The 144,179-nt window shown below is 43.7% G+C and overlaps 1 protein-coding gene and 1 long non-coding RNA gene across 2 annotated transcripts; both read left to right on the plus strand.

The window, feature by feature from the left end:
* Nucleotides 1-18,883: 18,883 nt before the first annotated feature.
* On the plus strand, nucleotides 18,884-92,257 carry LOC135556184 (leptin receptor-like). The gene is made up of 21 exons (XM_064989174.1): nucleotides 18,884-19,154; nucleotides 36,279-36,338; nucleotides 37,620-37,672; nucleotides 40,930-41,175; nucleotides 43,864-43,993; nucleotides 49,264-49,445; nucleotides 62,983-63,140; nucleotides 63,378-63,522; nucleotides 70,356-70,631; nucleotides 71,350-71,446; nucleotides 73,351-73,580; nucleotides 77,608-77,759; nucleotides 79,434-79,587; nucleotides 80,110-80,192; nucleotides 80,466-80,679; nucleotides 83,054-83,260; nucleotides 86,451-86,534; nucleotides 87,080-87,182; nucleotides 87,684-87,759; nucleotides 88,438-89,043; nucleotides 89,227-92,257. Exons 2-21 carry the CDS (start codon nucleotides 36,328-36,330, stop codon nucleotides 89,458-89,460), a joined length of 3,441 nt encoding a protein of 1,146 aa, XP_064845246.1. The 5' UTR covers nucleotides 18,884-19,154; nucleotides 36,279-36,327; the 3' UTR covers nucleotides 89,461-92,257.
* A 31,855-nt stretch (nucleotides 92,258-124,112) lies between these two features.
* On the plus strand, nucleotides 124,113-129,080 carry LOC135555085 (uncharacterized). The gene is made up of 3 exons (XR_010457817.1): nucleotides 124,113-124,984; nucleotides 126,853-127,159; nucleotides 127,566-129,080. It is a non-coding gene; the product is annotated as an uncharacterized LOC135555085 (long non-coding RNA).
* Nucleotides 129,081-144,179: the final 15,099 nt, after the last annotated feature.

Genomic DNA, 144,179 nt, shown 5'->3' on the forward strand with positions numbered 1-144,179 from the left:
TAAGGGGAACCTGTGGATATAAATAGTGCAAATCAATGCAACTGTCATTATCTGGCATTCCTGCTTTCGTGAACAGCTTTACCATACTGGCCTAACCTCCTCTACCCGGAACCATACTAGGGTGTCGACCAAAAACTGGTCATATCCAACATACCATAACCCTAGATCCTCTTTCATTATTTTTTAAAGGGTAAGGCGTATCTCTCTCCGGATTACAGTCAAAAACTCTCACCTTCACTATACTCCACCTCCTTCCATACTGGGTGAGTGTATTCATATAGCCCTCTCTCTCCGTATGAGCTATGACCTGTGTCCACGACCAACATGGGGACTTGCACCGATATATGCCATAATGGCTCAGAGTCCTAGACTGCCATGTAGTTAGAGACCCCATTGGTCTACATAAAACTACATTGGGACATCCTTCCCAACCTCTACTCTAACTTCCTGTCTACCCAGATCTAGGGATCTCTTATGCTTGTTTGGAATAAAATCCTCATTGTCTAAACCATGGGTCAATTACCACTCTCCGCATACTCAGGTGGGACGTGCTGTATCAGGAATATGGCACCCACGATAAGACAGCTCAGACGAACAGCCCTCCGAAGAAGCCCCACCCTTTTCCCAGAAAACACATCACCAGCAAGAGGCCAAGACACACCTTCACTTCTATGAACGCTCACAGCTGGGAGTCGGGTATAAGGGAATCTTCAGTAGGAGTTGACCCCCGCACCCTAAAAGGTTTGCGGTTCCGCTCCTACCTCTGTGATTGTTCGACAGTGTCAGTGTGTCCTACCCTCCTACAATATGTGATACGCACCCCGGGAGCTCCTTCTGCTATCTTCACCGCGAAGGCAGTCACCAGGAGTGCTTGGTATGGCCCCGCCCACCGTGCTGCTTCCCGTCTATTCTCCTCGGGGACTGGGTTGAGTGAATCACCTTATCCTGTAGTTCACCTGTAGTGCATAATTCCTGGACATACAGGCTTGGTTAACAAACAGTTTCTCATATGTTCTATCTGATTATATCTTTAACTTCTATGCCTACTTGTTAGCTAAAAAAATGTATATTATTAGTTTATTATCCAATAGGCCACTAAGTGTCCTATCCTAGACCACAAACGTACCCATCCCCCTTTTGATACCTGGCTCTTTAAAAACCAGTATGTCCCATGACCACAAATTCATTATCATCATTATCATCATTACTGTGGGATATGTGTCCTTACGAAATTCCTGATTTGGAGGTATCTGAAAAAATATGTTGTTGGCATGTTGAACTTTCCCTGTAATTGTTGAAATGAAGCTAACTGACCATCTATGTATAGATTACCAATTGTTGTGAGCCCTTTCTCCCTCCACTGTGAAAACACCACATCATCCAATGTGGGGTGGAAAGCATGATTCAGGCAAATCGGGCTGTCAATGTATACAGTGGGTATGTTAAGAAAATACCTCATCTGTTTCCAGATCCTAAGCGTATGACAAATGACTGGGTTAGAGTCATACGTGGATTTTTTTCACATATGATGGGCTATTAACAAGTGCAGGGAGTAAGGAACGTTGACAGGAGGCCTGCTCAATCAAAAGCCATGAAGGCATAACCTTCTGTCTCATCGCAGGTAAACTTTCCCTCCAGAAAGACACAATGTTCAGATTAGCAGCCCAATAATACAGTTTAAAGTGAGGAAGGCTAAAGCCCCCCTCTATCTTGTACTTGCATAAATGCTTCTTTGAAATTCTGGCTGCCTTGTTATCCCATAAAAATGGAGTTACTATTGAATCCAGTTTCTTAAAATAGCTTTGTGGTATGAAATTGGGTTGACATTGGAAGAGGTAAAGAAACCTGGGTAGGACAACCATTTTAATAGCGTTTATACGACCAACCAAGGCAGTTTTCCAAAAATCTATATTTTGTTTAAGCTGATATATTTTCATGTCCCAATTCGCTTTCAATAGCTGATCAAGGTCTCTTGTCACTACAATAACAAGGCTTGTGAACTTGTCCATCACTGTTCTAAACGGGGTAGATTGCAGAAATTGCATATCCACAGGCCGTGATATTGGCATCAACTCACTTTTTTGCCAGTTTATCTTGTAGCCAGAGAAGGAGCCAAATGTGTTTATCAAGTTAAGTAAGGGTGGAATAGAAGTTTTAGGCTTGGACAAAAACAAAAGAACATTGTCTGCATGTAGGGAAATTTTGTGCTGTGTGTCCTTTATTTTAACCGAAGCTATATCGGCACATGCCCAAATGAGAGTGGCAAAGGGGTTCCATGGCTATAGCGAAGAGAGCAGGCGAAATAGGGCACCCCTTGAACAAGCGGAATGACTGCAGCATTTCTTGATTGGTTACCACGGAGCCATTGGGTGTGCATAAATAATTCTAATCCAATTAATAAATTCCTTTCCAATCCCGAAGTGCTCCAGAACCGACATCATATACTTCCACTCAATCCGATCAAACGCCTTCTCTGCATCAAGAGCTATTACCACTGCCTCAACCTTATGATCGTGATACATTACGTTGAAAAGGCGTCTCAAATTGTAGTATATGCAGTATGTCGGCCCGGGATAAAACCTGTCTGGTCAGGGTGTATGATGTCGGATATATAAGTTTTCAATCGGTTTGCCAATATCTTTGTCAACACCTTGTTTTCTATAGGGAGTAACGACACGGTGCGATAAAACGACATCTCCATGGAATCTCTATCTTTTTCCAAGATCAGTGCTATTGTAGCCTCATACAGTGTTAGCGGGAGTTTGGCATTTTCTTTGGATTGTTTAAACATTCGCAACATAAGTGGAGATAGACTGGCACAGTACTTCTTATAGAATTCTATTACATATCCATCGGGCCCAGGGGCCTTGCCGTTTGGAAATTGTGCTATCGCTGTGTTAATTTCCTCTAAAGTTATCCCTGCATCGAGTGCAGAAGCTGCCCCCCTGTCTAGTTTAGGCAGTTCACATTCAGCGAGAAAGCGTTCCATAGTTTGTGGATCAGTAGCATCACATTTTGATTGATATAGCTCTGAGTAAAACTGCGCAAAGCATTTATTAATATCCTGCAGATCTGTTACTATTTTACCCTTCTTGTCTTTTATTTTGTGAATAGCTCTAGATGCCTGTACATGCCTTAGCTGTCTTGCTAATAATTTATGTGGTTTGTCACCCAGTTCAAAATAACTTTGTTGCGTTCTAGCAAGTAAAGAGCCCGCACGTTTCGAAAGGATGGTATTATATTCATATTTTAACTTTGTGATCTTCTCAAGGACTGTATACGAGGAATTCATCCTAAAAACGTTCTCCTGTTCCCCTAACTCTCTTTCAATTTCTCTCAGCCTGGTATTGGCGCGTTTCTTCCTCTCTGATGTATAAGAAATAATGTAACCTTTAATCACAGCCTTTAGAGATTCCCAAAGGGTGGAGTCGTCAACATCCGCCGTGTCGTTAGTTGAGAGGAAAAAGGCAATCTGCTCCTTCAAATACTGACAAAAGCCTCATCTTTCAACAGGTATGCGTCTAAGTGCCACGGTCGTCGACCTGTTGACATATTGTCGAGTTTCAGCACCATGGACACAGGAGAGTGGTCCGTAATTAGAATAGGGTGATAGGTAACCGACTCAGCTGCTGAAATTAGTTTGGAGTCCAACAAAAAATAGTCAATTCTGGAATATGATTTATGAACTGATGAAAAGAAAGAGTAATCCCTGTCTGTTGGGTGCGTCAGTCTCCAAATATCGACAATGTTAAGGTTTGTCATCAATGTATTTAGACAGACACTGGCATTTGATTGTTGAAGTGACCCTGATAGCTGTTTATCGAAATCAAATCAAAAATCAAATCAAATTTTATTTGTCACATACACATGGTTAGCAGATGTTAATGCGAGTGTGGCGAAATGCTTGTGCTTCTAGTTCCGACAATGCAGTAATAACCAACAAGTAATCTAACTAACAATTCCAAAACTACTGTCTTATACACAAGTGTAAGGGGGTAAAGAATATGTACATAAAGATATATGAATGAGTGATGGTACAGAGCAGCATAGGCAAGATACAGTAGATGGTATCGAGTACAGTATATACATATGTGATGAGTATGTAAACAAAGTGGCATAGTTAAAGTGGCTAGTGATACATGTATTACATAAAGATGCAGTGGATGATATAGAGTACAGTATATACGTATGCATATGAGATGAATAATGTAGGGTATGTAAAAGAGGATCTAACGTACAGTTTTTTTATTTTATTAGGCAAGTCAGTTAGGAACAAATTCTTATTTTCAATGACAGCCTAGGAACAGTGGGTTAACTGCCTGTTCAGGGGCAGAATGACAGATTTGTACCTTGTCAGCTCGGGGATTTGAACTTGCAACCTTCCGGTTACTAGTCCAACACTCTAACCACTAGGCTACCCTGCCGTACAGAGGAATTATTTTATAGAATAGCATGTCATATCACTTAATCCGGCATAGCCAAAGACACGACACTGGTTATAGGCAGAATATCCCATTTGACCTGTATCGTAGCCCATATATGCTATTTATAAAGGACTACAGACAGATACTATCACAATCTGATCTGTTTCACCTGTCTTTGTGCCTGTCTCCACTCCACTCTGATCTGTTTCACCTGTATTTGTGCTTGTCTCCACCCCCCTCCAGGTGTCCATCATCATCCCCAGTGTATTTATACCTGTATTTGTTTGTCGGTTGCCAGTTTGCCTTGTCAAGCCTACCAGCATGTTTTTCTGTGCTCCTGGTTTTCCTGGTCTCTGTTTTCCAGCCCTCCCGGTTCTGACCATTCAGACTTTTACCTTTCAGACTGACTTGGTTAATGAACTTCTTCCTGTCCTCGACCTGCCTATTGCCTACACCTTGTATTTTAATAAATATCAGAGCCTCAAACCATCTGCCTCCTGTGTCTGCATCTGGGTCTTGCCCTGTGTCGTTATAGAAACAGGATAATTAGGTTCCATTTCAACATACTGTATTTATTAGTGAAACCAAAGTGCTGTAGTTTTGTTGTTAGGTTCCTTGAAGAGAACTAGGCCCCACATCTTCCAACGTATTGTGGGAAGTGTGCATTGAATTCTACTAGATGAAGAGACCGAAATGAGTAACATCCTGGCATTTAAACCATACTCAATTTTCGAACATTCACGTACTATAAAATATATTTTCGCATACTGAGAATGCGTCATGCATGAGTGCGTTTTTTAGCGTTATCGGTTAATTTTGGTAGCACATCCCCATACCTGATTATCAGCTGTCGTCAAAGCCGAAATGAGTATGACATCCGGGCAAAGTATACTCCATTTTTGAAATGTCACATACTATAAAACAAAACAAAAAATCTGAAATTACCACTGTCTACCGGTGTCCTAGCTAGCTAGCTACTGGTGTCACCCCACCTCCTGCCTGCTGTTTACCAGAGTCATACCTAGCTAGCTAGTACACAGAGTCCACCGCTCCCACCTGCCCTCGCCATCGTTAACAGAACTGCGGGAAAGCAGTGCCCGACAGGCAGGGGTGAAGGACGCTGTCTACCAGTGTCCTAGCTAGCTAGCCATCGGTGTCACTCCTGCCTGCTGTGTACTGGAGTTGTAGCTAGCTAGTCAACAGTGTCCTTTTTCTGTTGGGTTTATCAGTGGTTGGCATCCAACGTTATGGTGCATCGCCGCCACATACTGTCCATGAGTGCTCCCGCCTGTGCACCGGAGTACTACATTAAAAATTGACCAATAGAAGTATAAAGAGGGGTTCCAGCAGATGCAGGAATGCCCACATGCAGGAACGCCCCAAATTCTCAGTAATGTAGCCTAGTATTTTAGGACATACTGTATGTATAGGCTTACATGTATTGCATTGTGCTCGAATGCATTATGTATTCATACTTTAGAGGAAAGTTTAGCCTAAACAACGTGTTCTTTTGAAATGTAAATTTAAACCAATATCCAACAAGTCTTATGGGATTGTAATTGGGAACAAATGCATTGCAATTAAATACAGGTATTTTAAGCCTCCATTCTTTAAGTTGTTTAGGTCCGGGAGATGTTTTGGTTAAATTGCTTTCGTATGAGAGCTATTTTTCTTGTCTGCTAATTCCTCTGAGTCAGACAGCCATGCCATAATTAAAGTTCCTTCCCTGAACCCTCCAATGTAATAAACAACTGTTACTGTTATGTGTTTCAAACTCTTATTCATTCATTCAGGTTAGAGCACGAGTTGGAATATTGGAAAGTTGTAAAGCCCTTGCTAGAGTAGTCTTGCGCACCAGACACTTCATCTCCAAGCTATGCACAGGAAGTAGACTTTTAGCAGGACAACTACTATTTTTTCTTCTATTTACTTTTTTCTCTCTCTGAATTGTTGAGAAGGGCCAGTAAGGAAACATTTCACTGTCAGTCTACACCTGTTGTTTACGAAGCATGAGACAAATAAAATGCGATTTTGACTACTACTACTATTCCTACTACTATTAACTGAGCAAGAGGACAAGTACATTAGAGTGTCTAGTTTGAGAAAAAGACACCTCAGAAGTCCCCAACTGGCAGCTTCATTAAATAGTGCCCGCAAAACACCTGTCTCAACGTCAACAGTGAAGAGGCGACTCCGGGATGCTGGCCTTCTAGGCAGAGTTGCAAAGAAAAAGCCATTTCTCAGACTGGCCAATAAAAACAAAAGATTAAGATGGGCAAAAGAATACAGACACTGGACAGAGGAACTCTGCCTCGAAGGCCAGCATCCCGGAGTCGGGATATCCACATAATTTTTCTTCCTTATGATGCCATCTATTTTGTGAAGTGCACCAGGCCCTCCTGCAGCAAAGCACCCCCACAACATGATGCTGCCACCCCAGTGCTTCACGGTTGGGATGGTCTTCTTCAGCTTGCAAGACTCCCCCTTCATCCTCCAAACATAACGATGGTCATTATGACCAAACAGTTCGAATTTTGTTTCATACCAGAGGACATTTCTCCAAAAAGTATGATCTTTGTCCCCATCTGCAGCTGCAAACTGTGGTCTAGCTTTTTTATGCGGTTTTGGAGCAGTGGCTTCTTCCTTGCTGAGCGGCCTTTCAGGTTATGTCGATATAGGACTCGATTTACTGTGGATATAGATACTTTTGTACTTGTTTCCTCCAGCATCTTCACAAGGTCCTTTGCTGTTGTTCTGGGATTGATTTGCACTTTTCGCACCAAAGTACATTCATATCTAGGAGACAGGACGCGTCTCCTTCCTGAGTGGTATGACAGCTGCGTGGTCCCATGATGTTTGTACATGCGTAATATTGTTTGTACAGATGAACGTGGTACCTTCAGGCATTTGGAAATTGCTCCTAAGGATGAACCAGACTTGTGGAAGTCTACCATTTTAGGTAGGCCTTGAAATACATCGACAGGTACACCTCCAATTGACTCAAATTATGTCAATTGGCCTATCAGAAGCTTCTAAAGCCATGACATCCTTTTTCTGGAATTTTCTAAGCTGCTGAATTCACAGTCAACTTACTATATGTAAAACGTCTGACCCACTGGAATTGTGATACAGTGAATTATAAGTGAAATTATCAGTCTGTAAACAATCGTTGGAAAAATTGCTTGTGTCATGCATTAAGTAGATGTCCTAACCGACTTGCCAAAAATATAGTTTGTTAACAAGAAATTTGTGGGGTGGTTGAAAAAACGAGTTTTAAGGACTCCAACCTAAGTGTACGTAAACGTCCGACTTCAACTGTCTTTTTTTTATTCATACAGGGGTCCTAAAAATTTAAATCAAATAGCTTAATGATCCATGGTATGAGCATTTTAAAACAATTCCATACGTTTGCTTAGTAGACACCCCCATGCTTAGACTTGTATCGGTTACTAATCAATAGTGTGGCAAAGAATTGATGTGTCTACCCATGCTTGCTGTCATGACCCTGCTAAACTGAGTTTACCTTTCCAACACCAGTCTGGGCCTAATCTCTCCTTCCACCCTTCAGGAGAAAGGATACATTATTGGGACGCACATACACTTACCGGACAGTTTATTAGGTACATCTCCCCGTTCACAAAAACGGATAGCCCCAAAGACACATGAGTCACATGGCTTTGGCTTGCTATATAAAGCAGACAGGCAAGTGTCGAGGCATTCATTTTTAATTTACTGTTCGGCAGAACGTTAGAATCTTCAAAAAACTAGTGACTTAAGCGACTTTGAGCGTGCTATGATCGTCGGTGCCAGGCACGCCCGGGTCCAGGCCCTCAGGAAACGACCGCACTCCTGGGCTTTTCACACATGACAGTGTCTAGGGTTTACCGAGAACGGTGTGACAAACAAGAAACATTCAGTCAGCTGCAGTCCTGTGGGAAGAAAACAGCTTGTTGATGAGGGGTCGAATGAGAATGGCAAGAATTGTGCAAGCTTAGAGGCGGGCCACCAACAGATAAATAACAGAGCAGTACAACAGCAGGTTGTCCCTTGTGTCCTGTGTAGCTCAGTTGGTAGAGCAAGGTGCTTGTATATGCCAGGACTGTGGGTTCAATTCCCATGGGGAACCATTATGAAAGAAGAATGAACATGTTTGCACTCACTACTGTATGTCAGTCTGGATAAGAGTGTCTGCTAAATTACTCAAATGTAAAGTGCGTGAGAATGACATCTCGCAATGCACTTGTCGATCCTTGTCATGGATGGGCTATTGCAGTAGACGACCACACTGGCTTCTGCTCAAAACAAGAAGTGGCTCCAGTGGACATGTGATCACCAACACTGGACAATTGAGGAGTGGAAAAACATCACCTGGTCAGGTGAATCCTGGTTACTGTTGAGTGTCAGGATTTGGTGTAAAGGCAGCAGAATGTACTTCATCTAACTGCTGGAAGGGATGAAGCAACAATAGAGAGATGAGGCTAAAATGCACATCGCACAACACTAGGGGAAATATTATGACAGTATATGCGTCAGACTACTAAGTGTAAAATAGGCACTGTTATATTTTAAAATGTTTATAAAATTCGCTAGCATATGAACTTTGTAGGCCGCATGTCCTGCACCAGAAACGCATGTTCTCTGCCAGCTTCATGGTTTGAACAAGGTGAGTAATTCCAGTCCAAATAATTCAGTCCACAAAAATGTGCCTACTGGAGCTTGTTTCATTTATTTAAGAAGAGAGCATAGTGTGGGATTTTATGTTTTCCTGTTGCGAGGAATGTGCAGTAGCATATAGCCTACTGTTTATCATTGGCTATTTATTGGATAACGGCACAATCATTTGGGCTTTTTTGGCCTTGGGCTCTCAAAATGTCTATAACTTAGGGCTCATAAAATGTCTTTAACTTATGGCTCATCATGCTCAGGTAGCATCAGGCTTGAATTTTCATGCCCATCAAAGCTCTAATCAAATCCTGACATATTTATATGCTTTATATGCTTTAGAATGATACTTCTGGTTTTGGTGGGAAATACCGAGTTTCCCAGGAGAAAAGTGATTTATTTTCAGGATGAAACATTTGTAAAATACCAGGACAATATTCGACCCTAATATAGGCTACGGCTGTCTACTCAGCACTTCAAATGGAAGAATCTGTTCATTTATTATTAATCCGCATGCAGTGCACCATGTGACCACTCTCCCGGGAGGATGATATCATTCTTACATGCAGTGGGATGATACCTGGTGAGAGGAGAATGATGTCACCCCCTTATTGTGGATATAAGGGTAATTCTGACACCCATTCTAACACACTGTAATGTCAACAAGCTCTGACATTCTCACATCAGAATTAGATGTTCATCCATGTTTCTCAACACTCACTGATGCCCCTAGTGGGCGGTTAGTGGGTGGTTTCCACGTCATCTCAGGACATACTCAGACATGGATGGACGTCCAATAATCTAAGCTTGTAATCACGGGGGGACCTGGCTGGTAATGTAGCCTACAGTACTGTCTCACACATGCTCTTTGACAGCTGTCTCCCTCCTAGGTCAAATCAAATCCAAACCATGATCTTATCCACTGTGATTGTGTGTAGCCTATTGAGAGTGAACTATACACTGCCGGCTACACAAGCCAACCACGTTGAATTGTCTTCTAGTGTTTCTTTGTTTCGACTGTTTATTTATTTGACTATGCACGTGGGACCTAATTCAGACAAAACGTACAACTTCCCTACGCAATTCTCAGTAGTTAGTATTCAGACTTACCTGATCGAGGTGCGTAACAGGCTTCACAGGCCGTGTAATTCAACTGCTGAAAACCCTCTCACTTGCTGGCCAACAGATTTTCTTGTGGAGTTTTTGTTCAATAGGGTTTCCAGTACATTTACTGTATCTATTTTTAAAATATTTAACCTTTATTTAACTAGGCAAGGCAGTAAAGAACAAATTCTTATTTACAATGATGACCTACCCCGGCCAAACCCTAACGACGCTGGGCCAATTGTGCGCCGCCCTATGGCACTTCCAATCACAGCCAGTTGTTATACAGCCTGGAATTGAACCAGGGACCGCAGGGACGCCTCTTGCACTGAGATGCAGTGACTAAGACCGCTGCGGCACTCGGGAGCCCTAAAGCCATACCTTTAAAGTTGGTGTTTCATTAATTCAAATTTTCTCGACAGACTTCCTAGAATGTATGGAGAAAACGGTTCAGAATATTAGGGATCAATGCATTTGCTTTTATTTTGGATCCCCATTAGCTGCTGCCAAGGCAAAAGGAAGGCAGTTTATACAATTTTAAAAACATTACAATACATTAACAGATTTCACAACACACTGTGTGCCCTCAGGCCCCTACTCCACCACTACTATGTGTGTGTGTGTGTAGTGTGTAGGTTATCGTGTGAGTGTGTGTATGCATGTGTCTGTGCCCATGTTTGTGTTGCATCACAGTCCCCGCTGTTCCATAAGGTGTATTTTTATCTGTTTTTTTAAATCTAATTTTACTGCTTGCATTAGTTACTTGATGTGGAATAGAGTTCCATGTAGTCATGGCTCTATGTACTATCATCCAGCGCACTGACGTTCATGGGAATGAGAGATTTGGCCTGGCGTTCATGGGAATGAGAGATTTGGCCTGGCGTACTAGTACCTACTGATGAGCCTGGTCTTTTAACGGACATGTAGAAATGTAATGTCCTGTCGTTCCACAATACAGACAGCTCTTGGTTCTCAGTCTGCGTAAGTGTTCAGCAGGAGACAATCTAGCCCTGCCCAGTTGCATGGGCTCTGGAGGAGGCGAGTAGACAGCCCTCTGTGATTCCCGAGGGAACTCGGGTGACTTCTGGGATTCCTTTGAGGTGAGGTGGGAGCCGTTGATGAGGGAGTATGACCGGCAACAGACCTCCTCTCCCTCTTACCGCCCATCGAGCATGGTCAAGGCTATGAGAGAGTTGAGGTCCATGGGAAGCTCCCTGGCTGCGAGCTCATCTTTAAACAACTCCGATAATCCACGAAGGAATGTGTCGAACTGAGATTCCAGGTTCCAAGCACTCTCTGCGGCCAAAGTGCGAAAATCTAACACGTAGTCTGCCACACTACGGAAGTCTTTTTAAAATGTGTACCAAATTCATGGTATCCAATTGTTAGTAATTACTATCTTGTCTCATCGCTACAACTCCCGTACAGGATCAGGAGAGACAAAGGTCGAAAGCCATGCGTCCTCCGAAACACAACCCAACCAAGCTGCACTGCTTCTTAACACAGCGCGCCTCCAACTCGGAAGCCATACGCACCAATGTGTCGGAGGAAACGTGCACCTGGTAACTTTGGTTAGCGTGCACTGCGCCTGGCCCACCACAGGAGTTGCAGGTGCGCGATGAGACAAGGATATCCCTACGACACTAGGCCAATTGTGCGTCGCCCCACGGACCTCCCGGTCGCGGCTGGCTGCGACAGAGCTAGCGCTGCGATGCAGTGCCCTAGACCACTGCGCCACCCGGGAGGCCACACTATGGAAGTCTTGGCGCAGTTGAAGTAGCTTCCGAGCAGCCTCTCTCCCGGACAACGGTGAATCGAACACTTTTCTAACCACTGCCACAAACTTGCTGCTCCCACTCCGTAGACCAGGCGAATGCCCTCCCGGATATCAGCGTTATCAGGTAAGCTATCTTCTAGCGATCTGAGTGAAACAAAGAGGGCTGCAGCTTGAAGATGAGGGAGCACTGGAAGAGAAAGGCCTGGCAGGTTCGGGGATCTTCAGCGTCGCGCTCCGAATGAGGTAAGCGGGGTTCCCGGGAAGCCAGAGTAGGCTGTGTAGAAGCACCACTGGTAACGGGATTACTGAGAGTCTGGGGGGTTTGCAAAGTGGTTTGCTGCCTCGTAGATAATCGGCGTAATTGCTCCAGCAATGCATTGAAAGCATGGTATTGGCTTTTCCGCTAAGATCTGGAGTGCTATCATTAGGTTTTTAAGTAGCTCCTTGTCTTCCAATGGTGGCTCCTTGGGAGGAGCTGGTCCCAGTCTGCCGGGTCAGTCATAGTCAGTTCGTACTATCACAACTCAGGATAAGACCCAGACACAGGAAGCAGACAGTTATAATCTCAGAAAAGTATTTTAAAACAGGGGGCAGGCAATTGGCAGGTAAAGGGCAGGCAGAGGTCAGTAATCCAAGTCAGAGTCAATCAGGGACAGAACAGCAGGCAGGCTCAGGGTCAGGGCAGGCATAATGGTCAGAACCAGGAACACTAGAAAACAAAACTTGAGAAACAGAAAAAATGGGAAACATGCTGGAATGACCTGACAAGGCAAGATGAACTAGCAACAGACAAATAAAAAATGCAGGAATAAATACAGAGGGGATAATGGGAAAAAATGGGAGACACCTGGTGGGGGGTGAAGACAAGAACAAGACAGGTGAAGCACGTTTTTGTGTTATCCAGCGAGTTGGTGACTGCAACCATGCTGCTGGCAAAAATGTAAGCTTTTTTTGCCAACGTTTACGGACACTGGCCATATTCAACCTGTGTTGAGCGATCGTAAATTCCTCAGCTATGTCTATCAGTTGTTGCAGTGACATTCTATTTTTTATTTTTTACCTTTTTTTTACTTGGCAAGTCAGTTAAGAACAAATTCTTATTTTCAATGACGGCCTAGGAACAGTGGGTTAACTGCCTGATCAGGGGCAGAACGACAGACTTGTACCTTGTCAGCTCGGGGATTTGAACTTGCAACCTTTCGGTTACTAGTCCAACGCTCTAACCACTAGGCTACCCTGCCACCCCTATTGAAATGGTTACTTGCATAGTGGAGTCTTTTGTTAAGCCATGTAGCTAGCTAGGTAAACAATGAACCATTATCCCAGCTCATGATGTTAGTACCCTGCATGAATCTACAGGTAGCTAACCAACCAGGTTCAATGTTAGCTAGCTAACATTAGGCTATAACTAGAAAAGCAAAAGGTATGCATAATAAGATCATGCATGTAACGTTAGCTAGTAAGCCAGCCAGCTAACGCTAGCTAGCTAACAGCACACTTTAACTTGAAATTTCTGAAAACAGTTGAAACGTGTCATATCTGAAAATGTAGCTAGTTAGACTATCTTACCTGTATACATCATGGATGGAAGCTTCTCCTTGTCACAGATGCAATGGTTGCCCTTAGTTTGAAGATGTAATCCGGAGACAGGTGTTTTCTCCATCTCCTTAGCAATCATACTCTATTTCCACTGATTTCAAAAATCGGCCCTTCAGAAAGTGGAAATCAACACTTATGCATTAAGAACACCTGCTCTTTCCATGCCATAGACTGACCAGGTGAATCCAGGTAAAAGCTGTGATCCATTATTGATGTCAGTTGTTAAATCCACTTCAATCAGTGTAGATGAAGGTGGGGTGAACAGGGTAAAGAAGGATTTTAAGCCTTGAGACAATTGAGACATGGATTCTGAACATCAAATCGGATTGTATTTTTCATATGCGCCGAATACAACAGGTGTAGAACTTAACGTGAAATGCTTACTTACAAGCCCTTAACCAACTAAGCAGTTTTAAGAAAAATAAGACTAAGAAACATATTTACTAAATAAACAAAAAAAAAAAAAAAAAAGAGAAACAATAAAATAACAATTAGGGGGCTATATACAGGGGGTACAGGTTAGCCGAGTCAATGTGCGGGGGTACAGGTTAGTCCAGATAATTGAGGTAGGGGTAAAGTGACTATGCATAGATAATAAAAAGTGAGTAGCAGCAGCGTAAAAAAGGCTGCGCGGGGGGGGGTCAATCAATGCAAATAGTCCGGGTAGCCAATTGATTAGCTGTTCAGCAGTCTTATGGCTTGGTGGTAGAAGCTGTTATGAAGCCTTTTGGACCTAGACTTGGCACTCTGGTTCCGCTTGCTGTGCGGAAGCAGAGAGAACATGACTAGAGTGGCTGGAGTCTTTACGGCCTTGTAAAGAGGTCCTGGATGGCAGGAAGCTTGGCCCTAGTTATGTACTGGGTCATATGCACTACTCTCTGTAGTGCCTTGCAGTCGGAGGCCGAGCAGTTGCCATACCAGGCAGTGATGGAACCAGTCAGGATGCTCTCGATGGGGAGCTGTCGAACTTTTGAGGATCTGAGGACCCATGCAAAATCTTCTCAGTCTCCTGAAGAGAATAGGTGTTGTCGGGCCGTCTTCACGACTGTCTTCATGTGTTTGGACCATGATAGTTTGTTGGTGATGTGGTCACCTAGGAACTTGAAGCTCTCAACCTGCTCTACTACAGCCCCGTCAGTGAGAATCGGGGAGTGCTCTGCTCTCCTTTTTCTGTAGTCCACGATCATCTCCTTTGTCTTGATCACGTTGAGGGAGAGGATGTTGTCCTTGCACCACACTGCCAGGTATCTGACCTCCGCTCTATAGGCTGTCTCATTGTTGTCGGTGAACAGGCCTACCCCCGTTATGTCCTCGGCAAACTTAATGATGGTGTTGGAGTCGTCTTGGCCACGCAGTCATGGGTAAACAGGGAGTACAGGAGGGGACTAAGATCGCACTCTGAGATGCCCCCGTGTTGAGGATCAGCGTGGCAGATGTGTTGTTGCCTACCCTTACCACCTGGGGGGTGGCCCGTTTTTGCAGAGGGAGGTGTTTAGTCCAAGTGTCCTTAGCTTAGTGATGAGCTTTGAGGGCACTATGGTGTGAACGCTGAGCTGAAGTCAATGAACAGCATTCTCAGGTAGGTGTTCCATTTGTCCAGGTTGGAAAGGACAGTGTTGAGTGCAATGGTGATTGCGTCATCCGTGGATCTGTTGGGGCGGTATGCAAGTTGGAGTGGGTCTAGGGTTTCTGGGATGATGGTGTTGCTATGAGTTTGTGTACCGTTCAGAGGGTAAATGGGCAAGACAAAAGATTTATGTGCCTTTGAACGGGGTATGGTAGAAAGTACAGGCGCACCGGTTTGTGTGAAGAAATGCAATGCTGCTGGGTATTTCATGTTCAATAGTTTCCTGTGTGTATCAAGAATGGTCCACCACCCAAAGGACATCCAGCCAAATCAAATCAAACGTTATCACATACACAGAGTTAGCAGATGTTTAATGCGAGTGTAGCGAAATGCTGGTACTTCTAGTTCCAGCTGTGCAGTAATATCTAACAAGTAATCTAACAATTTCTCAACTACCTTATACACACTAGTGTAAAGGAATGATTAAGAATATGTACATGTAAATATATGGATGAGCGATGGCCGAACGGCATAGGCAAGATGCAGTAGATGGTATAGAGTACAGTATATACATATGAGATGAGTAATGTAGGGTATGTAAACATTATATAAAGTGGCATTGTTTAAGTGACTCGTGATACATTTATTACATCAATTATTCATTATTAAAGTGGCTAGAGATTGAGTCTGTATGTTGGCAGCAGCCACTCAATGTTAGTGATGGCTGTTTAACAGTCTCATGGCCTTGAGATAGAAGCTGATTTTCAGTCTCTCGGTCCCAGCTTTGATGCAGCTTGATTATCTTTTTGGCCTTCCTGTGACATTGTGTGCTATAGCTGTCCTTGAGGGCAGGTAGTTTGCCCCCGGTGATGTGTTGGGCAGACCGCATCACCTTCTGCAGAGCCCTGCGGTTGCATGCAGTGCAGTTGCCGTACCAGGCGGTGATACAGCCCGACAGGATACATGTTTGAATCACCTTTGGCAGAAATTACAGCGATTTGCATACCTGGATTGTACTATATTTGTACGTTATTCTTTTAAAAATTCTTTAAGCTCTGTCAAGTTGGTTGTTGATCTTTGCTAGACAGCCATTTGCCAGTTTTGCCATAGATATTTAAGCCCATTTAAGTCAAAACTATGACTAGGACACTCAGGAACATTCAATATCGTCTTGGTAATCATGAATAATTAATGAATTAGAAAAAAATGTATAAAAACTTCATTCTACTTGGACATCATGGGGTATTGTGTGTAGGCCAGTGACACAACATCTCCATTTAATAAATGTTAACTTCAGGCTGTAACACAACAAAATGTGGGAAAAATCAAGGGGTGTGAATACTTTCTGAAGGCAATGTATATCCTACTACCTGTCACTTTGTATGTATACACCTCAACCACTCCAGTACCCCTGCACATTGAATAAGGTACTGCCATTGACCTGTATATATTTGCATTCTCATGTTTCTTCAACTTATATTGTGCTTCCTCTGTGTTTTTTTAAATTTGATGTTTTATTATTATCTATGTTATTATTATTATCATCACTGCAAGAGCTCTCAAGTAAGAATTTCACTGTACGGTTTTACACCTGTTGTATCCTGTGCATGTCGCGAATAAACATAGAATTTTGAAACACACACAGACACACAGACACAGACACAGACACACACACACACACACAGACACAGACACACACACACACACACATTACCTGATAACAAAGATCTGTCAAAGTCAAACTTTACAATGCAACCACATCTGCTGACTGTTAGACAAGGAAAACATTTAGAAGATTTTGTGAAAAGGTGGAAAAATTGTTTTGTGTCCTTACAACAGTCTTGCAAAACAGTCTTTTGTTACACAAGGACGAGGCTCCAGGCGTCACACTGTGTTTCACTGATAAAGCAGACTGTCATCTCTGTCAGGGAACAAACACCTACCTCTGCTTTGGCTGTGTGCCTCTCATACTGAATTACCCAGGGAATTAGAGATGAATTATCCTAGACCAATTATTATTATCCACATGTAGTATCTAATGCCTTTAATGCCTCACAGAGGACCAGGTAGAGGTAGGATACCTATTTACTCTGATATGCATATTACCTATTATGTACATTTGTCATGTGATCTGATATTAATCATGTTTATGTAACAGTATAACTTTAGTCCGTCCCCTCGCCCCTACCCCTACTCTCTGCACACAGACAACAGTCACCCACGAAGCATCGTTACCCATCGCTCCACAAAAGCCGCGGCCCTTGCAGAGGGGAACCACTACTTCAAGGGGGCGGGGTGTTTGTGGGGTGTTTGTGTGTGCGTACACTGTGAGAAGATGCACTGTTCAGAATCATTTCTGTCTAATAAAAAGTATAATAAAACACCTGTTTGATCAAATAAATATGTTTCTAATCTGAAGAATTAGTCTACGGAGATCATATGAGATTGAAGAGATAAGCTTCATGCTTTAGGCTGTGGGAACTTCTTCCCTCTTCTTTGATCTGTAGTCTACACTGTGCTTTTGGCCAGTTACTATGGTGAGAGAAACTAGTTTCAAGACTTCAACACTGATGAGAAATCTATCTGACCAACTGCAGTGGCGCTTTGAGAGAGGAGTTGGGACAGAACCCTCTGTCCTCACTTTAAATCAGAACGGCTGGGACTGTCCATTCATGCCAGGCATTGAGACCCTGATATACACCCTGTCTGTCTATTTACTTTCGGATCCAGTGACTCTACTGGGTCTGGGATGGACAGATTTTAAATGGGTTGTTCAGGTTGCTCAGAACTGAAATTCTACTTTGGTGAAAGCAAGGAATGCGTACTCAAATATAATCAATCAGCTATCCACCTCCATAGTGCGAGGTTCATTTTTCAATTCCAGGCAGGGTTGTCTCTTGTTATTTTGCAGAGAACAGTACAACAGAGCCTGGAGACTGGTGTCCTTGCTTCTTCTTCCCTGATCTTTGTTTTGGGTGACGCAAACATCAAAGTAATCCTTCGGTTTATGCTTCATCCGACAATAATAGCTACAATAGCTATCCCCCAGGTTGTTTTTGGAAGAAGATTTGAAGGGAATTTCAAGGGAATATGATTGATATTATAGAATGTGATAAATAACTATCACCTCTGGGTGGTAAACATTAGTCCATAAGCATGCATCCATTTAGAAAAATATGGTCAAATATGAATTATTACTCCTGTCTACTATATGCCAGTTAGACTAACACAACTACCATGAATTACACGTGTAGACTATACCTTTCAGCTACCATTAACTACACAAAATACGAAATGTTTACTGAGGCTACAAACTTTCCACGAATCAGCTATGAAATTGTCCTATGACATCACCTTGAGGATGAGATCACTCCACTGATGTAAGGTAAATATAGGCCTAAACATAATGAACCTTTTTTCATTTTAATAATGTGACATCGTACTCATAAGCAATTTCATGATAATTGTTCCCGTTTTTAATGATTATGTTATTGTAAATGCCTATGGGGCAAAATTATATTAATACGTTGTATTTTTATTAGACACATTTCTACTTAATTGTGATTTGTTAATAATGTTATGTTGTATTGAACATGTTTTTTTTTTAGTATAATAGTGCTTTTAATGCGTATTGCAAGTGTTAATATTTGGTGCGGGATAGTTCCGGTGACGGTATTGTCTCACGCCACTCCCTTCTCCAAATAGAGTATAGCGTTCGTTGTGGCGCCTTTCAGTAACCTTCATATCGGGTATAGGGCACAGCTCTGGTGAGACACACCGAACTTGAATGATAAGGAACTGTGTAGCTGTCTTCCAACAATGTTATAACCGTTCTTTTTTATACAGTCTATAACAAAGTAACGTATTATCTCTCATTTTGTATTTGTGATAGATCGAGGCAAACTATTGGCTACTTATAAACACTCAAACTTCGGTATTTGTACCCTAGTGATTCGCGGACCGGATAACTATCGGTTACTGTGCGGGACAGTGGCGATTCAGAGAGGAACCAAGATATCAAGTAAGGAAAAGTATTAATTATTTTCCACTTTGACATTTTTTTTGTGAGATATAGCCTAGACTACTATCCGCTACTCTCGAGATCACCACAACATTCCATGAATATGTGTGGTCCAGGTGTGAGAACGCACGCGGATCCTCATCTTGATCTCTCTTGAAGTCTCTCAACTGGGAAGAAAGGCTACTGCAGATTTGTTTCCGCTTATCTATAAAGTGTTTAAACAAATGCCTTTGTTTGAGTCTTCTCATTTATCCAGGCTGTTTGCCTCTAGCCTATATAATGCATAGGCCTACATGTATTTCTGGTTAAAGATTGCAAGTTAAACAAACTCTTATAGCTATTTGCAATTTCAAGTTTGACGTTTTATAAGTCGTATGTACGGGATACACATGGTATACACGTCCACGAATTGTTTACTTGCAGGTTCATTCTCGACAATGCAACAATAATAATAAGTAATAAAATATAAACAAAGTAAATATCTCAGTAGAATTAACATTTTCAGCATAAGTATAATACAGGAATGCACAATTTTTAGTCTTATCTTCAAATCAAATGTATTGGTCATATGAGATGGGTGATGCAATATGTAAACACAATTTAAAAGTGACTAAGATAACAAAGAATATTGTGGAGTTCAGTTTATGCGTATGAGATGAGTAATGCTAGATACGGAAACATGATTAAAGTGGCAAGTGATCCATTTCTGAAAGTGGCCAGTGATTCCTAATCTATGTCTACAGGCATCTCCTATAGCCTCTGATGTGCTAGTGATGGCTGTTTAGCAGTCTGATGACCTTGAGATAGAAGCTGTTTTTCAGTCTCTCGGTCCCAGCTTTGATGCACCTGTACTGACCTCACCTTCTGGATGATAGCGGGGTGAACAGGCCGTGGCTCTGGTGGTTGGTGTCCTTGATGATCTTTTTGGCTTTCCTATGACATTGGGTGCTATAGGTGTCCAGGAGGGCAGGAATTTTGTCCCCGGTAATGCGTTGGGCAGACCGCACCACCCACTGGAGAGCTTTGCGGTTGTGGGTGGTGCAGTTTGCCGTAGCAGGCTGTGATACAGCCCGACATGATGCTCTCAATTGTGCATCTGTAAACGTTTGTGATGGTTTTAGGTGTCAAGCCAAATTTCTTTAGCCTCCTTCACCACACTGTCTATGTGGGTGGACCATTTCAGTTTGGAAGTGATATGTACGCCGAGGAACTTGAATCTTTCCACCTTCTCCACTGTGGTCTCGCTGATGTGGATGGGGGGGGGGTGGGTGCTCCCTCTGCTGTTTTCTGTAGTCCACTATCATCTCCTTAGTTTTGTTGACGTTGAGTGAGAGGTTGTTTTCCTGGCACCACACTCCTAGAGCCCCCACCTCCTCCCTGTAGGCTATCTCATCGTTGTTGGTATTCAAGCCTACTACTGTTGTGTCACCCTCTCATATTTAGAGGAAGGGGGATTGGGGAGCACGTGTTTAAATTGTGCAGTATTTATCGATCATAACAAGAGACTTGTAGCAGCAGTTGTGGTGTGTGCGTGTGTGTGTGTGTGAGTGTCAGTGGCAGTCGTTGCCGATGACTCTCATTTATATTCCATTCACCCAGCTCAATATAACATCGATAGGTTTAGGCTACTACATGATACTCATCATGAGGTTGCTACAACCTAGCCAATGAATGAAAGTTTACAACGTAGGTGCACATCTAATTGATTTAGGGTGTAATCGCTAGTCCAAAAGTTGAAAAGGAGACTTTCCATTGGACAAAGTCATAGCAGCCACATAAAAGAACAGCATGAATACGCCCTCTCCTCTCACTTTTTCTCTTCGCTTGTGAACTTCAGTGCACGATACATCAGCTGTCTGTGACCAGACTGTAAAACCTTTGTAAGCCATATCATGACCGCTAACTGCTACACATAGCCTACATCGTTGTCACCATATTAACGTCATAGTCAACATAGCTACTTGAACTAATGTGTTAGTTAACACTCTACAATCATGCATTACAGTGTACGGTCAGAAATCAGTTTAGCAGTTGCACTGGTGGGCCCCGGTGGCAATAAATTAATAAAACCAAAAGCTTACCTTGACTTGGAAGTGTTCCAGTGTTGGATAGCCATAGCCATAGCCAGCTAGCTAATATATATCTCTGTTTTAGCCAGGTGTTTGAGTAGGCTAAACTAGATAGCTGCATCTGCTAGCTAAGTGAAAGTGAAAGTAAAAACAAATACAACCAAATATATCTCTCTCTCTCTTGCTTTTCCTTAATTTTGGAAGAAAGTTAGTTTTTACAAAAAATTGTGTAATAGTGAAACGTTAAAAAAGTTAACCTTTTTAGATAAAACTATTCTAAATATATTCACGGCACCAAATAATTGATTAAAACACACTGTTTTGCAATGAAGGTCTACAGTAGCCTCAACAGCACTCTGTAGGGTGGCACCCGGAGGACAGCTAGTTTCCGACCTCCTTTGGATACATTGACTTCAATACAAAACCTAGGAGGCTTGTGGTTCTCACCCTCTTCCATAGACATATACAGTAATTATGACAACTTCCGGGGGACATTCTCCAATCTATCAGAGCTCTTGCAGCATGAACTGACATGCTTATTGCCATCGGGGCCTGTGGTGTAACTGCTAAACTGCTTGCTAACTGTACACTGTACTGCATGATGATTGGTTTACTAACGCATTAGTTCTAGTAGGTATGTTGACTTGACGTTAGCTAATATGGTGACAAAGATGTAGGCTTGTGTAATGGTTATGATATGAAGGTTTGGCTTGTACAGGAGGAGGAGAGAGCATAGATGTGAGAAGGCAATAATGCGAGAATGCATTATCCAAGCTTACAGGGATCATGCTGTTTGTATGTGGCTGCTATGAAAGTAAGGTTGTGCAGACATGGCGATACTCGTATTCATAATCGTATCCGTAAATTGACAGTTGATAGGCGGATCGGAAAAAATAGAAGCGCTTTAATGTGCTCCTAATGTGCATTTCATTTTGCAGATTTGGAGCACATTAAAGCACATCTGTTTTTTCCTCACACACATAGCAGTGTGCAGAAGGGTGGGTGTGTTTGTGTGTGTCTATGTCCCAATCTTGCAGCGGACTAACAAGTTTGCTGTCACTTAGTTAGAATGCGCATTAGTACCCTTGGTACCCTTGCACCACTTGTTAGATATTATGCACGATGATAGCTTGACAGCAACATCCTTGCCATGTGATTTATCATAGTAACAGGAAGCAGCATTGTAGATGATAAGACTGAAAACATGCGAGGAAAAGCGATCGGTGAATTTATGATGCTAGTGGACAGAGAAATACAACTTCCACTCTGTCCAATCAGAGCAGCAGGATCAACGTACACCCCGCCCTTCTCTTTACAGGCAGGCAAACTAGCCAGTTTAGTTATTTAGACTGTGCATGAATGACTCAAAGACAGTACGGTGTGGTTTAGAAACTCTGACTGACTGACTGACATGAGAAAGATGCTTGCTGGCACCCGAACATAACTTTTCTTCCCCAGATCACGGATAATTACAAAAAATACACGGATCTTAATCGTATCTGTGACGATACTCGTTTTGTCCGACTTTTCCGGCACATCCTGATATGAAAGTGAACTGTTCTTGCGTGTGATCAGGGGTGTATTCATTCTGTCGATTCGGTTGAAATACCTTCCTTAAACGGAAGCAAACAGAACAAAACGGGGATAAACATAACTGAATTGGTCCAACAGAAAGTCTGGTTTGCAACTGTTGAACTAATGATTACAACCTAGATCAGCCATAGTAGATGCAGGCAAGATTGTGCGAGGCGGTATTGAATATGTCACTGTCTGTCACCTTGATTACTCAAATTTCTCTCCACGCACCTACGTTGTCAAATGTTATTCATAGTTTAGGTTGTAGCAACCTCATGATGGATGTAGAGAAAATTTGAGTATCATGTAGTAGCCTAAACCTATTGATAATACATTGAACTGTCTGAATAACCATAACATTTTTTTTTGCCTTATTACAACCCATGTTGTGATAGTTGCGTTGTTTGCTCTACAACCTGCTAGTTCATATACCTTGCCACTGTGATATATAGGCTTTAGGCAAGCAAGACACGTTGGCAGAATAAATTCAACCACACCTGTGTTTCATCACAAAACTGGAGAGCAACATCTGTCCGGTGGAGTCCACAAAGCATATTGCATGTAACAAACAGTTACATGACCTACAGCATGGTCAAGCAAGTTCATCTTTCCTGCATTTTCAGACTACTAATTAACTATTGATTTAGAACCATGGAGAGTTAGGCTGCCGCAAGTCGCAAAGAAAACGGGAGCTGCCTCCAATATTCCAGCACCATTTCAATTTTAACATTTCAACATCAACTCACCTCTGCTTAGTCTAATACAGTGACAACTAGAAGATACCAAACAGAATTGAGTCCAATCAACATAAGCCAAATATGATGAATATGTCCATGGTACTGATGTGTGTGTGTGTGTGTGTGTGTGCTTGCAAGTAGAAAACAACATGTTGACTCAACCTACTCGTAGAGAAGCCAATGCCGTCCTCCTCTCTCTCATGTTGCCAAAACGGTCTATAACTCTGTCATACAGTACACGCTTTTATTTTTTGTTGTCCTAGGCTACCTGGCTAAAATGCTTGCTCGCTAACCTAACTTCCTTTCATGGCCAACGGCGAGCCAGGTAGTTAACATTCATCTACTACATCTGGCCACATATTGAACTTCCATCCTCTCAGGCAAGAATCGGCGTCAAAACCGTCAGTATAATCATTGGCCAGCACAGAGAATTAAGTAAAGCCAAGTAAAGTTCAAATCCCTATCTCCATCCATTGTTCATTTAGGAAAGGGGCCATTGTAGCTAGGCACTGCATCTCAGTGCTAGAGGTGTCACTACAGACCCTGGTTCGAAAATTATGAGACACAGAGAGACGAAAGATACATTATTTAATGTTTTGGCATCCATGAATACATGCCACTGAGGTACAGGGAATCAGTGGTCAGTTCCTCCATGCGTAAAGAATGTATTGGAAGTCCCTTGAGAGGAGGGAACTGCTTTAGTTGAGAAATCAACCAGGATTTCCTCCCGGTGATGCAAAGCCCCAGAACACAGAGTTTGGAACTGGTTCAACCCCTTGACTAATTGGGAAGAGGCAAAATTCCAGAGAGTTTTACTTGTGAGAAACCAAGATTACACTGTGACTCACTGGCTTGGTGGAGTAGGTTATTAAGCTCTACTCCCAGGGGCATGCAATCGAGAGGCTGAGATTTGTGTGACAAAAAAACGGCTTCACACCTTTATAGGTTAATCTACACTGACATTCTGGCTCTGGATGAAATTCAATCAGCAACCAAAATTAGATTTGAGAGATTTGATTTGGCCAGTGGTCTATGCGTAAATATGCATAAGGTGCCTATTCCAATGTGGCCCACAAATCTAGATTAACATTCATTACTTTTCTGGTAATTTGATTATTTGTGATAGGCCTACTGTCATATCTTGTTATTGTCACTTGCAGAGTACAACTTGTTTTGATATGTGATCTAATGAAAATGAGGCATGAGGCCTGTGTGTACCAGCACGGGTTGTCATTGAAAGGATTCACTTTTGTTTTTAATGTAGAGCCTGATCGTGCCCAGTGCTTCCTTCTCATCATTATGCTGATAGTCGTTTGATATAACACACACACACGCACGCACGCACACACACACACACACGCACGCACGCACGCACGCACGCACGCACGCACGCACGCACGCACACACACACACACACACACACACACACACACACACACACACACACACACACACACGTTGTTATAGCTCACTGAATAACACCTAGGTCTGATTGTTATCGTTCAGTAACACAAGTCATTCCTATGGATGGTTTAGGATTAGGCCACTCAGCTCTCATCTGCAGGTGGTCACTTGGTAGAGCTGGGCAGCTGTCCATCGTACTGTATTGTAACCTGGGATGTTATTGTTTTGATCCAGAGAACCAATGAATGAATGGATGCAGTCATTAATCTGTGTTCATGTTTGGAGTCATTTTCATGAATTAATTTTCATGAACTTGCATGCTAAGGGTAGGAGGTGTTGATGTTTGGTATGGGAATCAGGTTCCTAGACCAAGTGAAAATACCTTCTCAATTACTAAGTGGGTAGAATAGGCCGAGCTCTGTGATCACCTTAGCTTCAGAAATGACAAAGTAAACCACACACAACAATCCATTTACATTTACCATTTGGATGTGCTTGTTGAGGTAGTTTGATGACGGGCTCATCATATGCTGCGCATGAGCACTGTGACTGTAAAAAGCGTGCCATTTCCCCTGCATACAAATTCACACAGATAAAGGTCGGACAAAATGTGTAGCCTATCTCACGCTACATACTGAAAACATGCTGCTGAATGTTTTACAGCATTTGTTGCCACTAACATCTAATTGATTAGGCTATATGTCGCATTGTTCCCGAAAATACTGCAAACAGTTTGCGAATGCTATGACAGAGATTCATGTCCATTTTCAAAGCAGACCACGATTTGGCTACATGTTCTTGTCTCAGCCATATCCCCTGTAGCTCAGCTCATTACAGTAATGTCTTTGTTTATATTTTCCCTGGCTCTTCCCAGTTTTATTAATCTTGAGTTATCATTCCAGAATGATTTGAGTCATCCATGGGCAGTCGAATTAACTAAACTGGCTAGTTTGCCTGTCTGTAAAGAGAAGGGATCCTGCTGCTCTGATTGGATAGAGTGAAGTTGCATTTCTCTGTCCACTCCGGAGGGTTGTAAAAGGTGTTTTGGCAAGTCGGTTAGGACATCTACTTTGTGCATAACACAAGTAATTTTTCCAAAAACTGTTGACAGACAGATTATTTCACTTATAATTCACTGTATCACAATTCCAGTGGGTCAGAAGTTTACATAAAGTAAGTTGACTGTGCTTTTAAACAGCTTGGAAAATTCCAGAAAATTATGTCATGGCTTTAGAAGCTTCTGATAGGCTAATTGACATCATTTGAGTCATTTGGAGGTGTACCTGTGGATGTATTTCAAGGCCTACCTTCAAACTCAGTGCCTCTTTGCTTCACATCATGGGAAAATCAAAATACATCAGCCAATACATCAGAAAAATAATTGTAGACCTCCACAAGTCTGGTTCATATTTGGGAGCAATTTCCAAACACCTGAAGTTACCACAAACATCTGTACAAACAATAGTACGCAGTATAAACACCATGGGACCATGCAGCCGTCATACCGCTCAGGAAGGAGACGCGTTCTGTCTCCTAGAGTTGAACGTACATTAGTGTGAAAAGTGCAAATCAATCCCAGAACAACAGCAAAGGACATTGTGAAGATGCTAAAGAAACAGGTACAAGAGTATCTATATCCACAGTAAAATGAGTCCTATATCGACATAACCTGAAAGGCTGCTCAGTAAGGAAGAAGCCTCTGCTCCAAAACTGCCATAAAAAAGCCAGACTATGATTTGCAACTGCAGATGGGGACAAAGATTGTACTTTTTGGAGAAATGTCCTCTGGTCTGATGAAACAAAAATAGAACTGTTTGGCCATAACGACCATCGTTATGTTTGGAGGATAAAGGGGGAGGCTTGCAAGCTGAAGAACACCATCGCAGCCGTGAAGCACTGGGGTGGCAGCATCATGTTGTGGGGGTGCTTTGCTGCAGGAGGAACTGGTGCACTTTACAAAATAGAATGCATCATGAGGAAAGAAAATTATGCGGATATATTGAAGCAACATCTCAAGACATCAGTCAAGAAGTTAAAGCTTGGTTGCAAATGGGTCTTCCAAATGGACAATGACCCCAAGCATACTTCCAAAGTTGTGTGAAATGGCTTAAGGACAACAAAGTCAAGGTATTGGAATGGTCATCACAAAGCCCTGACCTCAATCCTACAGACAATTTGAGGCCTACAAACCTGACTCAGTTACACCAGCTCTGTTAGGAGAAATGGGCCAAAATTCACCCAACGTATTGTGGGAAGCTTGTGGAAGGCTACCCGAAAAGTTTGACCCAAGTTAAACAATTTAAAGGCAGTGCTACCAAATACTAATTGAGTGTATGTACACTTCTGACCCACTGGGAATGTGATGAAAGAAATAAAAGCTGAAATAAATCATTCTCTCTCCTATTATTCAGACATTTCACATTCTTAAAATAAAGTGGTGATCCTAACTGAGCTAAAACAGGGAATTTTTACAAGGATTAAATGTCAGGGATTGTTAAAAACTGAGTTTAAATGCATTTGGCTAAGGTGTATATAAACTTCCGACTTCAACTGCATGTTGACTTGACGTTAGCTAATATGGTGACATTGATGTAGGCTGTATGTAGCGGTTAGCGTTTAAGATATGACGTTTTGACTTGGAAAGTTATTTTTACCGGGCACAGACAGCTGATGTGTTGTGCACACTTAAGTCCACAAGCAAAGGGAAATGGTGAGAGGAGGAGAGTGCATAGATGCGAGAAGGTATTGTCGAACAATCAAAGGGATCATGCTGTTTGAATGTGGCTGCTACGAAAGTGAACTGTGTAAGCGTGTGATCCAGGGTGTATTCATTCCACTGATTCTGTTGAAAAGCATTTCTTAAATGGAAGCAAACAGAACAAATCGGCGATAAACATACCTGAATTTGTCCAATAGAAACTCTTGTTTGCAACTGTTGGACTAATGATTACACCCTAGATCAGCTAGATGCAGGCAAGATTGTGCAAGGCGGTATTGAATGTTCCAATGTCTGGCACCTTGAGCACTCAAATTTCTCTCCACCTCTGTACCTACAGTACGTTGTAAAATGTTATTCATAGGCTAGGTTGTAGCATCTGTCGATGTTACATTGAGCAGGGTGAATGGAATATGGAATGACAGTCATTCCAATATGCTGTAAAAGAAATAAGGCCATGCTCATAAAAAAATAATCATCCTCCCTCATCTTTAACGGCTCCGACTTCCACTGGTGTTTATTGAGATGTTTTCCTTTCTTAATACTTGCCTCCTGTGCCTACCTTGGCTTTCAGACATGATACCCCTCAACACAATCCAGGCATTGATGGAAACACTAGAAACTAAATGGAAGGCGCCTCTCAGGCTGTTGTTGTGGCACTCAGCAGGAAGCAAAGCAAATTGGACCCACTCCAATTTGCCTACCTCTCCAACAGATCCACGGAAGATGCCATTTCCATCGCTTTTCACACGGCCGTAACACATCTGGACAAGAGGAACACCTATGTGAGAATGCTATTCATTGACTTCAGTTCAGAATTCAACACTATTGTTCCCTCCAAGCATGACACCAAGCTCAGAGCCCTGGGTCTTGACTCCACCCTCTGCAGCTGGATCCTGGAATTCCTGACGGGCAGACCATAAGCTGTGAATATTGGACCATAAGCTGTGAGGATTGGCAACATCACCTCCTCCACATTGACTCTTACCAGGGGCCCCCCAGGGATGTGTCCTCAGCCGTCTGCTGTACTCCCTTGTCACAAACAACTCCGTTGCTTTGCACAGCACCAACTCCATCATCAAGTTTAATGATGACACCACGGTTGTAGGACTGATAACCAAAAACGACGAGTCAGTCTATAGGGAGGAGGTAAGTGAACTGGCATTGTGATGCCAGGACAACTACCTCGCCCTTATTGTCAGCAAAACAAAGAAGTTGATTGTTGACTTCAGGAAGCAGAGGCGGGAACATGCCCTGATTCACATCAACGGGATTGCTGTAGAGAGTAGAGGTCGACCAATTATGATTTTTCAACTCCGACACCGATTATTGGAGGACCAAAAAAAGCTGATATCGATTGATCGGCCGATTTTTAAATATTTGTAATAATGACAATTACAACAATACTGAATGTACAATGAACCCTTTTATTTTAACTTAATATAATACACAAATAACATCTATTTAGTCTCAAATAAATAATGAAACATGTTCAATTTGGTTTAAATCATTTAAAAACTGTAACGGTTTTCTGTAGGCGAAGGAGAGTCGGACCAAAATGCAGCGTGTAGATTGCGATCCATGTTTAATGAAAAAACGTAAAACACGAATCAATACAAAATACTACAAAAACAAGAACGTAAATGAACTTAACGAAAACCGAAACAGCCTAATCAAGTGTAAACTAACCTAGAGACAGGAACAAGGACACTAAGGACAATCACCCACGAAACACACAAAGAATATGGCTACCTAAATATGGTTCCCAATCAGAGACAACGATAATCACCTGACTCTGATTGAGAACCGCCTCAGGCAGCCATAGACTATGCTATACACCCCACACAACCCCAAGACTTAACACACCACAAATAAACCCATTTCACACCCTGGCCTGACCCAATAAATGAAGATAAGCATAATAAATATAGACCAGGGTGTGACAGAACCCCCCCCCCCCCCCAAGGTGCGGACTCCCGGACGCACATCAAAACAATAGGGAGGGTCCGGGTGGGCGTCTGTCCATGGTGGCGGCTCCGGCTCCGGCGTGGGACGTGGAACCCCCTCTATAAATGTCTTTGTCCCCCCTCCTCGCGTCCTAGGATAGTCCACCTTCGCCGCCGACCATGGCCTAGTAGTTCTCACCCAGAATCCCACTGGACTGAGGGGCAGTTCGGAACTGAGGGGCAGCTCGGGACTGAGGGGCAGCTCGGGACTGAGGAGCAGCTCGGGACAGAGGGGCAGCTCGGGACAGAGGGGCAGCTCGGGACAGAGGGGCAGCTCGGGACAGAGGGGCAGCTCGGGGCAGAGACAGCTCGGGACTGAGGGGAAGCTCGGCACTGAGAGGAAGCTCGGGACTGAGAGGAAGCCCGGCACTGAGAGGAAGCCCAGCACTGAGAGGAAGCCCAGCACTGAGAGGAAGCCCAGCACTGAGAGGAAGCTCAGCCAGGTATTTGGATCCGGCAGATCCTGGCTGGTTGACAGTTCTGGCAGATCCTGGCTGACTGGCAGATCTGGAAGGGTCTGGTTGACTGGCAGATCTGGAAGAGTCTGGCTGACTGGCAGATCTGAAAGAGTCTGGCTGACTGGCAGATCTGGAAGAGTCTGGCTGACCGGCAGATCTGGAAGAGTCTGGCTGACTGGCAGATCTGGCTGCTCCATGCTGACTGGCGGCTCCATGCAGACTGACAGCTCCTTGCAGACTGACAGCTCTGGCTGCTCCATGCAGACTGACAGCTCGGGCTGCGCTAAACAGGCGGGAGACTCCAGCAGCGCTGTAGAGGAGGAAGGCTCTGGCTGCGCTAAACAGGCGGGAGACTCCAGCAGCGCTGTAGAGGAGGAAGGCTCCGGCAGTGCAGGAGAGGCGAGGCACACTGTAGGCCTAATGCATGGTGCTGGCACTGGTGGTACTGGGCCGAGGACACACACAGGAAGCCTGGTGCGGGGAGCTGCCACCGGAGGGCTGGTGTGTGGAGGTGGCACAGGATGGGCTAGACCGTGAAGGCGTACTGGAGATCTTGAGAGCAGTGTTGGCACAGGACGTGCAAGGCTCGGGATGTGCACAGGAGGCCTGGTGCGTGAGGCTGGCACCAACTTCACCAGCCGACTAACACGCACCTCAGGACGAGTATGGAGCGCTGACCCAGGTGCCATCAAATCCCTGACACGTTCCGTCGGGCGAATTCCATGCAAAAAGCACCAACACAGCAACTCCCTCATTTCTCTCTCCTCCAATTTCCCCATTAACTCCTTCACAGTCTCTCCGATAATCACCTGCCTCTGATTGAGAACCGCCTCAGGCAACCATAGACTATGCTATACACCCCACACAACCCCAAGACGAAACACACCACAAATAAACCCATGCCACACCCTGACCTGACCCAATAAATGAAGATAAACATAATAAATATAGACCAGTGCGTGACAAAAACACAGTGTTGGAAAGTAAAAGTGCAATATGTGCCATGTAAAAAAAGCTAACGTTTAAGTTCCTTGCCCAGAACACGAGAACATATTAAAGCTGGTGGTTCAATATTCCCAGTTCTTCAATGTTCCCAGTTAAAAAGTTTTAGGTTGCAGTTATAGGAATTATGACACATCAACTATTTCCCTCTATAGCATTTGTATTTCATATACCTTTGACTATTGGATGTGCTCATAGGCACTTTAGTATTGCCAGCCTAATCTCGGGAGTTGATATGCTTGAAGTCATAAACAGCGCTGGGCTTCAAGCGTTGCTAAGAGTTGCTCAGCAAATGCAGTAAAGTGCTGTTTGAATGAATGCTTACGAGCCTGCTGCTACCTACCACCGCTCAGTCAGACTGCTTTGTCAAATATCAAATCATAGACTTAATTATAATAAACACACAGAAGTACGAGCCTTTGGTCATTAATATGGTCAAATCTGGAAACTGTCATTTATAAAATATTTATTCTTTCAGTGAAATACGGAACCATTCCGTATTGTGTTGAACGGGTGGCAACCCAAAGTCTAAATATTGCTGTTACATTGCACAACCTTCAGTGGTATGTCATAATCATGTAAAAATCTGGCAAATTAATTGCGGTCTTTGTTAGGAAGAAACACAGTTTGCAACGAGCCAGGCGGCCCAAACTGTTGCATATACCCTGACTCTGCTTGCACTGAACGCAAGAGAAGTGACAAAATTTCCCTAGTTAATATTGCCTGCTAACATGCATTTATTTTAACTAAATATGCAGGTGTAAAAAATATACTTCTGTATATTGATTTTAAGAAAGGCATTGATGTTTATGGTTAGGTACATTTGTGCAACGAATGAGCTTTTTTCCCCGCAAATGCGCTTTTGTTAAATCAACACCGTTTGGCGAAGTTGAATTAGGCTGTGATTCGATGATAAATCAACAGGCACCGCATTGATTATATGCAACGCAGGACAAGCTAGTTAACCTAGTAATATCATCAACCATGTGTAGTTAACTGGTGATTATGTGAAGATTGTTCTTTATAACGTATAGCATGCAGCCACAAGGTCTTTTTGACGCTGCACTCGCGTAACAGGTGGTCAGCCTGCCACACAGTTTCCTCGTGGATTGCAATGTAATCGGCCATAATTGGTATCCAAAACGGGAGATTACCGATTGTTATGAAACCTTAAAACCGTCCCTAATTAATCGCCCATGCCGATTAAACGGTCAACCTCTAGTCAGCAATATTAAGTTCCTTGCCGTCCACATCACAGAGGACTTGACATGGACAAAGAGGGTGCAACAGCGTCTCTTTTTCCTCAGGTGTGCCACCCTGGGTCATCTCCGAATACTTTTGCTGCACCATCGAGAGTGTCCTGACCAGTTGCATCACGGCCTGATATGGGAATTTCTATGTTCACGACCTCAAGGCCCTCCATGGTGTGGTGTAGACAGCCCAGTACATCACTGGGACCGTGATCCCACCCATCCAGGACGTCTACTCGAAATGGTGCCTAAGGAATACCCGCAGCATCTTCAAGGAACCCACACACCCCAGCCACGAGCTGTTCACTCACTTACTGTCAGGCAGACTGTTTCGGAGCATGATGTCTCATACCAACAGGCTCAGAGACAGTTTCTATCTATTGTACCAGACTCTTGTTATGATTGTTAAATACTGCACAATTCAAACACTTCCTCCCCAATCTTCCCTTCCCCAAAACACGATTAAATAATGGACTATTAACTGTGATTCCTGTATTATACTTATACTAAAATGTTTATTCTATTCTACTGAGCCATTTACTTTATGTTCATATTCTTATATTTTATTATTTCTTATTGTTTGTTGCATTGTCGAGAAGGAACCTGCAAGTAAGCGTTTTGTTGGACTGACGGAAACATGGATCACCACAGATAACACTGCTACTCCTACTGCTCTCTCTTCGTCCGCCTACGTGTTCTCGCACACCCCGAGAGCTTCTGGTCAGCGGGGTGGTGGCACCGGGATCCTCATCTCTCCCAAGTGGGCATTCTCTCTCTCTCCCCTTACCCATCTATCTATCGCCTCCTTTGAATTCCATGCTGTCACAGTTACCAGCCCTTTCAAGCTTAACATCCTTATCATTTATCGCCCTCCAGGTTCCCTCGGAGAGTTCATCAATGAGCTTGATGCCTTGATAAGCTCCTTTCCTGAGGACGGCTCACCTCTCACAGTCCTGGGCGACTTTAACCTCCCCACGTCTACCTTTGACTCATTCCTCTCTGCCTCCTTCTTTCCACTCCTCTCCTCTTTTGACCTCACCCTCTCACCTTCCCCCCTACTCACAAGGCAGGCAATACGCTCGACCTCATCTTTACTAGATGCTGTTCTTCCACTAACCTCATTGCAACTCCCCTCCAAGTCTCCGACCACTACCTTGTATCCTTTTCCCTCTCGCTCTCATCCAACACTTCCCACACTGCCCCTACTCGGATGGTATCGCGCCGTCCCAACCTTCGCTCTCTCTCCCCCGCTACTCTCTCCTCTTCCATCCTATCATCTCTTCCCTCTGCTCATACCTTCTCCAACCTTTCTCCTGATTCTGCCTCCTCAACCCTCCTCTCTTCCCTTTCTGCATCCTTTGACTCTCTATGTCCCCTATCCTCCAGGCCGGCTCGGTCCTCCCCTCCCGCTCCGTGGCTCGATGACTCATTGCGAGCTCACAGAACAGAGCTCCGGGCAGCCGAGCGGAAATGGAGGAAAACTCGCCTCCCTGCGGACCTGGCATCCTTTCACTCCCTCCTCTCTACATTTTCCTCCTCTGTCTCTGCTGCTAAAGCCACTTTCTACCACTCTAAATTCCAAGCATCTGCCTCTAACCCTAGGAAGCTCTTTGCCACCTTCTCCTCCCTCCTGAATCCTCCTCCCTCCTGAATCCTCCTCCCCCTCCGCCCCCTCCTCCCTCTCTGCAGATGACTTCGTCAACCATTTTGAAAAGAAGGTCGACGACATCCGATCCTCGTTTGCTAAGTCAAACGACACCGCTGGTTCTGCTCACACTGCCCTACCCTGTGCTCTGACCTCTTTCTCCCTCTCTCTCCAGATGAAATCTCGCTTCTTGTGACGGCCGGCCGCCCAACAACCTGCCCGCTTGACCCTATCCCCTCCTCTCTTCTCCAGACCATTTCCGGAGACCTTCTCCCTTACCTCACCTCGCTCATCAACTCATCCCTGACCGCTGGCTACGTCCCTTCCGTCTTCAAGAGAGCGAGAGTTGCACCCCTTCTGAAAAAACCTACACTCGATCCCTCCGATGTCAACAACTACAGACCAGTATCCCTTCTTTCTTTTCTCTCCAAAACTCTTGAACGTGCCGTCCTTGGCCAGCTCTCCCGCTATCTCTCTCAGAATGACCTTCTTGATCCAAATCAGTCAGGTTTCAAGACTAGTCATTCAACTGAGACTGCTCTTCTCTGTATCACGGAGGCACTCCGCACTGCTAAAGCTAACTCTCTCTCCTCTGCTCTCATCCTTCTAGACCTATCGGCTGCCTTCGATACTGTGAACCATCAGATCCTCCTCTCCACCCTCTCCGAGTTGGGCATCTCCGGCGCGGCCCACGCTTGGATTGCGTCCTACCTGACAGGTCGCTCCTACCAGGTGGCGTGGCGAGAATCTGTCTCCTCGCCACGCGCTCTCACCACTGGTGTCCCCCAGGGCTCTGTTCTAGGCCCTCTCCTATTCTCGCTATACACCAAGTCACTTGGCTCTGTCATAACCTCACATGGTCTCTCCTATCATTGCTATGCAGACGACACACAATTAATCTTCTCCTTTCCCCCTTCTGATGACCAGGTGGCGAATCGCATCTCTGCATGTCTGGCAGACATATCAGTGTGGATGACGGATCACCACCTCAAGCTGAACCTCGGCAAGACGGAGCTGCTCTTCCTCCCGGGGAAGGACTGCCCATTCCATGATCTCGCCATCACGGTTGACAACTCCATTGTGTCCTCCTCCCAGAGCGCTAAGAACCTTGGCGTGATCCTGGACAACACCCTGTCGTTCTCAACCAACATCATGGCGGTGGCCCGTTCCTGTAGGTTCATGCTCTACAACATCCGCAGAGTACGACCCTGCCTCACACAGGAAGCGGCGCAGGTCCTAATCCAGGCACTTGTCATCTCCCGTCTGGATTACTGCAACTCGCTGTTGGCTGGGCTCCCTGCCTGTGCCATTAAACCCCTACAACTCGTCCAGAACGCCGCAGCCCGTCTGGTGTTCAACCTTCCCAAGTTCTCTCACGTCACCCCGCTCCTCCGCTCTCTCCACTGGCTTCCAGTTGAAGCTCGCATCCGCTACAAGACCATGGTGCTTGCCTACGGAGCTGTGAGGGGAACGGCACCGCAGTACCTCCAGGCTCTGATCAGGCCCTACACCCAAGCAAGGGCACTGCGTTCATCCACCTCTGGCCTGCTCGCCTCCCTACCATTGAGGAAGTACAGTTCCCGCTCAGCCCAGTCAAAACTTTTCGCTGCTCTGGCCCCCCAATGGTGGAACAAACTCCCTCACGACGCCAGGACAGCGGAGTCAATCACCACCTTCCGGAGACACCTGAAACCCCACCTCTTCAAGGAATACCTAGGATAGGATAAGTAATCCTTCTCACCACCCCCCTTAATGATTTAGATGCACTATTGTAAAGTGGCTGTTCCACTGGATGTCAGAAGGTGAATTCACCAATTTGTAAGTCGCTCTGGATAAGAGCGTCTGCTAAATGACTTAAATGTAAATGACTTAAATGTTTGTGTACCATGTGTATCCTGTACATATTACTAATAAAACTGGAAACTGAAATGGTGTATTATTATCTGAGTCGCAGTGACATGCCATTTTTAAATCAACATGATTTATTAAAGTGCAGACTAAAAATCCACTCAAAAGCGATCCTTTGGTATGTTTTCATTGGTCCACTGTTGATACGGTCCCAAAACATTTTTGCATGTCATCAGTCAAGTTTTGATGCATTTTGCATCATTATGATTTTTTTTGTGGATTTTTCCTTTACGATCAATACGCAAACTGTAAGTCACTCTTGATCAGTCGGTCTGCTAAATTACTCAAATGTAAAATGTGTTGTGTCTTCCCAAGTAGTCCCTAAGGTCCTCTCTACCTTTGCTCTCTCCTCAGTGAGAGTCATCACAACTGCAGTGGAGGCCATGCTCGCCAACTCTAACTCATGAAGACAATGTAAGTATAATTGTGGGCAACACCCAGGCCTTTACAGCAGAATACTGTGGTCGTGGTGTGGTCAATCAATCAATCAATCAAATGTATTTATAAAGCTCCTTTTACATCAGCAGATGTCACAAAGTGCTTTATACAGACACCCAGACTAAAACCCCAAAGAGCAAGCAATGCAGATGTAGAAGCAATATGGCTCGGAAAAACTCCCTTGAAAGCCTGGAACCTAGGAAGAAACTTCGAGAGAGGAACGAGGCTCTGAGGGGTGGCCGGTCAAATGTTCATAGATGACCAGCAGGGTGAAATAATAATCACAGTAGTTGTAGGTGGTGCAACAGGTCAGCACATCAGGAGTAAATGTCAGTTGGCTTTTCATAGCCGAGTATTCAGTGGTAGAGTAGAGCGAGAGAGGGGGAGGGAGAGAGAGGAAGAGGGTCGAAATAGCAGGTCCGGGACAAGATTACGGTTCTATAGCCACAGGCAGAACAACAGGCAGCACGACCAGGTGGACTGGAGACAGGAACAGCCAGAAGTCGTCAGGCCAGGTAGTCCTGAGGCTCAGGTCCTCCGGGAAGGGAGAGAGAGAGCGAGATAGAGATGGGAGAATTAGAGGAAGCATACCGAAGATCACACAGTACACCAGATAAGACAGGAGAATTACACCAGATACGACAGACTGACCCTAGCCCCCTGGCACATAGACTATTGCAGCATAGGTACTCGGGGAAACTGTGGCCCCGTCCAAAGATACTCCCAGACAGGGCCAACCAGGCAGTGTATAACCCCACCCACTTTGCCAAAGGGATATCAACAGACCCTGAGACAAGGCCGAGTATAGCCCACAAAGATCTCTCCCACCGCACTAGCCCGAGGGGATGCAAAACCGGACAGGAAGGACACATCAGTGACTCAACGTTGTGACTAAAGGCCCTGATGAAGCTCAGTGACACTGCTGACTTTAGTACCTACTGTAAAACATTCTCCTGCTCTCCTGTGAAACTAGTTTTGGGTTGAGTTAGCATTGGGTTGACAAGACTCTCTCTGCTTTCCTCTCTTCATCTATCTCTCTGTCTCTCTCTTTTATCGCATGTTCTCTATCTTGTCTTTCTTTATTCATCCATTTCTCTTTTTATTCACCTGTACATCTTTCCTGATCCCCCTTCCCTCTCTAAGTTCCTCCCCATACCATCTCTCATCACTTACAGAACATTTTAAACATTTTATCTCTCCCTCCCTCGCTCGCTCTTGTTCCCTCTTCCTCCTCTCTCTCTCTCTCTATCTCTGCAGGATCCTGTCTGCAATGCTAACATTCCTGGTGCATATCCTCATCATCTACCATGGTGAGTTGAGTTCCTTCCCCATTAGAAGAATCGTAACAATCTCACTTGCGTCCATCTACATTACCACCCCTACAACCTCCCGTGGGCAGATTCCTTCGCGTAGACCGAGAGAATCTGCCAAGACTGAATGGGATGCGTTAGATCAGAGCAGCATTAGTTCCGGATATGGCGAAGGCAGTGCTTAATCTGTTGCCTCGAGTGCTTTGTGCGTGTGCCCACACGGATCGTAAAGGCGGTTCTGCCTGTAATCACACAATTTCACTCACTCTACCCTGGAATAATGAATAGCAAACATTTCAGAAGCAACGCCACATGCAGTTATATGTTAGGTGTAGTTCCCTAGCGGCTTTTCGCCAGAAATAGGCCCACCCATGTCAACAAATAGAGTACAGTGCACTTGTATTCGTATACACAGAAACACAGGGCCTCTTCCTATACTATCACATCCACTACACCAGGGTTTCCTAAACTCGGTCCTCAGGACCCCATGGTGTGCACGTTTAGTTGTTTTGCCCTGGCACTACACAGCTGATTCAAATAATCAACTAATCATCAAGCTTTGATCATTTCAATCAGCTGTGTAGTGTTAGGGCAAAACAACAAAACGTGCACACCATGGGATCCCGAAGACATAGTTTGGGAACGCTGCATTACACACTATCACACCCCTTAGCTACTTACAATAGAGTCCATTATTGCCAAAAATCAAAAGGGCCATTGAGTGTTGCATTTCATTGGTGTGACACTGTGTGATCTAAGTAGAAGTGCGCTGTTCTCTGCAGTTACCCATCCTTTTAATGTTGGACGTCATCTAATGTGTAAGGAAACAATCCTTCTAATGGGTAGAATGAATCATGGACTTGGAGGAGCCTGCAGAGGCAGAGGGGGTCTGGTGGGATGGAGGATGGTAAGAATAGTTGTTGTCATTCTCTTCCTTCATCAGGGGCGGCAGGTAGCCTAGTGGTCAGAGCGTTGGACTAGTAATTGAAAGGTTGCAAGCTTGAATCCCCTAGCGAACAAGGTGAAAATCTGTCGTTCTTCTCCTGAACAAGGCAGTTAACCCACTGTTCCTAGGCTGTCATTGAAAATAAGAATTTGTTCTTAACTGACTTGCCTCGTTAAATAAAGGTAAAACAAATATCAAAAATACTGTAATGTCTCCCTGAGGCATTGTATCCCTATGACGTGACTTCATATTGTGTCAATCACATTGTTTCACCTGTTAAAATAGGATCATGTCCAGTATTTACAGTTGAATTTGGGAAGTTTACATACACCTTAGCCAAATACATTTAAACTCTGTTTTTCACAAATCCTGACATTTAGTCCTAGTAAAAATTCCCTGTCTTAGGTCAGTTAGGATCACCACTTTATTTTAGGAATGTGACATGTCAGAATAATAGTAGAGAGAAGGATTTATTTCAGCTTTTATTTCTTTTGTCACATTCCCAGTGGGTCAGCAGTTTACATACACTCAATTAGTATTTGGTAGCATTGCCTTTAAATTGTTTAACTTGGGTCAAACGTTTTGGGGAGCCTTCCACAAGCTTCCCACAATACGTTGGGTGAATTTTGGCCCATTTCTCCTAACAGAGCTAGTGTAACCGAGTCAGGTTTGTAGGCCTCCTTGCTTGCATACACTTTTTCAGTTCTGACCACAAATCTTCTATAGGATTGAGGTCAGGGCTTTGTGATGGCCACTCCAATACCTTGACTTTGTTGTCCGTAAGCCATTTTTCCACAACTTTGGAAGTATGCTTGGGGTCATTGTCCATTTGGAAGACCCATTTGCGACTGAGCTTTAACTTCCTGACTGATGTCTTGAGATGTTGCTTCAATATATCCAAATGATTTTCCTCCCTCTTGGTGCCATCTATTTTGTAAAGTGCACCAGTCCGTCCTGCAGCAAATCACCCCCACAACATGATGCTGCCACCCCCGTGCTTCATGGTTGGTATAGTGTTCTTCGGCTTGCAAGCATCTCCCTTTTTCCTCCGAACATAACGATGGTCATTATGGCCAAACAGTTATATTTTTGTTTCATCAGACCAGAGGACATTTCTCCAAAAAGTACGATCTTTGTCCCTATGTGCAGTTGCAAACCATAGTCTGGATTTTTTATGGTAGATTTGGATCAGTGGTTTCTCCTTGATGAGCGGCCTTTCCTGTTATGTCGATATAGGACTCGTTTTTACTGCGGATATAGATACTTTTGTACCTGTTTCCTCCAGCATTTTCCCAGGGTCTTTTGCTGTTGTTCTGGGATTGATTTGTACTTTTCGCACCAAAGTAAGTTCATTACTAGCAGACAGAATGTGTCTCCTTCCTGTGCGGTATGACGGCTGCGAGGTCCCATGGTGTTTATACTTGCGTACTATTGTTTGTACAGATGAACGTGGTACCTTCAGGCATTTGGGAATTGCTCCCAAGGATGAACCAGACTTGTGGAGGTCTACAATTTTTTTCTGAGGTCTTGGCTAATTTCCTTTGATTTTCCCATAATATCAAGCAAAGAGGCACTGAGTTTGAAGGTAGACATTGAAATATATCCACAGGTACACTTCCAATTGACTCAAATGATGTCAATTAGCCTATCAGAAGCTTCAATTCGCCTATCAAAAGCCATGACATCATTGTCTGGAATTTTCCAAGCTGTTTAAAGGCACATTCAACTTAGTGTATGTAAACTTCTGACCCACTGGAATTGTGATACAGTGAATTATAAGTGAAATAATCTGTCTGTAAACAATTGTTGGAAAAATTACTTGTGTCATGCACAAAGTAGATGTCCTAACCAACTTGCCACAACTATAGTTTGTTCGCAAGAAATTTGTGGAGTGGTTGCAAAACAAGTTTTAATGACTCCAACCTAAGTGCACTTCAACTGTATCCTTAAGCTATAGAATCCCTCTGGTAAAGACTGACGTTACCAGAGTTTATTCTACCGGTGTTCTCTGAACAATAGTATTGCCTTTTTATAATACTTTTACCAACTTCATGAACATGTCTTGAATGATTGATATTTTTAATGTATCATTATTGTTAATTTACGTCAATGACCTCCATTTAAATATTTTTGATTCTGCCTAGGAACAAATGCTATTGTAACAGTTGGAAATAAATATTGTGGGGATGGTATACCATGTGAAGAATCAAACCCATAACTCTGGTGTTACCAGCATCATCATGCCACAGCTTCTGCCCTGTGTCTGATGTAATTTCCTGTCAACCATGTTAACTTCCCATTTCTGCCTAAGGTGTTGTGTCTGTGGAGCCTATGCAAGAATCCCGCCATGGAGACATTCTAGAACTCCCCTGGCAGACAGAGCTCTGCTGTGCCTCACCCCCAGCCCAGCTTCATCATGGGGGAGAGGGAGAGGACGAGGGGTTTGTGGGGTCCAGGAGGGCACCATCTGATCCGGGACATCCACACACACCCCAGTGCCTCTTTAGGAACTCCACAAGCACACTAATACCTCCCCAGGAGACACATCCCAGTGGAGGTCAGAGTCACTGTTTTAATGACATTACAGTTACCTGGCTGATAGTTCTCTCTGCTAGTCTTGGGCCCGTATTCACAAATGATCTTAGAGTAGCAGTGCTGAGCCAGGATCAGTTCTGCCTTTTAAATCATAATGAATAGGAGTGGGGACCTGCTCCTTAATCAGCACTCCTCCTCAGAGATGCTTTGTATATACTACCGTTAAAAAGTTTGGGGTCACTTAGAAATGTTCTTGTTTTTGAAAGAAAAGCAACATTTTTTGTCCATTAAAATAACATCAAATTGATCAGAAATACAGTGTAGACATTAATGTAAATGTAAATGACTATTGTAGCTGGAAACGGCTGATTTTTAATGGAAATTCTACGTATCTGTACAGAGGCCAATTATCAGCAACCATCACTCCTGTGTTCCACGTTGTGTTAGCTAATCCAAGTTTATCAGGCTAATTGATCATGAGAAAACCCTTTGGAATTATGTTAGCACAGCTGAAAGCTGTTGTCCTGATTAAAGAAGCAATAAAACTGGCATTCTTTAGACTAGTTGAGTATCTGGAGCATCAGCATTTGTGTGTTCAATTACAGGCTGAAAATGGCCAGAAACAAAGAAATTTCTTCTGAAACTCATCAGTCTATCCTTGTTCTGAGAAATTATGGCTATTTCATGCGAGAAATTGCCAAGAAACTGAATATCTCGTACAGCGCTGTGTACTACTCCCTTCACAGAACAGTGGAAACGGTCTCTAACCAAGTAAATTAGAGTGTCTAGTTTGAGAAACAGGCGCCTCACAAGTCCTCAACTGGCAGCTTCATTAAATAGTACCTGCAAAATACCAGTCTCAACCTCTACAAAAAAAGAGGCAACTCCGGGGTGCGGGCCTTCGAGGCACAGTTCCTCTGTCCAGTGTCTGTGTTCTTTTACCCATCTTAATCTTTTCTTTTTATTGGCCAGTCTGAGATATGGCTTTTTCTTTGCAACTCTGCTCAGTTGTGTACCGGGACCTCCCACTCCTTTTTCTATTCTGGTTAGAGACAGTTTGCGCTGTTCTTTGAAGGGAGTAGTACACAGTGCTGTACGAGATCTTCAGTTTCTTGGCAGTTTCTCACATGGAATAGCCTTCATCACCCACAAATGCTGATGCTATAGATACTCAACTAGCCTAAAGAAGGCCAGTTTTATTTCTTCTTTAATGTGGACAACAGTTTCAGCTGTGCTAACATAAGAGAAAATTGGTTTTCTAATGATCAATTAGCCTTTTAAAATTATAAACTTGGATTAGCTAACACAACGTGCCATTGGAACACAGGAGTGATGGTTGCTGATAATGGGCCTCTGTACGCCTACGTAGATATTCCATAAAAGAATCTGCCGTTTCCAGCTACAATAGTCATGAGCAACTTTAACAATGTCTACACTGTATTTCTGATCAATTTAATGTTATTTTAATGGACAGAAAATGTGCTTTTCTTTCAAAAACAAGGACATTTCTAAGTGACCCCAAACTTTTGAACGGTACTTTATACCGGAGGTATACAATACCTGCGTCAGACAGAGTTATTTTGATAAGAGGGGGTGAATGAATGAATAACATCTTCCCATTCACTGTGTGTTTAATTCATCAAAGTGGATCCTGAGATAACGTTGGCCAGATTCAAGGACTATTTTTCAGAATATTTTCCATGGCGGTTTTGCTATGACTGTCCTAATTCGGTGTGGGTTTATTATTTATTTAACTAGGTGTGTGTGTGTGTGTGTGTGTGTGTGTGTGTGTGTGTGTGTGTGTGTGTGTGTGTGTGTGCGCGTGCTTGGGGTTGGTGAGTTCATACACTATATATACACAAGTATGTGGAAACCCCTTCAAATTAGTTTATTTGGCTGTTTCAGTAACTCCAATAACTGTTCGTAGGGAGCTTCATGAAATGGGTTTCCATGGCCGAGCAGCTGCGCACAAGCTTGAGATCACCATGCGCAGTGCCAAGCGTCGCCCTGACTTTGGACTCTGGTGCAGTGGAATCGTGTTTTCTGGAGTGATGAATCACACTTCAACATCTGACTGATGAATCTGGGTAACGTGGATGCCAGGCGAACGCTACCTGCCCGAATGCTAAGTGTCAGTTGTAAAGTTTGGTGGAGGAGGAACAATGGTCTGGTGCTGTTTTTCATGGTTCGGCCTAGGCCCGTTAGCTACAGAATACAGTGACATTCTAGACGATTCTGTGCTTCCAACTTTGTGGCAACAGTTTGGGGAAGGCCATTTCCTGTTTCAGCATGACAATGCTTCTGTACACAAAGCGAGGTCCATACAGAAATGGTTTGTTGAGATCTGTGTGGAAGGACTTGACTGGCCTGCACAGAGCACTGACCTCAACCCCATCGAACACCTTTGGGATAAATTGGAACGACAACTGCGAGCCAGGCCTAATCGCCTAACGTCAGTGCTCGACCTCGCAAGTCACCGCAGCAATGTTCCAACATCTTGTGGAAAGCCATCCCAGAATAGTGTAGGTTGTTATAGCAGATAAGGGGGGACCAACTCCATATTAATGTCCATGATTTTGGAATGAGACGTTTGACGAGCACGTGTGCACATACTTTTGGTCATGGAGAGAATATTGGGTTTTACAGCGACCAGACAGACAGTCAGACAGACAGTCTAACATGCAAACATGCTAATTAAATCTCTCTCCAGCCACCTGTTGGGACATCCTGTGTCGTGTCGATGAGACCTGGGAAAATGTCATATGTGATCTAAAGCACCGCGCCACTTCTTCAGACACCTCCACTCCTGGGTTGGTGACAATTTGCTTGCAGCGCTTGGTGTGAGTATCAAGTTCAATTTAAAGTCCAGTGTTACTAGATTTCTATTAAATATGACCTATAATTAATGACATTATGAGTGAAATAGGATGACATCATCCTCTATGAGGAAAGAGCAAGCATTTTTGAAACGGTCCATTTGAGATACAAGATGGAGGTGTTTTTTTTTATTCAATGTATGCTCTGGCCACAAATACAAGTATAAGATGAGTCAACAATATAGCTTGGGTATGAGTTAACAGAATATTAACATTTAAAAGTGATATTTTCACTGATCAGTTACCATAACTTGCTGCTCCTCTCTAGAGTCTCTCTCCTCTTCCATTACTTTTTGTTATCCCTGTCTAGTGTTGGCCTTGGCCCAAAAACCTACCTGAGGCGATAAGAGCACAGGTGGATGTTTGAGCTGTGTGTGTGTGTGTGTTTGTGTGTGTGTGTGTGTGTGTGTGTGTGTGTGTGTGTGTGTGTGTGTGTGTGTGTGTGTGTGCGTGCGTGCGTGCGTGCGTGCGTGCGTGCTATGAGCCTATTCATCTCCCACAGCAGGGTTAAGCGTGTGTGTAGGTGAATCTACTGCGGTGCAGGTAGCAGATAAATTATCGGCTGGTTGATAACACACCAGCACCAGGAAAACTGGGATCGCTGGCACCGTGCTAAATAGACAACAAGAACACACTACTGTTGTCACTCAATAAGCCTATGATACAGTCATTCAAACAGGATCATCTTGTTCCATACTCAAACAGTATATGAATTGTGTTTGATGTTTTAATGTTTGAATAGTTCAATGTCAACTTGTCAATCAATTAGATGTATCAGCAGTTGTCACAATGACTGTGTTAACACAGGTAGCCCAATTGTGATATTTTGCCAATAATTGGTCTTTTGGCTAATCAGATCAAATATTTTGCTTATAATTGGGCAAAAGATCAGAATCGGGCTGCCTGTGTAAATGCAACCAAAGTGCCTTTACATACTCATTGCTTTCATGTGGATTGCACCTAGCCTGGTCTCAGATGTTTGTGCAATCATTTCAAACATGGCATGACAAGGAATTTCACATGATAGCACAAACAGATCGGGGACCAGGCTCGGTTGCACCCTGACCTGTGCTTTGTCTATGATTTCCACACTACACTAGCCTATTATCTTTACTGTATGAATGTATATTTATTTAGGCTGGCATTTGTGATGAGAACATGTTTGCGTCCCAAATGGCACCCTATTCCCTATGTAGTGCACTACTACAGTTGAAGTCGGAAGTTTACATACACTTAGGTTGGAGTCATTAAAACTAGTTTTTCAACCACTCCACAAATTTCTTGTTAATGAGTTTTGGCAAGTCGGTTAGGACATCTACTTTGTAGACACAAGTCATTGTTCCAACAATTGTTTTCCAGACAGATTATTTCACTTATAATTCACTGTATCACAATTCCAGTGGGTCAGAAGCTTATATACACTAAGTTGACTGTGCCTTTAAACAGCTTGGAAAATTCCAGAAAATGATGACATGACATTAGAAGCTTCTGGTAGAATAATTTACATAATTTGAGTCAATTGGATGTGTACCTGTGGATGTATTTCAATGTCTACCTTTAAACTCAGTGCCTCTTTGCTTGACATCATGGGAAAATCAAAAGAAATCAGCCAATAATTGTAGCCCTCCACAAGTCTGGTTCATCCCGGGGAGCAATTTACAAACGCTTGAAGGTACCGCATTCATCTGTACAAACAATGGTACGCAAGTATAAACACCATGGGACCATGCAGCCGTCTTACCGCTCAGGAATGAGACACGTTCTGTCTCCTAGAGATGAACGTACTTTGGTGCGAAAAGTGCAAATCAATCCCAGAACAACAGCAAAGGACCTTGTGAAGATGCTGGAGGAAACGGGTACAAAAGTATCTATATCCGCAGTAAAAACGAGTCCTATATCGACATAACCGGAAAGGACACTCATCAAGGAGAAGCCACTGCTCCAAATCTGCCATAAAAAAGCCAGACTATGGTTTGCAACTGCACATGGGGACAAAGATCGCACTTTTTGGAAAAATGTCCTCTGGTCTGATGAAACAAAAATATAACTTTTGGCCATAATGACCATCGATATGTTTGGAGGAAAAAAGGGGTGTAACGCTCCGGGTGTTGTGGGGGTGGAGTCAGTACCCCCCCCCCCCTCCCCCCTTCCACCGACGCGCGGCTCCAGCAGCGCACCGACACCGGCCTCGAGGTCGACCCAGAGGACGAAGTGCATGGCGATCCGGATGGAGGCGATGGAAATCCCTCAACATTGATGGATCCAAGATGTCCCCCACTAGTACCCAGCACCTCTCCTCCGGACCGTACCCCTCCCAGTCCACGGGGTACTGCAGGCCCCTCACCCGGCGTCTTGAGTCCAGAATGACCCGTATCGTATACGCTGGGAACCCCTCGATATCCAGAGGGGGGGGGGACCTCCGGCACCTCACTGTCCTGCAGGGGACCAGCTACCACTGGCCTGAGGAGAGAGACATGGAACGAGGGGTTAATACAATATTAGGAAGGGAGTTGTAATCGATAACACACCTCGTTTATTCTCCTCAGACCTTTAAAGGGGCCTACACACTGCGGACCCAGCTTCTGGCAGGGCAAGCTGAGGGGCAGGTTTTGGGTCGAGAGCCAGACCCTGTCCCCCGGTACAAACACGGGGCCTCACTGCGGTGGCGGTCAGCACTCCTCTTCTGCCGTCCACTCGCTTGTTGGAGAGATTCCTGGACGGCCCTCCAGGTCTCCTTGGAGCGCTGTACCCATTCCTCCACCGCAGGAGCCTCGGTCTGCCTCGGATGCCATGGTGCCAGGACCGGCTGGTACCTCAACACACACTGAAAAGGGGACACATTAGTAGAGGAGTGGCATAGTGAGTTCTGGGCCATTTCAGCCCAGGGAATTTATCTCGCCCACTCCCCTGGCCGATCCTGGCAATACGACCGCAGAAACCTACCCACCTCCTGGTTCACTCTCTCCACCAGCCCATTACTCTCGGGGTGATAACCGGAGGTCAGGCTGACAGAGACCCCCAAACGCTCCATGAACGCCCTCCATACTCGGGACGTGAATTGGGGGCCCCGATCAGGAACGATGTCCTCGGGGTGCCGAAGTTTGAGTTTGATGCTGGCTCACCAGGGGTGATCGAGAAGCGTTCCGCCTGCCATCTCTACTCCCAGACGGACCCCCCCAGCACCAATCGGCCGTGTGTCCTCTCCGACCATAGCTGGTGCAGGGGGGGCCTCCTCCTCCGGTACCCCTCAGCATGGCCCCTCCCAACTCCATCGGAATGGGAGCAGAGGGGCTGGGTGGTGGAACACACAGGACCCTCTCCGAACGCCCGCGGGCAGCCAGTAGATTGTCCAATCGGATGGACATCTCGATTAGCCCATCCAGGGAAAGAGCGGTGTCCCGACATGCTAGCTCCCTGTGGACGTCCTCCCGGAGACTACACCTGTAGTGGTCGATAAGGGCCCTGTCGTTCCACCCAGATCCTGCTGCCAAGGTCTGGAACTCCAGTGCGTAATCCTGGGCGCTCCTCTTCTCCTGCCTGAGATGAAATAGTCGTTCTCCCGCCGCTCGGCCCTCTGGAGGGTGATCAAACACGGCACGGAAGCGGTGGGAAAACTCTGGGTAGTGCTCCCTCGCTGAGTCTGGGCCATTCCAGACTGCGTTCGCCCACTCCAGAGCACGACCCGTGAGGCAGGAGATGAGGACACTCACCCTCTCCGCTCCTGAGGGAGTGGGTCTGACGGTGGCCAGGTATATCTCCAGTTGGAGTAAAAACCCCTGGCAACCCGCCGCCGCTCCATCATAAGCCCTCGGGAGCGTCAGACTGAGGGTGCTGGAATCGGGAGATGGGGAGTCCGGAGCCGGGGGTGCCGAAGTTGGAGAGAGGAGACCACTCCTCTCCCATTGGTCCATTCTCTCCATAATTTCATCCATAGCCGATCCGATGGAGGATGGTGGTATGGTGGAGAACCCGTTCCTCCATCAATGGGAGAGGGTTGGCTGCTGCTCCTGCTGACTCCATTTTCAGGTGCGGGATTCTGTAATGCTCCGTGTGTCTTGGGTGTGGAGTCAAACGCAGGAAACAGAGAGTTCAATACTGTGCTATTTTATGCACTCACGAAACACTGGGTGCTCAAAAGCAAATGCCCCAAACACGGGGGACGAAAACAGTACAGCAGAATACACGACCAGGAACAAACACGTTCCTCTACTACATACACGAAGGTTACAATAATTAATCCCGCACAAAGAAACAGGCTGTCTAATAAAGCCCAACTAATTACTAACTAACAGGTGCTAACAATAAACATACAAGGCAGGGGAGGAAAGTAAATCAGTGTTTGCTAATAGGCCGGCGACGACGACCGCCGAGCGCCACCCGAACGGGAAGGGGAGCCACCCTCGGTCGGACTCGTGACAGGGGAGGCTTGCAATGCGAGGAACACCATCCCAACCCTGAAGCACGGGGGTGGCAGCATCATGCTGTGGGGGTGCTTTGCTGTAGGAGGGACTGGGGCACTTCACAAAATAGATGGCATGATGAGGAAAGAAAATTATGTGGATATGTTGAAGCAACATCTCAAGACATCAGTCAGGAAGTTAAAGCTCGGTCTCAAATGGGTCTTCCAAATGGACAATGACCCCAAGCATACTTCCAAATATGTGGCAAAATTGCTTAAAGACAACAAAGTCAAGGTACTGGAGTGACCATCACAAAGCTCTGACCTCAATCCTATAGAACATTTGTGGGCAGAACTGTAAAAGTGTGTGCAAGCAAGGAGGCCTGCAAACCTGACACGGTTACACCAGCTCTGTCAGGAGGAGTGGGCAACAATTCACCCAAAGTATTGTGGGAAGCTTGCGGAAGGCTACCGGAAAAGTTTCACCCAAGTTTAACAATTTTAAAGGCAATGCGACCAAATACTAATTGAGTGTATGTAAATTTCGGGCCCACTGGGAATGTGATGAAAGAAATAAAAGCTGAAGTAAATAATTATCTCTACTATTATTCGGACATTTCACATTCTTAAAATAAAGTGGTGATCCTAACTGAGCTAAAAGAGGGAAGTTTTACTAGGATTAAATGTCAGGAATTGTGAAAAACAGTGTTTAAATGCATTTGGCTAAGGTGTATGTAAACGTCCGACTTCAATTGTAGGGAATACCATGCCATTTGGGACACAGACCTTGTACCTGAACTGGTTTAAGTAAATAAATATTCCCTGTCTATTTCAGATCACAGCCTGACAGAGAGGTAAACACCACGCATGGGACTGACAGCATGGACTGTGTGGGAAAGGATTCCATCACCTGTTCTATCGTCATCCTCGCGGTCAGCAGTATCGTTGTTGTAACAGCCAACGTGTCAAACACCACAGCAGGTCCCCTGATAGTTCTCATCGTCCCTCCGCGTCTCGGTAAGAAGTGGTAAATACATCTGATCCCTCCTTCACCCTCTTGTCTGAAGATGATAGAGGATGTTAATTGCTTTAATGGCCAGGTGGCTTATCTATCTGGACCTCAAAGTCAGAGGCTAAAGGATACTGTTTAAACCTTTTTTTCATTAGTCCACTGTTGATACGATCCCAAAATGTTTTGCATGTCAGCAATCAAGATATAGAACTTACAAAAAGCAAATTGTCATGCATCATCATGATGTGGCAAGTGACAATTTGCTTTTAATTTTGATCATTTTTGAATTGATTATTCCTTTAACCATTTCATATATGAGTTCCAAATGTGTCTAACGGTCGCCCCAGCGTGAGTTTTTCTTTATGATCGTGATGTCAGAATGCACTCACTGTTCCAAAATGTGATTGTTACGCAACAGGACAGAACCTGCGCGGTGCTCAAACGAAGACACACGCTGCCTGCCAATTATCTATAGACTATATTTCAACTTGTCAATTTGAAATGATTTTCTTCAAGGATTTAATTGAGTTGTGTTCCACCTTCTCATAATTTCACATAGAAGTAGCCCATTTCACTGTTGCAGACAATTTATGTGTGAGGCTTTACCGACAACTTCTCTTTTCGATGAGAGCCCAACAAACCTCCCCAGTGTTTCCCCAGATCATGTATGCAGACATTTGCGCAGTCTAGCACATACTTTTTCCCTCCTGGCTGATGTTCGCATTGCCTTCATTGTTGTTTACAAGTAATAACTTAGGACATGTGTGCGTTCCAGTCAAAGTAAGTTCCTTATTTTCTGTATATTGTCGTTTCTACTTTAGCATACTGTATGTATGTATAGAGCATAATGTATTTGCTGTTTTATTTATTTTATTTATTTCCAATTTTTTTGTATTGTAATAGACACGTATGATGTGTGTAAAATACTTTTATGAAGGTTGTGCTTGATTATGATGAGCTAATGCTAAGCTATTTGCCAGCTGGGTGTGTTGACATGATACAATGCATTCTGGGTGTCACGTAAACGTCTGTCAGACCAAAGATATTATAACAAATGAGGTGAGGGATGGTTCACTCATCTTTCGGAGTAAACTTCCTGTTATGCACTTGAGTGAAGACCCAAAAGCGGTTTAACAGAAACAGAGTTCTTTTAATGAGAAAACAGGAATGGCATAGATCCTCTTCCGACGTTGTCAATGGCACAATAGACTACCCGCAGTTTGTCTATTTCTATGTTTGGCCTGATGCCGCCAGTGCCGCCAGTCTGCAAGGAGCCGCCAGTGCCGCCAGTCTGCAAGGAGCCGCCAGTGCCGCCAGTCTGCAAGGAGCCACCAGTCAGCCTGGGGCCGCCAGTCAGCCAGAGGCCGCCAGTCAGCCAGGGGCCGCCAGTCAGCCAGGGGCCGCCAGTGCCGCCAGGGGCTGCCAGTGCCGCCAGTCAGCCAGGGGCCGCCAGTGCCGCCAGTCAGACAGTGCCGCCAGTCAGCCAGGGGCCACCAGTGCCGCTAGTCAGCCAGGTGCCGCCAGTCAGCCCAGAGCCGCCAGAGCCCCTCAGCCCAGAGGCGCCAGTGCCCCTCAGCCCAGAGGCGCCAGAGCCCCTCAGCCCAGAGCCCCTGCCCCTCTGTCCCGAGCTGCCCCTCAGTCCAGTGGGGTCATTTAGTAGGGTCGCCGTGGTTAGGAGGCCACGGAAGCGGACAAGGTGGCGGACTAAGACTATGGTGAAGTGGGGGCCACGTCCAGCACCAGAGCCGCCACCGCAGACAGATTCCCAACAAGACACTCCCCAATAGGTTCAGGTTTTGCGGCCGGAGTCCGCACCTTGGGGGAGGGGGGTACTGTCACACCCTGACCATAGTTTGCTTTGTATGTTTTGTTTGGTCAGGGTATGATCTGAGTGGACATTCTATGTTACATGTCTATTTCTATGTTTGGCCTGATATGGTTCTCAATCAGAGGCAGGTGTTAGTCATTGTCTCTGATTGGAAACCATATTTAGGTAGCCTGTTTGGTGTTGGGTTTTGTGGGTGATTGTTCCTGTCTCTGTGCTTGCACCAGATAGGGCTGTTTAGGTTTTCTCACGTTTATTGTTTTGTTAGTCTATTCATGTATAGTTTTCTTTATTAAAGAACCATGAATAGAAAGCACGCTGCATTTTGGTCCGCCTCTCCTTCAACTCAAGAAAACCTTTACAGCGGAGAGCTGCCCAGTGACACGAGCCTACCAGGCGAGCTAAATTACTTCAATGCTCGCTTCGAGGCAAATAACACTTAAACATGCATGAGAGCATCAGCTGTTCCAGACGATTGTGTAATCACGCTTTCCGCAACCGATGTGAGTAAGACCTTTAAACAGGTCAACATTCACAAGGCCGCAGGGTCATATGGATAACCAGGACGTGTACTCCGAGCATGCGCTGACCAACTGGCAGGTGTCTTCACTGATGTTTTCAACCTCTCCCTGTCTGAGTCTAATATCAACATGTTTCAAGTAGAGGTCTACCGATAATAATTTCTCAACACGATACTGATTTATTGGAGGACCAAAAAACACAGATACGATTAATCGGCCAATTTTTATGTATATATTTGTAATAATGACAATTGCAACAATACTGAATGAACAATGAAGCATTTTATTTTAACTTAACATAATACATGAATAAAATCTATTTAGTCTAAAATAAATAATGAAACATGTTCAATTTGGTTTAAATAATGCAAAAACACAGTGTTGGAGAAGAAAGTATAAGTGGAATATGTGCCATGTAAAACAGCTAACGTTTAAGTTCCTTGCTCAGAACATGAGAACATATGAAAGCTGGTGGTTCAATATTCCCAGTTCTCCAGTATTCCCAGTTAAGAAGTTTTAGGTTGAAGTTATTATAGGAATTATGACGTGTTGACAATTTCTCTCTATACCATTTGTATTTCATATACCTTTGACTATTGGATGTGCTCATAGGCACTTTAGTATTGCCAGCCTAATCTCGGGAGATGATAGGCTTGAAGTCATAAACAGCGCTGTGCTTCAAGCGTTGCTAAGAGCTGCTCGCAAACACAGTAAAGTGCTGTTTGAATGAATGCTTACGAGCCTGCTGCTGCCTACCACCGCTCAGTCAGACTGCTCTATCAAATATCAAATCATAGACTTAATTATAACCATTCGGTATTGTGTTGAACGGGTGGCAACCCTAAGTCTAAATATTGCTGTTACATTGCACAACCTTCAGTGGTATGTCATAATTATGTCAAATCTGGCAAATTAATTACGGTCTTTGTTAGGAAGAAACACAGTTTGCAGCGAGCCAGGCGGCCCAAACTGTTGCATATACCCTGACTCTGCTTGCACTGAACGGAAGAGAAGTGACACAATTTCCCTAGTTTATATTGCCTGCGAACATGCATTTATTCTAACTAAATATGCAAGTTAAAAAAATATACTTCTGTGCATTGATTTTAAGAAAGGCATTGATGTTTATGGTTAGGTACATTTGAGTAATTAATGTGCTTTTTTTCGCAAATGCGCTATTATTAAATCATCACCTGTTTGGCGAAGTTGAATTAGGCTGTTATTTGATGATGCTGCGGGTATTGTGTTCTACCCAGTCCTACCGCAGAACACACAGACAGTGAGACAGACCTGTCCATGAGCGACTTGAGATAGAAGCTGTTTTTCAGTCTTTCGGTCCCAGCTTTGATGCACCTGTACTGACCTTGCCTTCTGGATGAAAGCGGGGTGAACAGGCAGTGGTTCGGGTGGTTGTTCGGGAGGGGCTGCTCCCTCTGCTGTTTCCTGTAGTCCACGATCATCTCCTTTGTTTTGTTGACGTTAAGTGTCAGGTTATTTTCCTGACACCACACTCTGAGGGCCCTCACCTCCTTCCCGTCTCGTCGTTGTTGGTAATCAAGCCTACCACTGTAGTGTTGTCTTCAAACTTGATGATTGAGTTGGAGGCTTGCATGGCCACTCAGTCATGAGTGAACAGGCAGTAGAGGAGAGGGCTGAGAACGCACCCTTGTGGGGCCCCAGTGTTGAGGATCAGTGGAGTGTAGATGTTGTTTCCTACCCTCACCACCTGGGGGCGGCCCGTCAAAGTCCAGGATCCAGTTGCACAGGGCGGGGTCGAGACCCAGGATCTCGAGCTTAAGGGCTTGTAATAAGCATTTCACTATAAGGACTGTCCTAAACTGATTTTTGTTAGTGAATTCGTCATGACTTACTTGATTGGGTTGATTGGATTGTGTTTTGAATTCGACAATTCTCAGTTGCCCACTAACACGGAATCTGAAGATGCGGTTATTGCGTTCTACCCAGTCCTACCGCAGAACACACAGACAGTGAGACAGACCTGTCCATGAGCACAGTGGATTTGACTTTGTTTACATAAGACAACACGTTGCACATTTTTTACTTGAGAAATACTACACCCTACACCTTTGCTATATGTTAACTCAAGAAATCTGTAATTCATTTGAGGTTATCTTAGATTCATTCTTACTATTTTGAGGAAGTAATACTGGCTTTGTTCCTTTGGTGTCTCATGCGGGACCAACATCAGTAACTGGCAAATCAAACCACAACCCCAAGACTGAAATTACATTTTTCTTAATGAGCAACAGAGAAACACGTGGAATCGGTACGTTCATTTTGCCAAGTACCAGCGTGCTGCCTGGCAGGCTGGCACTCTTTATTATGTAGGCTAACGGTATCTAGGGAGCCATTTGGACCATAATGAAACTAGAGTTATTGACTAACTCCCGCTTGGAGTTTCCCAAAAGACACCTAAAGGACTCTCAAACTATGGGAAACAAGTTTCTCTGGTCTGATGAAACCAAGATTGAACCCTTTGGCCTGAATGCCAAGCTTCACGTCTGGAGGAAACCTGGCACCATTCTTACGGTGAAGCGTGGTGGCAGCAGCATGCTGTGGGGATGTTTTTCAGAGGCATGAACTGGGAGACTAGTCAGGATCGAGGGAAAGATGAATGGAGCAAAGTACAGAGAGATCCCTGATTTAAAACCTGTGCCATAACACACAGGACCTCAGACTGGGGCAAAGGTTCACCTTCCAACAGGAAAAAAACCCTAAGCACACAGCCAAGACAGTCCAGGAATGGCTTTGGGACAAGTCTCTGAATGTCCTTGATTGGCCCAGCCAGAGACCGGACTTGAACCCTATCGAACATCTGAAAATAGCTGTGCAGGGACGCTCCCCATCCAACCTGACAGAGCTTGAGAGGATCTGCAGAGAAGAATGTGAGAAACTCCCCAAATACAGATGTGCCAAGTTTGTAGTGTCATACTCAAGAAGACACAAGGCTGTAATCGCTGCAAAGGGTGCTTCAATATTGTACTGAGTAAAGGGTCTGAATACTTATGTAAATACGTTATTTCAGTTTTTTATTTGTAATAAATTGGAAAACATTTCTATAATTTTTTTTTGCTTTGTCATTATGGTGTATTGTGTGAAATTTCAGGAAAACAATTGATGAGGAAAACAATTTAATCAATTTTAGAATAAGGCTGTAACATAATAAAATGTGGAAAAAGTCAAGGTGTCTGAATACTTTCCAAAAGCTCTATCTCAATTCTGAATAGTCCCCTTAGTGTCCAACCAACATGAAGGTAATTGACATTCATTCCGTAATCTACAGTAAAAAGTTATTTCACATTCACAGCCTGTTTATTGAGACATGAATGTCTGAGAGTGCTAATTTATTTTATAATGAAACACAGAAAAAACAGAAAATAGAAAAAGATAATGCTAATTAATCCATTCTCTCTTTCTGTCGGCTAGGCGGTGACATTGTCATTATAATACTCAATTATCCCCCCTGCCAATCATCATCAACGCGTCTCATAACGATGACATGTCTCGTTTCCATTTCATTCGATGGGCTACAAACGACGCCTGTGTCAAGTCAATCACTGGGAGTAAACACAAGCAACTCAAATGAACAAAGCTGTTTAAATACCAGGCAGAGAAATATGTTTAATTATCAATTTAAATGCTGTTTAAATACCAGAAAGACAGTGTTGTGTTTGAGACCACCTAAAGCGAGACTGATTCAAGACCAAGGCCGGAACGAATCAGGTCCGTGTCAAGACCAAGACCGGAGGGTGGGTGAGACTGAGTCAAGACTGAGACCGGGAGGGGGACGAGAGTTACGAGACTGAGTCTCGACCAATGCCAGAAAAATGCGAGTCCAATTCAAAACCGTTGCTGTAGTTTTGTCAAATTGTCACCAAAATAAGAGTTCAAAATGTCCAGTATTTCTGTGTTCATATTTCAGAACAACATATGGATTCTTTAGACATTCAAAATGGGGGAAAAATGCTTTCTGAGGGCAAATAGAGCCACTCTACAAATGTTTACTAGGCCTAACACAGTGGGGGCCTTCTACGCTTTTCGAGAAAAGCTAAGGATTTATAAAATAATACAAATAATAATTATTTGTATTTTATCTTCAATTATGTTTTGATTTAATCTTATTCAATCCAATTAGGATATTTTCTTTGGTTTTCTCTGGGGAGATAAATCTAGCTAGCTAAGTCCTTCAGAAGCTTGATAGAAGGCACGTGTCATTCAACTGTATTAGTGCAACATTTTGGAGTAACAGTGGAATCAACCAATCACATTGGCTTGTAATGGGTGGGACCTTTTTTTACAAAAACGTATGGAAATTTCTGCCTTCTCGAAGGCCGACAGGTCACTGTGCAATAGCAAGCAGTAGTTTTCCCACGGTCTAGCTAGCTAGATTTTGTTTTAGGCTAGTTTGCAGTGACTGCATCAGGTGTTATCGAAGAGGATGATGTTGCTAATTTGTTAGCGTCTCCCTTTTCAGCAAGTTTCAAATGATCATCATCTGGTGAGTGGAACTGTGCTTTTTATTGCAGCTCACATCCTGTTATTAGACATGTCCAATCAAAATAACTTATACTACATGACTAAAAGTATGTGGACACCTGCTCGTCGAACATCTCATTCCAAAATCATGGGCATTAATATGGAGTTGGTCCCCCCTTTGCTGCTACAACAGTCTCCACTCTTCTGGGAAGACTTTCCATTAGATGTTGGAACATTGCTGCGGGGATTTGCTTCCATTCAGCCACCAGAGCATTAGTTAGGTTGGGCACTGTTGTTGGACCTGGCTCACAGTCGTAGTCGGCATTCCAATTCATCCCAAAGGTGTTTGATGTTGTTGAGGTCAGGGCTCTGTGCAGGACAAACCATTTCTGTATGGACCTAGCTTTATGCACAGGGGCATTGGCATGCTGAAACAAGGAAGGGCCTTCCCCAAACTGTTGTCACAAAGTTTGAAGCACAGAATCATCTAGAATGTCATTGTATACTGTAACGTTAAGATTTCCCTTCACTGGAACAAAGGGGCTAGCCCGAACCATGGAAAAACAGCACCAGACCATTATTCCTCCTCCACCAAACATTACAGTTGGCACTACACATTCAGGCAGGTAGCATTCTCCTGGCATCTGCCAAATCCAGATTTGTCCATTGGACTGCCAGATGGTGAAGCGTGATTGTTCACTCCAGAGAACGAGTTTCCAATGGCGGCAAGCTTTGCACCACACCAGCCGACTCTTGGCATTGCGCATGGTTATATTAGGCTTATGTGCGGCTGCTCGGCCATGAAAACCCATTTCATGAAGCTCCCGACAACCAGTTCTTGTACTGGCGTTGCTCCCAGAGGCAATTTAGAGCTCTGTAGTGAGCGTTGCAACCGAGAACAGACGATTTTTACGCGCTTCAGCACTCATCGGTCTCGTTCTGTGAGCTTGTGTGATCTACCACTTAGTGGCTGAGCCATTGTTTTCTCCTCAACGTTTCCACTTCACAATAACAGAGCTTACAGTTGACCGGGGCAGCTCTAGCAGGGCAGAAATGTGGAAATTTGGGAATGTGACTGGTTGGAAATGTGGCATCCTGTGACAATGCCACGTTGAAAGAGACTGAGCTCTTCATTGAGGCCATTCTACTACCAATGTCTGTCTCTGGAGATTATTTGGTTGTGTGCTCGATTTTATACACCTGTCAACAACGGCTGTGGCTGAAATAGTAAAATCTACTCATTTGAAGGGGTGTCCACATACATATATATATTGTGTGTGTGTGTGTGTGTGTAAAACATTGTTGCGTTTATACTTTAGATCACCGGTTACTTTGTGCTAAACGTGTAATGTTTTTTGCTATCGGAAGTAATAGTTGTACAATTCAGTTGAGAAATTCTTAGCCGAATTGTATTTTTGTATTCTTATGATTGGGGCCTACTGGCTTATTATGTCCGAGTGAACAGGCTGCTGTCTTTCCATCGGCCCGATGCAGTGGTGTAGTGGGTCTTGAGTGAAGGAAAGGCGCCCTGTGTGAAACATCCTATATTTTCCCATTTTTTTTAAACATTTGTTTTTTGGAAGGTGTGGCTACACTTTTTAATTCAATTGAGCAAAACAAATGCCCTCCAAATTGATACAAATCAGCATGCTATCATTCTGTCAGGTAGGTCTACATTGCAATCAACATATAATTGGGAATGTTTTTTGGGACAGCCTTTAGAAATAGCCTACTAACCAAGACTAAAGACGAAACCTTTTCAATACCTGGTTTGCATACCTATTGTTGGCTTAGTTAGCATTTACTGGTAAATATCATCAGTTGAAACGTCTTTCCTACCTATCTGCTCCATGCAACAACCAGTTGAGAGCTGAGCACTCTTACAGCCTGAAGATTATATTCTGCTGAAACTAGGCTGTGTGCTGTGTGCATGTGAATGTATTTCACGTGCTTTGTGATTATGTAGCCTACTTTGTGCATGATTTCTCTATTATACTACATTATTAATATGTTGTATACCTCCACTACACTACTTTGATATGCAACAGAAAGGATTATTAAAGTGAGTATAGGCATTGCCAGCTTACACCTGCTTATAGCCTCCACTACACCACTGACCCTTTAGTGTTTCTCCTACATTTACTCTCCTACATTTAATTTATTTGATTTAACTAGGCAAGTCAGTTAAGAACAAACCCTAACCCGGACGAAGCTGGGCCAATTGTGCGCCGCCCTATGGGACTCCAGATCACGGCCAGATGTGATACAGCCTGGAATCGAACCAGGGTCTGTAGTGACGCCTCTAGCACTGAGATGCAGTGCCTTAGACCGCTGCACCACTCGGGAGCCCTTAAGCCATCACTTTAATGTATTATGGTTACTATCCTTTTAGCATCACGAGCCTGTCACACTAAAAGCCTAGGTCCAATATGTTCACCACTGCACAAACATGTCTAAAATAGATATAAAGACTATTACAACTTCCCCCTGTCTCTCCTTACTTCCCCGCCAGCTAGTCAAGGAAATTCTGACAAAGTTTGAGGATATTTTTCAATGAAAGTAAAGTAGTAATCCCAGGTTTCAAATTTTTAAGATATTAATTTTTCAAGAACGCAGCGCATGTCTCTGGCCTGGTGAAGCCTTTTATGCGCTGACTGAATGGAACCTGAATTTAGGAGTTTTTTACTCCGCTGCATGTGCACTCACTGTCCAAGACCGAGTCACGACCAAGTAAAAATGTATCCACTAAGAATGGCCTGAAACACTCACTCAATATGTAGACCGGGAACTTTGTCTCGAGTACTACACCACAGGAAGATAAACTCATCAAAAAAAGAAACATCCTCTCACTGTCAATTGCGTTTATTTTCAGCAAACTTAGCACATGTAAATATTTGTATGAACAAAACAAGATTCCAAAACTGAGACATAAACTGAACAATTTCCAAAGACATGTGACTAACAGAAATTGAATAATGTGTCCCTGAACAAAGGGGGGGTCAAAAGTAAGTCAGTATCAGGTGTGGCCACCAGCTGCATTAAGTACTGCACTACATCTCCTCCACATGGACTGCACCAGATTTGTCAGTTCTTGCTGTGAGATGTTACCCCACTTTTCTACCAAGGCACCTGCAAGTTCCCGGACATTTCTGGGGGGAAGGGCCCTAGCCCTCACCGTCCGATCCAACAGGTCCCAGACGTGCTCAATGGGATTGAGATCTGGGCTCTTCACTGGCCATGGCAGAACACTGACATTCCTGTCTTGCAGGAAATCGCGCGCAGAACGAGCAGTATGGCTGGTGGCATTGTCATGCTGGAGGGTCATGTCAGGGTGAGCCTGCAGGAAGGGTACCACATGAGGGAGGAGGATGTCTTCCCTGTAACGCACAGTGTTGAGATTGCCTGCAATGATGATGTGGTCTGTGGCACACCGCCCCAGACCATGACGGACCCTCCACCTCCAAATAAATACCACTCCAGAGTACATGCCTCGGTGTAATGCTCATTCCTTCGACGATAAACGCGAATCCGACCATCAACCCTGGTGAGACACAACTGCGGCTCATTAGTGAAGAGATCTTTTTGCTCTCCTGTCTGGTCCAGCAACGATGGGTTTGTGCCCATAGGTGACGTTGTTGCCGGTGATTTTTGGTGAGGACCTTCCTTACAACAGGCCAACAAGCCCTCAGTCCAGCCTCTCTCAGCCTATTGCGGACAGTCTGAGCACTGATGGAGGGATTGTGCATTCCTGGTGTAACTCGGTTGTTGTTGCCATCCTGTACCTGTCCCGCAGGTGTGATGTTCGGATGTACTGATCCTGTGCAGGTGTGCAGGTGTTGTTACACGTGGTCTGCCACTGCGAGGACGATCAGCTGTCCGTCCTGTCTCCCTGTAGCGCTGTCTTAGGCGTCTCACAGTACGGACATTGCAATTTATTGCCCTGTCCACATCTGCAGTCCTCATGCCTCTTTGCAGCATGCCTAAGGCACATTCACACAGCTGATCAGGGACCCCGGGCTTCTTTCTTTTGGTGTTTTTCAGAGTCAGTAGAAAGGCCTCTTTAGTGTCCTAAGTTTTCATAAATATGACCTTTAATTGCCTATCGTCTGTAAGCTGTTAGTGTCTTAATGACTGTTCCACAGGTGCATATTCATGAATTGTTTATGGTTCATTGAACAAGCATGGGAAAGTGTTTAAACCCTTTACAATGAAGATCTGTGAAGTTATTTGGATTTTTACGAATTATCTTTGAAAGACAGGGTCCTGAAAAAGGACTGAGTTTTGCTGAGTTTACATCTTATTGTCAAATACTTTCATATTTGTTCAAATACCAGGAAGAAATTGTGAGAGGCTCTCTTCTATAAACTGTAACTCTACTCTGCCCTGTTAATGGATTGCGATTTCAGTGACTAAATCAATTTTGAGGTATTAATTTTCCTGACATGAGCATGACCTTATTGATCAGTAATCAGTATACATCCAGAGACCATAAAATCTATTAAATTTATTTTTTCCCATCATCAATCTACACATTATACCCCATAATGACAAAGCAAAAACAGGTTTTTAGACATTTTTGCTAATTTATACAAATGTACATAAGTATTCAGACCCTTTGCCCAGTACTATATCAAAGCACCTTTGGCAGCAATTACAGCCTCAAGTCTTCTTGGATATGACGTTACAAGCTTGGCACACCTGTATTTGGGGAGTTTCTCCCAAATTGTTGTCCTGTTGGAAGGTGAACCTTCACCCCAGTCTGTGGCACTGAGCACTCTGGAGCAGGTTTTCATCAAGGATATCTCTGTACTTTACTCTGTTCATCTTTGCCTCGATCGTAAGTAGTCTCCCAGTCCCTGCCACTGAAAAACATCCCCCACCATGAGGCTGCCACCACCATGCTTCACCGTAGGGCTGGTTTCCTCTAGATGTGACTCTTGGCTGTCTTGTGTATTTTGGCTTCCTCTGGCCTTCAATTCTGCAGATGTTTTTGGTTACCCTTCCCCAGATCTGTGCCTCGACACAATCCTGTATCGGAGGTCTACGGACAATTCCTTTGACCTCATGACTTTATTTTTTAAATTTTAATTTAACCTTTATTTAAATCATGTACAATCAATTGAATTTACCACAGGTGGACTCCAATCAAGTTGTAGAAACATGTCAAGGATGATCAATGGAAACAGGATGCACCTGAGCTCAATTTCGAGTCTCATAGCAAAGGGTTTGAATACTTATGTATTTTCACTTCGTCATTTTAGGGTATTGTGTGTAGATTACTGATTTTTTTTTCCATCCATTTGAATTAAATGGATTAAAAGCATTTTGAAAATCTACGCCTGGTAACCCGTTCAATCACCAGGCGCACAACAAAACAGTGCAATGAACAGAGAAGAGCGGACTCTGACGTTTTTCGGGAAAATTTTCTCAAAACGTTCCAAAATGACCAGTGGTGCCCCCCTTAGGCAGAACCCAGGTGGGGGTTGCTCACTACCCAGAATAAGGCTGTAATGTAACAAAATGTGGAAAAAGTCATGGGGTATGACAACTGGCACTGTATGTTTCTGCTGATTTCATTATCTGGCTGCCCTGTATGAAGCCTCTGGGACTCTATAACCAATGCAGTTATCAGGGACAATCAATGTGTCTCCAATGGCTGTTACATTACTGTATGTGCCTGAGGCCATTGTTGACGCTGCATTATAGAGATATTTGATCATTGTAGGAGCAATGTTCCCTCTAAGCTGCTCGTGTGTGCGGGCCTGCAGCTCCCTGGGACTGCCACGCAGAGGAAATAGAGAGATTGAACTTCACTAAACTTTCTGGAGTTTTCCCACTAACACTATCAACATTTCCCTTTGCTGTGGGAATTGTGATCGAATCAATACAATATTAGCCACCTCTAATGCAACATACCGAAAACAAAATTAAGTATGCAAGACTTATTATGAAAAACTAACTATTCAAGAGATTCTGTTGTCGGCAGAACGCATCGGAGTAGGATTCTATTGCATTGACATGCAGGACTCTACACAGACCTATGCACCATAACCAATAAGAACTGCAGTAGGCCTATATGCAAATAGACCATTGGCATATTTGGATCTGTGCCATTCACTTTGAACTGGACTGTGTTTACAGTTTCAGCATTCATGAGTAGTAGCGCTTGTTTTGAGATCAAAATGAAAGATACATGTAGCAACGTGTGCACATTTGTACATTTGTTCATATCCTTTTCTAGTTAGTGGGTAATTAGCCCAGTTATATATCATTTGTAGTCTGCAATGGGGGAGTGATTGTTTCCTACAAGAGCACAAAACGTGTACATTTCTAGACATCTTTGAAAATATTTTTTTTTGTCTTAAACGGGCAATGTTGTATTTTGAGAGAGGCTTTGAACAAGCTAAGTGGCTAATAGGCAGAGGGTAGCACTACATGACCACTGTTAAAACTAACTTAAAGCTGGCACAGCCTCAGTGTTCACAGTAAACACACACCGGAAGTTGCACAAGTTTGCGCTCCGCAGACAAGACATTTGCTCAGTGATGAAAACAGTTAGAGGGAACAATGTGTAGGCGTATTGGATGGCATTACGATGATGATGTTACATAGTTTGGAGGATGGTGATGATGCTCTGGCTAACAATTACCAATGATGATTTATCTAGTATGTATTGCTTGTGGTGTGTGTGTTATACAGGTAAACCAAGCCCACCAGTGAACCTAACACACACCCAGAACGCAGAGGGAGAGCTAGTTCTGAGCTGGAGCAACCCACAGCCCCATGCCAGCCCTGTCCCACTGAGCTATGAGGTCCGATACATTACCTCCTACAACACCTCTAACCCCAACTGGAAGGTAAGAACACACTGGCCTCAGAGCAAACACAATATCTAAGTACAGGTCCTACAACAAATATAGACAAACATAATTTATCAGAGAACAAGAGCAAACACGTTAAGTGAGATTCTTAAGACCACTCATATTTTATTAGTCATATTCTTAGTCATCCCAATGGCATTGTGTATTTGTGTCAAATTCTGCATTTGCAGGTAGAGTAACATCTTGTTTCTCTCCACTATTCCTCTTGCTCAGCATGTGAAGGTGACTGGAGACCAGTGGGTGTCTCTGACTGGATTGAGGGCAGGTCTGCACTACATTGTACAGATCCACTCTCACCACTCTGCTCTGCCCCACCTGTGGAGTGACTGGAGCCAGCCACACCACATCTACCTGGAAGGTGAGACCCCTGCCTGCACAGAAACACCCTTAACATAGAGTTAACTTACAATTGTACATTTGAGTCATTTATCAGACGCTCTTATACATAGCTTCTTACAGGAGCAATTAGGGTTAAGTGCATAGTTTAAGGGCACATCGACAGATGTTTCACTTAGTCGGCTCGGGATTCAAACCAGCAACCTTTCAGTTATTGGCCACTCTTAACAGCTAGGCTACCTGCCGCCATACTCCACTCATACTCCACTCACATCTACCTGCAGAGTAACACCTCTGCCATGCTCTACTTACGTACAATAAACATACAGATATTCAGATATATTCCCTTCACATACAGTATACTACACAGTAAGACCTCTGGCTGTACAGCAATGTACACATATGCTTAGCTTTACTGTTTGCCTGAACCTTTTCACATGTATCAACAAAGGGGTGTGATTATTCCACAGTGGGCCTTGCAGCATACGCTCAAACCAGTGTGATTAGAAAGCTTATTTAGAACGTCCAGTTTGGACGCAACAGTCAGCTTTTAAACTAGCCACTCTGTTTTTTTCACAGAAACGTTTTGCACAAACACAGTCCTTACAAAGTTCTGTCCTGAATGTGACCAGTTTTTTGGGGGGATGCTATGTTCAGACATTCACAGAAGTAGCTACAGCATAACACAATCATCCAAACTGGAAAATGTAGGCTAAATTAGTCCTAGCGCTAACTGAGGAAAGATTGGCATGACACAAGCGGTCATATTTAGATAACTTTCGGCTGTCAGAAACCACAATATGAATAAGCTAATAGCAATTACTATTTATAATTCATCACAAGTGAGCTCACCATTGATTGAAATAATTGAGTAATACACTTTCTTGAAATCTAGAGTAATCCGAAGATGGGTAGATTGTGCGTGCCGCCATGTTTTTTTTTTTTGCATCACCCAAAGATAATAAGAGGAGACAAGATGAGTTTGGTCTGTTTGCAGTATGCATGTTGAAGGGGGTGTGTCGTCTACGATCATTCACATCCCTTCATTCACCTCCGGAAGTTTACCTTTCACCTCATTATAACATACGTGACATCCAGAATGCATTGTATTATGTCAACAAACATGGCACCACACATAGCTGGCAAATAGATTCGCATTAGCTCATTATAATCAGTAGAACCTTCCAAAAAATATTTTACACACATCATAGGTGTTCATTACAGTCTATGCAATGATTGGAATGCATTACTTGTCACCAGTACTTGAAAACATGTGAATAGAACTGTAAATACATTATGCTCTATACATACAAAATATACATACATACAGTATGGTACAGTAGAAACGACAACACAATACAGAAAATAAGTTATTATTTGTAAGGAAAACAAGAAGGAACGCAATGTGAGCGCCTGACAGAAAATGGTCCAATTCGTGCAAGCCTGCGGAAATGTCTGCATACTTGATCTGCGGAAACATTGATGAAGTGCTTGGGCTCTCCCTTGAAGAGAGTTTGTCCAGCTCAGTAAAGCCTCAAACATAAATGTGCGCAACACTGAAATGGGCTACTTCTATGTGAATTAATGACGAGGTGGAACACACCTGAATTCAAACTGTTAGAAAATAAAACGTGTAAAAAATTATTTGAAATTGACAAGTTGGAACATAGCTTATAGATATTTGGCAATCAGCGCATGTTAACTGTACTATTGAGTAATAATCACATTTTGGATCAATGTGTGCATTCTGACATCACGTGCATAAAACAACTCACCCTGGGGGCGACCGTTAGAGATATTTGGAACTCAAATGTGAAAAGGTTAACAAAACATCTACAGTAACTTAGAAAGTGGTTCATGGCAAGCAGAAACAAGTTTTCCTAAATTCCAGATAATCTAACTAGGCTGTAGGCAGTGTACATCTAGGGTTGGCTTTCCCACTGTCTTTTGTCATGGGTTTAGTATTGAGCATGACACGTAGGTGTATGAAAGAGGTTGTTTTCAATGGACATCTACTACCTGCACTCAAGTCCATTTTCCTCCCTCTACTGCTCCCACTCATCTACAGAAGCCTGATTGAATGTTTCTGAAATTGACGCAGTAAGAGTGAAAGAGTCTGCAGGTGAGCTACTCTGGCACAAAGGCATCAACACTTGTGTCACATCTCTAGATGGTAGCAAGTTGCTTGTTATTCCAGTAAACTAAAAGCGTGCTTCCCAAAAGGGGAACTATTCTGTACATAGTGCACTACTTTTGATCAAAAGTAATGCACTTTATATGGAATAGGGTGCTATTTGTTCCAGTAAACCCACTGGGCACACACCGATTGAATCAACGTTGTTTCCACGTCATGTCAAAAAAAATGGGTTGAATCGATGTGGAATAGAGGTTCAATTGATGTCTGTGCCCTGTGGGAACTAAAACAATAGAATTAGCTTCTTTGTCCGTCAAGTTTTGTTATTCTAGTGATACAATAGCATTTGTTTTAGAGAGAGTCGTGGAGGACAAATGTCTCATCAATTGTCCTGTGTGTGTGTGTGTGATTCAACTACTGACCTCTATTATCTCCAAGGGGAGATAGGGTGCAAAAACCTGGACACCAAAGCAATCCAATTGAACTTGCCCATCTTCTTATGGTATGTAGGAAACATAGTTGAGAGGTTAGAGGTCAGAGGTTATCTCCAGGGTCAGTGGCTGTTCACCCATGATTGAAACAAAATAATACGCTTTTTCCCTAGCACACTTTAAGAGGAGACTTTTTAATGAAGTCATAAATCATCTGTGATTAGCAGATTGTGTGGGCACAAACACACCTAGCTATTATAGTATTAAGACTGGGATAGGTCTGTACCTGCTGCGTACTCTACTGTTAGTGACGATGAATGATTCATAGATAGGCATTGCATTTCCATGCACTCAATATAGGGGGACTGGTCTAAGGCGCATAGGTCTAAGGAACTGTATCGCAGTGCTAGAGGAGTCACTACAGACCTGAGTTCGATCCCGGCCGTGATCGGGAGTCCTATAGGGCGGCGCACAATTGGCCCAGCGTCGTCCGGATTAGGGGAGGGTTTGGCCGGAGTAGGCCGTCATTGTAAATAAGAATTTGTTCTTAACCAACTTGCCTAGTTAAATAAAGATTCAATTAAATATACACTGGGTTACTAAGCAAACAGATTTGGAAACACTGGATGTTTGAACTGTGAAGTTACCGCATAGAATGTCAAATATGAGGACAGGATCAGAATGGAGCAGGGTGGAGATGAGGATCAGAATGGAGCAGGGTGGAGATGAGGATCAGAATGGAGCAGGGTGGAGATGAGGATCAGAATGGAGCAGGGTGGAGATGAGGATCAGAATGGAGCAGGGTGGAGATGAGCATCAGAATGGAGCAGGGTGGAGATGAGGATCAGAATGGAGCAGGGTGGAGATGAGCATCAGAATGGAGCAGGGTGGAGATGAGCATCAGAATGGAGCAGGGTGGAGATGAGCATCAGAATGGAGCAGGGTGGAGATGAGGATCAGAATGGAGCAGGGTGGAGATGAGGATCAGAATGGAGCAGGGTGGAGATGAGGATCAGAATGGAGCAGGGTGGAGATGAGGATCAGAATGGAGCAGGGTGGAGATGAGGATCAGAATGGAGCAGGGTGGAGATGAGGATCAGAATGGAGCAGGGTGGCGATGAGGATCAGAATGGAGCAGGGTGGAGATGAGGATCAGAATGGAGCAGGGTGCAGAGGAGGATCAGAATGGAGCAGGGTGGAGATGAGGATCAGAATGGAGCAGGGTGGAGATGAGCATCAGAATGGAGCAGGGTGGAGATGAGCATCAGAATGGAGCAGGGTGGAGATGAGCATCAGAATGGAGCAGGGTGGAGATGAGCATCAGAATGGAGCAGGGTGGAGATGAGGATCAGAATGGAGCAGGGTGGAGATGAGGATCAGAATGGAGCAGGGTGGAGATGAGGATCAGAATGGAGCAGGGTGGCGATGAGGATCAGAATGGAGCAGGGTGGAGATGAGGATCAGAATGGAGCAGGGTGGAGATGAGGATCAGAATGGAGCAGGGTGGAGATGAGGATCAGAATGGAGCAGGGTGGAGATGAGGATAAGAATGGAGCAGGGTGGAGATGAGGATCAGAATGGAGCAGGGAGATGAGGGAGCCAGATGGATTATATTGTTGGAATCTGCTAAACTTTGAACATTGAGATATTAAATAAATGATAGAGACAAAGCCTTGAATAGAAAGAGTTTGTAAAAAGCCAGAAGGCTTTGGAATGTGTTTGACGGAGGAGAGGAGAGCGATGTGTTGATATGGGGAAGACAGATGAATATCTGTGAGTCAGGAGGTGAGGTCAGTTCCCCTAAGGGAGTGATCAGGGTTGCTATCTGGTTACCTTCTTTCCTGTGGAGCCATAAACTGTAAGGAAGAGGAGTGTCTTTAGTAGGATGTATATAAACTGTGATGTCTGAATTTTTTTGCTGTCTTTTTAGCTGTACAGAACCTTTGGGAAGAATAAACCTGGTTAAAGCTTCTCTAGTGTCCGTGAGTTATTTACTCTGAAAAATAGGAACCCAACAATATTAAGATAATATTAGTTAATGAATATGAAGGGGACATTATTTAGTTCTTTGTCAAAGGGCTGATTTGCATTTTAGTGTAGTGTAGTTAATCTCCCTTTCTCTCCTCTCTCTCTCTCTCTCTCTCTCTCTCGCTCTACCCTCAAACCTCCACTGCTAAACAATACTAAATAGCTAATCAAATGGCTACCCGCTGCTGCCACTGTCTATTACCTATCATGTTGCTTAGTCACTTTAGCCCTACCTACGTATATGTACATAGCTACCTCAATTACCTTGTACCCATGCACATATATGCGGTACTGGTACTCCCTGTACACTGAGTTTACAAAACATTAAGAGCTCTTTCCATGACATAGACTGACCTGGTGAATCCAGGTGAAAGCTATGATCCCTTATTGATGTCACTTCTTAAAATCCACTTCAATCAGTGTAGATGAAGGGGAGAGACAGGTTAAAGAAGGATTCTTAAGCCTTGAGACAAGTGAGACATGGATTGTGTACGTACAGTGCATTCGGAAAGTATTCACACCCCTTGACTTTTTCCACATTTTGTTACGTTACAGCCTTTATCTAAAATGTATTAAATTGTTTTCCCCTCATCAATTTATATACAATACCCCATAATGACAAAGCAAAAACAGGTTTTTAGACATTTTTGCAAATTTCCAAAAAATAAACAACTGAAATATTACATTTACATATGTATTCAGACTCTTTACTCAGTACTTTATCGAAGCACCTTTGGCGGCAATTACAGCCTTGAGTCTTCTTGGATATGACGTTACAAGCTTGGCACACCAGTATTTGGGGAGTTTCTCCCATTCTTTTCTGCAGATCCTCTCATGCTCTGTCAGGTTGGATGGGGAGCGTCGCTGCACAGGTATTTGCAGGTCTCCAGAAATGTTTGATTGGGTTTAAGTCTGGGCTCTGGCTGGGCTACTCAAGAACATTCAGAGACTTGTCCCGAAGCCATTCCTACGTCGTCTTGGCTGTGTGCTTAGGGTTGTTGTCCTGTTAGAAAGTGAACCTTCGCCCTAGTCTGAGGTCCTGAACCCTCTGGAGCAGGTTTTCATCAAGGATCTCTCTGTACTTTGCTCTGTTCATCTTTCGCTCGATCCTGACTAGTTCATGCCTCTGAAAAACATCACCACAGCAGGTTTAGTGCCAGGTTTCCTCCAGATGTGACAATTGCAATTGAGGACAAATAGTTCAATCTTGGTTTCAACAGACCAGATAAACTTGTTTCCCATGCTCAGAGTCCTTTAGGTGACTTTTGGCAAACTTCAAGCGGGCTGTCATGTGCTTTTAATGAGGAGATGATTCCATCTGGCCACTCTGCCATAAAGGCCTGATTGGTAGAGTGCTGCAGAGATGGTTGTCCTTCTGGAAGGTTGTCCCATCTCGACAGAGGAGCTCTAGAGCTCTGTCAGGATGACCATCGGGTTCTTGGTCACCTCCCTGACCGAGGCCCTTCTCCCCCGATTGCTCAATTTGTCCAGGTGGCCAGCTCTCGGAAGAGTCTTGGTGGTTCCAAACTTCTTCCATTTAAGAATGATGGAGGCACTATGTTCTTGGGGACCTTCAATGCTGCAGAAATGTACAACTCATGTTTAGTATAGTCAGTGTTGAAGCCAAGTTATTTTTACTCATTGTTGTCCACTGTGTATTTATTCCCTTTTTCACCATTTAATGTTTTAAATCTTTAATTCTGCGTTGTTGAGAAAGGTCCTGTAAGGAAGCATTTCACCTGTTGTTTATGAAGCATGTGACAAATGAAGTGTACTTCTATTTCTCATCCACTCTTTTATTACTGAGGTCCCATTTGCCCTGAGTAAGACTATTACATTCAGCTAGTCACCCAGGCTATGGCCCCTTTGCTGTCAGTCAATATATTATGTCTGCTCATGGAGGAATAGCAAATCATTTAAACTGGAAGGAAGTTTGTGATAATATTCCAGTGATCATTTCAGACTATGTCTGGAGGTTGGGTACTGCTACATGAAATTGAGTTCCTCGGGTTACTTTAAAAAATACATATTTGACATAGATTTTCTTCTTACTGTGGTCCTTTCACTCGCAGAAAGAAAGGAAAAAAATGTGCCGCCTGTTGCCATGGTAACTAATTAGGTTGCTGCATGAAACAACAAATTTAGACAACTCAGTCAGGGTATCAAGTCAATCACGATGCTCTCGCATAAAAATACTTCAACTGTCAACTGCCAGTCAGGTGATCTTGCTTTTCTGACTGAATTCCCTTTGCTTGGCTTCAGATGTGACATATCTCCCTGAGAGAGTGGCGGCCAGCCTTGGAGACAGTGTGACTGTGCACTGCGTGTTCAACGACCGCAGGGTGAACGCCAGCACGGCAGTCTGGTTTCTGAACCTTGACCGCCTTCCACAGAGCCAGTACACTGCTGTCAACGACCGTGTCAGTAAGATAACGGTTCAACCTTCTGAGCAGAAACTGTATGACATCCTGCGTTGCTGCCAGCCTTCAGGGGAGAAGTATAGCTGTAACTACCGTTACGCAACGATATACATTAAAGGTGAGCTGGGATGGATGGATGGATGGATGGATGGATTAAGTCCTGTAGGGTTGGGATTGGAGAATGGTTAGGCTTAGACTTCAGGAAAACGATGGGTCATGGGATTAAGGGATCAACAGTAATATACAGTATATATGTGTGTATATATATATATATAACCTACATACACATATATATATATATATATACATACATATGTGTGTGTGTGTGTGGTGTGTGTGTGTGTGTGTGTGTGTGTGTGTGTGTGTGTGTGTGTGTGTGTGTGTGTGTGTGTGTGTGTGTGTGTGTGTGTGTGTGTGTGTGTGTGTGTGTGTGTGTGTGTACCAGTCAAAAGTTTGGACACACCTACTCATTCAAGGTCAAATCAAAATAGATGTAATATTTTAGATTCTTCAAAGTAGCCACCCGTTGCCTTGATGACAGCTTTACACACTCTTGGCATTCTCTCAACCAGCTTCATGATGTAGACACCTGTAATGCAGGTGTTCCTTGTTAATTTGTGGAATGTCTTAATGCGTTTGAGCCAATCAGTTGTGTTGTGACAAGGTAGGGGTGGTATACAGAAGATAGCCCTATTTGGTAAAAGACCCAGTCCACATTCATGGGTTTGTTATGACTCCTGTCTGTCTGTCAATGGGCTGTGGTCATATTTCAAGCTCAAGGTTCATATTGATGTCAGGGTAAGGGTTCCACTCTTCTATTTGTGTCTGTGTTTCAGATCCGATCATAGATATCAGCTGTGTAACCAATGGGGATCTGGACAGCATGACCTGTAGGTGGAAGAACATCCAAACTAAAATCAACTTCCTGTCCAGGTCAATACTACTTTTACTTACAGCATTGGACCACCTACACAAACATACACCTGTAAAACCTACACATATAGCTTAATACTTGTACATACACTTGTACATACTTGTACATACACCAGTAAAATCTACACATACACGTGTATACTTGTACATACACCAGTACAACCTACACATACACGTGTATACTTGTATAAACACCAGAAAAACCTACACATACACTTGTATACATGTATATACACCAGTAAACCTACACGTACACTTGTATACATGTACATACACTAGTAAAACCTACACATACACTTGTATACTTGCACATACACCAGTAAAACCTACACATATATTTGTACATACACTAGTAAAACCTACACATACACTTGTATACTTGCACATACACCAGTAAAACCTACACATATATTTGTACATACACTAGTAAAACCTACACATACACTTGTAAACTTGTACATACACCAGTAAAACCTACACATATACTTGTACATACACTAGTAAAACCTACACATACACTTGTACTGTATTGTTACAGTGACCGTTGGTTATCTTATGAGTCCAATCAATCAAAGAGTCTTTGCAGTACAAGCCCAGCATGGAATACAGCACAATATTACTTGATTCCTGTGCAATATTGACACCTTTTCGGTGTCTCTGCTTGGTGTCTTTGTGTTGTATTCCTAAGAAATACGGGACAGGAACTGGTTCAAGATCGTAGAACAATACAGAATGGATTTAGACCCCTCAAGCAACTCAAATGACTGTATGTAATTATTGGTAAATTGCCACGATTTCAAAATTAAGGCAGTGAACGGAAGTTTAGACTTGTTGATTAACAAAGAGCTATGGCATCATAGGGAAAACATACCCATAAGGAGATAAGGCGTTTTCACCCTGAAATACTTTGTGTGTGTGTGTGTGTGTGTGTGTGTGTTACTACCCTCATGGGGACCAGAAGTCCTCACAAAGATAGTAAAACAATGAACATTCGGAGAGTTGGGGACATTTTGCAGGTCCCCACAAGGAGAAAGGCTATTTTAGAATTAGGGTTAGAATTAGTGTTAGGTTTAGGATTAGGGTTAGAATTAGTGTTAGGGGTTATGATTAGGGTTAGGGATTAGGGTTAGTGGTTAGGATTAGGGTTAGGGGTTAGGGTTAGGTTTAGGGTTAAGGTTAGGATTAGGGTTACGTTTAGGATTAGGGTTAGGTTTAATGTGACTCTGTACCATTTGATTTTGAAGTAGGCTATTTAACATGACCTACATGATGATATGCGGCCGCTGTGTTACAAAACAAATGGCTTTTTCTCTAATCTATTGATGATCAGATACTTCAGTTGTAAGGTGCTCTGTTGCGCTCACAGTTGTTAGTCAATTTAAGCGCTGTTACAAACTTAGACTCCTTTTTTTTTAACGGTAGCCTATTTAGAAATCAAAACGTCTCCGGTGCCGCTGCATGGGCTAATTGGTGTTCTTGCCATCAATTACACAGGCTGTGTGACCTATTTCTTGATTGACTCATATCAACATCTCTGCACATTCGTGGTGGGGTGGGCTAACTAAATAAAACAGAATAGGCCTAATTAAAAGAACAACGATGAAAGGAGAAAAAAAATGCTGTCCAGAGCATGCCCAGAACTGAGTGGTACCAGAGTGAAGTTGGAGGGGGAGAGAAGGCAGACACTCTCCAAAAAATGTTATCCGGTCCTCACTCTACTCGGCTCAAATCCTCTGTAGGTAAGGGTTATGGTTAGGAGTTAGGAAAATAGGATTTTGAATGGGAATAAATTGTTTGGTCCCCACAAGGATTGTAAAATGAACGTGTCTGTGTGTGTGTGTGCGTGTGTGTGTGTGCGTGCGTGTGCATGCGCGTGCATGTGTGTGTGTGTTTATATTCTCCAGGGTGGCCGACCTATCCTGCGATGTCATGGAGGAGGCGGAGGCAGAGGAGGAGGTGGGCGGGGCTGTGGGTGTGGTCAGGCAGGCGGTGTGTGTATCCAGCAGATCTAGAGAAGTGAAGAGCTGCACTCTGCAGCCAATCAGAGTGACTTCATGCTACAAGCTATGGATGGAGGCCAAGACAGACAATGGCACGAGGTCACATCCTGTCTACATCACACCTATGGACCACGGTGAGTTAGGACATGTGCAGTGTAGGAATTCCTAGTCTCAAGTTTATTTGACACGTGCACAGGATGCAACAGGTGTAAAAGAGTACAGTGACATTTTTACCTTGAGCTCTTTCCCAACAATGCAGTGACGGTAATAATATGGATGATAATAGAAAATATAATAAAATAACACACAAGAAGTATGATAAAGTTTGAAGAAACCTGCTCTTGATGGTGCAGCTGTAAAAGTTCCTAAGGATCTGAGGGGCCATGCCAAATCGTTTCAGCTTCCTGAGGAAGAGGCGTTCCCGTGCCGCCTTCATGATTGTGCTGCTGTGAGAGTACCATGTTAAGTAGGGACCACAATGGAAATAAGTCTGACTTTTTGTGATATCCATGTGTTGTTTTTAAAAAGTATGTACTGTGAGTATGTTTTTTTAGCTTGCAAATAAATTCAATCAAGTCAGCACTAATGTGGACACAGAGGAACTTGACCCTCTCCACTGTGGCCCCATTGATGTGGATGAGTATGCACCCCCCTGTTTACTGTGGTCCACATTCAGATCCTTGGTCTTGCTGGCAATGAGGTTTTAAAAGGTTGTTGCCCTGGCACCACACTGTCAGGTCTCTGACCTCCCCCCGTAGGCTGTTTCATCACAGTTGGTGATCAGGCCTACCACCGTCGTGTTGTCAGCAAAGTTGATGATGGAGTTGGAGTTGTGCGTGGCCATACAGTTGTGGGTAAACAGCGAGTACAGGACGGAGCAAAGCACACACCACTGGGGGGCTCCCCGTGTTGAGGGTCAGTGTGGCGGATGTGTTGTTGCTTACTCTCACCACCTTGGGCCGGCCCGTCAGGATCCAGTTGCACAATCCCATGGTGCCAAGCTTGAATACCGCCCGGCCGGAGGCCTTGCGAGTGTTTACCAGATTACAAGCCTTACTCGCATCAGAGAGCAAGATCATCCAGTGCTCTGGGGCCTGTGGGGAAGCAGAAGTATAGAGTCATGATCTGATTTGCTGAACGGGGGGACGAGGGAGGACCTTGTATGCATGCTTGTGGATTGAGTAACAGTGGTCTAGGACTTTATCGCCCCTAGTGGCGAAGGAGACGTGTTGATAGAAGTTGGACATCACGTGTCTTAGTGCATGGTTTCGTACTTGTTTATAGCCTACGTAAGGGACGCGAGTGGCATTTCACATATGAGGATTTCCATATTGCAAAAGTACGGTCCCTTACTAGACGTCCGTGGGGTTTAATAAAATAGGCCTACGGCCTCAGGTTGATCCCCAGGGCCTGGTCTTCCGGGAAATCATCAAATAAAGTCTCTCGGACATTTGATTTCTGTTTTATAGAATGTAAAATGTTGGGACATTTTTCCACTGGACTGGAAGATTCCACCAGATGGTGACTGGCTGCTTATTGCAAATGGACAAAACATCCCCAAAACGGACATGGCCGTTTCTCCTAAACGTAAAATACTTTGAGGACAAAACTCAGTGAACACAGGTTTGGCCAAATAGACTTTTAGCCCATAAACAAGATGGCCTTCATGGCCTCAGTGCTTTTTGAGTTAAGGCCCATTTTCTGGGATTAAAGGTAAAAAATGGTAATACACCGCTAATTTGTCCGCTTCACGTCAAAGTACATAAACCTACGGTGTAAGGAAAAAATGAACCAGCCAGTAACTATCGTAATTTACGAGAAATCGTTCAATGTCCATTTGGTGATGGTTAAAGAAATGTTTTTTTGTTTTAACATTAGAGATCCAGTTGCAGCGTGTTCAGACTAATCCGTTAAGGCAGGTTTAGGAGCTCTATGTGATTTCTGTGATTTTCTGAACTCACACACACACACACACAGTCAATGGGGAGTGACACAGTGTGAGGCTTACAGACACAGAGAGCCTGCAATAGTTACCTGCGTTGGAACTATCAAACCTAGAGCTCTGAAACATTATATACATGTTCTAGTGCTTAAGTCGATAGTGCACTGTGAGTTAGGTGGCTCTAGAAGGTTCTCAGGCCGAGGAAAAGCCTCGTCCATTTGCAGACTTCCATTCATTTTGAACATTGTGAAAATGATGACATTTAGAAAAGTCCCAGAATCACAACACTGTGTGCATTGAAACTGCCTCAGCCCATAGAGACGGACCCTAAAGCTTATGTCCGATAGCTCTTTCAGGGACCCCGTAGCAATATTCGGAAAAAGTGAATTTTCAGCACTAAGCATTTTCAGCACATTCAGGCTCCGAATGCCCATTGTAACATTGCAAATGTACAGCCGTGCACCTGGAAATCTGAACGGGTTGCCAGGAGCAATTTTTAAAAAAGAAAGTTTTTTAATGCCTTTAGGGGGGTGTAAGGGGTCCATGGCTGGTAGGGAGCACCCCGCACCTGGGCCCATCCAATAGGGGTAATTTTGGATGTTTTCCAAAAATCTTTAAAAAAAACGAGAGTCCCACTTCTCTCTCACTGCACCAATGAGCGATGGAGAACCATTATCACTGCTCGTCTATCCCGAGTTCAACAAGCCAGTCAATTGGGCATTTCTGCAGTATATTAGACGATGTCCAATTCGTGATGGTAAATATACTCATTATAAGACATTGCAAATGGACAGTTTACATTTGTATGTATTTAATGGGGATTTTCCATCACTATATGGACAGACTAAAATCTACATCAACGAGAAATTCTTACTTCCTATGACTTCCTATGATCAAACATGCCATTTGGACATTTCTTATGCCATTTTGATATGGTTCACTGACTTTTGGGTTCGGAAGCCGACTTCCTATGATCATATATTGCAAATGGACAAAATATAGGCCTTATGGACAAACTCAATAAAATAAGACAAATATATGTCCATACGGTTACTACATATGTATAATTGACAAATATTATTTTTTTTGTAATCGAAACATTCCAAAATCACTTTTTTCGGTTTTAAAATTTAGATTTTTTTGGGGGGGTTTCCAAATTTCACCCTGGGGACCTGACTTAGTGACCAGTTGCCATATGAAAATCCACAGTGGAACACGCTCGCCATCTTTGGGATTTTTGGGGTTTGACACTTGCCATGTTCCACTTGCAGTATGGTTTTGATAAACTGCTGTCCATTTGAGTGGTATTTGCGATTGTGTATATAGTTCACTCAATGCCAATAAGTTGGTATTAATTTTTGTACAGTTTGTCAAGTGCCAGCTTGTTGTTGTCCTAAGGTGGGATATATACAGCAGTCATGATATCAGATTAAAACTCTCTCGGGAGGTAGAAGGGTTGGTGTTTGACCATCAGGTATTCCATGATGGGTGAACAATAGGTTGAGACTTCAACTGCGGTAGAGTCTGCACACCATTTGTTTTTGATGAAGAGAAATCCCTCTTCTCTGGATTTCCCTGAATCCAATGTCCTGTCCACTCAGTGAATGGAGAATCCATAGAGTTGGATAGCCATGGGGGGTATCTTGTCTGAAAGCCATGTTTCAGAAAAACTGAGGATTTTGCAGTTATGTGAGTCCCGTTGGTAGCAAATCTGCGATTGGAGGTCATCCATCTTATTATCAAGTGACTGTTGGCCAATAGAATTGAGGGAAGTGGTGGCAGCTTTTCCCTAATCCTTAGTCTCATCAGGACGCCCTCTCTCCGGCCTCTTATTTGCCAGGGTTTCGTCTTGGGTAGCCTGAATATTTGGTTGGAGCCTGGTACACAAAAAGCCAAAGTCGAAATTGAATCAGGAATTGAGGTTAGTTCTGGTCGATCCTAAGAAATTCTAGAGGATACATTTAGTGCAAAAAAAGTTACGATTTAAACGCCAAAAGAATCACAAAATAGAAAAGTTGGGTCGGAGTTCACAAGACGCAACTATACAGTAGGGCGCCATCTTTAGATGTTCTGGTCTTACCTGTTGTGGCTTTTAGGAACCTACAGCAGCATTGTGTCAATAATAATAATAAGTGCTTTAAAAAAATACATGTATAGTGGTCAGTCTGCTTGACCATGCAAGATAATGACTGTCCTCTCCATCTCATCTCCCCCTCCAGTGAAGCCCCACCCTCCCTCGGGCCTTGAGGCAGTGAGCATGCCAAATGGGGTCCTGAGGCTGGCGTGGGTGCCCCCAGAACTGCCCCTCTACGATATGCAGTACCAGGTTCGCTATGCCCTCTCCACTGGCAAGGCCCATCCATTCTGGCAGGTACGTAAGACTCTGGCCATAGGGCTCTGGTCAAAAGTAGTGCGCTATGTAGGGAATAGGGAGGGTGCCATTTCAGATGCAGCCTTGAGCTTATCCAGAGTGGCAGGGAGGGAGCAATGGGTGCAATCGCCTGGCATCATGAGCATCAGTTGGTCGGACTAATTGAGTCTATTTGTTATCTACTATCTCTGATCTGACAGTGGCATTATTGCCCTACCTGGTAGTGGTACACTCTGACATGTGGTGGCAGGTAAATAAGGGGCAACCACACAGAGACTGAAGCTGTGTCTGAAATGGCACCCTATTCCCTTCACACACTTTTTTTTACCAGAGCCCTACACTGCAAAAAGTGAAATCTAAACAAGTCTATATATATGCCAATAACTGTCATGTTCGCCGTAACGAGGAGACCAAGGCGCAGCATGATTTGAATACATCCTTCTTTTATTAACGAAGAACACTAAACAAACAAAACTGCCGCTATTTAAACAAGTGCTGAAACAGGCAACTACACAGACAATAGCCCACAGATGCACCAAGGAATATGGCTACCTAAATATGGTTCCCAATTAGAGACAACGATAAACAGCTGCCTCTGATTGAGAACCAATCCAGGCAACCATAGACATATAAACCACTAGACTAGAGAACCCTCATGACATACAAACCCCCATGTCACACAAACCCCCATAGACATACAAAACCCCCATAGACATACAAAAAAAACCTAGACATAAAAAAACTAAACATACAAAAACCCCTAGACAATACAAAAAACCCTAGACATACAAAAAACCCTAGACAATGAAAAAAACCAAACACACCGCCCTTGTCACACCCTGACAAAACCAAATGACAAAGAAAACAAATATAACTAAGGTCAGGGCGTGACAATAACAGATCGTTTTCAGTTGTCCCCCCCACTCGAACCACTCTCAGACCTAGCTAAGTGTTTTAATTGAAAACAAATCACAGTAAGGTACTTCATTGTTACCCAGAAATTATTTGATATTGAGCTAAGTTGTATTGGACCTTTTAAGGTAAAATATCTTGACAAATACACATTTTTGCATTATGCATTTTTTTAGGTTAAAATAATAAATGATCTGCCAATGACATTAGATAATTTAGCTTGGTAAGATCATTTTTTAAAAGTGAAATATCACTCAATATAAGATATTTAGGCTTGCTTACATTTCACGTTTTGCAGTGTATGGACCCTCATGCCCTCATGTAGGGAATAGGCTACCATTCTGGATGCAACTTGAGCCTCAGATGGTTGGCATAAATTAGTCTGTCTCTAATCTGGGGGTGGCATCATTGCCCAAAAGGATATGAAAAGGAATAGGCTTACCTGATTAAAACATTTTTCTTTAGAAAATGTGCCCACTTTTTTGCTGAGCACAAGAGTATTTTGGAAATATTCCTGCCATTTTAAAATGCTCCTTCGCTTGCTCGGGTCACATAACATTCATATCTATTAAGACCTCTATTTCCCTAAAATAATTTTGCTTTTGAGTTGATGGCTAAATATGTAGCTGTTTATGCCGGATATCAAAGTTCAATCACTGGAAATATATATTTTCGGATAGAATAGACTTTAACGAAAATGTTTCACATTATCATGGGATATGTGATTTAACATGTGCTTTTTAATTGGGATGTGTACTGCAGGTCCTGGCTTCTCAGGCAGAGTTGTGGGCTGAGGTCCCTGAACCAGATGTATGTAGGGTGTACAACGTGCAGGTCCGCTGTATGCATATCAACAGGTCTGGGACCTGGAGTGACTGGAGCCACACTCTATACACCACCCCTCACAACAGCAGAGGTGTGTAACAGTATGTCTTTCTTCTCATCTATGTCATTGAAACTGCATTTATACAATTTAGTCTCATTGAAGAAAAAAAATCTATTCAGCAAGATAACACATGTATTGTACATAACAGTTTTGACAACGTTGCTTTGACAAAACACATCAGCAATACACTTTTGAGGGGAATTAAGCTGCTGTCTTGAAAGTTCTCTTCTAATTGCGCCAGCACACCACAACTATCAAGTCTGACCTTCTGTGTATGTAGAGCACATTAACTCTCACAACCACAATGGATGGGTCGTTTCAAACCCGTCATTATCCATGGTTTGTTGTGTGGTATAAGCTCTTTCTGACCCTGATCTAACAGTGGCCTTGCGTGGTGTCTGTCTAATCGCTGTTATTGAGTGCTACAGCCAGCACTTTAATATGAGCTTCTCTGATGTTTAGATCTGATAGAAAATGAAAGCCTCAGGACATAGGTACATAAACACACATGCACACACACAGAGCTGTAATATCTATGTTCTGTTCCCTCAGCTCCTGACCAGGGTCCTGATTTCTGGCGAGTGTTTCAGGAGGATCCAGCAAGGAACCAGACTAACGTCACTCTTCTCTTCAAGGTACAGTCCATAGCCTACAGAGAACACATTAAAGATTGCACAATATGTGGTTTAAACGTCAACATCAAATAGTTACATTAATTGAACAGGTGTGTGAAGTTGCCTCCTCTCCTTTCTACTACATTATTGTCCTTAGTTTAATCCGAAAAACCTATTCAGTTGGCTTCTCCAACACTTGTCTTGTTTTGTCTGATCAAATAGTATAAGGAAGTAGCACATTGGAGGATGATTCCTCATTAGAGTCTTTGATAGTCTCTAAACTCTTCCCCATAGCATTTCCCCATAGTGGAGCCAACCTACTGTGTGGAGGGCCTTGTAGTACAGCACCAGGCCTCTGGGGGCATTGTGACTGAGGAGCGGATAGGCCTGGTGTCCTCCTACCGCTTTGAGTGGCGAGAGGAGGTCCACTCTGTGACGGTCAAGGCTCAGAACAGCCAGGGATACTCCACTAGGAATATCAACATGACCCTGGAGAGACACCCAAAACGTAAGGGAATGTATTTGTATAGGGCTGAAGAATTGTTATACCCAATACACAGATTACTAGTCAGTCAATTAAGAGTTAGTAGTTGGAAACATATACAGTGGGGAGAACAAGTATTTGATACACTGCCGATTTTGCAGGTTTTCCTACTTACAAAGCATGTAGAGGTCTGTAATATTTATCATAGGTACACTTCAACTGTGAGAGATGGAATCTAAAACAAAAATCCAGAAAATCACATTGTATGATTTAAGTAATTAATTTGCTTTTTATTGCATGACATAAGTATTTGATCACCTACCAACCAGTAAGAATTCCGGCTCTCACACACCTGTTAGTTTTTCTTTCAGAATCCCTCCTGTGCTCCACTCATTACCTGTATTAACTGCACCTGTTTGAACTCGTTACCTGTATAAAACACACCTGTCCACACACTCAATCAAACAGACTCCAACCTCTCCACCATGGCCATGACCAGAGAGCTGTGTAAGGACATCAGGGATATAATTGTAGACCTGCACAAGGCTGGGGTGGGCTTCAGGACAATAGGCAAGCAGCTTGGTGAGAAGGCAACCACTGTTGGCGCAATTATTAGAAAATGGAAGACGTTCAAGATGACGGTCAATCACCCTAGGTCTGGGGCTCCATGCAAGATCTCACTTCGTGGGGCAACAATGATCATGAGGAAGGTGAGGGATCAGCCCAGAACTACACGGCAGGACTTGATCAATGACCTGAAGAGAGCTGGGACCACAGTCTCAAAGAAAACCATTAGTAACACACTACGCCGTCATGGATTAAAATCCTACAGCGCACGCAAGGTACCCCTGCTCAAGCCAGCCCATCTGATGTTTGCCAATGACCATCTGTATGATCCAGAGGAGGAATGGGAGAAGGTCATGTGTTCTGATGAGACAAAAATAGAGCTTTTTGGTCTAAACTCCACTCGCTGTGTTTGGAGGAAGAAGAAGGATGAGTACAACCCCAAGAACACCATCCCAATCGTGAAGCATGGAGGTGGAAACATCATTCTTTGGGGATGCTTTTCTGCAGAGGGGACAGGACGACCTCACCATATTGAGGGGAGGATGGATTGGGCCATGTATCGCAAGATCTTGGCCAACAACCTCCTTCCCTCAGTAATAGCATTGAAGATGGGTCATGGCTGGGTCTTCCAGCATGACAACGACCCGAAACACACAGCCAGGGCAACTAAGGAGTGGCTCCATAAGAAGCATCTCAAGGTCCTGGTGTGGCCTAGCCAGTCTCCAGACCTGAACTCAATAGAAAATCTTTGGAGGGAGCTGAAGGTCCGTATTGCCCAGCGACAGCCCCGAAACCTGAAGGATCTGGAGAAGGTCTGTATGGAGGAGTGGGCCAAAATCCCTGCTGCAGTGTGTGCAAACCTGGTCAGGAACTACAGGAAGTATGATCCCTGTAATTGCAAACAAAGGTTTCTGTACCAAATATTAAGCTCTGCTTTTCTGATGTATCAAATACTTATGTTATGCAATAAAATGCAAATTATTTACTTAAAAATCATACAATGTGATTTTCTGGATTTTTATTTTAGATTCCGTTTCTCTCTCATAGTTGAAGTGTACATATGATAAAAATGACAGACCTCTACATGTTTTGTAAGTAGGAAAACCTGCAAAATCGGCAGTGCATCAAATACTTGTTCTCCCCACTGTATCTGAAAATACCATTTTCTTTGAAAATCTTTAAGAACTGGTTGTTTGTTTTCACATTTATTTTTATGAGTTGGTGTTTTTGGTTCATGTCATGGACGTCAGTTGAAATGCTAGGTGTGCTGCCATTACAGTCATCAGGGAGACATAGCAGGCATGCTAATGTCAGTTAAAAGCCTGACAGTGGACTAAAAGCCATTATCTCTGGCTTGGGATGTCGTCTTCCGAGGTCTAATAGCTGTTATGGAATTGATTGTAAAATGGAGCTCCTCTCAGCACAGGTCTCTGTGACACACCAGGATGTTTGTGTTTTTGTGTGTGTGTGTTCTCCTGTTATTCATATTTTCATTAATAGCTAATTAGTTGAGAGGAAACCATTAACTGTGATACAAGTAGTGCAGGTCCTATTAGGTTTCCTATTGAAGAAAAAAAATGACTATGAATGGGCCCAAAATAAAAAGCTGCTGATCAGTTTATTTTATAGTCAAGAACAGGAGGGGAACACTCGTCATTGTGCTAATTCCCTCGCATGTCAGAAGTAGCAGAACACACACAGTAGTAGAAGAAGAGTAACAGAAAATGTTAGACACAGACAGAAAATATAAACATGTTATTATCTTTCTTTTTCCCTCTATCACTCTCCCTCCTTTGGCCTCTCTCCCTTCCCTCTTCCTCCCTCCATCCAGGCCAGTGTGTGCGTTCGTTCTGTGTGTCCCGTGTGAACAGTAGTTGTGTGGTCCTGTCGTGGTCGCTGCAGTCCAACAGCAGTGTACCGTGTTCCCTGGTCGTAGAGTGGTCGGGTGAGAACCACCAGAACAGACAGGGTCAGACCACAGTGGGCAGGGAGAGGTGGACCAGGGTCCCCCCTACTGACCACGTCTTCTACCTACATGGTACGTTCTCATGTCGCTCTTTCTCATTCCATAACAATAATGAGGCTATATACAGGGGGAACCAGTACAGAGTCGATGTGTGGGGGTACAGGTTAGTCGAGGTAATTTGTCAAGTAACTATGCACAGACAGTAAACAGCAGTATAAAAACGTATAAACAAAAAGGGGAGAGGGCAGGTAAATGTAAATAGTCCAGGTGGCCATTTGATTAATTGTTCAGCAATCTTGACTTAGCGGTAGAAACTGTAAAGGAGCCTTTTGGACCTAGACTTGGCTCCGGTACCGATTGCAATGCGGTAGCAGAGAGTATAGTCTCTCGCCCAACTTGGGTGACTGGAGTTTTTGACAATTATTAGGGCCTTCCGCTGACACCGCCTAGCATATAGGTCCTGGGTGTCAGGAAGCTTGCACCCAGTGATGTACTGGGCAGTACGCACTACCCTCTGTAGCGCCTTACGTTCAGATGCCGAGCAGTTGCCATACCAGGACGTGATGCAACCGGTCAGGATGCTCTTGATGGTGCAGCTGTAGAACTTTTTGAGGATCTAGGAACCCATGCCAAATCTCCTGAGGGGGGAAAGGTGTTGTCATGCCCTCTTCACAGCTGTCTTGGTGTGTTTGGACCATGTTTGTACCGTTGGTGATGTGGACACCAAGGAACTTGAAACTATCGACCCGCTCCACTACCTTCCCGTCGATGTTAATGGGGGCCTGTTCGGCCCTCCTTTTCCTATAGTGCACGATCAGCTCCTTTGTCTTGCTCACATTGAGGGAGAGGTTGTTGTCTTGGCACCACAGCCAGGTCTCGGAACACCTCCCTATAGGCTGTCTCATTGTTGTCGGTGATTAGGCCTACCACTGCACTGTCGTCAGAAAACGTAATGATGGTGTTGGAGTCGTGCTTGGCCACGCAGTCATGGGTGAACAGGGAGTACAGGAGGGGCCTAAGCACGCACCCCTGAGGGGCCCCAGTGTTGAGGATCAGCATGGCAGATGGGTTGTTGCATGATTCAGTGTTGCTTGCCTTGAAGCAAGCATAAAAGGCATTTGTTTAATCTGGTAGGCTCACGTCACTGGGCATCTCGCGGCTTAGCTTCCCTTTGTAGTCCGTAATATTTTTCAAGCCATGCCACATCCGACAAGCGTCAGAGCCAGTGTAGAGCTGAGGCTCCTGTGTGGCGCAGCAGTCTAAGCCACTACATCTCAATGTTAGAGGCATCACTACAGACCCTGGTTTGATCCCGGGTCCCATAGGGTGGCGCATAATTGGCCCAGTGTCGTTGGGGGAGGGTTTGGCTGGGGTAGGCCCTCATTGCAAAATAAGAATTTGTTCTTAACTGACTTTCCTGGTTAAATAAAAAAGTAGGTATTCTATCTTAGTCCTGTATTGACGCTTTGCCTGTTTGATGTTTAGTGTCCCGCTCCTTGAAAACGGAAACTCTGGCCTTTAGCTCGGTGCGGATGTTGCCTGTAATCCATGGCTTCTGTTTGGGAAATGTACGTACAGTCATTGTGGGGATGACGTCATTGATGCACTCATATATATATACAGTGGGGCAAAAAAGTATTTAGTCAGCCACCAATTGTGCAAGTTCTCCCACTAAAAAGATGAGAGGCCTGTAATTTTCATGATAGGTACACTTTAACTATGACAGACAAAATGAGAAAAAAAAACATAATTTGCAAATAAATTCATTAAAAATCCTACAATGTGATTTTCTGTTTTTTTTTCTCATTTTGTCTGTCATAGTTGAAGTGTACCTATGATGAAAATTACAGGCCTCTCTCATCTTTTTAAGTGGGAGAACTTGCACAATTGGTGGCTGACTAAATACTTTTTTGCCCCATTGTATACACTCCTCAATGCCATTGGACGAATCCCAGAACATATTCCAGTCTGTGCTATCAAAACAGTCCTGTAGCGTATCATTCGTGTCATCTGACCACTTCCGTATTGAGCGAGTCACTGGTACTTCCTGCTTTTCGTCAGTTTTTGCTTGTAAGCAGGAATCAGGGGGATATATTTATGGTCAGATTTGCCAAATGGAGGGTGAGGGAGAGCTTTCTATGCGTCTCTGTATGTGGAGTAAATGTGGTCGAGAGTTTTTTTCCCCTTTGGTTGCACATGTAACATGCTGGTGCAAATAAGGTAAAACGGATTTAAGTTTGCCTGCATTAAAGTCCCCGGCCACAAGGAGCGCCGCTTCTGGATGAGCATTTTCTGGTTTACTTATGGCCTTTATACAGCTTGTTGAGTGCGGTCTTAGTACCTGCATCGGTTTGTGGTGGTAAATATACGGCTACGAATAATATAGATAGTGTGGTCTACAGCTTATCATAAGGTAATCTACGTCCGGCAAGCAATACCTCAAGACTTCTTTAATATTAGACATAGCAAATCAGCAGTTAATGGCAAATAGACTCACACCCACGCCCCTCGTCTTACGAGACGTAGCTGCTCTGTCCTGCCTATGCTGGTGTCGTCGTTCAGCCACGTCTCGGTAAAACATAAGATATTAGGGTTTTTATCCTGCTGTTGGTAGGATAGTCTTAATCGTAGATCATCCAGTTTGTTTTCCAATGTTTGCACATTGGCCAATAATACAAAGGGAAGTGGTGGTTTACCTACTTGTTAGCGAATTCTTACAAGGTCCCCAATCCTCCTCCCCCTTTTCTTCACGTTGGTGACAGGGATTTTGGCCTTGTCTTGACAAAGCAGTATATCCTTTGCGTTGGACTCATTAAAGAAAAAATAATTGTCCAGTTCGAGGTGAGTAATCTCGGTTCTGATGTCCAGAAGCTCTTTTCGGTCATAATAGAAGGTAGAAGCAACATTATGTACAAAATCTGTTATAAACAATGCAAAAAAAATGAACAAAATAGCAGTTGGTTAGGAGCCGTAAAACGGCAGCCATTCCCTCCGTCGCCATTGTATTCTCTCTCTGGGTCTCCTTTTCTTTCGCAACACTCAGTTCCATTTAACATTTTTATTCTAGAATGGCCTAAATAAACCCACACAACCACTGCAGGACAATTGATATTGTCAAATTGAGGTGAATATTTCAGTCCACTTTGAGTTCCAGTTTGAGAGATTGTTGGCTGTGAATATCTGGCGCCCTCTAGTGACGGTACATATTCATGCTTCAGTCTGACTAATCTGAGCATCTCTGTTCTCTGCCTTTATTTTCCAGGTGATTTCTATGGCTCTGAGGAGTATGTGTTCATCTTGTATCCAGTGTTTACAGATGGAGAAGGAGAGCCAGTATATACTAAAGGTAAGCTCTACTCTACCTTCAGGGATGAATACAACCAATACAATCCACCCTTGCACCAATATTTCTGTAGGCTACAAATTGTATTTTATTTGTAACGTACACGTGTTTAGCAGATGTTATTGTGGGCGTAGCAAAATGCTTGTGCTTCTAGCTCCAACAGTGCAGTAATATCTAACAAGTAATATCTGCCTAGTTGTTAGCTTGTTGGGCCAGTAAACGAAAGGTTGCTGGATCAAATCCCTGAACTGACAAGGTAAAAATCTGTCGTTCTGCCCCTGAACTAGGCAGTTAACCCACTGTTCCCTGGTAGGCTGTCATTGTAAATAAGAATTTGTTCTTAACTGACTTGCCTAGTTAAAAACCAGTGTTCCATTATTAAAGTGGACCGTGATTTCAAGTCTATGTATATTGGGCAGTAGGACATAAGTACGTTATATGTACATTGCAGCGTATCCCTTAGGGATATATATTTATTGACGGTCCTCTGAATGTGATCCAATATGGATTGATTGATAGCCTTACCATGGTATTGTCCTGTCCTCCAGCCTTTAGGGGGGCCAACGCTGGGCCTGCTGCCTACATGCTGATGATGATCATCGCTTTCCTTGCCATTGTCCTCTTCGTCACCGTGGTCATATCCCAAAACCAGTAAGATTATATCTCATATAATTGATCAAACACTTTGTTTACTGCTCAATAGCAGTGGTGTATTCTGATACAAAAGGACATTACTCAATAATTATATAACAGATACTATGTGTAGTGTGTCTGTCACTAAGAAAGAGAGGACCTATGGTTTTGGCCTCTGGGTAGGTGGTGAAGACTAAAGTGGTCATTCTAGGTGGTAATTATTGATCTGAGGAATGTGTCAGACACACTGATCAGGAATGTAATTCGAGTCTACATGACATTTCAACAATAGAAAGAATGTCCTGAGGGTTCAATTACTGTCGTGATTGGCTGAAATGTGTTCTGACGAAGAGGGAGACTTGGAGAAAGGGGGTGTGAGAGGGGGCAGAGAGAGAGAGAGAGAGAGAGAGAGGGGAAAGGGAGAGATAGGTAGATGGAAGAGAGAGAGAGAGAGGTTTTGGATTGGAGACTGAGAGGCTCCCTGCCTTGTTGTTAACTCCTATTCTGTCTGAATCCCAGCATGAAGAAGTTCATGTGGAAGGATGTTCCCAACCCAAGCAACTGTTCCTGGGCCCAGGGGGTGGACTTCAGGAAGGTGAGATGGACAACAGACCCATTTACTCTTGAATATAATCATACTATCTCTAAATAGCAGTGACCATGAAAAACACACCACATTTACCACAACATAGTCTATATACAGATGTAGGATCTTAATTTGAGCTTGTTGGATACAACAGGAAAATAATACTGCGGCAACAGGAAATGTGAATTATGATTCATGGAGATTTTTGTAGGGGTTGCTACATTTTTTTCATAAGTAAAAATCAAGTCTGAAATGTCAAAGTGGAAATGACGAACTTCAGAAGCCTTTCTCTTGCAACAGGGTGATCCAATTAAGATCCCCTGTTGGTGAAAGGGGGATACCTATTCAGTTGTTCAACTGAAATGCGTCTTCTGAAAATTTAACCCAACCCCTCTGAATCAGAGAGTTTCTGTGGGCTGCTATAATCAACATCCACTTCTTCGTGGCCCGGGGAACAGTGGGTTGACTGCCTTGCTCAGAACAACAGATCTTTGCCTTGTTAACTCAGGGATTTGATCCAGCAACCTTTTGGTTACTGGCCCACACTCTAACCACTAGGCTCCCTGTAGGACTGCTATTTAGATCAACTATTCTATAAACTACATGAACTCTATAGCTTACTTATGGCAGTTGGCAGGCCAGTTTACCTTGCTGTGTTCCTAACTCCTGTTCTGTGGTCCTGTCCAGGCTGAGACTATGGAGCAGTTGTTCCGCCAACCAGAGGGCCTGCCTGCCTGGCCACCACTGCTCATCTCAGAGACTATCTCCCAGGCCACCATCGTAGAGAAGACTTGTCACCCAGACCCAGACAGCATCCTGATCCCAGCCTCCACCCCATCCCTCTTGGACTTAGAGGTGCCTGAGCTCCCAGAGGAGGAGGAGACCCCCCAGCCCCCAGATCTCCCCAGGAGTGTGGAGAGCTCGTCCCAGTCGACAGTGACCTATGCTATGGTCCTGCTCTCAGACGACCCCTGCCGGCGCTACAAGCAGAACGGCAGCCTCAGCCGCTCCAGCGACGAGGGCAACTTCTCCGCCAACAACTCTGACATTTCCGGCTCCTTCCCCGGAGGCCTGTGGGAGCTGGAGAATTCCCATTCCCGAGCCGGAGAGTTGGACCTGGACCCACAGTGTTCATGCTCTTACAATTATGTGGAGGAGTTTTCTGAGACGTCGGAACAGGAGGAGGAGGCCCTGGGAGGAGAGAGGGATGGGGGGATAGAGGAGAAGGACCTGTATTACCTGGGAATGGGCTACCAGGAGGAGGAGGAGGAGGAGGAGGAGGAGGAGGAGGAGGCCCTGAGAGGAGAGAGGGATGGGGGGATAGAGGAGAAGGACCTGTATTACCTGGGAATGGGCTACCAGGAGGAGGAGGAGGAGGAGGAGGAGGAGGCCCTGAGAGGAGAGAGGGATGGGGGGATAGAGGAGAAGGACCTGTATTACCTGGGAATGGGCTACCAAGAGGAGGAGGAGGAGAAGAGGGAGGAAAACACAGAGGCTATGCTGCTCAAAGAGGCGGTGGTTCTGCGGAGAGAGGGCTCATCCATTGAGTCCAACCCTCTACTTGGGTGTCGGGACTCTATGTTTAGTGAGTCCAGTGACAGGGCGGCGGTGGTAGGGATAGGGATGATTTCTGTCCCCCTCTACCTTCCCCAGTTCAGAACTGCTCCCTCCAGGCCACTCAAAGCACAGGGCAGCACCCCCAAGCTGTAAGACCTGGTAGTGCCTAATGCGTTGTTTTACTTTAATGCTGCTGTTTAGTCCCTCCAGAGGGACAGCACTTCAGTGTCCGAGGGGGCTAGGCTAACTAGGTGCTAAGCCTCACTCCACATCATAAGGAATAGGGTGCCATTTCATAAGCATGCTCCCTCCCTGTCTACAGTGGCACACTGCTAGTCTGCACCTTCAGTCCATAGGAAGGCCAGCTCTATCATGTATCAGAGCTGAGGAGAGGAGACTCCTTTATCCAGTGCTGCACACTTTCAGGAACTATTATGCTGTGATGAAGGGAACGTCATTAAAAAAGAAGAGAAAGGGAAAAAAAAGGCCTATTTTCTGAATAGGTCTATTTCCTTTCCGATGGCTGCTGTGAGCGCAACACAACAAGCACGTGATAGGATCTTGTCTCAAAGCAGTACTGAATAGTTTGACTGGTGGCGCACAAATGATGATCATGATGATGCTGGTGAATTTGGATGCTTTTGGAACATTTACCGTAACTGTTGTGGAGAATTGCCATTCAGATCGGCACTTGCGCTGACTGAGCCCTCAAAAAAATGAATGTCGCTTTTCTTTGTTTGTTTGCGCTGTATTTGAAACTGTGTTACGAAATGTAAAAAAAAAAATGTGCCATCTATTTTCATTGCGTGCCATTTGCTATTGAAAAAGCTATTGCTCGGTATACATTTGATGGAAGAATGTACATTTTGAAACCAATGAATAAAATGAAGACTATCCCTTGCTGTTGAAGGCAGAATGATATTTAACGTGAGTCGCGGTCCCTCGTCTATTTTCCGTGGTCAAAAGTAAATATGTTTGGCCGCGACTGTCGACTTATTGATAACGGGTGAACAAGTTGAAGGTTTGTCCTCGCTGAGAAATATAAAATACAAAAGCATTTTCTCTTCCACCGTCATCCCTTCACCCCTAAATGTCACATTATTTCCTACACCGCGCACTAGTTTTGTCGTTCAATATGTCGGGAATAGGGTGCCATTTGGGATGCATAATGTGCTCCCTTTTCCCGGAGTCTGCCAGGCCCAGAGGGTTGTGAGGACACTAATTCTCTGTTGACACCTTCGCACCTTATTATTTCTATCATTCCCTCACCACCTTTTTATAACTGGGGAAGCGGCCATGTTGTCGCCATATTGTTATTGGGTTCTACTAGCTCGGGCTCTTGTTTGAGGGATGATGGAAACATTTCAGATTACTATCTCAATAACACTTGCCTTGGATCAGGTATTCCCAAGGTACTCGCAATGCCGTCGGGGGTACGCCAAATTAAAATGTGATTCACATGCAGACATTTAGAAACGAAACATGACCATTTGAAAAATAAGCCACAGGAGTTTTTGGATCGAGAATAAAGACGACTTTCGAGTAGTAAGACGTGTATAAAAGCAACAGATACCATTAATAAGAAGGGGTTAGAAGCGTCTTATATGGTGAGCTACCGAGTGGCTAGGACAGGCAAGTCCCATATTATTGTGGTGGACTTAATTCTTCCTGCTGCTACGGATATGGCTGGGGGAAAAGGCCCCCCCCCCCCCAAAATATACAGACAATGTCTTCATCAAACAACACTGTTTTACGACGCATCAGTGACATGGCAGGGGATGTTTTTAAATAATTACTGTTTCGCATACAAGCCAGTGAATGATATGCCTTACAGCTGGATGAGTCAACAGACGTGGCGGGCCTGGCACAGCTCCTGGTATATGTCCATTACCTTTTATGGGGGTCAATTAAGGAAGACATCCTCTTCTGCAAACCACTGAAAACCAGGACAACATGAGAGGATATTGTTAAAGTACTGGGCAGCTTTGTGACATCAAATGGACTTTGGTGGTCAAGATGTTTTGGTATCTGTACTGTTGGCGCAAAAGCCATGACAGGGAGACATAGTGGAGTGGTAATGCGTGTGCAAACAGTTGCTCCCAACGCCACTTGGGTACACTGCAGCATCCACGGAGAGGCTCTTGCCAAGGGAATGCCTGACAACTTGAAAGATGTTTTGGACACTACAGTGAAAATGGTTAACTTTGTTAAAGCAAGGCCCAAGCAAGGCACCTGAACTCTCATGTATTTTCTGCATTATGCAATGATACGGGCAGCGACCATGACCAACGCTTTTACAACATAGGCTGGTTATCAAGGGGCAAAGTATTGACATTTTTTTTTTTTTAATTGAGAGACGATCCTAAAGTTTTATTTATGGACCATAATATTCACTTGTCTGACTGCTTGCATGGTGACGAGTTTCTCACACGACTGGCCCATCTGGGTGATGTGACACTGATGCCTTTTGCAACCACTGTACCGATGTGAGAGTGGATTCTCGGTCCTCACTAGCATGAAAATGATGTAAGACTGAGACTCTCTCCAATACAACCCTACATTGCAGAGTTATGTGCACCCTTTCAAGCACACTTCTCATTAACCTGTGGTGAGTTATTCCAAGTTTTGATTAACAAATAAGGTTTTATATGTAAGATGGCTAAATAAAGGGCAAAATGATTGATTATTATTATTATTATTATTTGTGCCCTGGTCCTAAAAGAGCTCTTTGTCACTTCCCACGAGTCGGATTGTGACGACAACTCACACTCATTCTTATGTTTAATAAATGTATGGCAAAAAAAACAACATTTGAGAGTGCACTGACCCTGGTGTTCGAGGGGGTACGCAGCTGGAGGTTGAATGTTTGAAGGGGTACAGGACTATAAAAAGTTTGGGAACCACTACCTTAGATAAAGGATAAATAAAACATAAAACTGTGGTTTTAGAAGTGGGAGAGACAATGTTGTTGTTTTTTAAATGTATTTTTTTATCCATTTGCCTTGTTTTGTATCACATTCCAATGATAACACTGGGGGGGGGGGGGCATTTCTGAATGTGGGGGTACATGTATACAGAGAAAGTTGTGGCCCTGAATAGAAAAATTCATAAAACGGACGGTTGTAACTTGTGATGGAACCATGAGCCTTCTTTATTGACTGTGAGATAGAGGCAGAAAAGTATAGCGTGGGGAATAATTGCCCATTCATGTAGAGTAGCTAGCTCCTTACTGTCCATTCACAAAGCTATCTCAAATCAAATTGTATTTGTAACATACACTGAATACAACCTTGAAATGCTTACTGATGAGCTTTGAAGGCACTCACTATGGTGTTAAACGCTGAGCTGTAGTCAGTGAACAGCATTCTCACGTAGGTGTCTCTTTTGTCCAGGTGGGAAAGGGCAGTGTGGAGTAAAATAGAGATTACGTCATCTGTGAATCTGTTGGGGAGGTATGCAAATTGGAGTGGGTCTAGTGTTTCTGGGATGATGGTGTTGATGTGAGCCATGACCAGCCTTTCAAAGCACTTAATGGCTACAGACTTGAGTACTACGGGTCGGTAGTCATTTAGGCAGGTTACCTTGCCATTCTTCGACAGAGGGACTATGGTGGTCTGCTTGAAACATGTTGGTATTACAAACTCGGTCAGGGATAGGTTGAAAATGTCAGTGAAAACACTTGCCAGTTGGTCAGTGCATGCTCTGAGTACACGTCCTGGTAATCCATCTGGCCCTGCGGCCTTGTGAATATTTATCTGTTTAAAGGTCTTACTCACAATCGGTTACAGAGAGCATGATCACACAGTCGTCCGCAACAGCTAGTTCTCTCATGCACGCTTCAGTTTTGCTTACCTTGAAGCATGCATAGAAGTAATTTAGCTCATCTGGTAGGCCCATGTCACTGGGCAGCTCGCGGCTGGGTTTCCCTCTGTAGTTCGTAATAGTTTGCAAGCCCTACAATGTCTGACGAGCGTTAGAGCCAGTGTAGTAGGATTCAATCTTAATCCTATATTGCCTGTTTGATAGTTCGTCTGGGGGCATAGCGGGATTTCTTATAAGCGTCCGGGTTAGAGTCCCGCTCCTTGAAAGCAGCAGCTCTACCCTTTAGCTCAGTGCGGATGTTGCCTGTAATCCATGGCTTCTGGTTGGGGTATGTACGTATGGTCACTGTGGGGGCGAAGTTATTGATAAGACGGTGACTGGTGTGGTACTCTTATCAATGACATTGGATGAATCCCTGAACATATTCTAGTCTGTGCTAGCAAAACAGTCCTGTAGTTTAGCATCTGCGTCATCTGACCACTTCCGTATTGAGCGAGTCATTGGTGCTTCCTGCTTTAGTTTTTGCTTGTAGCGCAGGAGTCAGGAAGATAGTATTATGGTCAGATTTACCAAATGGAGGGTGAGGGAGAGCTTTGTACGCATCTCTGTGTGAAGTAAAGGTGGTGTAGATTTTTTTCCTCTGGTTGCACGTTACATTCTGGTAAATATTATGTGAAACGGATTTATGTTTTCCTGCATTAAATTCACCGGGCACTAGGAACGCCGCCTCTGGATGAGCATTTTCTTGTTCGCTTATGGCGGAATTCAGCTCATTGAGTGCGGTCTTTAGTGTCAGAATCGGTTTGTGGTGGTAAATAGTCAGCTACAAAAAATAAGGATGAAAACTCTCTTGGTAAATAGGGTGGTCTACAGCTTATCATGAGGCAAAACCTTGAGACTTCTTTAATATTAGATTTCTGGCTGTTACCAGCTGTTATTGACAAATAACAGAAAAAAAAATAACAGCAAAGAAACTAAGGAATCAAGCGACCACACAACTATCATGTTATTATCCATTCATGCAGTGATCAACAATCAACATAGATGAGAACATAACATCTCTCAATAAATTGTTTTAATCTAAAATTTGTTTTATTTTTCTATATTTTTCAAGGTGATGGATAGTAGTTTGCGATAGAGTCCTATCTCTTCCTCTCTTTCTCTCTTAGTAACACAGTGACCATGGATGGATGAGATGCTAAAATTAAATCACTTTCACACAGAACAAGAACAGATCATCGCTGAGAGGGAAGAGAAACGGTGAAGTCAGTTTGGCCTATGTAGCTTACAGAAACTCTGTACAGTGTCCCGCAACTCCCCTAAAATCCAATGGAGCCGATTCACAGGTTAAATGTTGTAACGTGCTTTAGGATCTTCCTGATGATGAGGAGAGTGGGGAAGTAGGGAAGACAGGGGTAGTCTCTCTGGGTGAAGTAAGTAAGGCAGGCTGAGCTAGGGAAGTAGTTTTAGAAATGCTAGCACGACTAAAAAGGAATGGGGTGCAGTCGTATTCCAAAAAAGAAAGGGCATCTCCCTTCTCTGTGTAGCTCAGTCGGTAGAGCATGGCGCTTGCAACACCACAGGCTGTGAGTTTGATTCCCATTGGGACCACCCATACGTAAAAATGTATGCACACATGACTGAGTTACTTTGGATAAAAGTGTCTGCTAAATGGCATAGAGTGCATTCAGAAAGTATTCAGATCCCTTCACCTTTTCCACGTTTATTCCTTATTCTAAAATGGATTAATTATATACAAATCCTCATCAATCTACACACAATACCCCATAAGGACAAAGTGAAAACAGGTTTTTAGATATTTTTGAAAATGTTTTACAAATAAAAAAACAGATACATTATTTAAATAAGTATTCAGACCCTTTGCTACGAGACTTGAAATTGAGCTCATGTGCATCCTGTTTCCATTGATCATCCTTGAGATGTTTCTACAACTTGATTGGAGTCCACCTGTGGTAAATTCAATTGATTGGACATGATTTGGAAAGGCACACAAATGTCTATATAAGGTCCCACAGTGGACAGTGCATGTCAGAGCAAAACGAAAGCCATGAGGTTGAAGGAATTGTCCATAGAGCTCAGAGACAGGATTGCGTTGAGGCACAGATCTGGGGAATGGTACCAAAACATTTCTGCAGCATTGAAGGTCCCCAAGAACATAGTGGCCTCCATCATTCTTAAATGGAAGAAGTTTGGAACCACCACTCTTCATAGTGCTTGGCACCCAGCCAAACTGAGCAATAGGGAAGGGCCTTGGTCAGGGAGTTGACCAAGAACCCGATTGTCACTCTGCCAGTGCTCCAGAGTTTCTCTGTGGAGATGGGAGAACCTTCCAGAAGGACAGCCATCTCTGCAGCACTCCACCAATCAGGCCTGTATGGTAGAGGGGGCAGATGGAAGCCACTCCTCAGTAAAAGGCACATAGCAGCCTGCTTGGCGTTTGCCAAAAGGCACCTAAAAGACTTTTAGACCATAAGAAACAATATTCTCTGGTCTGATGAAACCAAGATTGAACTCTTTGGCCTGAATGCCAAGCGTCACATCTGGAGGAAACCTGGTACCATCCCTACAGTGAAGCATAGTGGTGGCAGAATCATGCTGTGGGGATGTTTCCGGCGCCGACAGAGATGGCCGCCTCGCTTCGCGTTCCTAGGAAACTATGCAGTTTTTATTTTTTTTACGTGTTATTTCTTACATTAGTACCCCAGGTCATCTTAGGTTTCATTACATACAGTCGAGAAGAACTACTGAATATAAGATCAGCGTCAACTCACCATCAGTACGACCAAGAATATGTTTTTCGCGACGCGGATCCTGTGTTCTGCCTTACAAACAGGACAACGGAATGGATCGCATGCAGCGACCCAAAAAAATGACTCCGAAAAAGAGGGAAACGAGGCGGTCTTCTGGTCAGACTCCGGAGACGGGCACACCGTGCACCACTCCCTAGCATTCTTCTTGCCAATGTTCAGTCTCTTGACAACAAGGTTGATGAAATCCGAGCAAGGGTAGCATTCCAGAGGGACATCAGAGACTGTAACGTTCTGTGCTTCACGGAAACATGGCTCACTGGAGAGACGCTATCCGAAGCGGTGCAGCCAACGGGTTTCTCCACGCATCGCGCCGACAGAAACAAACACCTTTCTGGTAAGAAGAGGGGTGGGGGCGTATGCCTTATGGCTAACGAGACATGGTGCAATGAAAGAAACATACAGGAACTCAAATCCTTCTGTTCACCTGATTTAGAATTCCTCACAATCAAATGTAGACCGCATTATCTACCAAGAGAATTCTCTTCGATTATAATCACAGCCGTATATATCCCCCCCCAAGCAGACACATCGATGGCTCTGAACGAACTTTATTTAACTCTTTGCAAACTGGAAACCATTTATCCGGAGGCTGCATTCATTGTAGCTGGGGATTTTAACAAGGCTAATCTGAAAACAAGACTCCCTAAATTTTATCAGCATATCGATTGCGCAACCAGGGGTGGAAAAATCTTGGATCACTGTTACTCTAACTTCCGCGACGCCTATAAGGCCCTGCCCCGCCCCCCTTTCGGAAAAGCTGACCACGACTCCATTTTGCTGATCCCTGCCTACAGACAGAAACAAGAAGCTCCCACGCTGAGGTCTGTCCAACGCTGGTCCGACCAAGCTGACTCCACACTCCAAGACTGCTTCCATCACGTGGACTGGGACATGTTCCGTATTGCGTCAGATAACAACATTGACGAATACGCTGATTCGGTGTGCGAGTTCATTAGAACGTCCGTTGAAGATGTCGTTCCCATAGCAACGATTAAAACATTCCCTAACCAGAAACCGTGGATTGATGGCAGCATTCGCGTGAAACTGAAAGCGCGAACCACTGCTTTTAATCAGGGCAAGGTGTCTGGTAACATGACCGAATACAAACAGTGCAGCTATTCCCTCCGCAAGGCTATCAAACAAGCTAAGCGTCAGTACAGAGACAAAGTAGAATCTCAATTCAACAGCTCAGACACAAGAGGCATGTGGCAGGGTCTACAGTCAATCACGGACTACAGGAAGAAATCCAGCCCAGTCACGGACCAGGATGTCTTGCTCCCAGGCAGACTAAATAACTTTTTTGCCCGCTTTGAGGACAATACAGTGCCACTGACACGGCCTGCAACGGAAACATGCGGTCTCTCCTTCACTGCAGCCGAGGTGAGTAAAACATTTAAACGTGTTAACCCTCGCAAGGCTGCAGGCCCAAACGGCATCCCCAGCCGCGCCCTCAGAGCATGCGCAGACCATCTGGCTGGTGTGTTTACGGACATATTCAATCAATCCATATACCAGTCTGCTGTTCCCACATGCTTCAAGAGGGCCTCCATTGTTCCTGTTCCCGAGAAAGCTAAGGTAACTGAGCTAAACGACTACCGCCCCGTAGCACTCACTTCCGTCATCATGAAGTGCTTTGAGAGACTAGTCAAGGACCATATCACCTCCACCCTACCTGACACCCTAGACCCACTCCAATTTGCTTGGCGCCCAAATAGGTCCACAGACGATGCAATCTCAACCACACTGCACACTGCCCTAACCCATCTGGACAAGAGGAATACCTATGGGAGAATGCTGTTCATCGACTACAGAACACCATAGTACCCTCCAAGCTCGTCATCAAGCTCGAGACCCTGGGTCTCGACCCCGCCCTGTGCAACTGGGTACTGGACTTCCTGACGGGCCGCCCCCAGGTGGTGAGGGTAGGTAACAACATCTCCTCCCCGCTGATCCTCAACACTGGGGCCCCACAAGGGTGCGTTCTGAGCCCTCTCCTGTACTCCCTGTTCACCCACGACTGCGTGGCCATGCACGCCTCCAACTCAATCATCAAGTTTGCGGACGACACAAAAGTGGTAGGCTTGATTACCAACAACGACGAGACGGCCTACAGGGAGGAGGTGAGGGCCCTCGGAGTGTGGTGTCAGGAAAATAACCTCACACTCAACGTCAACAAAACTAAGGAGATGATTGTGGACTTCAGGAAACAGCAGAGGGAACACCCCCCTATACACCCCCCTATCCACATCGATGGAACAGTAATGGAGAGGGTAGCAAGTTTTAAGTTCCTCGGCATACACATCACAGACAAACTGAATTGGTCCACTCACACAGACAGCATCGTGAAGAAGGCGCAGCAGCGCCTCTTCAACCTCAGGAGGCTGAAGAAATTCGGCTTGTCACCAAAAGCACTCACAAACTTCTACAGTTGCACAATCGAGAGCATCCTGGCAGGCTGTATCACCGCCTGGTATGGCAACTGCTCCGCTCTCAACCGTAAGGCTCTCCAGAGGGTAGTGAGGTCTGCACAACGCATCACCGGGGGCAAACTACCTGCCCTCCAGGACACCTACACCACCCGATGTTACAGGAAGGCCATAAAGATCATCAAGGACATCAACCACCCGAGCCACTGCCTGTTCACCCCGCTATCATCCATAATGCGAGGTCAGTACAGGTGCATCAAAGCTGGGACCGAGAGACTGAAAAACAGCTTCTATCTCAAGGCCATCAGACTGTTAAACAGCCACCACTAACATTGAGTGGCTGCTGCCAACACACTGACACTGACTCAACTCCAGCCACTTTAATAATGGGAATTGATGGGAAATGATGTAAATATATCACTTGCCACTTTAAACAATGCTACCTTATATAATGTAACTTACCCTACATTATTCATCTCATATGCATATGTATATACTGTACTCTATATCATCGACTGCATCCTTATGTAATACATGTATCACTAGCCACTTTAACTGTGCCACTTTGTTTACATACTCATCTCATATGTATATACTGTACTCGATACCATCGACTGTATCTTGCCTATGCTGCTCTGTACCATCACTCATTCCTATATCCTTATGTACATATTCTTTATCCCCTTACACTGTGTATAAGACAGTAGTTTAGGAATTGTTAGTTAGATTACTTGTTGGTCATTACTGCATTGTCGGAACTAGAAGCACAAGCATTTCGCTACACTCGCATTAACATCTGCTAACCATGTGTATGTGACAAATAAAATTTGATTTGATTTGATTTTTCAGCGACAGGAACTGGGAGACTGGTCAGGATCGAGGGAAAGATGAATGGAGCAAAGTACAGAGAAATCCTTGATGAAAACCTGCTCCAGAGCGCCCAGGTCCTCAGACTGGGGCGAAGATTCATCTTCCAACAGGACCACGACCCTAAGCACACAGCCAGGAGTGCAGGAGTGGCTTCGGGACAAGTCTCTGAATGTCCTTGAGTGGCCCAACCAGAGCCCGGACTTGAACCCTATCGAACATCTCTAAAGAAACCTGAAAAGAGCTGTGCATCGACGCTCCCCGTCCAACCTGACAGAGCTTGAGAGGATTTGCAGAGAAGAATGGGGGAAACTCCCAAAATACAGGTGTGCCAAGCTTGTAACGCCATACCCAAGAAGACTCAAGGCTGTAATCACTGCCAAAGGTGCTTCAACAAAGTACTGAGTAAAGGGTCTGAATAATTATGTAAATGTGATATTTCAGTTTTTTGTTTTTAATACATTTTCTAAAATGTATTAAAACATGTTCTTGCTTTGTCATTATGGGGGTTTGTGTATAGATTGATGAAGATTTTTTCATTGCTGAATATGGCTGTAACGTAACAAAATGTGGAAAAAGTCAAGGGGTCTGAATACTTTCCGTATGCACTGTACACATCAACAAAATGTTACCACAGGGTCATAAACTACTCTGCGCATGCACAAGCTCCAAGAACCATCTGTGAACTTTCTATTAGGTTCCAGAAACTAGCCATGGCATAGCACAAGTGTGAACTATGAATATGCAGTGGTAGCATGTACAAGAATTACAGGCTATACAATAACCATCTCTAAACTAACATACCATGCATAAATACTCATGCAATTTAGGCAATGCTGGCACAGACAATATAAACAACATGCAGATGTTGTATCTGAAATATACACAAACATTAGCTGCATGTTACAAACAGTACTGTACGCGCAGTTCCAAATGTTAGAAAGTAAATATAAGTGACTGAGCATTGCTAACAAAAAAAAACCCACAACAGTAAACCCACAACTCACTTTTTGGATGCACGCACAATCTTCCGATTAAACACACTGATAACTTGGTTGGCAGCCAAACATGTGTCTTCATCTGCCAACAATGACAGCCACTCTCACCTAGAGTGGGAGGGGTCAAAGGCCAAATGTGCATGCAGGCACTCTGATTGGTGGAAACCAGGAGGCTGTGGTAGACACCCGAGAAGGGGAGAACTCCCCCTAACGGGACTGTGGGAAAAGGTTTTTGAACGGATTATGATAGAGACATCACACTGGGCACAGACATCAGTTCGACGTGTATTTTTTATTTCCATTTGCGTGCTCAACTAACGTGAATTCAACGTGAAATCACCAACACATTTCACCATGTCATTGGATTTAGGTTCAAAGTTGGATACAAAAAAAGACGATATTTACATTGATGACTTTTTGCAAATCGAATCATTTTTCCACGTTTATTCAATGTGATCACAATGAATTATTTTGTTGAAATGATTTGGAAACGATGTTGATTCAACCAGTTTTTGCCCCATTGGGATGAGGTTTGGACCATTGGTTTTTGTAGAGGGTTATCTACACAATTAACATATTATATTATTTTTTACCTATTGGTCAAAATATGTGTTTTTGATTGGAACCTCTTAGTTTATCAACCTGCCATACTTTGTGTGTGTATGTTTATGTGTATGCGGCATTTGTGTGTATGCAGCGTGTGTGTGTTGTGCTAACTTCACCTCTCTGGAAAAGATGGCAACTTAATCTTCTTCATCGTCCTTTCCTCTCCATCCAACTCCTATCAAAGTATTAAACATCTTTGCTGTTTGGGCCAGAGTTTTAAAACAGATTTTGTGACGTATCTGATTCTGGGAACTTGCAGAAACTGAATAAACTAGTTTTTGGGCCACATTGATTTAGCTTTAGAACTAAGTTTACATTGTGAACCCCAAGGCATTTTTTAACTCAAATACTTCTAGCAAGTTGAACTCAGTCAATGAAAAGTCAAACAAATGAACATTTTAGCCAGTATGCTCTACCGCAGGTCCATTTTTTGGACTGTGGTTTGATGTGCATTGCGTGATTGGTTGATTGATCTTATGCTACACAAAGATTAATAACATACATTTTTCTAAACAAATCCAATTATTAATTTCTATTTTTTTTTTGCATCTGTTACTGAAATGATTGTTCCAGTTTAAATGGCTTATGTAATCTCCTCACCCTGTTCCTAACTAACCCTGGCAGTCATTATGAAGGCAGGTTGCGGGTGAATAACAATTCCAACTGTTGGATATCCTAACGCTGGCTGGATTCCAATAGGAATTACACGTCACTTTGCAAGCCAGTATAATGTGACTTGAAGGTAGGGTTACAAAATTCTGGTAAATTTCCAAGGTTTCCAGAAATCTCGGTTGGAAGATTCAGGAGTAACCTCGAACCAGGATATTTTTTGCGGGGGACAGTTGCTGGAATTTTGCAGCCCTACTTGCAGGCCTGATGTGGCCTGTACACCATGAGTTTCAGGCCACTGGATTAGGATCAAGCTTGGCCTCGAAATAAGGCCTTATGATGTAATGTATTGTCATAAAGAGTTTAATTATAATGATAATATTCACCTAGGAACTCACTTGGGGAAGGCCAAAGGACAAAACATATACGAATTCAACATGTCCCTGTCACTAACAAATACAATCATGGGTGGTATAACTCTACAATTCACTCAATAAGACCAATTTACATTGGAGGCATGGCTTAGTGGGGGCGTTACTCAACATATTCAAGCTGACACTCAAATCTGGACCCCGTACAGGGTCACAGTGACTCTTATCAGTTTGAGTAAAGACCTCAACATCACTTTAAGTAACTGTACTCAGATATATAAAGAGCAACGGGTTTCCTCAAAAGTATTGAGTAATGACAGCCATTGTGGTTTACAATGTACAGTAGATTGCTCTTGAACCTCCATATGTGAGGTTCCGTGTGTGTGTTTGCGCATACATGCTTATGTGTATGTCTGTGTGTATGTACTTCACATACATGAGGGATGATCGAATGCAAGACAGGTCGTGCTTGGCTAACAGTTAGCTTCATTAAAGCGGATCACCTGTTCATTCATTAAAACTGCCCCTGTCGAGCTGGATGCAGTTAATATATATTGAACAGCAGTGGGTGAGAGTGAATGAACAGGCAGGGACAGCTAAACGGCTCAGTAATGACACCCACAGAGATGGTGATTACCTGGCTATAGGGCTGAGAGGGAAAGGGAGATGGGGAGAGGAGGGAGAGGAGCGATGGAGATAGGACAGGCATAGAGGTAAGAGGGGAAAGAGGGGGGAGAGAGAGAGAAGGATGGAGATAGAGCATGGTTCTTCTTTAGGTTTCTTCCTAGGTTCCTGCCTTTTCTAAGGATTTTTCCTGGCCACCGTGCTTCTACATCGGCATTGCTTCCTCTCTGGGGTTTTAGGCTCGGTTTCTGTATAAGCACTTTGTGATAACTGCTGATGTACAAAAGTCTTCATGAATGCATTTGATTGATTGATTGATTGATTGATAAAGAGACAGGAGAAGGTGAGTGAGAAAAGGAGGGAATGGGAGAAGAGGAAATGGACATAGAGAGAAAAATAGAGAGGAGGTGATGCTGTGTGTGTGTGTGTGGGTGGGATGTTGGGAGGGGGTGTGGGTGATGGCAAAGAGAGAGAGGGAGAGAGTAAGGGAGTGATAGGGAGAGAAAGTGATAGAATGAAGTAGAACAACAGGAAGTGATGAAGAGCGGTCAGAAATGCTTTAGAACGACTTTTGTGATTACCTGTGGCTCAGTGACCCTAGACTCATAGTCCCTGTCCTGTTGTCACGGTCCACCGAGTGCACACACACACACACACACACACACACACACACACACACACACACACAGGCTGTCTGTGTGTAAGTAAATGAGTAGGGCTGTGTTCCTGCTCTAGCGGGTCAGAGTGACCATGACTAACTACCTCATCACAGAGGGAATTCCCCCATCACCATGGAGATGTGTCAAGATTGCCTGTTGATGAGTGAAGACCCCCTCGCCCCCGCCCACTCCACTCCACTCACATACACACACACACACCCCTCATACACTCCAATCTGGTTGATATGTTTATGCGTGTGAGTTAATGCTCAGAAATATGATGGGTGAGGTAAAGTGTCAACATTCCAGTGTGAGACTTCTGTCCTATCCTCTTCCTAGTTCTTGACTGTCTCTGGCAGAATGTTAAAGTAGTGGATTGATATGCACCCCGTGTCTCCAGCACTCTCTCTGTCACTCAGACAGACCCAGGGACCCAGGCATCAAAGCAGCCTCTCAGCCGCCCTGTATAGATAGACCCGGGATCAGTTGACTCTTAGTTCTAGATTCAATCAGATCAAGCATTAACCTGAGATAGTGTCACGCCTGCTCCCGCTACCCCTCCCTGGCGCTCAAGGGCGCCAGACGGCCCATCATATCGCACACCTTTCACCATCGTTACATGTATCAGAGCTTCATGCGATACACCTGGACTCCATCACATCTTTGATTGCCTCCCCTATATCTGTCACTTCCTCATTTTCTTCCCCGTGTCTGAATTTATGTTGTTTTGTTCCCCCTGTTCAGACGCTGTCCTTGTTTTGTTGCACATCTGTTATTTATTAAATATTCACTCCCTGTACTTGCTTCTCGTCTCCCAGTGTCTGTCCTCAGACAGGGGGTTGGTGATACCGTGTCCGGGTGCCGCTGCCAAAGGAACTGGTGGTGCCTCAGCTGGCTCGAGAGGTTTTCTTGCCTCGGTTGGCTCGGCAGGCTCCCAACCCACGTCATGCCCCAGCCGGCTCTTCGGGCTCCCACCCCTCTGCCGGCTCATCAGACTCCAATCTCACGTCATGCCTCAGCCGGCGCGTCGGGCTCCCGCGTCTCGGCAGGCTTATCGGGCTTCCCCGCTTCGGCAGGCTTGTCGGGCTCCCACGCCTCAGCCGGCTCGTCTGGCTCCCACACCTCGGCCCGGCCCGTCAGGTTCGCCAAGGCGGGACGCCGGGTAGCGCCCCTTAGAGGGGGGAGGTACTCCCGCTCCCCCTCTCTGGCCTGTAGGGTTAGTGAATCAGGCGGCCCATCATTACGCACGCCTGTCACCATCGTTACGCGAGTCAGCGCTCCATGGGACTCACCGGGACTCCATCACGTCTTTGATTGCCTCCCCTATATCTGTCACTTGTTTAATTCCCCTTGTCCAGACGCTGTCTGTGTTTTGTTTCATGTCCGTTATTTATTAAATATTCACTCCTTGAACTTGCTTCTCGTTTCCCAGCGTCTATCCTCACAGATAGCAGACAGCAGCATAGCGGCTGTTCTGGTGGTGTTGGAGGTGGAATTGCATTGGAGCCGTCAACTCGGTGAGCAGCTGCTCTTGTGATCATTGTAACAAATCAACACCTGCCCCACTCGAGTTAGAAGTCCAGAACAGGAAAGTGTAGGCTATATAGAAGTAATTACACTTAAATGGAAAAATCATTCAAACAAAATGAGGATTTCTACCAGCCTAATTGAGGTATAAATTACATCTCACATTCCAGTGTTCGAACTTGTATAAAAAGGCTGTATGGGATTTCTCCTAATGCAACTCAGTGCAGCCAATGTCAATTTCTGCTTTAGATATAATGCCAGGAGGTGCTTATGAATTTGATAGCTCTAACGCAAACACTGCCCAACCAACCTCTATGCGAATGTTGGCGAAAGCGGATCTGATTGAATAGAGCCTGTAGAGTTAGTGCATGTAAGGTTTTGGTTGTCTCACAGACTAAACTCTGACCTAGGGTCAGTTCCTACTGCTCAGAGGGATAGTCATACAGATTGAAATGGGATGGAAAAGCCAGTAGCAGCAGGTGTGTTTGTTTCAGACATCTTCATGTAAGCTACATATTTTGCATTTCTTTTGGCAGATTTATTCGTGCCTGCAAGGTATGTACCTTTGTAGAATGCAGGAGCTTTAGTGTTTTTTGGTGAATAAGACTGGGGATTCAGTGGAGAGACTTGAAGGAAAGCTCATCTGAGTCCTTATCATATAAATGTTTTTTTTGTATGTGTTTGTGTTCAAATAAATGCATTCCTCTGTTTGTGATGGTGGATCTGCTATGGTGCTTTGGCAGCCGAGCAGGGATACGTATGACGCTTGATTTCCATCCCTATATTTAGACATGGAGATGGAGATGAGAAGGAGATGCAGAGGAATCCTTCCAAATGCTCAGCAAGAGTAAGATCGCTAGAATGGGAATGAGGCACACCTATTGTGTTAGTGCACTACACTGCGCTGCTATCATAATATTGATGCAATGGGGACCAGAATGGTAGTCCAAACATCCAGATTCCTGAAAAGCTGAGGGGAAATCTCCCATAGAGAGCTGAAGTGTTTGTGTGCGTGTGTATTGTGTCATTTCCTGTATTATTTAAGTGATAAATGCCCGAGAAGCCGGTGTTTGGAGGATATATTGGCATGGGTGTTGTTAGGCCTGAGATGAAGTTGAGGGCCTGCAAACAGTGCCAATAGATGCTCCGAACACCTGCGTCAAGGGCATTGTCATTTTATACAACAATTTACCAACGTTTTCAAATGATGATGTACATATTTTCATAAAACAGTGCAGCCAGAATAACGGCAGCGTAGCCGCGTTGGCATTTGTTTAAGCTGTTCTCTACTGACATTTATTTGGATACATCAATAACATTGCACGATTTCGCCTGGCATAGAACATGTGCTCCCTCGTCGGGACACTGTTGTTCAGAGGAGCCAGCCAACAACACAGCTAACACAATCACTTCAAACTGAAGCTGGAAAGACTGCAAACTCGTTGCCTTTTGTTTCGTTTTTGTCACACCCTGATCTGATTCACCTGTCTTGTGCTTGTCTCCACCTCCCTCCCCAGGTGTCTCCCATCTCCCTCCATTACCCCCTGTGCATTTATACCTGCGTTTTCTGTTTGTCTGTTGCCAGTTCGCCTTGTCCCGTCAAGCCATACCAGTGTGTTCCCGTGTTTCCTGTGCTCTTGTTGGGGTTTTTCTCTGATTTGGATTACGACTCTTTGCCTGCCTCAACTTACATTTCGCCTGCCCTTTGTACTATAATAAACTCTGAGACTCGTACTACCCGCCTCCTGTGTCTGCATCTGGGTTTTAGTCTGAGTCCTGATATTTTTACCTGTTTCCTATTGATATTTCTTTATATATCCATAAAATGATGCCAACTGATTAATGATTTTGACTGGCTGAGAAAAGCTGTCTACCTGTCTATCTCGTCCCGACGCGTTCAATACTACGGGAAAGCTGGAGATAGAATTTTAAATATTGAAACAATGTTGAAAATGACGGAGAGACAGACAGCAAGGTTTACACAAATCTCCGTTGTTGAAAGCCAAATGCTACTCTAAAAGAAATGGGAGATAATGTCTAGATGCTTTTTATAGTGGAGATCTGGCTGGGTTGGTGAGACAGTGGATTGCACAGTGAGATGGAACAGAGTAAATAAGCATTTCAACTTCATAGCCATATCCGGTGGTAACTTGTTGAATTGACACCAGTTGGTATGCGGTTTTAACCAATCAGCATCCAGGATTAGACCCACCCTTTGTATAAATATGAGAGAGAGAGAGAGCTCTCGTGGGAACAATGTGCACTTGATGAGTCATGTCTGGAGGTCATGCTGCTTGGGCTGGTTGTTACGGCGAATGATCAACATGCAGAATTAGACGTTTGGAGATTGTGGATGAACGTCAAATTTCTAAGTTGCTCCAAACGTCAACTTTCTAAGTGTAGGGTTAAGTTTAGGTAGTCATTCCGAATGGTTAAGGTAAGGTTTAAGGTTTGGGATATGATACAAATTTAAAAAAGAAACCAATGTCCATGACTGGGGTCGAACACATAACCTTGTCATGGAATTATGCCCATCCAAGACCCCGTCCAAAATGCCCTTAGTAAACCCACGCCTACTTGATGGTAATAGCGCTCAATGTTGCCATGGTGTTTGAACACATTTCCCCTCAGGACATGGATAGACGTCCAATTACGACATCTATCTTGAACGTTCTCCCTGGAATGATAGCGGCTGGATCGTGTAGCCTCTCAGCACGCCTCGCTAACACAAAGATGAGTAATATCAGATCTGACGGTGTGTGTGTTTGTGCCTGTGAAAGTATGCATTTATGTGGTTTGTGTGCTAAGAACCATATGCAGGCTGACCGTGTGTGTATTTTAAGCCCTGTGCCTACAAGTGTGTGTTACCGACAAGAGTGTGAGTATGTATTGAGACGTATTAGCTTAAGGAAAGCAGAGCGTCTCAGAGTCAGACTGCCATACTGAGAGAGCCAGACACAGGCAGAGACCAATGCAGCCCAATGGCTGCAGCCTGCTGATTAGAGCTCTATCGCCTCATTGCATTTACTTATGACCTAAGGGATGCCGTACATTTAACCTGACAGTTAGCCAGTGTGATATAACACCTTCGCTTTCACGCTCTCTTTCTCCCACTTCTGACCAGGTCCTCTACCTACAGTACATGGTTCTTGCTCTCTCGCCTCTATCTCCATTTCTCCCCTCTCAATTCAATTCAATTCAAAGGGGTTTATTGGCATAGGAAACATATGTTTACATTGGCAAAGCAAGTGAAATAGATAATAAACAAAAGTGAAATAGACAATCAAAAAGAAAGAGTAAACATTAGAAACATTACACAGTGCACAGTGCAGGGCCCTACCCTTCCACAATTCCTTGCCCCAATAAACACACATGAGATAATACTCAAGCTCAGTGTTTTATTTCTGGAAAGGAAAAGCGCTCTACAAATTCAAGTGAATACTGGAGAATAAACACATGCTGGCATCCATATTTTGGTTTAATTATCCGGTCTTAAACCAAACAAAAGCTCTGCTTTGATCTTAAACACAATTTCCATTTATTTTTCCACCCTTCCTGTATATAGTTAGGCTACTGGTTTGACATCGACTCTCGGGGGTTAAAATAGAACAAAAGCAAAGTAAAAGCACAATAACACAAACAAAGATCCACATTCCTACTACATACATACACATATAACACGTTTACCCCTCCCCACCCCCCCACCACCCACATAACCCATGTGAATTGAAATACAAAATAACATATTACAGTAAATTCTTAGTCATTCAATACATTCTAGGAATTCATTTCTCAAAATAACTATTTGGGAAGGTTTTTTTGTAACTTTCTGTAAAGGAGTTCCAGGACTTCACTGCCCTGGAGCTGTTTTTCCCAGCTCTAATTTGGGTTTTGGTGATCTATACAGTACGTGGCCTTGATTCTGCTCCGTATGTAACGAGAGTCTTTGTCTTTGATCATATCCAATGATTCATACGATATATAGCGGTTGGTCTTTCAGAGTGGTGATTTTTATGAAAAGGGATGATTATTTTCTACATTTCCTTCTACATTTGAGTGCATTATGTAATTCTATGGAGGACCACTCGTAGCCATATTGTAGAACCATTCTGGCTGCCTTATTTTTTGCTATCTGTAGTCTCTTTAGGTCACCAACACTTGCATTACTCCAGACAACAGACCAGTAGTTAACTATGAATGAATTTTAGAATTTACTCAGGCAGACAGAGCATTCGGAAAGTATTCAGACCCCTTCCCTTTTCCACATTTTGTTACGTTACAGCCTTGTTCTAAAATTGATTAAATAAAAAAATGTCATCAATCTACACACAAAACTCCGTAGTGACGAAGCGAAAACAGGTTTGTAGAAATGTTTGCAAATGTATTAAAATGATTCTTACAGAAATACGAATTACTTTTTTACATAAGTATTCAGACCCTTTGCCATGAGACTCGAAATTGAGCTCAGATGCATCCTGTTTCCATTAATCATCCTTGAGATGTTTCTACAACTTCATTGGATTCCACCGGTGGCAAATTCAATTGATTGGACATGATTTGGATAGGCCCACACCTGTCTATATAAGGTCCCACAGTTGACAGTGCATGTCAGAGCAAACATCCAGCAATGAGGTCTAAGGAAGGTTACCAAAACATTTCTGCAGCATTGAAGATCCGCAAGAACACAGTGGCCTCCATCATTCTTAAATGGAAGGAGTATCGAAACACCAAGACTCTTCCTAGAGCTGGCCACCTGGCCAAACTGAGCAATCGGAGGAGAAGGACCTTAGTCAGGGATGTGACCAAGAACCCGATGGTCACTATGACATAGCTCCAGAGTCCCTCTGTGGAGATGGGAGAACCTTCCAGAAGGACAACCATCTCTGCAACACTCCACCAATACGGCCTTTATGGTAGATTGACTAGACAGAAGCCACTCTTCTGTAAAAGGCACATGGCAGCCCGCTTGTAGTTTGCCAAAAGCACCTAAAGGACTCAGACCATGAGAAACAAGATTCTCTGGTCTGATGAAAACAATATTGAACTCTTTGGGCTAAATGCCAAATGTCACGTCTGGAGGAAACTTGCCACCATCCCTACGGTGAAGCATGGTGGTGGCAGCATCATGCTGGGGGGACATTTTTCAGTGGCAAAGACTGGGAGACTAGTCAAGATCGAGGGAAAGATGAACGGAGCAAAGTACAGAGAGATCCTTGATGAAAAACTGATCCAGACCGCTCAGGACCTCAGACTGGGGCGACGGATCACCTTCCAACAGGACAACAACCCTAAGCACACAGCCAAGACAACGCATGGGTGGCTTCGTGACAAGTCTCTGAATGTCCTTGAGTGGCCCAGCTAGCGCCCGGGGTTGAACCCGATCGAACATCTCTGGAGAGACCTGAAAATATATGTGCAGTGATGTTCCCCATCCAACCTGCTAGAGCTTGAGAAGATCTACAGAGAAGAATGTGAGAAACTCCCCAAATACAGGTATTCCATGCTTGTAGTGTCATACCCAAGAAGGCTTGAGATTGTAATCCCTGCCAAATGTGCTTCAACAAAGTACTGAGTAAAGGGTCTGAATACTTATGTAAATGTCATATTTCAGTTTTGTATTTTTTATAAATTTGCAAAACTTTCTAAAAACTTGTTTTTTGGTTTGTCATTATGGGCTATTGTGTGTAGAATGATGAGGGGAAAAAACAACTGAATCCATTTTAGAATAAGGCTGTAACGTAACATAATCTGGAAAAATACAAGGGGTCTGAATACTTTCCGAATGCACCGTATAAATCCCAATCCTTCTGAGCATTGAGGAGGTGCCGATAATTTTGTGTCATGTGAGTTGTGTCATGTGAGTTGTGTAATGTGTGATAACCAAGAGAGACTGTTGTTTAGTAGCCACCAGCCTCTGAAGCCCTAAGGGTGTCCCGCCAACTGTCAGCTGTAAGGAGTGTAGTTTCTTTCTTCTCCTTTTGATATATCTTAGCATCACTTTGGGTTTGTTTTGTATTTATTACTAATTTGTTCTGGGTTATCCAATTCGAAATATGTATAATGTCAGCTACAAGAACCTCTTTCAGCTTGCCTTACAGAGTTGCCTGTTACATAGACAGTGGTATCGTCAGCAAACATGGTTGCCATAGAATTGGAGAGCACCAGAGGGAGATCAGTTGTCTACAGCAAGTTCATATGAGGTCTTATGAAGCTGCCTTGTGGTACACCACAGTCTACAGAATGAAGTTCATAATAGAAACCCTTTATGAACGCAAACTGCTTCATGCTGACAAGATAGGACTGTAACCATCAAAAATGAGGTGTGATCAAATCCATAGTGACACAATTTCATCAACAGTATATCATGATCAACAATGGCAAAAGCAGCACTAAAATCAAGAAGCAGCACACCCACAAGTTAACCTTGGTCATGTGACCTGAGCCATTGATCTGTTAAATCAACCAGAGCTGTTGCAGTTGAGTGATCCTTACTGTATGCATTCTGGGAGGCTGTGATAATTGTATTTTGCTCTATATACTCCCATATATGGTTAATTGATTCAAAATTGTACTCAATGATGACAGTAGGCTAATTGGTCGACTGTTTGATACCATAAAAGGTAATGTTCTGTCTTTTGGAATTGGACACAATTTTACATGCTTCCATTCATTAGGAAACTTTCCTTGGAGTAATGACAGGTAAAAAAGAAAGAATTGTAACTACAATATAGGGTGCTGCTAGCTCTCGAAACCCCTTCTTCTCCATATGTAGGGTTTTCAGCCATTACATTTGCCCACATTTGGCTAAGTGTAAACTACAATTTCAACTCTGTGTTTTAATGCTTAGAAATGTCAATAATCATCACTTTCTAAATGGTTTTCATAACATATGTGATATGCCCCTTTTCTTTCATGTCAGCAAGAAATAATCTTTCAATTAAAAAATATACACTTACTGAAGCAGGTTTGCACAGACTGCGTGTGCTTCCAGTTGACAAACTACACTTCCTCACCAGTTAGATTACACACACACAGGTGTTCAGAGCATGCCATATTGCTAATTAGCACAAGTGGTTGCTTCTGTCTTCCGTAAACAAGCTCTCTAACATGGAGATATTGCCGTGTGGGAAGACTAACCCTAACCTATAAAGGTGTGGAGTAATTGACCTTTTGTTTTCTGATATGAAAGATGTTCCTTATTTTTCCAAAACACTACAGCAAGCGGCGGGGCTCAAAACAAAACTCCCGCGGTCAGAAGATACTATTGTCATTAGGCACTAAAAGAAGTCAACATCTATGAATGGGGTAGGGTGCAGCTAGTCAAAGTTGTTTGTTGTCAATTAGATCGAGCCCAGGTGACGTGTCCTCAGGTAAGCACATTTGTGATTTGATCACTTCATCAGTTGATACCTGTGGTAATGTGAAACTGCAGGATTTTGATGACACGATTTGTTCAGTAGAATAAAGAATGTCCCTTTCATTGACAGGATGACTCATATTCTGTATGAGATTTTTTACCTTATTTTCTAAATAATCTGCAAAATGACTAGCCATGTTTAGCCATAGGTTTAGTTTTTATTTCCCCATTTACTTCCACACTAGATGGATAAGGTGTGCTGGATGTGCCAAGGAGGCCTTTTACAGTATTCCAGACTGATTTGGGATTGCTTTAAGACACTTGTCCCAGTAGATAGAGAGGCCAAACGGAAACAGCCCATTCATCATATGCTGTTAATTATTTCCTTCCACTTCCCTCAATAGACTGACAGCCTGACTCCCTATATGTGACCGACCGCCTTGATTCTGTCTCATGCAGGAACATTTGAAAGGGTGTTTTTTTTACATTGGATAAAAGAGACACAGAGCTACAAAATGGTATATCATACACTGCATTTGAGGAACAATGGGATAGTAATTCTGCTTTGAACGTTGATAAACTTGTAAAGTCACTTTTTGTGAAAATTGCCTTTTAATGTTTTGGTACCTACTGGAGAGCTCTTCTTTGTTTACACCCATTCAGAAAGCTCTTAAGCTTTAGCCCCCACCCAAACTCTGATCATTATACTCACCCTAGCAGAGCTGGTTAGGCTGTTTTCATATGGGTTACTGTAACTGTGCTGCTGGAAAAAATTTAATTACGCTTTTTTGTCTACGTTTACTGACTCCATTTACTGACACCGTTTACTGACACCTTTCAAAGATTTGTTCTTGTTCTGTTTGTCTATTTCATTTTGGCTGAACTCCAAGCTGGCTGTTTGCGATACTCTGTTGGATTGTCTCTAGCATCTCCAGTTTCGCCAGCTTTTTCGATAGACTCCAGCACGTCCCTAGCACCGTCCACAGCCTCCATGCTGAAAGACTGTCCTTCAACGGTGTTGTCCGATGAAAAAAACTGTCACTTCTTGCAGGGCGGGCGTTTGACAGCGCTTGTACGGATGCTGCCTTTGACAGTTTTCATGTCCAACAGGGCCTGCAAATCCCTATATGATTTGCCCAATAAAATAAAGGTGAAAAAAAGAGTTCTCACCTTCCTTCCCAGTGTGTGCCAGTTTAACAAGGAAAGCAGAGATTGGCAATGATAATATGATTTCTGCCCTATGTATAGACACACTGACTGTACATTTACACACACACACACACACACACACACACACACACACACACACACACACACACACACACACAGACACACACACACACAGAGAGGGAGCCCTGCTGTAATTGCCTGAGGTGAGTCCTTTCTACCATCTCAACAGACAGAGGGGATTTGAAAGGGTCTCCCAGCCCTTCCGTTAACATCTTGCCATCACATTCAGAAAACGTTAAGCCTTTAATGCTTTAAGTGCATGACTCTGCAACAATGCTAGAGGGAATTCCCATGTGCACAATGCCAGGACATAGCATCAAGGGCTAATCGGCTGGCCTAATGAGGGGTAAGTTGTGTTGCTGTGTTGTGTTAGTATAAGAATTACGATGCATGTCTGTCCTGTCCAGTGGTGGAAAAAGTACAGAATTGTCATACTTGAGTAAACGTAGTTACCTAAATAGAAAATGACTCAAGTAAAAGTGAAAGTCAACCATTAAAATACTATTTGGGTAAAAGTCAAAGTATTTGGTCTTAAATATACTTACGTATCAAAAGTAAAAGTCCATATATTAAGCAAACCAGACGGCACAATTTCCTTTTTTTACGGATAGCCAGGGGCATACGCCAACACTCAGACATAATTTACAAATGAAGCATTTATGTTTTGTGAGTCCGCCAGATCAGAGGCAGTAGGGATGACCAGGGATGTTATCTTGATAAGAGCTTGAATTTGACAATTTTCCTGTCCTGCTAAGCATTCGAAATGCAACAAGTACTTTTGAGTGTCAGGGAAAATGTATGGAGTAAAAAGTACATTATTTTCTTTGGGAGTTTAGTGAAGTATAATATAAATTCACTTCACTTGACTCATCTATTTATATTAATCAATAAAGCCGGTAGTACAGACTACAGAGGATTTCTAGTGATGGAGCTAAGATTAATATCTGCATTCAGACCAGGCTGCCATACACTGCTACAGTATACTAGTATACGAGGTCAAAAGCTATTTCTAGGGGGTTTAGGGTTAAGACCGAAAATTCTAAAAGTCCGACAATTCTAAAAGTCCGAAAAGGTTAGAATTACGTTAAGGGTTAGGAGCTAGGGTTCGTTTTAAGGTTGGGAGCTAGGGTTAAGGTTAGGTTTTTGGGTTAGAGTAAGATTACGGGTTAGGTTTAGGGTTAGGGAAAATAGGATTTTGAATGGGACTGAATTGTGTGTCCCCATAAGGTTAGCTGTACAAGACTGTGTGCGTGTATGTGTGTGTGCACGGGCTAGTACAAACTTCCCTGTTCTCTTCTGCTCCAATCCAGTGAAAGCTCACAGTACACAAGTCTTAAATGGGTTAGTGATCATGAGAACAGAGTCATGAGGAGTAATCACTGCAACATGCCCTTGTGACACTCAGTCATACGCACGCACACAGAACACTGACATCTCTTTCCTGTTCATCTTAGGAGATGTTACAAACTTGATACCCATCCCCCTTCCTCCCTCTCCCAAGTCTTCCTCTCTTTCTGTCCATCTTCCTTCTCTCTGCTTCTCTCATTCCATGGCTGTCATCCGCTGTTCCAAGCAGACGTGTGTAGTGTCTTAACTGGGCCTGAGGACAATCACACACACAGAGGCTCTCTGTCCGGCTTGCATCACAGTGGTCCGGCTGTCTCTGTCTCTATCTTCTCACAGGGCTGTCAGTGGTCATGTGAGCAGAGTGTGTGTGTGTGCGTGTGAAATGTGACAGCACCTTGGTCGGACCAAACAATATGTCCAACCATAAAACAACGACATCAATATGAAAAAAAAGAAAGAGCTGCAAAATCTGGGCCCCTACAAATCAGCCGGGCTAGACAATCTGGACCCTTTCTTTCTAAAATGATCTGCCGAAATTGTTGCCACCCCTATTACTAGCCTGTCCAACCTCTCTTTCGTGTTGTCTGAGATTCCCAAAGATTGGAAAGCAGCTGCGGTCATCCCCCTCTTCAAAGGGGAGGACACTCTTGACCCAAACTGCTACAGATCTATATCTATCCTACCCTGCCTTTCTAAGGTCTTCGAAAGCAAAGTCAACAAACAGATTACCGACCATTTCGAATCTCACCATACCTTCTCTGCTATGCAATCTGGTTTCAGAGCTGGTCATGGGTGCACCTCAGCCACGCTCAAGGTCCTAAACGATATCTTAACCGCCATCGATAAGAAACATTACTGTGCAGCCGTATTCCTTGATCTGGCCAAGGCTTTCGACTCTGTCAATCACCACATCCTCATCGGCAGACTCGACAGCCTTGGTTTCTCAAATGACTGCCTCGCCTGGTTCACCAACTACTTCTCTGATAGAGTTCAGTGTGTCAAATCGGAGGATCTGCTGTCCGGACCTCTGGCAGTCTCTATGGGGGTGCCACAGGGTTCAATTCTTGGACCGTCTCTCTTCTCTGTATACATCAATGATGTTGCTCTTGCTGCTGGTGAGTCTCTGATCCACCTCTACGCAGACAACACCATTCTGTATACTTCTGGCCCTTCTTTGGACACTGTTAACAACCCTCCAGGCAAGCTTTAATGCCATACAACTCTCCTTCCGTGGCCTCCAATTGCTCTTAAATGCAAGTAAAATTAAATGCATGCTCTTCAACTGATCGCTACCTGCACCTGCCCGCCTGTCCAACATCACTACTCTGGACGGCTCTGACTTAGAATACGTGGACAACTACCAATACCTAGGTGTCTGGTTAGACTGTAAACTCTCTTTCCAGACCCACATCAAACATCTCCAATCCAAAGTTAAATCTAGAATTGGCTTCCTATTTCACAACAAAGCATCCTTCACTCATGCTGCCAAACTGACCATCCTACCAATCCTCAACTTCGGGGATGTCATTTACAAAATAGCCTCCAATACCCTACTCAACAAATTGGATGCAGTCTATCACAGTGCAATCCGTTTTGTCACCAAAGCCCCATATACTACCCACCATTGCGACCTGTACACCCTCGTTGGCTGGCCCTGGCTTCATACTCGTCGCCAAACCCACTGGCTCCATGTCATCTACAAGACCCTGCTAGGTAAAGTCCCCCCTTATCTCAGCTCGCTGGTCACCATAGCATCACCCACCTGTAGCACGTGCTCCAGCAGGTATACAGTGCCTTGCGAAAGAATTCGGCCCCCTTGAACTTTGCGACCTTTTGCCACATTTCAGGCTTCAAACATAAAGATCTAAAATTGTATTTTTTTGTGAAGAATCAACAACAAGTGGGACACAATCATGAAGTGGAACAACATTTATTGGATCTTTCAAACTTTTTTAACAAATCAAAAACTGAAACATTGGGCGTGCAAAATTATTCAGCCCCCTTAAGTTAATACTTTGTAGCGCCACCTTTTGTTGCGATTACAGCTGTAAGTCGCTTGGGGTATGTCTCTATCAGTTTTGCACACCGAGAGACTGAAATTTTTTCCCATTCCTCCTTGCAAAACAGCTCGAGCTCAGTGAGGTTGGATGGAGAGCATTTGTGAACAGCAGTTTTCAGTTCTTTCCACAGATTCTCGATTGGATTCAGGTCTGGACTTTGACTTGGCCATTCTAACACCTGGAAATGTTTATTTTTGAACCATTCCATTGTAGATTTTGTTTTATGTTTTGGATCATTGTCTTGTTGGAAGACAAATCTCCGTCCCAGTCTCAGGTCTTTTGCAGACTCCATCAGGTTTTCTTCCAGAATGGTCCTGTATTTGGCTCCATCCATCTTCCCATCAATTTTAACCATCTTCCCTGTCCCTGCTGAAGAAAAGCAGGCCCAAACCATGATGCTGCCACCACCATGTCTGACAGTGGAGATGGTGTGTTCAGAGTGATGAGCTGTGTTGCTTTTACGCCAAACATAACGTTTTGCATTGTTGCCAAAAAGTTCAATTTTGGTTTCATCTGACCAGAGCACCTTCTTCCACATGTTTGGTGTGTCTCCCAGGTGGCTTGTGGCAAACTTTAAACAACACTTTTTATGGATATCTTTAAGAAATGGCTTTCTTCTTGCCACTCTTCCATAAAAGCCAGATTTGTGCAAAATACGACTGATTTTTGTCCTATGGACAGAGTCTCCCACCTCAGCTGTAGATCTCTGTAGTTCATCCAGAGTGATCATGGGCCTCTTGGCTGCATCTCTGATCAGTCTTCTCCTTGTATGAGCTGAAAGTTTAGAGGGACGGCCAGGTCTTGGTAGATTTGCAGTGGTCTGATACTCCTTCCATTTCAATATTATCGCTTGCACAGTGCTCCTTGGGATGTTTAAAGCTTGGGAAATCTTTTTGTATCCAAATCCGGCTTTAAACTTCTTCACAACAGTATCTCGGACCTGCCTGGTGTGTTCCTTGTTCTTCATGATGCTCTCTGCGCTTTTAACGGACCTATCACAGTGCAGGTGCATTTATACGGAGACTTAATTACACAAGGGTGGATTGTATTTATCATCATTAGTCATTTAGGTCAACATTGGATCATTCAGAGATCCTCACTGAACTTCTGGAGAGAGTTTGCTGCACTGAAAGTAAAGGGGCTGAATAATTTTGCACGCCCAATTTTTCAGTTTTTGATTTGTTAAAAAAGTTTGAAATATCCAATAAATGTCGTTCCACTTCATGATTGTGTCCCACTTGTTGTTGATTCTTCACAAAAAAATACAGTTTTATATCTTTATGTTTGAAGCCTGAAATGTGGCAAAAGGTCGCAAAGTTCAAGGGGGCCGAATACTTTCGCAAGGCACTGTATCTCTCTGGTCACCCCCAAAACCAATTCTTTCTTTGGCTGCCTCTCCTTCCAGTTCTCTGCTGCCAATGACTGGAACGAACTACAAAAATCTCTGGAAACACTTATCTCCCTCACTAGCTTTAAGCACCAACTGTCAGAGCAGCTCACAGATTACTGCACCTGTACATAGCCCACCTATAATTTAGCCCAAACAACTACCTCTTTCCCTACTATCTTTATTTTGCTCCTTTGTACCCCATTTTGATTTCTACTTTGCACATTCTTCCACTGCAAATCTACCATTCCAGTGTTTTACTTGCTATATTGTATTTACTTTGCCACCATGGCTTTTTGTTAGCCTTTACCTCCCTTATCTCACCTCATTTGCTCACATCGTATATAGACTTGTTTATACTGTATTATTGACTGTATGTTTGTTTTACTCCATGTGTAACTCTGTGTCGTTGTATGTGTCGAACTGCTTTGCTTTATCTTGGTCAGGTTGAAATTGTAAAAGAGAACTTGTTCTCAACTTGCCTACCTGGTTAAATAAAATAAAACATATGATTATTTAGCTCATTCTCGAATCATGTTCTGTAACATTATTCACTAAATCCTAATTCAAAATATATATGGATTCATGACATTTCCCAGAAATTGAATTTAAGGTGATTTTTTTCACACGTTGAGCTTACTTGCAGTGAAAACAAAATCACTTGAAAATCTCACTATTACATGTGGAATTGCAGATTCACATGTGTGGTTGAAATAATATTATTCTCCTCACTTGTGAAAAGATGGTGTTAACAGGTTGCAGTAGCAATGTTTATTTTTTTATTTTTTTTCAATTAAACTGTGGCAGGGAGTAATAGTGTACTGGAGTAATAGTGTTTAATCTGGTGCAATCCTCCTGTGCCATCAAACTAAACTCTGGACCTCAAAGCCAGTTCCAATGCATTTTTTGTTGTTGTTCCTCTCTAATCAGTGACTAACTTAGACCTGGGACACCAGGTCTGTGCAATGTATTATCAGGTAGAACAGAAAACCAGCAGACTCCAGACATTGTAGTGTAAGAGCTGAATACCCCTGCTCTAGTGAGTGAGTTATTTTTGTGCCATTAAAATCAAGCAAAACTTCCGAGTCGAGAAAAGTCGAGAACCAAATTATTAGTATTGTAAACAAAAATAATGATATTGAAAACAAAACATAAACCCAAAAGTATTGAAAGCTAAACAAAATATTGTAAGGAAATTACTCAGAAATGCGAGAAAAAAAAAGAATTGTAAATGATATGCAAAAAAATAAATCATTATGCAATTTTTTTAACGACAATGCAATTTCCCTCATCTTTGGTTATGTTGCCATGGCCTTTGCTGTCGCTGCTTTTTTTCCAGTTGCAAATTTTGGCACATTTGTTCCAGCAACATAGCACGCTGCATCCCACTGCTGATTTGCCTCTGAAGCTAAGCAGGCTTGTCCCTGGATGGGAGACCAGATTGAGCTGGAAGTGGTGGAAAATAACCTGTTGGGAAAACAATGTTGTGTGTAATTTTATTTTAATTATTCACAAGAGGGAAAAAAAGTGAAAAATGTACATGTTAAACGTGTCTGAAAACCAAGTTTTCTTCACGCGATTCTTTCATGTGTTTTTTTGTAAGAGTTGACACAGAATTACAAATGTAATTTTGTGTCTTATATAGATCCTAGATCCTATACAATCCCTTGCTTTGTATGAAGTGACAAAAATAGAAGACTTGCCTTCAGCACATACTGTAGAACCTGGCTAGGTCATAAGGCTACACTGTGACATGCAATGTTATAGAATTGGCAAATGCTCTTCAACATGGTTTGGATGAAGGCTCAAGCACCAAGCTAATGAGTGAATAATCAAGAGAGTATCCCTGACATAATGTTTACCAGTCAACACATCCGAGACCATTACACTACATGACCAAATGTATGTGGACACCTGCTAGTCGAACATCTCATTCCAAAATGATGGGCATTAATATGGAGTTGGTCCCCCTTTTGCTGCTATAACAGCCTGCACTCTCATGGGAAGGCTTTCCGCTAGGTGTTGGAACATTGCTAAAGGGACTTGATTCTATTCAGCCACAAGAGAATTAGTGACGTTGGGCGATTAGACCTGGCTCGTAGTCGGGGTTCCAATTCATCCCAAAGGTGTTAGATGGGGTTGAGGTCAGGGCTCTGTGCAGGCCAGCCAAGTTCTCGACAAACCATTTCTGTCATGCTGAAACAGGAAAGGGCCTTCCCCAAACTGTTGCCACAAAGTTGGAAGCACAACTCTAACAAGGACTGCACCCCCCTCTCTCTCCTTCTCCGTGGCTGATGTGAGTAAAACATTTAACCGTGTTAAACCTTGCAAGGCTGCTGGCCCAGACGGCATCCCTAGCCACATCCTCAGAGCATGCGCAGACCAGCTGGCTGGTGTGTTTATGGACATAATCAATCGCTCCGCATCCCGGTCTGTTGTCCCCACATGCTTCAAGATGGCTACCATTGTTTCTGTTCCCAAGAAGGCAACAGTAACTGAACTAAATGACTAGCACTCACTTTTGTCACCAACTTACTGGCCACCCTAGACTCACTTCAGTTTGTATACCACCCCAACAGGTCCACAGACAACGCAATCGCCATCACAGTGCACAATCCCATCTGGACAAAAGGAATACCTATGTAAGAATGCTGCTCATTGACTACAGCTCAGCATTCAACACCATAGTGGCCATGCACGCCTCCAACTCAATCATCAAGTTTGCAGATGACACTACAGTGGTAGGCTTGATTACCAACAACGACGAGGCGGCCTACAGGGAGGAGGTGAGGGCTCTCGGAGTGTGGTGTCAGGAAAATAATCTCACACTCAACGTCAACAATACAAAGGAGATGATCGTGGACTTCAGGAAACAGCAGATGGAGCAGCCCCCTATCTACATCGAAGGGACAGCAGTGGAGAATGTGAAAGTTCCTCGGCGTACACATCACAGACAAACTGAAATGGTTCACCCACACAGACAGTGTGGTGAAAAATATGCACAATCGAGAGCATCCTGTCGGGCTGTATCACAGCCAGGTACGGCAACTGCACCGCCATCAACCGCAAGGCTCTCCAGAGGGTGGTGCTGTCTGCATAATGCATCACCATGGGCGAACTACCTGCCCTCCATGACACCTACACCACCAGATGTCACAGGAAGGCCAAAAAGATCATCAAGGACATCGACCACCCGAGCCACTGCCTGTTCACACCGCTACCATCCAAAACGTGAGGTCAGTACAGGTGCATCAAAGCTGGGACCGAGAGACTGAAAAACAGCTTCTATCTCAAGGCCATCAGACTGCTAACCAGCAATCACAAACTCAGCGAGGCTGCTGCCTACATTGAGACCCAATCACTGGCCACTTTAATAAATCCATCACTAGTCACTTTATACAATGCCACTTTAATAATGTTTACATATCTTACATGATTCATATCACATGTATATACATAATTCTATACCATCTATTGCACCTCACCTATGCCGCTCGGCCATCGCTCATCCATATACTAACATGTACATACTCTCATTCACCCCTTTAAATTTGTGTGTATTAAGTAGTTGTTGCGGAATTGTTAGATTACTTGTTAGATATTACTGCACTGTTGGAACTAGAAGCACAAGCATTTTTCTACACTCGCATTAACATCTGCTAACCATGTGTATGTGACAAATAAAATTGTATTTGATTTTATTTCCTGCAGGATTTTTTTTCTGCTGCGTGCAGTTGCGGGCAATCAGACAGACGACTTTGGGATGAAAATATTTTTGTTGTCCCACATATTATTTGGAAACGGTCCTCTTTCTGCTTTGTATGCGTTAGCCTATTTATTGTATTAAAATGACATATTTTTCGCATTATTCACACATTTAGAATTCGCTGCTTCAACTTCAGTAGCCTACCTCTCCTAGATGGACGTGAGAGTTCAAGTGCGCTTAGTGTGTGTGGTCTCACTGAAATAGAGTAGGCTGGGCGGAGAATCACATGGTAGTTAACTTGAATATGGGATATTGATAATGGAAAGAAGTGGAGGGCGCTCAACCAACATGAGTCGAAGTGCAATCAAAAGATGTAATCATCATGGAAAAGAAAAAGTCACAATGTGCACATAGGTTAGGCTACTATGGTGAGCGAGTGTTGCATCTATTAATTAACAATAATTATTGATTACCCATTTATTTGTCTCTGCTTGCAAATCATCCTCCTAAATTTGTTTGGCTATATCCTATAGGCCTATGCAAAACGTAGCAAGTGTCACTGCCATAATTCTTGCTGTTTCCAGTTCAGTAGCCATATCTGTGAGATCAGGTGTGCATGTGGTTAGATGACGCGGATGCTACGCTACAGGACTGTTTTGCTAGCACAGACTGGAAAATGTTCCTGGATTCATCCAATGGCATTAAGGAGTATACCGGCTTCATCAATAAGTGCATCGACGACATCGTCCCCACAGTGACCGTACGTATATATCACAACCACAACCACAACATCCGCACCGATCTAGAGCTGACACTTTCAAGGTGAAGGACACTAATCCGGATGCTTATAAGAAATCCCGCTATGATCGGCAGAAGAACCATCAAACAGGCAAAGCTTCAATACAGGACTAAGATTGAATATGATGCTCGTTGGATGTGGCAGCGCTTGCAAACTATTTTGGACTATAAATGGAAACCCAGCCGCGAGCTGCCAATGATGCGAGCCTACGAGATGAGCTAAATGCCTTTTATGCTCACTTCGAGGCAAGCAACAATGAAGCATGCATGAGAGCACCAGCTGTTCCAGACGACTGTGTGATCCCACTCTCCATAGCCGATGTGAGCAAGACCTTTAAACAGGTCAAAATTCACAAGGCAGCAGGGCAAAGCTCATCACTAAACTAAGGACCCTGTGACTAAACACCTCCCCCTGCAACTGGATCCTGGACTTCCTGACAGGCTGCTCCCCGGTGGTAAGGGTTGGCAACAACACATCTGCCACGCTGATCCTCAACACTTGGGCCCTTCAGGGGTGCATGCTTAGTCCCCTCCTGTACTCCCTGTTCCCCCACGACTGTGTGGCCAAGCACGACTCCAACACCATCGTTAAATTGCTGACGACACAACAGTGGTAGGCCTGACCACTGACAGTGATGAGACAGCCTATAAGGAGGAGGTCAGAGACCTGGCAGTGTGGTGCCAGGACAACAACCTCTCCCTAAATGTGAGCAAGACAAAGGAGCTGATCGTGGACTACAGGAAAAGGAGGGCCGAACAGGCCCCCATTAACACCACCGGGGAGGTAGTGGAGCGGGTCAAGAGTTTCAAGTTCCTTGGTTTCCACATCACCAAGAAACTATCATGGTCCAAACACACCAAGACAGTCGTGAAGAGGGCACGACAACACCTTTTTATTTATTTATTTTTTACTTTATTTTATTTATTAAATATATTCTTAACTATAGTTCCACTTGAACTGCATTGTTGGTAAGTGCTTGAAAGTAAGCATTTCACGGTGTCTTCACCTGTTCTATTCGGCGCATGTGACTGTGAAGCCTATAACATTAGAGTTGTTAATTAGTGTGTCTGTATGAAAAGTAGGAAATTAGCAAGGCAAACCGATGGTTTCATCGTTTGATTCAGGTCTAGTGTGATTGAGGAAAAAACAATAGCTAACAATAGCCAACTTTTGGCCAGCTCTCTCTCTAATGGTACATCAACTGGCGGAAACTAGCCAAGTTAATTTACATCTGAAACGGGACAAAACAAAGGCTACAAAACATTTCCATACAAACAACAGCTGTTAGATAGTAATACTAACTGCCTCATATCGCTATCTGACAGATAACGAGAGCTGACCTGGCTGTGGTAGCTACTACTAGCTAGCATAGCTTATTCATTCACCCCAGTCGAGAGGGGATGAAACATTAGCTAGCATTACTGTACATGTCAGTCACAATACTAGCTCAGCACTGCGAATAAACACTAGTTATTTTTTTCTGTTAAGTTAAACAGAAGTTACTTTGCCAGCTACATCAGTCAACTAAAGAGTAGCTAGTGTTTGCTCTACTTACTATTAAATCTCTGTGAAAGAGTGCAACACATACACACGGAACTATGCTCAACTCTCCTTTGCTGGTTCAGCCAGCCTTCCAGAAGCTTTGCCTCCACACAGCATGTCAGCCCCCTCTGTGGTGTCTTCCTGGTCCTAAATCAATCCGTTGTATCATAATGCAATTATATATATATTTTTTTTTGCATTTCAGAATGTGGTGGGGACACGACTCTCATCCCCAGTTAAAATTTCGCCACTGGCAGCATACATAAAGTGCCCATCTATACATCCCTTGCCATTTCCATGTGACAAAGACTATGGCCTTTTCAAATACATTCCTGCTCGAATTCAAGGAAAGACTGATACAGACCAAGTCGTTAACATGTCACGCTGGAGAGCGACATAAATGAGGAAGAGCTAGATGAGATGATGACCACGCTCGGTAGAGTAGCCTATTCATTCGTTTATTCTGCGCGCTCGATTGGTCCAAAATACTCTACTGTACGGCGAGGGAGTGAACGCTGACTTGAGAGATATTTTTTGAGAAGCTCATCGGAAACTATCTTCCTCCATTTTTTAATAAGAACGTCGTAAATTGTACAATTCTTGAAATAGTTCGAACCTTAGAATTACGCCCACGTGATTGTCTGGTGACAGACAAGTCACTCCATCAAGGAGGTGCTGTAACGGTTGTCCCTGAAAGAGATTCCCTAAAAACGGTTTTTAGCTGAACAATTCTAACCGAACGAGGTTGGCTCAAGGAGGAGGACACACAATAGCGCGCCGCGATATTAACCGCGTGGCTAACAAAAGAAAACAGCCTTGGTTTTTGACACTTTCGCGGTTTACAGAAATTCAAGTATTCAGCAAGACCCCTTTGTCAACCCATGAGAAAATAGTGGATTCGCTTTTTAGGTAAGGTGCACCTGAGCACAGGCTGTAGTTTGTCCAATTATGTTGTTTTGTTATGCTATTGATGGATAAGACTAATAATAATGTTAAACAACTCCAACATGCATTAGGTTCTGATATTTCTGGGAGTTATGGGATTTCCCTGTAGCGAAAATCCAATGATGTGTTATTTATAATGGCTAGGCTATAGCCTACTGATAGGCACTTGGATTGAGTAACACGTATGGTTGGCTATGTGTATCATTTTTCAAGTATGTGACGATTCGATTGATAAAAAACAACAAAAAATACATAATTGTTTATTTTGAAATGAACAATCATCATTTGTAACTGGTGACCCAGACTAAATTATAGGCTACATTGTGCAGGCTACATTTCAAGACGTTACATTTTTTTTCCGTCTTAGTTAATGTTAACCAACTTGACTTAGGCAGGATACATGGCAGGGTAACTAACCTATTTGACTTCCAAAGGGTTAATAACTGAATAAAGTAATGCCTTCAAAGCAGAAAACTGACAGATAACTGACACCACTGACGTGATATTGAAATCACAATAGTAGTACAGGTGCGCTCTCTCGATCAATGACTGGGTATTTTCATTTTAGGGGTCCCTCTGACACACTTTGATATTCTCCTAGGTCTGTCTGGATAAGGACAAGAATGAGAGTGACACTGATATGAAATAGCCTGCAGTAGCCTGCATATTCAGCCTAGACTCTAGAAGAGTCTCTCTCTGTTTCTTTCTGAAGCCAGATTAGTTTTAAATCCAGGGCCAACCTCCTAAACTGAAAAAAAATACGTGGTCACACTTTACATGAAGTTGCATAGATACCATATAGCTAAATATAATGTACATTTCTTTATGAAATGTATTGTTAAGTGGTAATATACTAGTAAATAATTACACACAGAATTTGTTGAATTTCCTTCCTTTAAACTGATATTTTATGAATGAATGATTCATGTCTATATTTACAGAGCAAATACATGTCATTCAGGGATCTGAAGCTTCCTATGTCCATTAGAGGTTGCAAGACATGTTTTGCATCTCCCTTACCCTTGTGTTGAGCTGACAGTGAGAGAGTGGGTCTGGTCTGAATGATTAGGGGACATAGGCTTGTGAATGAACCCTCCCTGGGCAAACACGCCTGTCTGTCCTGATGCCATTTGACAGTTATATCTCTGGTGCCTCCTCTTCTTCACTTTCTTCTCACTCATCTCTCTCCCTGATTCCCCCAGCCCTCTCCATCACCCTCTTTTCATCACAGTACATCCATTCTATCACCCCTCACCTTCAAATACCGTTGCGTCTTTCCATCATTGTCACTCCTTTCTTTCTTCCACCCCTCTCTGAGAACACATCACTTTGTCTTCCTTTCATTTCATCCCAAAATCCAACCCTTTTAGAGTGTGTCCATCGATCAGACAACTCAGTCACTCTCTCTCTCTCTCTCTCTCTCTCTCTCTCTCTCTCTCTCGCTCTCTCTCTGTGTGTATGTGTGAAGTATAGTAAAAACACATTGATCAATAAGCAGCGTTGTAAGTGGACTCTGAGAGCAAAGGTATAATATTCAATACCTAAGCTCGAGAAATCAATTAATCTCTATAGTCCTGCAATCATAGTATTTACAAATATTAAATCAACATTTGCTCATTTTTTATTAGCCAAAATATTGTATTCGCCAAAATGGTTTGAATGATCCACAGGGTCCCTGTGGCAAGATTTTGATGGGATGGGTGTGGTACGTGTTATGTTCGTCACTGTTTTCGGACCAGGTAGGACAGATTTTGTAGAGAGTTGTTCCGTATGTTAGTTTGCAATCGATTGTAATTGTAGTTTCCCCTCTGATGTCAATGATCGAGGATCAGGTTCATGTTCTGAACTCTCAAGGAATCTCCACCTCATTTGGTGTCCATCATGGACTTTTAAGGTGTCCATCATGTTGTCAACTATGGACCACTTCAAGACATTGAGCCCCACACGCAGGCATATGGAAGAGCAAGGAGGGACGGCACAAGCTCACGTGGATCAAAATGAGTTGGAGGACGAGAAAATTGCCAAGACTCCTGACACTTTGGTTGGCTCAGAGAAATGGCGATGCCTACTGCAAACGTCCTTGTTCCGCGAGCGTCTCATTGAAATGGCTGTCAATGAGATCCCTACTGTGGTTCAATGGTGAGTTATTTGTGTGTAAAAGCATATTTCTTTGGGCTAAGTTGACTAAAACTGTCTGAGAGATATTAGGTGGGGGTGTGCTATGTGGGGAGAGAGGGGGAAGGTGGGGGCATTGCATGTGATTATTGCCATGTGTGTGTTGCCCTGGTATTATTTGACAAGTAAAACAAGTGTCTGATGGTTGAAACATGATAATTCTTTGATCAGTTGTGTTTCTGTATGTTTGAATATATATCACTTAATTGTTGGACCTTCTCTTAAAATTACACTCCTTTAAATGAACACAAAGGCCATGAGCTACATTCGACATGACACATTTGTCATTGAACCAGTATTATTTTGTCCTTTATTATGACAACTAATGTATATTTTCTTGTTTTTATCACATTTCCTATAAAATGGTAAGGCAGCTTTTCGGAAGTCGGTGGAATGGTTGGCGACCTGCGGTCGCTCTTACCATTTTCAGACCTGGCAGTCACAGCTACAGCTTCCAAGGCTACAATGAAGAGCATAATGAAGCACCTGGGCGTTCGGTGAGGTGGTGAAAAGTCCTGACAGGGACAACATCAGACTGGCAATGAAGAAGGTGTCGTCTGACCCTGTTGAGACATTGTCATGGTTGGTCAAAGAGTTGGCCTGAAAGGGGCCTGAGACCCCAAGGACTGTCATATACTGTAAGAGTAGTAAAGACTGTTCTTTGCTGTACAGCAAGGTTTCTCAGCGTTTCTTTGGGGAGAATTCGGTGCATCGAGCAGGAGTAGAGGACACACGGGAAAACAGTCTTTTTGACATGAACCACTCAGAGACACCCGAGCACATACAACTGCACATCATCTCCGGTCTTGGAAGATAAGTAAATCTAATCTTCGAGTTGTGATGGCTTCTTCAGCACAGGGAATGGGGGTGGACTTTTAGGGTGTCCATCATTTCGTCAACTATGGACCACTTCCAGACATTGAGCCCCACATGCTGGCATATGGAAGAGCGGGGAGGGAGGGCACAAGCTCACGTTCACTTATCGTGTACAATGGAAGGCAGCTTGTTGGGAGTTTGGGATAAGATGAGAATGTATGTGTCAAACAGTACGAGCTGCAGGAGGGTGAAAGTGTTACATCTTTTTAAAGATGTCACGCAACCAATATCACCCAAACATGACTGCTGTGAAAATCACGCTACCTCATGCAACTGCAGGGCAATTATAGTCCTTTGGAGAGGCATGCAGGACAACAATTACAAACATTACAGACTGGTCAGTGAAGAGTGTAGGCAATACCTGAGAAAGGAATGACATGACCTTGCACTTGAGATGGCGCACACAGGTGTTCATGGAAGTGTCTGTTTATTGCACATCATCCAATGTGGGTAACCCTGACAAAATCATGGACAACATTCTGAGCACAATTCCCTTTTCTCAATTTTTTCTGCTCTGCCCATTACTGACATGAGACATGCAATAGCCCTACTATCTATCATCACTGAAATTTTGGGGGATGTTTAAGACTTGAGTGATGATGATGATGATGATGATGATGATGATTCAGTGTTGGGACACCTTGAGGCTTTTGCAAACATGACTGTGTATACATGAGGACTTTTATATTCTGTGTTGTCAAATTAATACTGTAGGTATTATCTCCTCTGCTTAACACTTCGAAAGACTTATGTAGTCAAATATATTATTGTTGTGGATACAGGCCCTCTTACCATTGAGCTGTAGCTGTATGGAATAGTAGAATGTATGCCATACACACACTGTAAATACATAATTTGGCTTAAAGATTTGTTCTAACACTCATTTTCAGTTATATAAAGTATAGAGTAGGCCAAAATGTGACCTGTCACCCATAGTTAGTTAGTTCCTAATGAGCATTTTGAATATCTCCCTTTTCTCCTTCACTGGACTTCAATAAATAATCAAGATTTGGAAACATCAAAGTTTAGTGGATTTGCATTTCACTAGCGATAGGCCAAGACAGATAGAAAAGGGCTTAGAGAGATTCATGTGACTGAAAGAACCTGAATTTTCTTCAGGATATTTTGTACTTTTTTTATTTGTCGGCTTTAGGCCTATTTACAGTATTTTACTTAGTTGACGATGGAAGTTATAGGCCAATCGGCTCTCTGAGTTCCATGTGCTAATTTCTTTAGCCGCCAATGGATCGGTGTATCAATGTGTGTAACGGTTGTCTGTGGTGGAAGAAGGCGCAGGGTGGTACTGTAAGTGTTCATATTCTTTAATGGAACTCAGAACACTAAAATACAAAACCAACAAGAGAACGAAATGAAACCGAAACAATTCTGTCTGGTACAGATACGAAACAGAAAATAATCACCCACAAAACAAGGGTAAAAACAGGCTGCCTAAGTATGGTTCTCAATCAGGGACAACGATTGACAGCTGCCTCTGATTGAGAACCATACCAGGCCAAACAAAGAAATACCAAATCATTGAAAAAATAACATAGACTGCCCACCCAACTCACGCCCTGACCATACTAAAACAAAGACATAACAAAAGAACTAAGGTCAGAACGTGACAGTCTTGAGACTCTGGCAGCTCAGGAAAGATGGGTGACTCTGGCAGCTCAGGACAGACGGGAGACTCTGGCAGCTCAGGACAGACGGGAGACTGGCAGCCCAGGACAGACGGGAGACTCTGGCAAGTCAGGACAGATGGGTGACTCTGGCAGCTCAGGACAGACGTGAGACTGGCAGCTCAGGACAGATGGGAGACTCTGGCAGCTCAGGACAGACAGGAGACTGGCAGCTCAGGACAGACGGGAGACTCTGGCAGCTCAGGACAGATGGGTGACTCTGGCAGCTCAGGACAGACGGGAGACTCTGGCAGCTCAGGACAGACGGGAGACCCTGGCAGCTCAGGACAGATGGGAGACTCTGGCAGCTCTGGACAGGAGGGAGACTCTGGTAGCGCTGGAGTGACGGACGATTCTGGCAGCTCTTGGCTGACGGACGGCTCTGCCAGCTCCTGACTGATGGGCGGCTCTGGCAGCTCCTGACTGACAGGCGGCTCTGGCAGCTCCTGACTGACGGGCGGCTCTGGCAGCTCCTGACTTACGGGCAGCTCTGACAGCTCCTGGCTGATGGGCGGCTCTGGCAGCTCAGGACAGACGGGAGACTCTGGCAGCTCAGGACAGACAGGAGACTCAGAACGTGCCAATGTGTCCATATGGCAAAGGCTGGTGCTCTTCCATTAGTTGAATTTTAACTTTTTGATTTGTATAATTTTGATTCCGATTTTTATGATTTAACCACATGACAATAATCTGCACACAATACCAAATAATGTCAAAGCGAAAACAGGTTTAGACATGTTTGCACATTTCTGAAAAGTAAAAATAAACCTTATTACCATATGTATTCAGACCCTTTACTATAAGAATCTAAATTGAGCTCCGGTGCATCCTGTTTCCATTGATCATCCTTGAGATGTTTATAAAACTTGATTGGAGTCCACATGTGGTAAATTGAACATGATGGGACATGATTTGGGAAAGGCACGCACCTATCTATATACGGCCCCACAGTGGACAGTGTATTGTCAGAGCAAAAACCAAGCCATGAGGTTAAAGGAATTGTCCGTAGAGCTCCGAGACAGGATTGTGTCTGGGGAAGGGTACCAAAAAAATTTGGAACCACTAAGACTCTTCCTAGAGCTGGCCACCCGGCCAAACTGAGCAATCGGGGGAGAAGGGCCTTGGTCAGGGAGGTGAGCAAGAACCTGATGGTCACTCTGACAGAGCTCCAGAGTTCCTCTGGGAGATGGGAGAAACTTCCAGAAAGACAACCATTTCAGCAGAACTCCACCAATCAGGCCTTTATGGTAAAGTGGCCAGATCGAAGCCACTCCTCAGTAAAAGGCACACGACAGCCTGCTTGGAGTTTGCCAAAACCCACCTAAAGGACTTAAATACATATCACCTAAACAATATTCTCTGGTCTGATGAAACGAAGATTTAACTCTTTGGCCTGAATACTAAGTGTCACTTCTGGAGGAAACCTGCCACCATCCCTAGGGTGAAGCATGGGGGCGGCAGCATCGTGCTTTTGGGATGTTTTTCAGCGGCAGAGACTGGGAGACTAGTCAGGATGGAGGGAAAGCTGAACGGAGCAAAGTACAGAGAGATCCTTGATGAAAACCTACTCCAGAGCGCTCAGGACCTCAGACTGGGGTGAAGGTTTACCTTCCAACAGGACAAAAACCCCAAGCAAACATCCGAGATAATGCAGGAGTGACTTCCCGACAAGTTTCTGAATGTCCTTGAGTGGCCCAGCCAGAGCCCGGACTTGAACCCCATCGAACATCTCTGGAGAGACCTGAAAATAGCTGTGCATAGACGCTCCCAATCCAACCTGACAGAGCTTGAGAGGATCTGCAGAGAAGAATGTGAGAAACTCCCCAAATACAAGTGTGCCAAGCTTGTAGCGTCATACCCATGAAGACTTGAGGCTGTAATTGTTGCCAAAGTTGCTTCAACAAAGTACTGAGTGAAGGGTCTGAATACTAATGTAGAATCCGTTTTTTATTTTTAAACAAACATTTCTAAAAACCTGTTTTTGCTTTTTCATTATGGGGTACTGTGTGTAGATTGATGAGGAAAGTGTTTATCCATTTTAGAATAAGTCTGTAATGTAACAATGTGGAAAAACTCAAGGGGTCTTAATAATTTGCAAATGGACTGTATTTAGGCTTGCATAACAAAGGGTTTGCGTACTTATTGACTCAAGACATTTCAGCTTTTCGTTCTATAAACATAATTCCACTTAAACACTATGTGTTATTGCGTGTAGGCCAGTGACACAAAATCTCAATTTAATCGTTTTTAAGTGCAAGTGGTAACCCAACAGAATGTGTACAAAAATCAAGGGGTGTGAGTACTTTCTAAAGTCACTGTAATTAGCCTGCGAATGGGCTAGCTAACCAACTAGCTCAGCATTTATCAAGCCTAGCTAGCTAGATTCTCTCACTCAATAGCTTACCATGCATTTGTGACCAACTCGACATTCCTCTTGCCAATCTCAGTGGACTCCTTTTTGCCTGGTTCCGTCTCTTGGTCTCCCTCTAGGTTCAAAACTCTATGGCTGTAGTCCGGTGCTTCATTGTCAAAAGAAACACACTCTTAACGCATCCACCTGTGCAGCCAGGCAGTCAAGTAGTCTAGTAAAGGATGTGATCATGCAATATTGGCACTCTACACTTGAGACAGTAGTCAATGAAATAAATGTTTAAAAAAATATATAAACTTAAGACAGACCAAGTGAAGGGGAACAAAGTTAAACTTTGGATTTGGAGGTTTAAATATATCCCTCTAGTGGCCGAGTTGACTTATTTTAAGAAATGCCATTGGTTTGTGGAGAAAATGTTTCAAATTGTTGATAGGCTGATGAGGAATAATCCCTGCTACTTGGTTGAGGTTAGCATAGGGCTAAATATCCCAGGTTATCTAATGGGCACAGCTAAGATGTAGCATTTTATCACATGCAACTACAGTAGTTAATTTAATTGTGCGATCTTTAAACTTAGTCTAAAACTTTAACTGTTCTAATGGCCCCATTTTGTTTTTAAAGTCTTTGTTACTGATACTACCCATCCCGGATCCGGCATCGTGAATACAGCCTCAGGCTCATTAGCATAACGCAACGTTAACGATTTCTGAAAATCGCAAATGAAATGAAAATAATATGCCTGCTCTCAAGCTTAGCCTTTTCTTAACAACACTGTCATCTCAGATTTTCAAAATATGCTTTTGAAACATAGCAAATCAAGCATTTGTGTAAGAGTATTGCAAGCTAGCTTAGCATTTTGCGTAGCATTTAGCACGCAACATTTTCACAAAAACCAGATAACCAAATAAATAAAATCATTTACCTTTGAAGAACTTCGGATGTTTTCAATGAGGAGACTCTCAGTTACATAGCAAATGTTCAGTTTTTCCTGAAAGAATCTTTGTGTAGGAGAAATCACTCCGTTTTGTACATCACATTTGGCTACCGAAACTAACCGAAAATTCAGTCACCAAAACGTCAAACTTTTTCCGAATTAACTCCATAATATCGACCGAAACATGGCAAACGTTGTTTAGAATCAATCCTCAAGGTGTTTTTTCACATATCTCTTCATTGATATGCCGTTCGTGGAAGCCTGCTTTCCCCTCAGAATCCCATGGAAAAATTCCAGCAGCTGAAAATGACGCACCAATTTCGACGGAGGACACCGGGCGGACACCTGGAAAATGTAGTCTCTTATGGTCAATCTTCCAATGATATGCCTACAAATACGTCACAATGCTGCAGACACCTTGGGGAAACGATAGATAGGGCAGGCTCATTCCTGTCGCATTCACCGCCATATAAGGAGACAATGGAAAACAGAGCCTCAAAAATCCTGCTCATTTCCTGGTTGCCGTTTCATCTTGGTTTTGCCTGTAGCTCCTGTTCTAGGGCACTCACAGACAATATCTTTGCAGTTCTGGAAAATTCATAGTGTTTTCTTTCCAAAGCTATCAATTATATGCATATATGCATGGGGAAAATGCACCACGAATCAAGGTTATCAGAAATCCACACTGATACACCTCGAAGGAATTGCTGCAGCAAATCAACAGCACATCAATGTCTGCGGTTGTCAAGGGGAGAGATGAGAGAGAAACGAGGGAGGGAAGGTGGAAATGAAAAGCCATTTAGTAAGTGTGTGATTTTATAGGGTACATGGTGTCTTACAGAACAGGTGCAACTTTCTTTCCTCTGGGAAATTCAGAGAAAAATAATAAATCTGTTTTCTTTAGCCCTCCTACTGTTCCTGTTTTTAACTCAGAGCTACTTAATCGCTGCAATTTTCTCACTATGTTTTCCACCACATTAGTGAAGCTCCCCTGAGCACCTTACTCCTAGCCCTGTCTGACTCTTGTCTGTTTGCCTTCCTTCCTGCCTGTCTGACAGAAAGTAACATGGTGTCAGAGAAAGAGAAACATAAAAGTGGTAGAGAACAACAAAGAGAAGGAGAGACTAAGAGCGAGCCAAGGACAGGGACATTGAGATTAGGGCTGACCCCATTTAGTCGAGCAGTTGTAAAAATATAGAATTGTTTTGGCAGATCTTGATTGATCTGTCTCAGTGGACTAATCCATTGAGGAGGCAGTGGGGATGGCACACCAGTATCCCCAGTAGTACATTTACCATTAATTCCCATAATTTCTCATCTACAATGTTTGTTTGGTTTGTTTGGTTCTGTTAATGCATTCAATATATTATTATTACAGTCTTTTACTCTTCTAATTGTCGGAGTGGACATGTTTGAAGAGGGTACAACCTAGGCTACACTTGTGAGAAACAAGTTTTTGTTTATTTCATTCCATTTACAAGCTGTCAATTCTTTCATTATGTTGTTTTTCGGAGTGCCCCTGTCAATGTTGAGTAAGGACGCGCACCTGATTACGCATAGAAGTAGGCCTAGGCAAATGTAGGCTTTTTAATGTGCCCATTTGGGGATCTGATACTATTTCTGATTGTCTTAACACACCACCACTAATGAGCTTCTCAAAGTTTTTCTTCACCTCAAATAGCAAGTAAACAAAGACAGTTTTTACATCCATTGAGAATGACAATAGTTCCTCAATGTAGCCTATTTGAAAGATCTTTCCAGTTCTCTCCGTTTTGACGTGTTCGGGAAAAAAATGTAATGCGCTGATTTGGTGGAAACATCATGAAATAGGCCTACCTGATTACTCAGCCTACAGCTGTGTCTATCCGGAGCTCAGGGCTAGGGAAACTCTGAGGGTAGAGGATATTTAAATACAATGTTGCAAGTTTGTTAGAGCAAGCTTCCAGGCTGGACCAAGTTGATAGTTGATACAATGTTTCAAGTTCCTTGCAGACAGGCCATGTGTACCCAATGTGATTTATTTTTAATCAGGATATTTTCTACCTTCAGGCTGCAATGTTTTTATATTGTTGGCTTTATGTAGGCTATTTTTACATAGTTGGCAATGGAAATAAGTTACTTTTAGATTTTTTTTGTATAATTTTCATTTAGATTTAGATGGAATTGTTATTTACTACACAACAATGATTTTGAGATACGAAGACTTTGTTTTAAAAGAAATTAAACTGTTCCACAAACATTTGCATATGTTAATCATCACTGGCACGCAGATCAGTAGAAATGGTAAGATAAATTGGCACTCCAAATGGAAAAGATTGCCGATGTAGTTATCTCAGAAACTCTCTTTCAAGCCTCATCCATTCCAGACTAGGCACTCATTCTGTCCCTTTCACCTGCTAGATGTCACTCACAGTCTGCATCCCAAATGAGTGGGACCTTGTCAAAGGTAGTGCACTTCAGGGGGGTGCCATTTGGGACACAGGCACACCAAGTCTGCTGTGACAGACTGTGTAACCAGCAGATCCAGAGTGACTTACATGAGCAATTAGGTTTAAGTGCCTTGCTCAATGGCACTTCAACACATTTGTCACCTAGTATGCTCAAAGATTCGAACCAGCACCCTTACAGTTAGTGGCCTAATGCTCCTAACCACTAGGCTACCTGGCCCCTGATGTGTCCTGCTAGGTGTAGTATTTGTCAACATGTCAGAGACAAGGTATTGCAATCGCAGCCCCAGACATCTCTGCCACTTACGCCCAGAGGGAAGGGTCAAATATTGACACTGCACAGCTCTGTGGTTCCCACATCAACAGGCAATGCACCAAACTGACGTCACATCACCCTGCAAAGTGACATTTACATGCTAGCTCAAAGTAAATGAATGCTTACCATGACATTTAGGCTACAGATGTAGGATCTTAACTCTTGATGCTATGGGGGCGCTATTTCATTTTTGGATGAAAAACGTTCCCGTTTTAAACAAGATATTTTGTCACAAAAAGATGCTCGACTATGCATATAATTGATAGCTTTCGAAAGAAAACACTCTGACGTGTCCAGAACTACCAAGATATTTTCTGTGCGTGCCTTAGAACGTGAGCTTTTGGCAAAACCAAGATGAGACGGCATCCAGGAAATGAGCAGGATTTTTGAGGCTCTGTTTTCCATTGTCTCCTTATATGGCTGTGAATGCGGGAGGAGTAAGTCTGCCCTTTCTGTCGTTTCCCCAAGGTGTCTGCAGCATTGTGATGTATTTGTAGGCATATCATTGGAAGATTGACCATAAGAGACCACATTTACCAGGTGTCCGCCCGGTGTCCTGCGCCGAAATTGGTGCGCAAAAGTCAGCTGCAAGTATTTTTCCATGGAATTTAGAGAAGAATGCAAGCTTCCACGAACGATATATCAATGAAGAGATATGTGAAAAAACACCTTGAGGATTGATTCCAAACAACGTTTGCCATGTTTCGGTCGATATTATGGAGTTAATTCGGAAAAAGTTTGACGTTGTAGGTGACTGAATTTTCGGTTCGTTTCGGTAGCCAGATGCGATGTACAAAACGGAACGATTTCTCCTACACACAGACGCTTTCAGGAAAAACTGCGCATTTGGTATGTAACTGAGAGTCTCCTCATTGAAAACATCTGAAGCTCTTCAAAGGTAAATGATTTTATTTATTTGGTTATCTGGTTTTTGTGAAAATGTTGCGTGCTAAATGCTACTCAAAATGCTATGCTAGCTTTGCATACTCTTACACAAATTAGTCAATTTCTATGGTTCAAAAGCATATTTTGAAAATCTGAGATGACAGTGTTGTTAAGAAAAGGCTAAGCTTGAGAGCAGACGCATTATTTTCATTTTATTTGCGATTTTCAGAAATCGTTAACGTTGCGTTATGCTAATGAGCCTGAGGCTTTAGTCACGATCCCGGATCCGGGATGGGGAGTTTCAAGAGGTTAACTTGACCTATATTGTCACAGCAAAATAATCCTGCAGCAATAGGATTTGAATGTTTAGGCCATAATCTTGCTTGATCGGTGGTTAGTCTATTGGGTGGCCAAAAGCAGGCTACATGAAAAGTTAAATACTGTTAATATAGCCATGTGTTAGTGTGGCTTTTCAGTGAATTTCTATAAATAAAAAAGCTCATCTGCATTTCCTGTGGTGCAGAAATGTTTTACATCCTTAGTGTCTATACACAATTGTACAGTTTTGAATTGCATTAGTATGTTTTGGATCCATATTGACTTGATCTCTTTATGAAATGTCACATGTAGTAATATAGAATTCTCTTCTCTGTCTGCACACTATTTAGAGTTAGGTTTAGAATTCAAGTGTCACTCCACAATAATATAGTAGTTGACAATAGAAATTGCAGATTTTAAAAGCAATATTCTGGACCAATCAAATAGAGTTTTGATGTCACAGGGATATTTCATCTCACATCCGAGCTCACTTCATATTCCAACAGGAAATATATCCAATCTCAATCCAATCAGAGATCGTCACCTTCAATGCAAAAAAACAACAACATTCATTCAGAAATTGTCATTTCCTGTGTGTGTGTGTGTGTGTGTGTGTGTGTGTGTGTGTGTGTGTGTGTGTGTGTGTGTGTGTGTGTGTGTGTGTGTCACCCACTGGTGTGGGTGTGTGTCTTATGTAAACCGATTTGGAGGTTTGGCAGGCAACACCCAGGAAAGATGTTTATTTAGTCTTAAACCGTCACACAGGGTTATATAAATGTGCCGTCATCCATCAATGTAGGTTTTTTAAAGCACCTATGTGCTTCAGACATCTGTGTGGTTGAAAGTAGATTAGCCATGTATGGACTCTGACGCAGAAGTACTGTAGGATTAATTCATAGCATGAAATCATGTATCAAAAATAAATGAAATCATGTTTTTTTCCTCATCCATTCCTGAAAGGAGAAAATCATTGTGTCTGTGTGCTCTATAATTTGTGGTGATCAATCGGTGCATGTTATGCCTTTCATAGGCACTGCCTCTCATTCGGATTTCTTTGGTGAAACGATTGCTTTACAATGTCATATCATTCTTTTTTTATTGAACATGTGTTGCTTCTGCTGCAAACCAATATAGACAAAAGCGTAATCTAATATTGTATTATACTACATGGAAACCGTAATATTACACAAACAACCAGCTAGAGCTGGTATAGCCAGCTTCTTCTGTTCTTAGGAAGCTTTTGTTGGTGTAGCAGTTGATGGTCCATGATAATGATAGTTGGTTGACTCATGACTACTGGATTATGTATTATAACAGATCCCTTCAGAGATTGGATTACAGTTGGATATTACACCCAGCCAGCTCGAGCTACTGTAGGCTTGCTGGCCTCTTCTAGTCTAGTAGGAGGTGCTTCTGATGGCATTACTGTTGATGGTCCATGATAATGTCTTTGTTGATGTATTCTCACAGATTCCTTCAAAGATTGGATCACAGCGGTGACGTTAACCTTGTTTGAAAAGTACACATAAGACCCAGTCTAAATCGGCTCTGAAAACAGCGGCTCCGTAGTTCTTTAGTTTGGGCTTTGGTCTACCCTCCAGATGGGCTGTACTCTACCCAGCGGTGCTGAGGACATTACAGAACAGTGTGCACAGAATTTCTGACAATTATTAGATCGATGTACCTGCTGTCATGACCTAACCAAATAGACAACCTTTCTGGGGGTCATGTGAAGTTGGGGTGTCTGCTGGCAGCTGTTATGAAATATCGATAAAGGCGTTTCATGGTAACACTTTACGCTACAGTCCAAACACAACTGGTATTTTTTTGGGGGTATATACTGAAAACAACCTGGTAACAAACAGCCATTTTTTATATCAATTTCAAAGATTGATGAATCGCAAATGAAGTCATTGTTATCCATTTAACCTTTTGCCATGTTTACTACAGTGTTAAGGTTTTCTTCTGTCGAAGGAGAGGAGGACCAAAATGCAGCGTGGTTATTTCAATACATCTTTAAAAAAAGATAAGCACGAACAATACAAAAACCTAAACAGCCTTATCTGGTGCAAACAAACACATAGACAGGAACAATCACCCACGAAACACTCAAAGAATATGGCTGCCTAAATATGGTACCCAATCAGAGACAACGGTAAACACCTGCCTCTGATTGAGAACCACTCCAGGCAACCATAGACTTTTCTAGACAACCCCACTAACCACAATCCCATAACCTATAAAAAAACCCTAGACAAAACACACCACATAAATAACCCATGTCACACCCTGGCCTGACCAAAATAATAAAGAAAACACAAAATAGTAAGACCAGGGCGTGACACATAGTATGTACTGGAGCACAATATCAAGCATAGCCATATGCATGATTAGACTAAGTCCTCAAGGTATATTTATTTATTTATTTCATTTATTTCACCTTTATTTAACCAGGTAGTCAAGTTGAGAACAAGTTCTCATTTACAATTGCGACCTGGCCAAGATAAAGCAAAGCAGTTCGACACATACAACGACACAGAGTTACACATGGAGTAAAACAAACATGCAGTCAATAATACAGTATAAACAAGTCTATATACGATGTGAGCAAATGAGGTGAGATAAGGGAGATAAAGGCAATAAAAGGCCATGGTGGCAAAATCAATACAATATAGCAAGTAAAACACTGGAATGGTAGATTTGCAGTGAACGAATGTGCAAAGTAGAAATAAAAATAATGGGGTGCAAAGGAGCAAATAAATGAATAAAATAAATACAGTAGGGAAAGAGGTAGTTGTTTGGGCTAAATTATAGTTGGGCTATGTACAGGTGCAGTAATCTATGAGCTGCTCTGACAGTTGGTGCTTAAAGCTAGTGAGGGAGATAAGTGTTTCCAGTTTCAGAGATTTTTGTAGTTCGTTCCAGTCTATGCTGTAGCATAGTAGAGAAAATGAAAATCCTTCCATTTTAAAGGCCCTGTTCAGTCAAAAACACAATTTTAATTTGTTTTATATGTAAACTCAGCAAAAAAGAAACGTCCTCACTGTCAACTGCGTTTATTTTCAGCAAACTTAAAATGTGTAAATATTTTTATGAACATAACAAGATTCAACAACTGAGACATAAACTGAACATAAATGGAATAATGTGTCCCTGAACAAAGGGGGGGGGGTACAAATCAAAGTAACAGTCAAGTTTCTGGTGTGGCCACCAGCTGCATTAAGTACTGCAGTGCATCTCCTCCTTACCCCACTCTTACACCAAGGCACCTGCAAGTTCCTGGACATTTCTGGGGGAATTGCCCTAGCCCTCACCCTCCGATCCAACAGTTCCCAGATGTGCTCAATGGGATTGAGATCCGGGCTCTTCGCTGGCCTTGGCAGAACACTGACATTCCTGTCTTGCAGGAAATCTCACACAGAACAAGCAGTATGGCTGGTGGCATTGTCTTGCTGGAGGGTCATGTCAGGATGAGCCTGCAGGAAGGGTATCACATGAGGAAGGAGGATGTCTTCCCTGTAACGCACAGCGTTGATATTGCCTGTAATGACAACAAGTTCAGTCCGATGATGCTGTGACACACCGCCACAGACCATGACGGACCCTACAACTCCAAATCGTTCCCGCTCCAGAGTACAGGCCTCGGTGTAACGCTCATTCCTTCTATGATAAATGTGAATCCGACCATCACCCCAGGTGAGACAAAACCACAACTCGTCAGTGAAGAGCACTTTTTGCAAGTCCTGTCTGGTCCAGCGACGGTGGGTTTGTGCCCATAGGCGACCTTGTTGCCGGTGGTGTCCGGTGAGGACCAAACAACAACAGGCCTACAAGCCCTCAGTCCAGCCTCTCTCAGCCTATTGCGGACAGTCTGAGCAGCAAGTGGCTGGAGTTGAGAAGGTATGTTGGCAGCAGCCACTCAATGTTAGTGGTGGCTGTTTAACAGTCTGATGGCCTTGAGATAGAAGCTGTTTTTCAGTCTCTTGGTCCCTGCTTTAATGCACCTGTACTGACCTCGCCTTCTGGATGATAGCGGGGTGAACAGGCAGTGGCTCAGGTGGTTGTTGTCCTTGATGATCTTTATGGCCTTCCTGTGACATCTGGTGGTGTAGGTGTCCTGGAGGGCAGGTAGTTTGCCCCCGGTGATGCGTTGTGCAGACCTCACTACCCTCTGGAGAGCCTTACGGAGCAGTTGCCGTAACAAGCGGTGATAGAGCCCGACAGGATGCTCTCGATTGTGGATCTGTAAAAGTTTATGAGTAAATTTGGTGACAAGCCGAATTTCTTCAGCCTCCTAAGGTTGGCCACGCAGTGGTGGGTGAACAGGGAGTACAGGAGAGGGCTCAGAACGCACCCTTATGGGGCCCCAGTGTTGAGGATCAGCGGGGTGGAGATGTTGTTACCTACCCTCACCACCTGGGGGCGGCCCGTAAGAAGTCCAGTCCCAATTGCACAGGGCGGGGTCGAGACCTAGGGTCTCAAGCTTGATGACAAGTTTGGAGGGTACTAATGGTGTTAAATGCTGAGCTGTAGTAGATGAACAGGAATCTGACATAGGTATTCCTCTTGTCCAGATGGGTTAGGACAGTGTGCAGTGTGGTTGCGATTGCATCGTCTGTGGACCTATTGGGGCGGTAAGCAAATTGGAGTGGGTCTAGGGTGTCAGGTAGGGTGGAGGTCTTCTGGTCCTTGACGAGTCTCTCAAAGCACTTCAGGATGACAGAAGTGAGTGCTATGGGACGGTAGTCGTCCAGCTCAGTTACCTTAGCTTTCTTGGGAATAGGAACAATGGTGGCCCTCTTGGGCCTGCAGCCTTGCGAGGGTTAACACGTTTAAATGTTTTACTCACGTCGGCTGCAGTGAAGGACAGTCCACAGTTTTGGTAGCAGGCCGTGTCAGTGGCACTGTATTGTCCTCAAAGCAAGCAAAGAAGTTGTTTAGTCTGTCTGGGAGCAAGACATCCTGGTCCGCCATGGGGCTGGTTTTCTTTTTGTAATCTGTGATTGACTGTAGACCCTGCCACATACCTCTTGTGTCTGAGCCGTTGAATTGCGACTCTACTTTGTCTCTATACTAACACTTAGCGTGTTTGATTGCCTTGTGGAGGGAATAGCTACACTGTTTGTATTCGGTCATGTTTCCGGTCACCTTGCCCTGGTTAAAAGCAGTGGTTCGTGCTTTCAGTTTTGCGCGAATGCTGCCATCAATCCACGGTTTCTGGTTTGGGAATGTTTTAATAGTTGCTGTGGGTACAACATCGCCGATGTACTTGCTAATAAACTCGCTCACCGAATCAGCGTATTCATCAATGTTGTTGTTTGACGCAATGCGGAACATATCCCAATCCACGTGATCGAAGCAACCTTGAAGCGTTGAATCAGATTGGTCGGACCAGCGTTGAACTGACCTGAGCGAGGGAGCTTCCTGTTTTAGTCTCTGTCTATAGGCAGGGAGCAACAAAATGGAGTCGTGGTCAGCTTTTCCAAAAGGAGGGTGGGGGAGGGCCTTATATGCGTCACGGAAGATAGAATAACAATGATCCAGGGTTTTACCAGCCCTGGTTAAACAATCGATATGCTGATACAATTTTGGGTGTCTTGTTTTCAGATTAGCCTTGTTAAAATCCCCAGCTACAATGAATGCAGCCTCAGTTTACATAGAGTCAAATAAAGTTTGTTCAGGGCCGTCGATGTGTCTTCTTGGGGGGGAATATATGCGGCTGTAATTATAATCGAAGCGAATTCTCTTGGTAAATAATGCGGTCGACATTTGATTGTGAGGAATTCTAAGCCAGGTGAACAGAAGGACTTGAGGTCCTGTATGTTGTTATGATCACACCACGTCTCGTTAATCATAAGGCATACCCCACCGCCCCTCTTCTTACCAGAAAGATGCTTGTTTCTGTCAGCGCGATGCGTGAAGAAACCAGCTGGCTGTACCGACTCCGATAGCATGTCTCGTGTGAGCCATGTTTCCGTGAAGCAAAGAACGTTACAGTCTCTGATGTCTCTCTGGAATGCTACCCTTGCTCTGATTTAATCAACATTGTTGTCAAGAGACTGGACATTGGCGAGTAGTATGCTCGGGAGCGGTGCGCAATGTGCCTGTCTCCGGAGCCTGACCAGAAGACCGCTTCGTTTGGCCCTTTTATGACGACGTTGTTTTGGTTTGCCGGCTGGAATCCGATCCATTGTCCTGGGTGGTGGGCAAAACAGAGGATCCGCTTCGGGAAAGTCGTATTCCTGGTCTTAATGATGGTGAGTTGACGTTGCTCTTATATCCAGTAGTTCCTCCCGATTGTATGTAATAAAATTTAAGATTACCTGGGGTACCAATGTAAGAAATAACACGTAAAAAAACTAAATACTGCATAGTTTCCTAGGAACGCGAAGCGAGGCAGCCATCTCTGTCGGCGCCGGAAGATGAAGGAAGTTCTGTGAAGTTATTTGGATTTTTATGAATTATCTTCGAAAGACAGGGTCCTGAAAAAGGGACGTTTCTTTTTTTGCTGAGTTTATATAGACACTATGAGGTTGGAATAACACTGTGAAATTGTGAACATGCTGATAATGCCCTTTTTGATGTAAGAGATGTTTGAAAATACATTTTGGTAGGATAGAGTTTTGGCCTAACATAGTGACATCACCATGCGGTAAATTATACTGAGCAAAAATATAAATGCAGCATGCAACAATTTCAACGATTTTACTGAGTGACTGATTTCCTTATATGAACTGTAAATTGAAATAAATGCATTAGGTCCTAATCTATGGATTTCACATGACTGGGCAGGGGCGCAGCCATGGCTGGGCCTGGGAGGACATAGGCCCACCGACTGGGGAGCCATGCGCAGCCAATCAGAATACGTTTTTCCCCACAAAAGGGCTTTATTACAGACAGAAATACTCCTCCAGTTCATCACTGTCTGAGTGGTTGGTCTCCGCCGATGAAGAGGTCCTGGGCTGGCGTGGTTACAGTTGGTCTGCGGTTGTGAGGCTGGTTGGATTGGACATACTGCCAAATTCTCTAAAATGACATTGGAGACAGCTTATGGGAGAGAAATTAACATTAAATGATCTGTCAACAGCTCTGGTGGATATTCCTGCAGTCGCACCCTCAAAACTTGCACACTCCCTCTGTGGCATTGTGTTGTGT

The sequence above is a fragment of the Oncorhynchus masou genome, chromosome 15, assembly GCF_036934945.1.
Source record: "Oncorhynchus masou masou isolate Uvic2021 chromosome 15, UVic_Omas_1.1, whole genome shotgun sequence".
NCBI lineage: Eukaryota > Metazoa > Chordata > Actinopteri > Salmoniformes > Salmonidae > Oncorhynchus > Oncorhynchus masou.

Excerpts from the sequence above, each read along its gene's own strand:
- LOC135556184 (XM_064989174.1), top strand. Across the intron at positions 63,141-63,377 it reads CCTCTAACCCCAACTGGAAG|CATGTGAAGGTGACTGGAGA; the intron begins GTAAGAACACAC and ends CCTCTTGCTCAG. Across the intron at positions 83,261-86,450 it reads CCACGTCTTCTACCTACATG|GTGATTTCTATGGCTCTGAG; the intron begins GTACGTTCTCAT and ends TTTATTTTCCAG.